Source organism: Castor canadensis, chromosome 7 (genome assembly GCF_047511655.1).
Source record: "Castor canadensis chromosome 7, mCasCan1.hap1v2, whole genome shotgun sequence".
Classification (NCBI taxonomy): Eukaryota; Metazoa; Chordata; class Mammalia; order Rodentia; family Castoridae; genus Castor; species Castor canadensis.
Window position 1 is genome coordinate 136,917,105 of NC_133392.1, and position 144,179 is coordinate 137,061,283.

At 38.8% G+C, this 144,179-nt stretch overlaps 3 protein-coding genes and 3 non-coding genes across 26 annotated transcripts; 5 read left to right on the forward strand and 1 right to left on the reverse strand.

The window, feature by feature from the left end:
• Positions 1-2,229: 2,229 nt before the first annotated feature.
• On the reverse strand, positions 2,230-23,325 carry Zmym1 (zinc finger MYM-type containing 1). Of its 9 annotated transcripts, none has more exons than XM_020159649.2 (11): positions 23,235-23,325; positions 22,133-22,281; positions 21,446-21,621; positions 19,497-19,569; positions 18,897-19,146; positions 12,177-12,351; positions 11,769-11,981; positions 8,296-8,449; positions 6,723-6,860; positions 6,400-6,437; positions 2,230-5,899 (listed from the first exon to the last, which is right to left on the reverse strand). In XM_020159649.2, exons 3-11 carry the CDS (start codon positions 21,539-21,541, stop codon positions 3,593-3,595), a joined length of 3,444 nt encoding a protein of 1,147 aa, XP_020015238.2. In that variant the 5' UTR covers positions 21,542-21,621; positions 22,133-22,281; positions 23,235-23,325; the 3' UTR covers positions 2,230-3,592. The 9 variants fall into 9 exon arrangements, with proteins under 9 accessions (XP_020015238.2, XP_073936718.1, XP_073936719.1 ...); XM_074080617.1 differs by having other exon boundaries at positions 22,133-22,296; positions 23,235-23,319; XM_074080618.1 differs by lacking the exon at positions 21,446-21,621 and having other exon boundaries at positions 22,133-22,296; positions 23,235-23,319.
• LOC141425388 (small nucleolar RNA U13) lies at positions 10,660-10,763 on the forward strand. Its single transcript, XR_012450439.1, has one exon. It is a non-coding gene; the product is annotated as a small nucleolar RNA U13 (small nucleolar RNA).
• LOC141425211 (U6 spliceosomal RNA) lies at positions 21,141-21,247 on the forward strand. Its single transcript, XR_012450299.1, has one exon. It is a non-coding gene; the product is annotated as a U6 spliceosomal RNA (small nuclear RNA).
• Positions 23,326-23,344: 19 nt separating the features above from the next.
• On the forward strand, positions 23,345-104,914 carry Zmym6 (zinc finger MYM-type containing 6). 13 transcript variants are annotated; one of them, XM_074080605.1, is made up of 17 exons: positions 61,379-61,564; positions 61,998-62,137; positions 62,746-62,913; positions 68,494-68,578; positions 69,228-69,471; positions 73,723-73,897; positions 74,115-74,306; positions 76,153-76,303; positions 77,834-77,949; positions 79,179-79,469; positions 79,637-79,787; positions 80,494-80,666; positions 81,904-82,051; positions 83,476-83,616; positions 84,055-84,092; positions 98,037-98,190; positions 102,971-104,914. In XM_074080605.1, exons 2-17 carry the CDS (start codon positions 62,084-62,086, stop codon positions 104,788-104,790), a joined length of 4,101 nt encoding a protein of 1,366 aa, XP_073936706.1. In that variant the 5' UTR covers positions 61,379-61,564; positions 61,998-62,083; the 3' UTR covers positions 104,791-104,914. The 13 variants fall into 13 exon arrangements, with proteins under 13 accessions (XP_073936708.1, XP_073936714.1, XP_073936706.1 ...); XM_074080607.1 differs by lacking the exons at positions 61,379-61,564; positions 61,998-62,137 and adding an exon at positions 23,345-23,581; XM_020159645.2 differs by lacking the exon at positions 61,998-62,137.
• On the forward strand, positions 76,661-76,768 carry LOC141425255 (U6 spliceosomal RNA). Its single transcript, XR_012450334.1, has one exon. It is a non-coding gene; the product is annotated as a U6 spliceosomal RNA (small nuclear RNA).
• Positions 104,915-105,568: 654 nt separating the features above from the next.
• Positions 105,569-116,629, forward strand: Tmem35b (transmembrane protein 35B). The gene is made up of 3 exons (XM_020159618.2): positions 105,569-106,150; positions 107,285-107,465; positions 108,402-116,629. Exons 1-3 carry the CDS (start codon positions 106,046-106,048, stop codon positions 108,575-108,577), a joined length of 462 nt encoding a protein of 153 aa, XP_020015207.2. The 5' UTR covers positions 105,569-106,045; the 3' UTR covers positions 108,578-116,629.
• Positions 116,630-144,179: the final 27,550 nt, after the last annotated feature.

Here is a 144,179-nt window from a genome sequence, read left to right on the forward strand (position 1 = left end):
CAGGACACAATAGAGACACTTGCACACTGATGTTTATTGTGTCACTGTTTACAATAGCCAAGCTATGGAAATAACCCAAATACCCTACAACTGATGAGAGGATTAAGAAAGTGTGGCATATATATACAAACTGGAGTTTTATTCAGCCATAAGGAAGAATGAAACTATGTGGATAAAGGTAAATGGATGGAACTGGAGAACATCTTAAGTGAAATAAGCCACGTTCAGAAAAACAAAGGCCTCATGTCTTCTCTCGTATGTGGAAGATAGATCCAAAAGATAAACGTGTACACAAAAACAAATGTAATCATATACCCATTTATATGCAGAACATGTAATAGTGGAACTACTCTATTGAACTTGTGGGAGGAGGGAAAGGAAAAGAAAATAGTAGTGTCAACAATATCGAAATGCACTGCATCTGTGGAGGTAGAAGACATGACTATGTACTGAAAGCTGTTGAACAATGAGGGATGGGAGGGAAGAGGTAAGGGAGAGTAACAAAGGGGGCTGAAAAGATCAAAGTAAAAGTATATTCACAGTTGGGATTTACTGAGAAACCCCTTTGAACATTGACTTTGAAATTAAATATGGGACTGTAAAATAGGTACAGTGTGTGTGTGTGTGTGCGTGTGTGTGGCAGTTGTGGGAGCGGGAGGATGAATGGAGACAAAGGTGAGGGAATATGGTTGATGGGCTTCATACATATACATATATGAAATTGCTTTAAGTGAAGCCAGGAGGAGGTTGCGGGGGTTGGGGGCAGGTGAATGGTGGAGTGGGGGCAGGCAATCTAACCAATATACAGTGTAAGGCTATCTGGAATTCACACAATGGGTCCCCCCCCCCCGCCCCGTACAATGAATATATGATAATTAAAATGAAAAAAAAAAACAAAAAAACCCAGGCCCAATGAACTGTACCACTAAATTTTTCAAATTTTTGAACAGTTCCTTTGTTATTTAAACTTTATTCTGAAGTAAGAAGTGTCCTGGAAGATGGCTGAAATGTTTATTTTTCCTCTTCCTGTACCACATAAATCTCCTTTCTCGAACCTTCACCATTGCATCTATTTGGCATACAAGGGCAAGTGGCAGCACCTGATACATGGAACCCTAAAGTTTGGGCCTGGGGCCTAAAACACTGGTTTCAGCTTTGGTAAGCAGTGCTACGGTGGGGAAAAAGTGTACCCCTTTTGGCATTAGCCATTCGCAGCTAATCAACCCCAGACAGAAAGAAGACAGAATTGGTTCCATGAAACTTCTGTAATTACCTTTATTCCAGGGGCCATTTCTTATGTTTCTGCTTCAGCCAGTATTATTTAATTCCCACCATCATTTGGTGAGGCAGAGAAATGACCATCTGGAATGTAGGGTCTCTAAAGTCTGACCTTGGTGAGTCCTCAATTTGTGCACCTTAGTTAGGCCTTCCCCTTCCCTTTTCTTGTCTGGGGACTTCTGGGCAATTTTGGGGTTGTTTCATCTGAACTATTTGGGCTTTTGCCGTTTGTCTAACAAGGAAATTTGGATTCCTTTGTTTGGAGGTTCCTGAGCACTTGTGTTCATTTGAACTAATTCAGGTTTCTGTCATTGGTGACAAGGAAGTTTGAACTTCATGTTGATAATCAGCAGGGAAAGGATGTAAGGTACAGAGAAACCCTGTTTGTGCTGCAGATCTGTTAAGAATGAAAAGTGCCAAGGGAGAATTCTAGCTGACTAGTCTAAGAGAAAAAGAGGGAAAAAAAAGGGTGGGGGCTGAGGGAGGGGAGGGCAAAAGGATAGAGTGCATCCTGAATATAACTGTTTGTATGTCATTTTGTGTATGTCTATTAGTCTGTGTCTATGATGTGTGACTTGACGGAGGCTAAAGTTCTGATGGCTCTGACAACAGTCTTACTATTGGAAATGGACTCGAAACACTTCCCTAGCACTGACGCTTGCTTCAGCAACCAAGATAAGCTTCCCAAAATGAGTTCTAAAAGGCAGCATTGGGCAGAGCTTAATTTGCACCTGGAATTCCTATAAATAACTGACCATGTACTTGTGGCCACTAAAGTTTTGCATTTTCTTGCTCATTTTTATATGTGCTTAAATTGACATTTTTGGCATTCCTAACTTAAAACTTTTTATTGTGTGAGGACATCTTTAGGTATAATGCTGTCAATCATAATTATTACCCCAAAATGCTGCATGCAATTGAAATAACTAGACTATTTTGTCAATTGCTAAATTGTTTTTTGAAAAAAAAAAAAAAAAAGGTCTTTTCTGTTGGGGTTATTTATTTGGAAAAAATAGTCATATTTTCATAAAACAGCTTGTCATTCAACTAGAATGTATAAATCATAAACACCCAAAATTTAACATTTGACAATTCAAGAAAAGGAAATACAAAATGTCTTAAAAACACATACCCAACCTTTTTCTTTTGGTGGGACTGGGGTTTGAACTCAGGGCTTTGCGCTCGCAAAGTAGGTGCTCTATCACTTGAGCCACACCTCCAGTCCATTTTGCTGTGATTATTTTGGAGATGAGGTCTCAGAAATTATGTGCCTGGGCTGGTCTTGAACTATGATCCTCTTGATCTTAGCCTCCCAAGTAGCTAGGATTCCAGGCATGCGCAACTGGCACCCAGTTTTGTGGTTTTTTTTTAAACTTCAAGAGGGACCTAATTATTTCATGGTATTGGGGTTTGAATCCAGGGTCTCGTACTTGCCCGGCAGGAGCACTTGAGTTACATCCCCAGACCTCCAACTTTATCCTTAAATGAAAATTCTGAGATTAACATACTATTTTCAACCAACAGATGGGCAAAGATCAAAACTTATTTGATAGTACAGTTTATAAAGATGTAAGGAAATAGGGATTCTTGCACATTGTTGGTGAAACTATATCTGTCAAAAAATAAAAATGTACAGCCAGGCATGGTGATGCATGACTGTAACTGCAGTACTCAGGAACACATGGCAGGAGGATCTTGAGTTTGAGGCCAGCTTGTGCTACACACCAAGATCCTGTCACAAAACAAAGAAAGAAGTAAGAGCTGGGGATGGTGATGCATGTCTGTGGTCTCAGCACTCAGGAGGCTGAGGTAGTACTTGAGCCACAAGATCAGCATGGGCAACTGTAGAAAGGACAAATGGAAGATCAGTGTGTACTTTTCAGTATTGCTTATGGGAAAATATCTCTAGATAGATATATAAGGATAAAACTTTGAAGGAGAGAAGGAGATGTCACTCTGTAACTTAAATTTTTTTGGGGGAGTAGGACAGGTGGTACTGGGGTTTGAACTCAGGGCTTTGCCACCCTAGACAGTTGCTCTACCACTGGAGTCATGCCTCCAGCCCTAACTTTTGAAGTTTTAAATGTGAATTGCTGCATCTTAAGAGAGACATAATTTTCAAATAAAAACTAGTGTTCCAAACTCAGCAGAGTGGTCATGTGTCTGTAGTCTCAGCTACTTGGGAGGCTGAGATGGGTAGAGCATTTTATCTCACAAATTCAAGATCAGCCCAGGCAATACAGTAAGCCCCAGCTACAAACAAACAAAACTTCACTAGACCTCCAACAGAAATACAAACTTCTTTAAGGAAGTATTATGTATCTTTTATCTGACTGATAAACTTTTCTACAATTCCATTGAGTCTTTCAGGCTCCATCAGCTTATTCACCAGTTCCTGCTCAATGGCCATTAGAGCCAGGCCACTTAGCTTCTCTTGTCCCATGGTATGAAATAAATATGTTTTAAGACGAGGCAGTGTAGAAAGTAAGTTTTCAGCACTTGCTGAAGTAATTGGCCAAGATAAAGCAATATATAAAAGCTTGGAGATGCAAGGAATATTATTGTAAAGACCATGCTGAATAAATAAATAGCCAAGACTAACAAAATTGATGGAATCATAATCTATGTCAAAGTTGAGCTTTGCATATTGCCGATAAAATCTAAGTTCAGCGATAATGTCTGCATCAAGCTTATAAAATTCTTGAATGTGTTTGGCTGTTGCTTCATTTAATGGTTCATTCCATTTAAATAGTAATTCTGAAATTTGCTTCATCTTGCAATAATCAAAATCTGAAAAACACAACTTTAAATTTTGTAATACAGTATCCAATCCTTGGTAATAAATATTAATTTTATATTGTTCTTCTGTTGAAGTAGGAAAAAACATATTATCAGAATTACCAAGATCTACTGTTTTCTGAATTTTTCTTCTTTTTTTAAGAGAAGGTTTTTCTACTTCAAAACCATTACTGGTTATTTTTTTACATATTTCCTCTGTCCCATCCCAGATAGTTTTGAAATATTCATCATTTCTTTCAGAGGATAAACATTCCAAAATTGCTTCTACTTTTGAAGACAAAGAAAAAATGTCTATGGTTTCACTTTGAAGTTCTCTGGAAAGAATTCCTGTAACACTGAGCACTCGATAAAGAAATTTCAAGCAAAAGATAAATTCAAATTTGGAAACCAACCTCAACACATCACTCATTTCATCAGCCAAACGTATGTTTGAGGAATGGCTTGATTCAAATTCCAGTGTTTCAATAATCTCTGGAAGACCATCGATCACAGATAGTAATGTGCAATCATGGACTATCCAACATGACTGTGATGCATGCTTTTTGCATGTTTTATTCTGACTTACCTTACAAATGTTTTGAAAATTTGCCAACATTTCTCCAGACATATGAATAATGTTGAACAAAGAAGTGAGAGTATTTAGAGCACCACGGAGTTCTTTTACTTCTTTACAAAACCTAATTACTGCTAACTCAAAAAAATGTGCATAACAATGTGTGTATAAAGCTCTTGGCTCTTCCTTCTTGAATTCTGCGGCAATTTTATTAAACTTTATCCTCAAATTGGTGGTGCTATCATAGGCCTGGCCAGATATTTTATTAAAATCAACTCCAATTTGCTGCAGATAAATTTTGATGCTCTTGTGTAAGAGGGACCCAGTCATGTCTTCAATATCAACAAAACCTAGGAATCTTTCTTTAATTAAGACAGCCTTTGATGTTTTCTGTGGGTACCTTACACAAACTGAAAGCTGTCCTTTACTGGCATTATCAGTTGTCTCATCACATATTATTGAAAAAGCTGAGGAGACATTGATCTCATTCACAATATCCTGCAACATTTCAGTCTTTATTATTTCAACAATATCACTTTGAATTTGTGTACTATTATAGAAGTCAAGTTGTGAATTCATAAGTCGAAACACTTGTTCTCCTTTGTCTTTTGCTCTAATCTCTAGCAATTCTAAAAAATTGCCTTTATTCACAGATGAAATAGACTGGTCATTTCTTCTGAAGAGTAAACACTGCTTTCCAAGAAATAAAATATTTTCAATTATAAGTTTTAAGTACTTTTTATTTCCCTCAATTTGCTTTGAATGAGTAGATAAATTATCATCGATAACTTCATCACAAAACTGGTATTTCTTCCAAAACTGCAATGACTTCAAATGCATTTCACTTTTCTCATGCTTTCTGAATTTTGCTAGAGTTTTTTTCCAATTAGAAGTTCCTTGGGTTGCAAATGACTCTCCCCTATAGTTGAAGTTCTTTTGGTAGAATAACTGGCATGAATAACAGAATGTCACATCTTTTTTAACACTGTTTTCCAAATGCTGAAAATTTGAACGCCAAGATTTTTTAATATTTGATTTATCTTTCACTTTTTGTACTTTGGATGTCAGTTTTTGGTGGCACAGTCCATCGCTTCCTTTCACAGATTTCATACTGCATGTAGGATCCTGCCTAGACACTTGATCCTTTTGTCCTTCTGTACCAGAATCAACTGTATGCTGACTGAGTACTGATGGGGATGGTGCAGGGCTTGGCTGCTCCATACTATTATCAACACCATTACTCGATTCAATGGCTGAGTTCTTAGAGATCTTTGGGCACAAATGATAAAACAACACTTGTTTTAAACAATTTTTGAATAATCAAAATATTGAATACATCTACTGTAATAACACATTAAAATGAATTAAGTTACAGTATGAGCTTCTCTTAAGGGGAAACACAAACAATTACTCATAACTGACATGAAATCTACATTTAGTATTAAATGTTTAAAGGACATAATTAGACATATAATTAGATACAGAATATGTATAACTACGGAAAAGTAGTATTTACTGTTCAGATAACTAGAACTACTTACTACTAAATACTTTTTAAAAAAGGACAAGAGTGAAAAAGATATGACTAGTAAGAATTCTGTCTGGGTTAGAAAGTGGCTCAAGTGGCAGAGCACCTGCCTAGCAAGTGTGAGGTCCTGAGTTCAAGTCCCAGTACCGAAAAAAAAAAAAGTTGTTTATATATATACACATGTATTTATAGGTAATCTCCTAATGAAAGACAGCAGCCAAAAAAGTAGGATTAAACTTACATTTGTAATGACATTTGCTGTTACTGAAGAAATTGTACCTGTTAAAACAAGGTAAGAGCATACATTCAAAATTTTGACATCATAAACTAATGTAGCTTATTTCATATTAGAAACAAAAGGAAAATTTAACATACAGACTCATTAAGTATGACAAAACAGCACTGGAGGTATGGCCCAAACAGCAGAATGTCTTCCTAGCAAGCACAGAACCCTGGGTTCAAACCCCTGTTCCACCAAAACAAAACCAAACAAAACCAAACCCAAAAAACATACAAAGACAAAACAATGTTCACGTCAAGCGTCTTCTAATGTATTAACTTTACCTTGTACGAGATCAGTGTTCATGATGGGCTGGGCCATTTGAGTATCTGCTAATGACACTATGTTGCTTATAACTGGAATAGACTCTTTCTTTGGAGAAAGACAATTCATTGGCTCATCCTGTACCATGGAAACATTTACTGATAAAAGACAAAAATACTTGTTATAAACCAGGCAAAAGCAATCAATCATCAATAGTAAGTATTTGGGGCTGAAGCTAGAATTCAGTGGTAGGGTGATGTGTGAGACCTGAGGTTTGATCCTAGCACTGAAAAGTGTTTCAAGGGACAATGCAAACATTTAATACCTCAGCATATTTTTGGTAGTAGAGTAATTCCTAGTAGGGCTAGGGATAGCCAGGTTCTTTAATAAAAAAATAACATTAAACTGGTAACTTACACATGTCCATCATTTTATATCTTTTACCTTTGCATGTAATTTCTCAGTACTTCTATACTATTTGCTTGTAATTTTGAGGAAATATTTGCTGTCAAATTACCCATGATAAAAAAGGAGAGCGATTTCTATACAGTCTCCTACTGGGTGTCAATTTCTAACTCTTCCAGGATTCACGGACCTCAACATCATTGGCGCTAGGTTAATATTCCAGAGAATTATGTAATAAGCCAGTGTGTATGATATACAAACTCCAAGAGCATCATTCACTAGGTATGTAAATACCACTAGCCCTTGCAAGAGGCTTTCTGATGGAAACTTAGTTGGCCCTGGATTATTTGGCTTCTCTATTATTGACTCTTATTTGTGGTGCAGGGGATGGAACCCAGTGCCTCACACATGCTAAAATATTGAGCTACATTCTCAGTTGTTTTGAACCTTAAAATGTTTCCAATTTATATACTGTATGGAAATTGTAACTAAAAGCCTTCTTTATACAAAGGAGAGTTAAGTACAACATTCTATATTCTAACAGAACCATTCTTGGGGCTGACAGCATGCCTCAAGTGGTAGAGAACCCGCCTAGCAAGCTTAAGACTCTGAGTTCAAATTCTGTAAAATAATAATTAAAAAAAAAAACCCCACCAAATCATTCATACTGTTAACATATTGAATAAACTCAATACTAAGTGACTCCTATGACCCAAGTACAATAGTAGGTGCTCAGTGTATGCTAATATAAGCATACACGTTCATTTACTAAAAGATCTATGTAATCTAAAGACATATATCCTTTTTTTTTTTCATGAATGAAGCAGGTTTGGCTTAATCTAACATAACAGTCTTTATAAATAAATATGAAATATCTGGTGGTGAAGTAGCCTTCCTTTTACACCAAAAAATACTGGAAAGCAGTTACTTGCAACAGAGTTTACACTGTTTGAATTTTCTGGGGGAGGAGGAGGACTGAGTGGGTTTCCTGTGTAGCCAGGGCTGGCCATCAAAATCCAGATCATCCCGCTTCAGTCTCCTGAGTGCTGAAATTACAGGTTTGAGCTACCATACCCGCCCTGTTTTGATTTCTAAGTCACTTTAATATGGAAATGAATCAAGTTAAAAACAAAAGGTAGTTAAATTATCCAACAGTTAGTAACTCTGAAGCTGCTGAATAAGCATTACCTGCAGAAGATTCCATCACAGCTTTATTGTATGCAGAAAAACAATTAATAGAGCAGAAAACCTCTGTCTTCCCCAAGTCATTAGTGATCTCAACCATTTCATTTGATGACTTCAATGATTTGCAAGGAAAAGATGTAAGTGTCTTGGCCAGTTTCTGTTTAGAGATTAAAAATAGTATTCATGGGCTAGGGGCATGAATCAAGTGGTAGAGTGCTTGCCTAGCAGGCTTTAGGCCCTGAGTTCAAACCCCAGTACTGAAAGACAAAATTCATGCTCCTGACATACAATGTTGTTAATAAACATAAGCATACCTACTTACCAGTTTTTAGTTGAAATATTGTAATGACAATCAAGCCAAGTTTTATATTTTCTTAAAAACCAGGTAAGATACTATAGGTTGCAATGGATAAAATGAAAGAAAGTGATGAATCCATTTTAAAACTATTTTATTTCTGTCAGATATATTTAACAGCAATGATAAGAGTGCACATGTAAACAATGAAGAAATAGAAGGCATTCATCATCCCAAGCAATCACAGCATACTGAATAAACAAAAGTCTTATAATTATAGGCCTTTTCTTAATGCAAGCTGGAATATCAATTCAGGAAAGCCTTCTATTGGTGCCAGCAAACCAGAAAAGGGTACTTAACACTGACTACAAGATACTGTGAGAATCACTGTGTTTCTAGGCTAACTACATGGTAAAAATTACAAGCATATTGTAAGAAAGCAGTATATAAGCAGTAAAAAGTAGAATACAATGAGTTCAATAAACAGTATGCAAAGGAGAAGGATATAAATTGAGAAGCTCACCATCTATTCTTTCACACAACACTGATAGTGATGATAGAACTGCTTTTTGGGGTACACAGTGCCAGGATAAATGAAAATATGCAATATTTTTCTGTGTAAGAACCAAATATTGGCAAAAGAATAAGGAAACAAAAAGCAGAGGATAATTCTGAAAATTTCTATTTTTATCTTTTCATAGTGTGAATAATTTACATATACATACATATGTATTTAGCACCATTAAGTGATCTTAGCTGCTGTTAATCCACGGCCTTATGCACGCAAGGAATGCACTCTATGGCTGAAGTATATCCTCAACCCCAAGTTGTATATTCTTGTCCCCTGTTTATTAACACAGCATTTTTTTTTTTCTTTTTTGCAGTACTGGAGTTTGAACTCAGGGCTTCATACTCGCTTACTACTTGAGCCATGCCTGCAGCAAGTTTTATATTCTTTTTTTTCTTTTTTGGTGGTGCTGGGAGTTGAACTCGGGGCCTTGTGCATGCCAAGCAAGTACTCTACCACTGAGCTGTATCTCCACCCCCTTATATTCTTAATGGTGCTGGGAAGTTAGGTTAAGCATTTGCTTGAAGTGTATGTATACTGAACTATGGTTGTGTGGTCACTGGCAGTCTTAGTCCATTCTGAAATAGTTTCCTCCTGAAAATGGACAGAGACCACTGCCCTCCAGATCTCTTCCCCAACCATGAACTGTTCCTCCCCAACATGGTCAAGATGAGATTCTCCCAGCAATAGGAGGCCAAGCCCTTCTGCAGCTGGATAATCCACTTGCCACCACTTTTATTTGCATCTTTCTCCCACATTGATTTAATTTCTTCTTTTTCTTTTTTGTTTGTTTTTGAGACAGGGTCTCACTGTGTAGCTCAGGCTGATCTGGAACTCATGATCCTCCTGCCTCCACTTCCAGAATGCATAAATTATAGGCATATGCCACCACACCTGCCTAATTCCTTCTTGGAAGAGATGGAAGTCACTATGCCTGTCAGGTACCTGGGACACAGCAGGTGGCTATAAAATCTGTAGAACTGAACAGGGTGTACATGCCAATAATCCCAGCATTTAGGAGGCTGAGAGAGGAGGATCACAAGTTTAAGGCCAACCTGGGCTATATAGTGAGATTCTGTTTCAAAAAAAGAGCAAGGCAACGTCAAACAAACCCATATAGTATTGCTCCATAAAGGCAAAGGTGTCAATTGGTTTCATATTCTGTTCACAGCAATGTGAGCTGGTAGGATAGCTAGAGCTCCTTCTGGAGCATCAGAAAGTAGAGGGGAGGGGAGAGGAGGGGAAAAAAGAAAGAGAAAAGGAAAGAAAGGACATGGCTCTCTGGACACAGTGGCAGAGACCAGGAGGATCATGGCTTGATGCCAACCTAGGATAAAAGCAAGACCCCATCTTAACCAATTAAAAAGCAGGGAGTGGAGGCATGCACCTGTCATCCTAGCTATGTGGAAGCTTAAACAAAAGGACTGCAGTCCAGGCTGGCCTAAGCAGAAAAACAAGACTTTATTAAAAAAAACAAAAACAAAGACAAAAAAACAACTAAATCATCCTTTTTTGGTTCATAAGCATAATAAATGGGTGCTCAGGCTTTTGCATTACATGTGCCTCCCTCAAACTTTGTTACAATGTCAGCACATTACCCGTCTGACCTGGGAAACAAAACCAAAAACTAAATAAAAAAGAGCTGGGGTGTACCTCAAGTGGTACAGCACTTGTCCAGCAAGTGCAGGGCCCTAGGTTCAAACTCTGGTACCAGAAAAAAAGAAAACAAAAAAAAGATGCAGTTCACAAATAACCTATTTGAACTGTGGCTTATTGGGGCTCCCACCTGCAATCACTTTTTTTATTTTTTTGGCCTGGGCTGATTTCAGATGATTTTCCTACCTACTTCTAGCATAGGTAGAAGGACAAGGTGAGCACCACCACTCAGATGGGGTCTCACTAACTTTTTGCCTGAGTTGGCCTTAAACCATGATCTTCCTGATCTCCGACATCTGAGTAGCTGGGATTACAAGTGTAAGCCACCACACCCAACCCAAGTGCTTATTGTGAAGAAAGAATTTATAGGGACCAAATCAGATCAGAGTGCCACTTGAACAATTAAGATATGTAACAGTCACATTTCATAGAAGGAGATCAGATCAAACACCAGGTTTATCTCAAAACCCTTAGCACAGCCAGCTTCTCTGCCTTTAGAAGGACCCACTCAAGGTTCTCTTATCAGAAATATGGAGTTATTTTTTACTGGACTGTTTCCTCCTATGAGTGACTGAGAAAAATCATGTGACTCTCTACATTCATCTTTGTACCACTGCTTAAGTGAAAGAGTTAAATACACGGAATTCAAAATAACAACATACTTCTGCTCGGACCTTACTAACAAGTACAATATTATTATTTTTGCTATCTTTACTTGTTTGTACTGCAGGCTCCCACCTGCTTGGCCTTTTCAGGGTGAGATTACCAATCTGAGATTCTTTAGGAAAATCTCTACATAACATTTATCATTTCTTACGCTAGAAGGAACTGTGCAAAGTCTATTTCATCCTCATCAACCTACCAATTTTCTCAGTTGTACTAAAAAGTATTTCCCCACATTTTTCTAGAGAACCATTCACAGACCTAACAGAAGGAGCAACAGATCTTTCTTCATACCTGCTTACATGCTGTAATATTCTTTGAACTATTAAAGAAATGAGACTGTCCTTCCATCTGAAGTACATGGAACAGACTAGAGCTGGTGTAACAGTAAGTGCCACAGTTCTCACAACAGTTCATGATGAAATTGTTAGTGGAGTGAAACTTTGAAAAGCAGGCATTACTGCAAATGCTATGTTTCATGTTCTGGTATTTTACTTCATACTGAATCTAGGATTAAAAAAAAGATTTTAAACTCTTGACATTCAAGTAGAATCATTAGAATCTCTCTAAATGTTAAAAAAATTTACAGGAGGGAAGAGGGAGGGGGCGGGGGCAGAGGCAGGAGGGAGAAATGGCCCAAACAATGTATGTACATATGAATAAACAAAAAAAACCAAAACAAACAAAAAATTTACAACTTACAATAGCTGTCTTCTGACACATGGTACACTTGGTCAAAATGCTATTACTACATATGGTAACAAACGGTTTTCTTTTTTCTTCATACGATGAAAGACAAGATAGGCTGCAAAAATTTTTGCTAGTGGTATTGTCTTCTAGGTGGACACTGATCACATCCTTCAGATTTGAAATGTCTCTAAAAATAAATAACAAGGACACTGTTAGACACTTTTGCCGCAATTATAATTTGATTCTTGTCATAAACTAAACGAACCCCTCAATCAATCCCCTCCCTGCTGTTTCACTGACCTGAAGAATTGTGAAATAGTGAGATTATCAGTCTTGAAATGAGAAACCCTGAAATCCAGTTCTATCAGTTATATTAAGCAACCCTGGGTAAGTCATTTACTTCCATAAATGTTCATTTCCACATTTATAGTGGGGATTGTAAAACATATCTGATAGCACAATACATTTTCATTTTTTTGGGTGGCAGTGCTCTAATCTCTACTAGCTGGTGATAATAGGATGATGAGAAATCACATAATGAGCAACTGTGGAATTTATAGGATAGAGCACTTCAAAGTTAGGCCTGCAAATCTGTCAGGAAAGAAGGGTATCCCCCAGATGCTTTCAGGAAACTGAAAGATCAAAACTGTTTTCATAATATTAAGATATTATTTGCCTTTTTCACAGTGTTGTTATTTCATTGCAAAGCCAATAGTTGGAACCTATAACTGCATTCCTAGGTATATGCACAAAAGAACTGAAAATGGGTAGTAAAACAAGTATTATTCACACAGGTTCACAATCAATATTCACAATAGTTGAGATGGAAACAGCTCAAATGTTCATTAATGAATGAACGCATAAATTATGGCAAATATATACAGAAGATCATTACTCAGCTATAACAAAGAATGAAGTACAATAAGGATGTATTCTGAAAAATTATGCTAAGGAAAAGAAGCCAGACACAAAAAGTCACATGTAGCATGATTCCACTGATGTGAAGTATTCAGAACAGATGAATCTACAGAAAGAACATAGATTGGTGTTTGCCAGAGACTAGAAGAAGAGGAAAATAGGGAGAAACTGCTTAATGAATAGGTGTTTTACTTTGGATAAAAACATTTTGGAACGAGATGGTGGTAGTTCTCCAATACTGCAAATGTACTAAATGCCAATGCGAAGGTTAATTTTTTTGTTATATAAATTTTACCTCAATGAGCCAGGAAAAGTAAAAAAGCAATGGTGAGTAAAACTGCTTAAGCCTTAGCACAAATCAAAGCAGTGGTACCAAAATGTACTAATACTCATGTTATTCACTATCACAGTCTCTGTAAAACACAACAAAACAAACCATGTTAGTTTCAATGAAATGAAACAGCAAATATTAAAAAGATCATGAGACTCCATCTCAACAAATAATCTGGTTGTAGTGGCATGTGCCTGTCATCCCAGCTACATGGGAGATGCGAGGATCATTGCCTGAGGCTGGTTCCCAGCAAAAACTCAAGACCCTATCTGAAAAATAACTAAAGCAAAAAGGGCTGAGGGGGTGTGGCTCAAGTGGTAGAGTACCTGCCTAGCAAGCATAGGCCCTGAGTTCAAATCCTATTATTGCCCAAAAAAATAAATTTGATCCTAAGTACATCACTTAAATATTCTGTGTGACAAAACAGGATATGGGCATAAACTATGTCTCATTTCCCAACAAACCTTGAGATTACTGTCTCAAGGAAAAGCCTACATGAGAATGTTCAGTTACAACCTAAATTAACCATTTTTTTTCATGAATCACATTTTCATGTGACAGTATGATCATAAGCCACTGTCCAGAAGTGGGTACCTGCCAGATATTTTCTAGAAAATGAAAAAAAAAAGTTGTTTTAAGGAAAACAACTAACAGTATTTAAATATATTTCACTTTCAAGTGAAAAACAGAATTTTTTGGAGACTTTTATGTATGATCTCCAGCTCATGTCCCAACATTTGAAGACTCTTCTGTTGAAACTGGTGATGACTTTTAAATACTCTATAATGAAATATGTCAACATTTGGAACATCTGTAGAACTCAGTGAACCATATTTTCCAAGTAACAACTACATGTCACCAAAATCATTCACGTGTAAAATATCCATTCAAAGTACTAGACAGGCTGATGAATTTTAAGGTAAAAGAGTACAAAAAAGTTCAGATGTGGTTTCAGATCACACATCGCAACCAACCTTAAGAAACTTCCACTTGACTTTTGGTGTATTAAAGACACAGTATCGAAAAGCACTAGAACACTGCTTTCTTTTCTGATTACACATCTGTGGGCCCATGTTTTCTTCACAATTTTTTTTTTTTTTTTTGCAGTACTGAAGTTTGAACTCAGAGCTAGGCAAGTGTTCTACCACTAAGTCTTGCCTCCAGCTCTCTTCATGGACTTTTAAAAACATTTTGTAAGAAACTGGACACAGAAGAAAATATGAAAATCTAGCCAAGCATTAAAATGATTTGTAAAACTGATAAAACAATGCCACTTATCTAAAACTTTTAAAAGTATGGCTATTTTTAATAAAAGTGTTATTTGATTTCTAACAGAGTAAATTTGATGAATTTAATCTTATAAATACAGCTCTTTGGGTCTTCAGAGCCACATCCCCAATCTTCCATTATTAAAGAGTATAAGGAAAGCCAGGTGCAGTCACACATGCCCACAGTCCCAGGAGAATGCAGAAGACAGTTTGAGCTCAGCCTGGGCACCTTAGTGAGCCCTTGTCTCATCTGTGGGAGGAGAGTACAAAAGAGTAAAGAGGTCCTAAGATTAGAAAGTCTGAGAAGTGCTGCTATAAGAAATAACAGGATACCTAGCTACCTAGAACCTTCAGAGTACCAATCTTTGAGGATAAGTTTAACATTTTCAATTTATGAACTTTCCATCATTTTAAACTGAAAATAACAAATACATAACATTATCACGTTAGTGATTTTACTCATGTAGGATTCACTGGGTACCGGGCAGTGTTAGGCCTTCAGGATGAAAAGATTAGTACAATCTAGTCCTTAAATGTCAAGACCTTCATTATTTAAATAGGACACTATCTATTCTTTAAAAACATTAGTATTTTATGATCAATGCTTTGTGATTTACAGATACACACTATAGAACAGCGTCTAGAACAATTAATTTGGGGAGGTGAGGTAAAAAGAAGGTAGGTGGAGAGTAGACAAGAGGGAAAGATATTTGAGATACATTCTTAAGATGGAAAAAAATTAGCCAGATGGAAAAGGAAGCAAAAGGTGGTACATCAACAGAGGCATGGAAATTTGAAAATGTTTAATAGTTTTTACCACTATTAGTATATTAGAATGCTGTTTTCTAATTAATTGAAGCCTTATAAATAAAAAAATTAAAGAATCTTGTTAGAAGGACCTAAAGTTAGCATAAATGGCTGTGGATGATGGTGCAAGCCTGTAAGTCCAGGTACTTGGGAAGCAGAGGCAGGAGGATCACAAGTTCAAGTCAGCCTGGGCAAAGTTAGCAGAACCCTGTTACAAAAACAAAAACAAAAACAAAGTAGTGCATTGGTGGCTCACGCCTGTAATCCTAACTACTCAGGAGACAGACATCAGGAGGACTGTGGTTCCAAGTCAGCCTGGGCAAATAGTTTTCGAGATCTTATCTCAAAAAACCCTATCACAAAAAATTGGGCTGATGGAGTGGCTCAAGGTGAAGGCCCCGAGTTTAAGCTCCAATACCACCCCCTCCCCCAAAAAAGTTAAAACAAACAAACAAACAAACAAGAGGGCTGGGACCATGGATCAGTAGTAGAGTACTTGCCTAGCATGCATAAGGCCCTGGATTCAATTCCCAAAAAAACCCAAAAAAAGAACAAACAAACAATGCACACTTAAATTCTGAACACAGCTGGGAGCAACTTTCCTATAAATAAATCAAGCATTAGTGCTAGGCCTATTTTGGACCCTACTGATTGCTTTCAGGATTTCTAGTTGGATCCAATACTAAAATGCAGAAATGACTTTTCTTTTTGGCAGTACTGAGATTTGAACTCAGGGCTTTCCACTTGCGCCACAGCTCCAGGCCTAGAAATGACACTTCTTGAGTAAGTAGTTCTCAAAAACAAGTCACATCTTTTCAGTAAGATTTTAAATATAATTTTCTAAGCTATACTTCAAATGATTCATGAAGTTGAACAAAAAACTGCACTAGCTTGAAATGTTAAATTACTACTATAAAAAACTTAAATGTGACTAAAAATTACCTAAAAATTTGAGATTATTATTATTTTTTTTTTCAGTACTTGGGTTTGAACTCAAGGCCTACACCTTGAGCCACTCCACTAGCCCTTTTTTGAGGAAGGCTTTTTTTGAGACAGGATCTCATGGAACTATTTGCCTGGGCTGGCTTTGAACTGTGATCCTACTGAATAACTAGGATTACAGGTGTGAGCCACTGGCACGAGGCTAATGAATGTGGAATTTTAAAAAAGTTTTGATAAAAACAAGGCTACTATGAACACTGATGGCCTCTCTGGGCCTTAAGTATTATTACCATCTTTCCACCAACATATAGTTTTAATATAAAAAATTTTATTCCAGAGGAAGTATAATTTGTCTCATATTTCTGCTCATACTGGAATTCTATGCCTTAAAAGAGCAACTAACTGGATGAAGTGGCATATGCCTGTGGTCTTAGCCACTTGGGAGTGAAGGCAGAGACAGGGGAATTGCAGTACGAGGATGAGGCTAAAGTTAGTGAGACCATGTCTCAAAAACAAACTAAAGAAATGGTGGGGTGGCTCAAGCAGTAAGAGTGCCTGCCTAGCAAGCATGAGGCCCTGAGTTCAAAACACACACACACACACACAAAATACCTAAAAGCAAAAGGACTTGGGTGGAGCTCAAGTAGAGGGCCCTGAATTAAATCCCCAGTACCACCAAAAACCCAAAGCCCCACATTTACTCATTTCCTGCTTTAGCCTTTTTCAATCTGTGATATGTAGTAAAGTTGTTGAAGAAATGTAGTGAGTATATTCCAAACATAACAACATAATACCTTAACTTCTCAGGCCCCCAGTTTCCTCAAAACCAAAAGAAAAGGCTTACATTGGATGATCTCTAAGGTCCCTTCCAGGTTTATGATTCTGCAGAGAAAGAAAGCAGGCTGAAGAGAGCACCATATAGCCCATAGCAAAAAAGAAAACAGACAAAAGACATAGTGTAGTACTGAAGGGTTAAAAAGAAAAAAAAGAAATAAAGGTAAGTAGAGTTCTAGGGAATAAGACTTGAAGCAACAGGTCACAACTGAAGCAGCCACCAAATAGCTGAAAGAAACCCATAAAAAGGATTTGTGAGTTAAGAGAATAATGGTGAAAGTTGTGATGTATAATAACAGCAACAGTTCTTATTACATGCCCTGTTGTTAGGTTCTCACATATTTAATGTTCATAATTCTCAAGCACATTTACATAAACAGATGGAATATTAAGAAACGAAAAAGTTCTCAATGCTTCTCAAACTTTAGCATGCCTATGAATCCCATGGGGATAAATGCAGTTCTGATTTCTAGATCTGGCTCAGTCTGGAGAACCTGCATTTCTAATAAGCTCTCAGGTGATGCTGGTGAGAGATGCTCAGGGACAACAACTGGAGTAGCAAAATGTAACTGTGAATGGAGGAGGCAAAACTCCAATGGAAATCTGATTCCAAGATATTATCTGAAAGGAATTTATTACATTTAGGAGCAAATCTGATGGTCTATGACTTTTCCTGATCTGAAATAAGAACATTTCAAATTTTGCATTAACATTTAATGAGAGCTAACAAGAATGATCCTACCATAGGACTCTCAAAGTCCAATACAACATCCTCATACAAATCTTTGCGTTTGCATGTGTACATGTACATCTATCGCTATTCAACTTTTCAAAAAAAATTAAATAACTTTATTTTACTATTATAAGAAAAATGTAATAGAACTGAAAGCCCTACCAATAATCTCACTTATAGAGAATTTCAAATGAAAAGAGTAAGAAAGATATGAAAATCACATTTAAAATAGAAATGGAAATTCTCTCCATTTGAATTTCTGCAAACCTCTCAATTAACAAAGACTTCAGAATGAGCAGAAGCAGCTTTTTACTAAACCAAGGTGACACATCTTTTTTTAAACAGCTTTATTTATTTATTTATTTCGGTGGGACTGAGGTTTGAACTCAGGGCCTCACACTTGCTAAGCAGGTGCTCTAACACTTGAATCATTCCACCAGCCCTTCTTGCGATAGGTATTTTTTGAGATAGGGTCTTGTTAACTATTTAACTGGGCTGGCTTCGAACCACAATCCTCCTGTTCTCTGCCTCCCAAGTAGCTAGGATTAGAGGCCTGAGCCACCATTGACTGGCAAGGTGACACATCTTCTTAAAAAAATGAAAACAGAGTTGGGTAATGGTAGCTCATGCCTGTAATCTTACTTACTTGGAAGGCAGAGATCAGGAGGGTCGAGGTTCAAGGCCAACCTGGGCAACAAAAGTGAGAATGTGTCTCAAAAACACCCAGCACAAACAAAGGCAATGGAGTGGCTCAAGTGTTACCGTACCTGCCTACAAAAAGCATAAGGCCCTGAGTTCAAACTCCAGTACCAAAAAAAAAAAAAAAAAAAATTACAACCAAGACAGTGGTCAAGATCTATGTAGAAAAAAAAAAAAAAGGCATATTTAGAATTACATACTTTGAGCAGTATGAGCAAGTTCTCTTGGTAGGAGCTGGTAAATTGGCAGATGAAATGTATTCAGTGATGCATGGTGTGGAACAGAAAAGCTGAGTAGACCCTTTCCTCTGATAAGCAGTTTGCCCCTTTTGGAGGATTTTTTTACAGCCAGAACAGGAAACCTGAACAGCTGTGGTTGAAACAGAAGGAAGCATTTTATTCATGCCAGATGATGCCAGGGAAAGTTGAAGGCCTGTAGTCAACTGTGAAGCTATAAAAATAAAACAGGAAGCACATAATTAGTATTTTCAAATTAAGTATGCATTCTTTCATTTTCTTTTAGAGGTTATTTCTCCTGGACATGAAACTCAACCTCAAGGTTTTTTTTTTTTTTTTTTTTGGTGGGACTGGGTTTGAAGCCAAGGCTTTGCCCTTGAAAAGGAGGCACTCTACCACTTAAGCCATATCTCTAATCCTAGAGTTTGAACTCAGGGTCTCACACTTGCCAAGCAGGTGCTCTACCACTTGAGTCACTTCATCAGCCCCCAATAAGGCATTTTTAAAATGTAGAATAAATTGGCTATCATGTTGGTCAGAACATAATTGACTTAATTTTATTACCAGTGTCTGAAAATGAAGTGTTTATTTTCAGTTCATTCTCCTGAGTTTTGGGTTGTTGAGCTTGACAATACTCCTAAGAGAGAATTAAAAATAATGAATCAATAGAAAGTGATCACTTTCAGTTCAATGAACTGTATAGCTGAAATGAACCAAGGTATATAAAGATTAGCACTGTCCTTTTGATGTCCTTTTTCTGATAACACCAACTTTCTATGATACTCAAGAACACAGTTCTTTAGTACTGTCAAGGGACTGAATTCCTGCCTTACCACTCAAACAGCTGGACTATAGGCACATGGTACTGTGCCTGGCTTATTCTACTTCTCAGTAGAATACTATACATAAATTAAAACTGAATTCTCTGATTTACTTTCCATTTCATTAAAATTTCAGCAGTTTCATATAAATGTGTTCTAAGGAAATTTGACCCTACTTACAGATTATACTCACAGATTAAGTCAATTTACTCTTTATAGGTTATTTAGTATGTGATATATCTAAAAAACAATCTTTAAAAACTTAAAACAGGGGAACTAGGCAGAGTACCAAGCACTTGTAATCCTAGTACTTGGGACACTAAGGTAGGAGGATCATGAGTTCAAGGCCAGGCTTGGCTATACAGCAAGACCTGGCCTCAAAAAAAACTAAACAAAAAACCTAAATAAATAAATGATGGGGTTGTAGCTCAGTAGTAGACCATAATACCCAAGAACAGGAAAAAAAAAAAAAACCATAAAACTAATTTGGATAAAAAAAAACACATAAAGAAAAAATTTTGAATTGTAGGCTGATGATGTCTCGACTGGTACATGCCTGCAAAGCAAGCAAAGAACCCTGAGTTCAAATCTCAGTACAGCCAGAGAGAGAGAGAGAGAGAGAGAGAGAGAGAGAGAGAGAGAGAGAGAGAGAGAGAGAAAGTATTTAATTCTACTACTTAAGGTAGTAGCATAAAAATACACAATTACAGCAGACCCTTGGAATTCAGCTGTTGAGGAAAAACCACACACTCAGGATGAAGAGTTCAGAACTGTACTACAGATGCTTGATTCATTTTTCCCCATAACTCTGCCTAATTTTTGGTATAGACATGCCACATTTCAACAAATCTAAAATTAAGTACATTATGCCCTTTTTGGCTTGGGACAATTATTATAACTTTTGCTTTTTGAGAGGCAATTTTCACAAAATGAAGGGAAACATTCAGCAGATCACACAATGATTTAAAAACTGGTAACACAGGACTGAGAACTTTTCTGAATCAACTGACCTGGACAACGCACATGAGAGCATTTAAAAGTTTTGGTTTTGAAGTTTCTTTCGATTTTATTATTATTATTTTTGACCATGCTTGGTCAAAACTGCATGCAATAAGTCTGAAAATAAGGCGGGCTTACTGAAATTATTTGTATTGTTTCAAGTTAAGAGAAACCTTAGATAGGCCCATAACACTCTAAGCAATCCTTTCACCTATCTGAACAGTCTATTCTCTCAAATCACCTTTTTGCATATTCTTGGCACTCAAAATCATATAACCAACAGGCTTGGTGGGGCAACTTATAATTCTAGTACCTGGGGAGGCTGAGGCAGGAGGACTGAGTCTGAGGTCAGCTTGGGCTATATAATAAGACCCTGTCTCAAAATCCAGTGCTCACTTTGGCAACAGATATACTAAAGTTGGAAGGACACAGAGAAGATTAGTATAACTCCTGTGTAAGGAAGATATGCAAATTCATGAAGTGTTCCTTATTTTGAGGGCCAAGGGAGTGGCTCAAGTGGAGTTCAAACCCTAATACCACCAAAAAACAACTCCCCCAAACATTAATATTGTATTGTTATTTGATTTGGTGGAAGATAGGATTTAAATTTTCAACCAATAAATTAGCACCTTTATAACTAAATTCATAATAAAAAAGTGCTATAGAAAAAAGAAAATAATGTAAAATATTTACCTGAGCATTTTCGGGTTCTGTCTTAATTTTGTCTAGTTGCCCCAGCTGCAGTGTCACTGCTTTGCCACATTCATCTTCTAATGGTGACTCTCTCATTTTAGTATCTGATGCAGTGAAATCCTTCACTTGCAACCTAATTATTTTCTTCCTGCAGAACTATCCAGGTTCCTAAAATCCTGAGGAACAATCTAATTTTAAAATGGGTGCTTTTAAAAAGTAATTTTACAGAACCACAAAAAAGGTCTTCAGACAACTTGACATGAAGGTTCCTTCACACCACCAACACTGGCTTCCTTCTTTTCATCCACCATATCTCAATATACTTTTTCTTTTCTTTTTTCCTTTTGAAACAAAAAAAAGTAGTCCAGGTTCTGGGACTGGAGGATCCTCCTGCCTCAGCCTCTGGAGTAGATGGGAATAATGGGACTACAGGACCCACCACTGCACCTGGCTCTCAACATAGTTTTGCTTGATATCATAGTAGCTATCACCTTTGTGTTTTCTTCTAGAATTAATTCCATTTCTGTGCTCCCAGACCTGGACTAAAGCCACCAACCTTAAAAGTTCATTTTATTTTTGCAGTATTGGGCTGCATTTCCAGCCTCTTATAAATTGGTGTTTAATTTACCAGTAGTCTTAGAAAACAAAAGAAAGGATTCTGAGATTATTCCAATCACTTGTACTCACTTTACCCCAGCGTTCCAGTTATCCTCTGCCTCTTTCCCGGCTTGTTTCTCAGGTCACAGCATTTAAATACATTCAATGTCAGGAGTGCTAAGGATTCCAGCAATGGGAAGGCTGACACCAGAGGATCACAGGCCCGAGGGCAGCCTAGGCTACAGAACCAGACCCTGTGTCAAAAAAAAAAAAAAAAAAAAAAAAAACCAAAAAAAATCCAGTGCCTGGGGGTGGGGAGGAGGGGAACGCGAAGCCGGAGGTAGCTGGGTGGTGGTGTGTTGCGTAGCAAGCTCAGGGCCTTGGGTTTGACACCTGGCGCCACACATACTAACAAATAATCCCATTTTGTGATTTTTTGAGGCACTACCAGAGGCTCAGTCTCAAGGCCTCTTTCTCAGTCTCTCTCTCTTTTTATTTTTTGAGATAGGTTCTATGTAATTCAGGCTGGCCTGGATCCTCAGATCCTCCTTATCTCAAGCAAAACCAAACCAAAACACTAGTCTTCCCTTTCTACTAGTTTTGCTTTCCTCGGTTTCGGTTACCTGCAGTCAACCCTAGCCTGAAAATACTATTCAACCGAAAATCCCAGAAGTACTTTTTTAAACCGCCCCAGCCCTTTATCCACGATTTTTTAACTTCGTTTTCTTGGGACAGGGTCTGCTAGGTAGCTGAGCTCGCGCTCCTCCTGCCACGCTCGCATGCCTGGATGGCAGGAGCCGGCCGCCGCGCACAGCTGCATTTTTCACCTCTGAAACTGCTTAACGAACGCAGAGCCACAGGTGTCACGGGACGGACGTTTTATAAACAGAAAGCCCAGTTACTGCGCAGGAGTTGCAGGCGGCGGCAATCGCTGGAAGTGTGTGTTGGGGGACCATGACGCCCGACTCCCAGCGGACGAGGTTAGAAGAGGCGCAAACAGACAACCCAAGCCAGAGCCAGGCCCTGGGTCCCAGACCCCACTGGCGGGAATCGGCGTTCCGCGCCGGGTCTCCGGAAACCCCGCCCCCCCCCGCGCGTCACCCTCGCTCCAACTGGAGAAAGAAACCCTGCCCCTTGCCAGAACGCGAGCAGAGAAGACCGAAACCCGAGCCCTGCGAGGAGGCTTACTAACTTTTCCCAGGGACGCTCGCCACGCTGCCCTCCTCACAGCTCTCGACCACAAACGGCCCCGAAGGCCCCGCCCCCTTCCCGTCGTCCTTTGCAGCTGAGCATGCGCAGCGCGGCCCGCCTGGCTCGTACCTACCGTCAGCGGGTTAAGAACCATGACCCTGGATAGGAAGGGAAGCGCAAGAAGGGAGGGGGAGAGGTTTTATGCCTTTAAGGTTCCGGTTGTTGAAGTCATCTCGAGCAGCCAGCCAAGTTGAGGTCCCTAAAGGATAGTGCAGCCTCGGAGTGACTCAGAGGTCATGCAGGGCGGTTACCTTCCCGGATTTGACATTGCTCTACCAATTACTAGTTGTAAGTGATTTGACAACTTCTGTAAATCCGATTCTTCCTCCTCGAAATGGTGATAGTTATAGTGACCACCATATAGACTTGTGACTGTTAGGCAGTGTTAGCAAGGTGTCAGGTGGAATGTAAATTCCCAATAAATATCCGCAGAAATAGAGACTTCTGCCTTTTTGGGGAGCTTTGAGTATATTAAAATGAAAAGCCCCCCAAAATGTTTATATTTAATAAATTGATCATTTCAGTATCTAGAAAATTATAGAATCAAAGAATTGTGATAGTTTTAATGTCACAATAGGATTAGAAAAATATAGATAGGGTTAAATAACATTGCAGTCTCGTTTTTCTGCCACTTTGTGTGTGTGTGTGTGTGTGTGTGTGTGTGTGTTGATACTGGAGTTTGAACAGGGCCTTGAACCATGCTCTAGCTGCAGTCCAGTCTTTTTGACCATAATTTTTTTTCCTTAATGTGTGGGGGATTGAAAGACTTACTTCTTAAGGATATGTTATGAAAAGTGTAATATTGAGGACTGTACAATGCCATGGGGTCCCATCACCCCCTCTCCTCTGCAGTGCAGAAATGAAAAAGTGTAAATTTGAGGCCCTTTGTGAAGGTGAGGTCCAGGCCAAAAGGGCTTCTGAAATCTGCTGCTATGGTATCAAAATATTCTTTGTGTAGTTAAACTCAATTCAGACTCTCTCCTCCATTTTTTGTATCTGTCTTTGCTCTAAGTCATTCTCTTTGCAGTCATTTTGCAAGCACTTTGGATTCCAGGAAAGACACACTAATATCTTCTTAACAAGGGGCAGAAACTACCCCCAACAGTAGACCTACCTCAGATGAACCATCTGCCAGTTGACAATGAATCCAGATAACAATTGGGGAACCTCTTCCAGAACAAGGGCTGATATAATGACCAACCAGACCACACTTGTGACTAAACTATTTTAACTATTCATACCATTTGTCCTCTGCCCCTAGCTCTTTTGTCTATTTTAAACCTATAACTCATGTCTGTACCCTAAGGATGGCTGAAGATTGGCTGAGTGCTTATTCTGCCTCTTCCCAAGGCACGTCCCTAACCATGTAATAAATCTTTCTCTGTCTTCACCGTGCCTCTTCCATGTTTTTTTTTTTTTTGGCGGTTCTGGGGCTTGAACTCAGGGCCTACACCTTGAGCCACTCCAGCAGTCCTTTTTTTTTTCTGATAGGTTGAGATAGAATCTTGCGGACTTATAGACTGGCTTCAAACCACAATCCTCTTGATCTCTGCCTCCTGAGTAGCTAGGATTACTGGCATGAGTCACTATGGGTGCCTGCTCTTCCATGTTTTTGGTTGGTTTGTTTTGGTAGTACTGGGGCTTGAACTCAGGGCTTCACAGTTGGTAGGCAGGTGCTCTACCACTTGAGCCACTCCAGCAGCCTGATCTTTATTTAGCATTTAGGGGTGGGTGGCGGGACCTGGCATGTGGAATCCCAGGAGTTTGGGCTTTGGGTCCCAAACTCCAGTTTTAGGAGCACATTTTCAAGATTTTCTGTGTTCTTCTGGATTGCAATCCTAATCAGCCCCAAATTAATGTAATTTTCTTTCTTCTCAAGTAGCATGACTTTAATCTTGTTTGAAGCCTTTCTAATATTCATAATAATCTATTTAGACTGTTTGAATTAAAAGTGATCTCACTAAAATGATCTCTAATGTAGCTATTTTACCAAAAGGAAAGTTAAGAACTGAAGGAAAATAGGAAATTTGCTCCAAGCCACAAAGTGACTCAATGGCTGGGATTAGACTAGAACCCAGAAATGAGTCCTGGCACAGTAGACTTCCAAGGGCAAGTGATGTCATTATTGCTGACATCCTAGAAAGGTGAAAAATGGGAGGATTCATGATCTCATAAGAACTGTAAATGTGTAATAATTTTGAGATGTGTGATATTTCAACTATACTGAAACCTGAAAATTTGGTCTAAAATTTCAGGCAGTAGATATACTACACAAGTTGCCAATGGCAGAAGCCTCAACATTTTATAGTAACTGAGAGATTAAGTCCTAAATTAAAGGACTGGAGAAGAGTTCTGGAAGATAGGGGGCTCAGTTCACTTCTTTTCAATCCTATTTTCCATATGTCAGCTAGAGAAAAATAAAACTGACGGTCTAATGATAGAGGGAAGGAATTTAAGAAGCTAATAAGAAGTTGGAGTCTGGAGGCATTACCCAACCTTGGGAATATGTGTTTGGGAATGTGTAGCATGAAATGAGTTGCAACTTTTGTTAAGGAGCCTGCAGGCACTAGAAACCCAAGAGGAAATGAAGTTCATAGGTTAGGTTCAAGAGTGCGGAAATCTGGCCAGATGTGGTGGCACACACCTGAAGTCCTACCACTCAGGTAGGAACCCATTTCCAGCTGATAAGGAAACTTAAACTGAGAGGGGTAAATCACCATATAATGAGGAAGTGGGTTAAAAGCTGTATGTGTTAGAAAGCACATATCACAGGGAGAACTTCCTGCTTCTAAAATTTGATCAGTCCCAAGAGAGGCATATTTTAAATAACCCAGTAGGAAATCTAGGCAATGCGTGGGAGAAAAATGCACATCCCATAGTACTCAGGCATTGAGGAATTGGGGGAGGGACTTGCACACTAGACAATATAATGCTTGTTGTAATTATTTGTCCAGGTTGGCCTCAAACTTTGATCTTCCCAATTTCAGCCTCCTAAGTAGGCAGGATTACAGACAAAAGCCACTGGCACCCAGCTGGTATTTGTTTTCTTGATGATAGCCATAATAAATCCGGTATGATGGAATGTCAATGTAGTTTTGATTTTTGTTTTTTTGAAGGCTAAGGATAAGTTTGAAAAGTTACTCATTTGTCCATTTATTGATTGGATTATTTGTTCTTTTGATGTTTAATTTTTTTGAGTTCTTTATATATTAGGGATATTAATCCCTTATCAGAGGAATATCTGGCAAAAATTTTCTTCCATTCTATAGGATATCTCTTTACTCTTCTGCTGTGTGGAAGCTTTTCAGAATTTTGTTTTGTTTTTTTGTGGGACTGAGGTTTGAACTCAGAGGTTCATGCTTATGAAGCAGGCACACTGCCACTTCAGCCACACCTCCAGTCCACTTTGCTCTGGTTATTTTTGAGCTGGGATCTTATGAAATATTTGCTTAAACTGGCCTCTAGCCAAAATCCTCCTGGTCTCAGCCTCTCAAATTGCTGGGATTACAAGTGTGAGTCACTGGTGCCCAGCCCCAGTTTGATACAATGCCATTTGTTAATTCTTGGTCCTATTCCCTGAGCTACTGGAGTCCTATTCAGAAGTCCTTCCCTATGGCTGTATCTTGAAATGTTTCTCCTGTTTTACTCTAGTAGGTTCAAAGTTTCCGGTATTATATTAAAGTCTTTGATCTATTTTGAGTTGATTTTTGTACAAGATGAGAGGTAAGGATCTAATTTCAGTCTTCTACATGTAAATACCCAACTTTCCCAGCAACACTTGTTAAAGAATCTGTACTTCTCCAGACTATGTTTTTGATGCGTTTATCAAGAATCAGATGACAGTACCTACGTAGCCTTATTTCTGAATATTCTACCCATTCCACTGGTCTATGCATCTGTTTTTGTGCCACTGCTATGTTGTTCTTGTTCCTATGGCTCTATAATAGAGTTTAAAGTCAGATATTGTGATTCTTCTAGCATCGCTCTTTTTTTTCTCAGTATTGCTTTGGTTATTTGAGGTCTTTTGTTTTTCTACATAAATTTTAGGATTGTTTTTTGTATTTCTGTGAAGAATGTAATTGGAATTTTGAGGGTGACTGTGAATTTATATATTGCTTTTGGTAGTATGGCCATTTTCACAATATTTATTCTGCAAATAGTTCGCGAGACCCTATCTTGAAAACACCCATCACAAAAATAGAGCTGGTGGAGTGGCTCACGGTGAAGGCCCTGAGTTAAAACCCCAGTAACATTAAAAAAAAAAAGATACAAATCTTATATTTCTAGTTTCTTCAGGGATTTTATCATGAATGGAAGTTGGATTTTTGTCAAAGGCTTTTCCTGCATCTATTGAGATGATCATGTGATTCTTACCCTTGTTTTTGTTTATATGCTGTATTAGATTTATCAGTTTGTGTATGTTGAACAATCTTTGCATTCCTAGAATGAAACCAACTTGATCATTATATTTAACCTTTTAATGCATCATTTAATTCAGATTGCAAGTATTTTATTAAGGATTTCTGCATCTACATTCATTAAGGAAATTGGCCTGTAGTTTTCCTTTTTTGTTGTGTCTTTATCTAGTTTTGGTATCAGGATAATACTGAGTTCATAGGATGAGTATGGAAGAATACCTTCCTTTTTTTTATTACAGAATAGTTTGAAAGGATTAATATTAGTTCTTCTTTAAAGGTCTGGAAGAATTCAGAATTGAATCCTCCTGGTTTTTTTGTTTAACTATTTCAATGATATTGCTATTTATTGACCTGTTTCAGTTATTTGTATCTTCTTGGTTCAATCTTGGTAAGACATATGTTTCTAGGAATTTGCCCATTTTTCCAATTTATTGGAACATGAGTTCTCAAAATATTCACTGATGATCCTCTGGATTTCAGTGATATGTGTTTTATAATATCCTCTTTTTCATTTAATTTTATTAATTTGGGTCTTTCCTTTCTTTCTTTTGGTTAGTTTGGCTAAGGTTTTATTTATCCTGTTTATGCCTTCAAAGAACCAACTCTTTGTTTTATTTATTCTTCATATTGGTTTTTTTGACTCCATTTCAATCATTCATGTCCTGATTATTATTTCTTTCCATCTACTAATTTGGGTTATTCTTGCTTTTCTAAGACTTTGAGGTGCCTCATTATTATTATTATAATTGTGTGTGGTACTGGGGAATAAACCCAGGACCTTGTGCATACTAGGCAAGCACTCTATCACTTGAACCATGCCTCCTGCCCCCATGGTGCATCATTAGGTTGTTTATTTGAGACTGCTCTGATTTTTTAATGTAGGCACTCATAGCTATAAACTTCCCTCTTAGAACCAATTTCATTGTATCTCTTAAGGTCTGATATGTTCTGTTTTCATTTTCATTTACTTCTAGGAACTTTTTAATTTCCTCCTTTATTTCTTCAATGACCCACTGATAATTCATGTGTTTGAATATTTCCTCTAATTTCTCTTGATGTTGATTTCTAGTTTTCTTAAACTGTGGTCTGCTAAAGCATAGGAAGTTATTTCAGTTTTTTTGTATTTGTTAAGACTTGCTTTATTTCCTAAAATATTATCTATTTTGGAGAATATTCCATGGACTGATGATAAGAATGTTTATTCTGCATCTGTTGGGCAGAATATTCTGTAGAATATCTGTTAAGTTCATTTGCTCTGAAGTATCATTTAATTCTGAAGTATTTTTTTGTTGGGACTGGGATTTGAACTCAGAGCTTTGTGCTTGGAATGTAGGCATTTTACTGGTTGAGCAATACTGTCAGCCCAATTCTGAAATTTCTTGATTTTTTTGGGGGGGTTGCTTTATCTATTGATGACAATGGGGTATTGAAGTCACACATTATTATTGTGTTGGGTTTCTATTTGTGCATTTTTTTAAGGTGGTACTGGGGTTTGAACTCAGGGCTTAATGCTTGCTAGACAAGCACTCTACCACTTGAGCCATTCTGCCAGCCCTTTTTTGTACTGGATATTTTTGAGACAGGGTCTCATGAACTATTTTCCTTGGCTGGATTTGAACCATGATCCTCCTGATCTCTGTTTCTTGAGTAGCTAGGATTATAAGCATGGGCCATTGCATCCAGCCTATCTGTGCTTTTTATGTCCAGTTGTATTTGTTTTATGATATTACATGCACCAATGTTTGGTGCATATATGTTAACAATAGTTATATCCTCTTGACAGATTGTTCTCTTTATTAATATGAAGTGACCTTCTTTGTCTCTTCTGACTAACTTGGGTTTGAACACAGCTTTGTCAGATATGAGTACAGATATTTCTACTTGATTTTGGGCTGCTTAATTTACTTGGTGGTACTGGGGTTTGAACTCAGGGCTTCATGCTTGCTAGGCAGGCTGTCTACCACTTGTGCCACTCTGCCAGCCCTTGCTCCAGTTATTTTGAAGATGAGGGTCTCTTGAAATGTTTGTTTAGGCTGGCCTTGAATTGCCATCCTCCCAATCTCAGCTTCCCAAGTAGCTAGGATTACAGATGTGAGCTTGGTACCCAGCTTGGTGTGTCTTTCAATTGAGGTTTTAATTAACTTATTCAACTTTTTCAGATCCAGGGTTTAAATTAGATTTTTTTTTTTTAGGATTTCTTTATCTTAATAAATTTCTGTTGTCTTCCTTATTTTATCCAGCCATTTATTTGTATTATCCTTGAATTCATTCAGATGTTTACTCATGTCCTCTTTAATTTCCCTGGTCATTCTTATAATTATCCTTTTGAATTCTTTGAAATTTCAACCACTTCACTATCATTAGAGACCATCGTTGCAGAATTGTTAACTTTTGGAGGAGTCATGTTGCCTTGTTTTTCATATTTCTTGTGCTTCTGTACTGGGATTTGTGCATCTGAGGCCAAGTCGTTGGTTGGAGGTTTTAATTACTGTATTATTTCAGTTGAAGTATTTTCAATGTATAGGCAGAACTGGATAATGGCAGGGTTGTGGTGCAGTTTCTCACCATGACTGGTGGTGTATTTGAATATTTGCCCATGCACTCAGGACACTGGGCCCAATCCCCAGTACCATTCAGAAGAAAAGTTACTGGAATCTCTTGAGGTTCCTAGTGTATAGGTTGATCTTTTTTTTTTTTCTTTTATTATTCATATGTGCATACAAGGCTTGGGTCATTTCTCCCCCCTGCCGCCACCCCCTCCCTTACCACCCACTCTGCCCCCACTCTCTCCCCCCCACCTCCTCAATACCCAGCAGAAACTATTTTGCCCTTATCTCTAATTTTGTTGTAGAGAGAGTATAAGCAATAATAGGAAGGAACAAGGGTTTTTGCTGGTTGAGATAAGGATAGCTATAGACAGGGCATTGACTCACATTGATTTCCTGTGCGTGTGTGTTACCTTCTAGGTTAATTCTTTTTGATCTAACCTTTTCTAGGTTGATCTTGTATATGAGTTGATGGTGGGGCCAGTCATGGGTCATTTGTCATCTTCAGGGGTGCTTTCACTTCAGAAGCTTTCCTTCTTTGTGTACTGGGAAGCACTTGAAGGGTGAGAACTGAGGGAGTCTGGCACTCTGCCTGTTGGTCTCAGCACTTTTAGATCCCTTCCTGCAGTTAACTACCCTGTGGGAGGGAAGAGGCTGGTTAAACAGAGGGATCCATGGGAACTGGGCTCAGAGCTCTCAGTCCCACCCAGCAGCAAACCACATGCAGCAGGGAGACATGTCCCAGAGGACAAGCAATCCCCAACCTTGGGCTTAGAGCTCTGTTTCTGCTGTCATTCTTAGGCAATGGGGCTTGCACTGGCCACAGAGGGCAGGGACACTGATCACCATGCCCTTCACTGATGGCCTGAGCTCCCTGTTGCCTAAACTTCTCAGCAGGTCTACATCAGACTCTCTTCCTTTTCACAACCATCTCTTATGGCTGTCTCTCAACCAGATACTGTGGCAATTTGTCCCCAGGCTCTTTGAGCTGTAATTGTTTTTTGTTTTCAGATCCCTAGAGCATCTTAGTCTCAAACAATAGGCCCCCTCTCAGGATGGCACCTGGTTATAGCTCTCTGAGATATGGGGAGTGACAAAACATCTTTCTTCTTCAATGCTAGCTTGCCACACAGGAGGAGTCACTTTCAAACCAAATCCCCACACTGGATTTAAAGCCTGAAGGAAGTGTGAGTTTATCCTGCAGATAAGTTTTCCAGTCTGTTGTCACCAGGTTTGCCTGGTTTCTTTGTGGTTGTGGCTTCAGCCTTTCCTCATTGGAAACTAGGATTAGAGCTGTCGACTGTTTCCTACCATTTTCTGTGTTGTGTTTATGTTTCTCTGTGCTTTCCAGCCATTCTGTCACTTCTTTTGTGATTTCCTATGCCTTTTCTCTCTGTCTCCTCATTTATGGAGTAACATCAGGAAACTTCTAATCTGCCATCTTGTGGAGTAAATTCTAACTAGATTCTGTTGACTTCTATTAAAAAATTTTCCCTTCATACTGCTTGTTTGGGGTTTATTTCTTTCTTCTCCTTCTAATTTCTTTTCTTTCTATTTTTTGGTGGTACTCAGGTGTGAACTCGAGGCCTCATGCTTGCTAGGCTGGCACTATACCACTTGAGCCCACTCTACCAGTCCTGTTGTGTGTTAGTTATCTTCTTTCTTTCTTTTTTTCTTTTTTTGGTGGTACTGGGGCTTGAACAGGGCCTCACCCTTACTAGGCAGGTACTCTACCACTGAGCCATTCCACCAGCCCTGATTTGTTTTGGATATTTTCAAGATAGGGTCTTGTGAACTGTTTGCCTGGACTGGCTTTGAACCTTGATCCTCCTGATCTCTGATCCTCCTGATCTCTGCCCCCTGAGTAGCTAGGATTACAGGTGTGAGCCACTGGTGCCTGTCTCCTAATTTCTTAAAGAAATTAGAAAAAAGTTATTGTTTTGAGATAATTCTTTTACCGGAACTATTTAGTGCTATAAATTTCCCCTTAAGTACGCTTTGGTGCATCTCACAAATTTTGGTAAATTGCATCTTTTTTGTCCAATTAAAATATTTTATAGCTTCTCCTGAGTATTATTTAATTCATAGTCAGTATATTATTTAGAAGCTTTAAAAGTACATTGTTTAATTTTGAAGTGTTTATAGGTTTCCTATTATTTTTCTGTTTCTAATTTCTAATTTATTTCCTTTGTGTTCAGAGAAAGTATTTATTATTTCAATCCCTTTACATTTGCTATGGTTTGTCTGATGACCCAGGACACTGTCTATTTTGGTAAATATATATTCTACTGTCGGGGGGATTTCCCTATAAATGTAATTTAGATCCAGTTGTTTGATGATTTTTTTTCTGCAATATCCTTGCTTATTTTCTTCCTCCTTTGGGTTATTGTTTTTTTCCTGTTTATTGTTTTTATCAACTACTGAGACAGAGGCATTGAAGTTTCCATTTGTAAATGCTGATTTGTCTATTTCTCCTTTCAATTCTGTCAGTTTTCCCTTTCTTGCTATCTAGCACATGCTGGCCTCAAACTTGCAACCCTCCTTTCTCAGTTTCCTGAGTGCTGGGATTGTAGAAATGTGCCACCATACTCAGGGTGAACATTATGTGTTTTGAAGCTCAGTTAATTGTTAGGTGTAATGTTATGTCTTCTTGATGAACTGACCCTTTTATCATTTTGTATTTATTATCCTTATTATTCTCTAAGGTAATTTTCTTAGGTCTGAAGTCTATTTTATTAGATGTTAATATATTTACTTCAGTTGTATTTGGATGTATTTACATGGTATATCTTTTCTACTCTTTTACGGATTTTACTGCTTCAAGGAAGGTGTAGAAATTTTACCACCACATAAGTTCCTTTATCCTCTTCCTACCTTTTGTATTATAGTTATCTTATATATTAGAATTGAAAGTCTCAGCTGGGCACCAGTGGCTCACACCTGTAATCCTAGCTATTCAGGAAGCAGAGATCAGGAGAATCGAAATTCAAAGCCAGCCTGGGCAAATAGTTCGAGAGACCCTATCTCAAAAAACCCTTCAGAAAAATAGGGCTGGTGGAGTGCCTCAAGATGAAGGCCCTGAGTTCAAACCCCAGTACCAAAACCCCCCAAAAATTAAAAAAAAAAAAAAAGAAAATCTCACTCACTGTTTGCTTGGGCTGACTTCAAATGGTGATCCTCCTGATCTCTGCCTCCTGAGTAGCTAAGATTACAGGTGTGAGCCACCAGTACGCAGCTCTGATACTGCAAATCTTTGTCTCTTACAGCAACTATCTTCTATTATCCAGGATAATAATTGGCATGAAGTTCTCACTGAATACATTTTTTTTCTTGGTTATACTGAGGTTTGAACTCAGGGTCTTGTGTTTTGTAAGACAGATGTTTGAATGCATGCTACCACTTGAGTCACACCTCTAGCCTTTTTTTGGCTTTACATATTTTTTGAATGGAATCCTGCTTTCATGTCTGGGCAGGCTTGGATCATGATCCTCCATATATCTACACTTCCTGCATAAGCTGGGATGACAGGCATGTACTATTGTGACTAGCTTTTATTAGTTGAAATGGGGTCTCTCAAACTTCTTGCACAGGCTGGCCTTGAACTAGATCTTCCCAATCGCTGCCTTCTAAGTAGCTAGGATTACAGGTGTCAACTACCATGCCCAGCTAATAAAATGTTTGTTTAAAGAATGGATGGGTAAAGTGACTTTTTTTTTGCCTTGGGATGTCATATTTTTTTCTTTCTTTTTCTTTTTTTTTTTTTTTTTTTGGTGGCACTGGGGTTTGAACTCAGGGTTGCATGCTTGTAGGCAGGTGCTGTTATTACTTGAGCCACTCTGCCTGCTATTTTTGTCTTTCATTGTTACTGTCTCTGAGCTATGAATCCAAACGACCAAGTGCTGAATAAATTCACCTTGAAACTGGCTGTTTTTTCAGTTAATATAAAATCTTGTAGTGATACAGTATTTGGTTTTGCTTCCTAATCTTTCCAAGGAAGACTTAGGGTCACTTAATCAGGGATGAATTACTTGGCAACATCTAAAATAAGAACTCTCACAATTTTTAGGATTAAGGGTTAAGTATGGTGTATTGTTTTCTTGCTAGCTCATCTTTCCTTTTTTTTTTTTGGTGGGACTGGGGTTTGAACTCAGGGCTTTGTGCTTGCCAAGCAAGTACTGTACCACATCAGCCATGCCTCCAGTCCATTTTCTTCTAGTTATTTTGGAGATGGGGTCTCTAACTACTTGCTCAGGCTGGTCTCGAACCTCAATTCTCCTGATCTCAGCCTCCCAAGTACCTAGGATGACAGGCCTGAGTCACTGGCACCTGGCCTCATCTTTCCACTGTAAAGATTAACATACAGCAATACAATCTTTGGAGTCAGACAGCCTATGTGTAAATCTGGCTTTGTCATTTACTAGCTGAATAACCTTGGACATTAATCTGCATGAACTTCTGTTTCTTCATGTTTAATAGTACTTTCTTTGGCATTGCTGAGAAAAATAATGTAAGGAAAACTTATCTGCCATAAAATAAGTGCCAAATAAATGTGAGTAATTATTATTTAACAAACAGCTGTTGAGTGTTTATGTGCCACTCTACTAGATGGTGAGGATTTTTTTTTTAAAGCACCAAAACAGATACAATTCGTACCTTTATGGAGCTCATAAGGGGAGGAGTGATTTGGACATGTAAATAGGCATTGTTAACATGAGGCTCTGAGAGTGAAAAATACAGTAAGCAAGTGCCACTTATTCTGGACTTGGAGGTTAAGAAAGGTTTGTGGGGGAAAATTACATAAAAATTGAGTAGGACTGCACTGAGTGAAGGTAAGGAGGAAGAATATCCTAGAACACCATGTTCAGAAGCAAGAAAGTGCTGGAAGCATTTGAGGAAATGAAATAAATTTAGCAGGAATCCTATCCTGCAAGCACGTACTAGCAAGAATTGAGGCTGGAGGTAGATAGGGTCACATTATTCTGAGCCTTATAAACCAGATTAGGAAGTGGAGAGTGTAGTGTGAAGACACAGAAGAGCTTTAATCAAATCCCAGCACTCAATAGACTGAGGCAGGAGAACTTTAAGTTCAAGGCCTGTCTGGGCTATATGAAACCCTGTCTCAAAACAACCAACCAAACAAACAAAAGAGCTTCCATCTAGCTATCCTATTGTAGATAAGAGTGGACAGGGCAAAATAACTTGGGTAAGGAGACCACTTCTGAAGACTAACTCAGAGACTGTTGTCATAATCCAAATCAGTGATGATGATGGCCTGCACCTGGAGTGTGGGGAGCCGACAGGTATATTGAATAAGCTGCGTGTTTGAGTTTGGCACAGCCCCAAACCGAAGGGAATAAGTACAGTTATGCACAGTAAATTTGCACATTTGATTGGCACAGCCTCAGCTGCAGAAGTGGGCAAGATGCAGTACAGCTGTTTTTTCTTTTGATGTTTATGTTTGGAGAGAAGCTGTCACAGGCTCCTCCTGTTCCCAAGGATCACAGCGTCATGCCCCCTCCCCCGAGAAATGCCTCTCCACCTTGTGTAGCTATTGTATATAATAAACTCACTGGAAGTGGCAGGTGCTGGTGTGTCTCCATCGAGCACACAAGCCTACCTGGCCCCAGCTTTATGCATGTTTTGTCTACTGTCTGTTGTCTTTCCTACATCTCCTGTCGCCCTCTGTTAGGTTTGTAGGACAAGATTATGCGGGATGAGACACTGGAGGATGGAATGGGATGGAGAAAAACAAACTGAGTAGAAAAATATTTTAGGGGAAGAATCACCATGGATACATGTGGGAGATGAAAGAGTTAAGCATGATGATCAGAAAGCCTGGTTGGATGGTCATGTCAACCTAAAACAACAGCAGAGAGAGCGACTTTCAAAATGAGTGAGTTTATTTGGGAATGAGTGGGGTATTATAATTCAGAATGTGTCTGCTGTGGAAGATTTTAGGCATATCTGAGGAAGTTAGGGTAAGGGGAAGTTTTTGAAGGCAAAAATGAGAAGTTTACAAAAGTGTCCTGAATTGAAGTTCATGTGTCATAAAGGGTCAGGGCCAGAGCTGGTGATTACTTATGCAACACCATTTGTTGCTGGGGAGATGGCTTCACAGAAGCAACTTATTTAGAATGTTTTGGGCTATCAGAAAGTTCTTGTAAGTTTCCATCACAGGCATCTATACATATGCATAAAGACCTTCTGAAGAACTATCACAATTATTCTTGTAAGCACAGGCATGTGAGGTACTCCCCTTTATGGTCTCCTAACCATTTTGTTAGGGTTTGTCTTAAGTGACTTCATTTTGACTTTAACAAATTTCACAGTAGTATCATTCCATGAGTTAAGGGACACTGTAGGAGGAGCGGTTGAGGGGTTGGGTAACTGGAGCAAATAACAGGTTCAATTTTAGATATGTTGAGTTTGAGGGTCTGTGGAATACTCAAAGGAAATATTTCATAGGTAGTTGGACAAACAGTTCAGAAGAAATACCTGGGGAGGAGTTACAGCTTTGTGAGTGAGCACACAGAATTGATTACAGCCACAGAAGTGGGTCAGTAGTGTACCCTCATTGCAGATAAAGTAAGACGGAAAGAAAGCCAAAGAGAGAAAACTATAGGAACATTGACAAAGTATGAATATAGATATGGGAACATAAAGACAGACTAACAAGAAATGGCCAAAGTGCTTTGTAGTCCAGGAAGTCCTTGAACTCTTGATCTTTCTGCTTCAGTCTCTTGAGTTCTGGGATTACAGGGATGCACCACCATGCCTGGCTGATCATGACTTTTTACATTAAAGCAGCAATGGGGAACATGGGAGATAGAGACTTGCTTCAGATCCTATTATTTATTTATTTATATATTTTTTCTTTCCTATTTTTTTTTGTGGAAGTACTATGGTTTGAACTCAGAGCCTCACGCTTGCTAGGCAGGTGCTCTACCACTTGAGACACTCCACTAGCCCTGCCTCACATCCTAAGGTAGGTGGTATAGGAGGTTGAGTGTCCTCCACTTGAATGAGATGTGGTGAATTAGCTATCACTAGAAATAAACAGTTAGGAGATGGCAGAGGAAGAAGTTGAAATGAAAAATGGATAGAAACTGGATTCCTACAATGTTAGGATCCAAATTCTAACTCTATCACTTATTATCTTGCAGAATCTGAGGTATCTCCTTAATGTCTCTGAACTTCATTTCCCTAATTTGCTTCTAATCATCATTTATGGTAATATAGCGCTCTGGATTATCTATTATAGAGTGAGGAAAGGATCTCTTCCCACTTTTGTGTCACAGTCTATTAGAGGGATCCCAAGGTAGTGTTAATATGTCAGAAAGTTTAGTGAAACTTTTAAATTGTTTCCTCTCCCTCACTATTTCTCTGTCTTCTTCCTTTCTCTAGACTTAGCCATGACTCCATTTAAGCCAAGGCTAAATCTAAGTGACAGATATTGTACTCTCTTTTGTCTCTCTTCCTGTCTTTGAGGCTTGATAATGACTAGGCAGGTCCTACTGCTTTATTTTCCCCTTAGCATCAGTTTTCTCCCAGAAGGCCCTTGGCAAACAGCTTTTCTGGCTGTCCTACCACTTAGGTCAGCCTGGGGGATATGTCTAGATTCTAACCATGAGGACATGGTTTCTCTTCATTGTGAAAAATGCTGGGAACTGGAACTGACGTGAAGTTTCATGACATCTGGTTATGAACATCTAGTCATTTACATAGTGTTCTATAGTGTACCACATTCTGCATCTAATGGGTGCATAGCACACATTATTTTCCTCCTTTCCTAACCATCCTAGGGTCTTAGCCTCCCAAGAAGCTAGGATTAACTTCTCTCTCTGTGTTCCCAGAACATTCCTTCTGAAATATTCACCACACAGTAGACTAATGGTCTGTTTGGCTGTCTTTCCTCTCAGTAAGTGCATGTGTCATGGTCTCCAAAATTCTTTCAACCAATCTCTCATTCCAGTTCCACAGTTATTGCTTCTCTTTTTCCAAAGGATAGAAAAAGCACATGCCTACTTTGTGCTTTATGACTCAATATTGTTTTATGGATTTTTTCACATTCAGGAGGTTTTTGTGCCTAGAGAGGAATATAGCTATTTGTTTATTGCTTAATGCTCAATTTACTAAAGTCATATTTCTAATAACAACATTGAAATACACTTGATTAACTTAACTCCTTAAACAATTTAAACTGTAATTACAAAACTAATATATCTGATACCTTTGAAAACTTCAAATGCCTTAGATATCAGCAAAAGATGTACAAATATAAAAATTATAAAATAACTACATTTATATTTAAACCTAGTCAATGCTATGAAGTAAATATTTATGCATTATTTTTGTCCTGTTTTATATCTTTAAAATTACACTTTTATTTACTTTGATAGCTTCTTAAATATTAATTTGATTACTTCTTGAGATTTCAGAAATCTTAACAAATTCAGTAGAAAAAGGAATATAATTTTAAACCAGCTGAAGTTACATAATCTGTGATAATAAGTAATTCTTTCTTTCTTTTTCCTTTTTTTTTTTTTGGTGATACTGGGGTTTGAACTCAGGGCTTCACACTTGCCAGGCAGATGCTCTACCACCTTGAGCTTCTCCGCCAGCCCTTTTCCTTTTTCTTTTTGTGTGGGACCAGGGTTTGAACCTAGGACTTCGTGCTTGCAAAGCAGGTACTTTACTGCTTAAGCCACACCTCCAGTCCATTTTGCTCTGGTTATTTTGGATATGGGGTCTTGTGAACTATTTGCCTGAACTGGCCTCAAACCACATCTTCCTGATCTTAATCTCCCAAGAAGCTAGGATTACAGGCATGAGCCCACTGGTGCCTGGCAAATAATTCTTTTTTTTTTTTTTTTTTTGTGTTTTGTAGAGTGTTATTTGGGTTTGAACTTTTTTTTTTTCTCATTTTTCTTTTATTATTCATATGTGCATACAAGGCTTGGTTTATTTCTCCCCCCTGGCAAATAATTCTTGATTGGGATAATAGGGCTTTGTTTTACTTTTCAAGGTAATTTAGATCAATTAAACTTATTTCTTATTAGTTTTATGTTTTAAATCACAGGACTTATAAATTCTCATCTTTCTTATGATTTTTAATTTTTGAAACTTAGTGTCTAACTCAGAAAACCCTTTGATTTGCATGCCCAGCAGTTCCTAGTCAAACTATTCTACCATTATTAACATTGGTCTGCTTAAAACCCTATGATTCACCCTTCTCATTCTTAGAACAGTCTGTTGAACTCTGTTTTTTACTGGTTTATTGGTAATCTGGTGCTGATTAACTTCTGGAATTCTTCCTGGTCATGATGATTTTATGAAAGTACTGATGCTGATGGGTCTTTCCTATTCCCGGTACTTAACAAGGATGCTTGTAAGCCAGGCACAGTGGCTCAAACACATAAGCCTAGCTACTTGGGAGGCTGAGTTCTGGAGGATTGCAGTTTGAGGTCAGTATGGGTCAAAAAAAAAAGTTTGTGAAACTCCATCTCCATCAATAACTGGGCGCAGTGGTGCACACCTGTCATCCTAGCTATGGTGGGAAGCATAAAATAGAAAGATTGCTGTCCTGGCCTAAGCAATAAGGGAGACCTTATCTCCAAAATAACTAGAGCAAAAAGGGCTTGAGGTGTGGCTCAAGCAGTAGAGAACCAGCCTAGCAAGTGTGAGGCCTTGAGTTTAAATCCCAGTACTGCCAGGAAAAAAAAAAAAAGGATACTTGTGGCTAATTAATTTTTGTTCATTTTTGCCCATTTGCTCAGCCAAATATATAACACATAAATAATGAATATATGTAAATTATATGTATATACGTTTAAATCAGCATACCATTTACAAAAGGTATGTATACATACAAAGATACATGTAAGAGTCTTTATTCCCATTTCCTGCATGAGGAGGAGGAAATGTTTCTCCTTTTCCCATTTCTCCCCACTATTATCCTGTTGTACTAAGTTCTTTACTAATAAACTTTACTATTATTTTTACTACATTTTTGCATCTTGCAACTTGAATTCTTCTCTTGCCTGATACAAGAACTGAGGTATTTACCAGCACTAAACTTTCTGATAACAGTTTTGGTGCCGTTAATTCAGATGCAATATGTCTGTTTCACAAGAGGATAAGAGCCATCCTTACTCTGTCTGTTTGGGTTGAGGATATGGCCGTTGGCTCCACTTTCAAGTACTTTTCCAACTATCTGGATTCTGATTGCTTTCTCTTGCTCACCCAGTGTTATTTATGGACGACTCAGCTATGCCCAACCTGCTTTGGGCTTTTTTTCTTCCAGGTGCTTTCTCTGTCATTACTACCAGGTTACTAAGTGCTGATTGCTTCCTTTTTCTGCCTGGAGCTCACTCGGATTTCTAGCCTACTTTTTCCTACTTCCAGGCTTTATTTTCCCTTTTATGGACCCCTTCCTCGCTCTGCCCCTATTGCTCCAATCTTTTGAATGGGACTGGGCTTCTTCCTTTCAGACCACCACCTCAAAGAAAACTTTTTCCAAGTCTGGTTTTCTCCCATTATTTCAATTTCAAATGATTGAGTGAAAGCCCAATGAGTCACTAAATCTAGGGTCCCAAAAGGGTTGGGAAGGGAATTTGGGCTAGATGCCAGTCCATTGTCCACTCACTAGTGGACACTCACTAGTTAGGGGACAAAATTGTTATTTTAGGAATCCACTGGTGCAGGGTAGGCTGAGGGCTGGAGAAGGTGGCTAGTCCTGTCAACCTTGACCCTCCCTGACTTGGGTATAGTCACTCACACATTTATGGGTTGTTTGGGGGCCAGATGTCAGGAAATAAGGGATGTCTTGTCTTTCCTAGGCTACACTCTGAACACACAGGAGACAGGAAAACATAAAGGGACCCCCTTTTTCCTTGTCTTTTAGATGGGTAACAAACTTCCAACAGTGTGCAATCCATTGGAGTGCATCCTGAGAAACTAGGATTCCTGTGACCTTTAGACACTGAAGTAGAAATGCCCAAATACAAACTGGTGGATGGGGAAGCCTGGCCCTCTGAGGAAAAGTCTTTTGCTCTCCTCAGACATTTTTTTTTCCTTTTTGTGATGCTGGTTAAAGTCCAGGCAGATTCATAAGTCTTTCATTCATCTTATTTTGCTCCCCAGGTTATCCTTTAGTTTGGGAGAGCCCCTTAAATTGGTTCTACTCTCTTTGGCTTCTGAGGGGCTCAAACAAAAGAAAAATTTCCATTTATCTGTCCTGTGTTTGGTGTTTGTTTTGTGCATGTATGTTGTATGTAACATGACTTTATATTCCATCTAAATGCCTTTTGGAAAAAAAATGTGCTCATGCCACCACCATGACAGGGTCACCAAACTTCCTCCAATGGCCCAGGTCCACGGTGGCCATGTTTACCTTTTTTTTTTTCTTTTATTCAAACAGTGGCCATCTTTACCTTGATGCTGAGATGGTAGACACATGGTCTTGCCAACTTGTTACCACCTAGGGAGGACTGTGACTAAACCTATGTCTAAATGGTCTAAGAGTACTCTAAATGTATGAATGTGTGTATTAGTTTATCAAGCACTGGGGAAAATTTCTTTTGCCCATGGAATTTCAGAAAACAGCTAATTGATTACTATGGTTGATTTTCAGGGTTTCTTTTTCTTTTTCTTTTCTTCATTTTCATGCATGCCTAGTCTTGGCATACCTAATTTAAAACTTTGTGTGTGTGTGTGTGTGTGTGTGTGTGTGTGTAAGCAGCTGTAGGATGGGTCTTAAGTTACTATTATAAAACTAATATGTAAAAACTATTGTCACTCAAAATTCAATCAGATTTAACTAAAATGCAGGCACTCAGAAACTGACTCTCAGGTGTAGACTGAAGAAAAAAGTGGCCATTTTAAATCTCAGTGGCAGCCTGCAGAAATGATCTTGAAATTTGGATTCTTTGGAATAAAAGACCTTAACTTGGATCATTTTGCTATAAATATAAGTTGGGATTTTATTTGCTTTTATAATATATGAATCTATTAACAAATGTACTTTCTGTAAGTTGTCAGGAAAGCAATTTAAATACCTTTCTATTTTTTCATAAAAATATAAGGGTACTAAGAGTCTTATTTTATTAGAAAAGAAACAATTTTGTCTAATTTTAAGATACAAATTAAAAAGAGACAGAGAAATCAGCAAGTAAGAAATATATGGAAAGCTGTTGAATATGTTTTTTGAAACAAAAAATTAAAGAAAAGTACTTTTAGATGAAAAACAATTTTGTAAGGGAAACTTTGTTCTAAAAAATTGTTCCAAAATGAAAAGGCAGGATAGCACAAAGACCAGAAGGCTCAGAAAAAGTTGCAAAAGGTATGAGAAGGTTTTAATTATATAAAAGATGAAGATTAGCCAGGTGCTGGTGGCTCACACCTATAATCCTAGCTATTCACAAGGCAGAGATCAGGAGGATTGTGGTTTGAAGCCAGCCCTGGACAAATAGTTTGTGAGACCCTATCTCAAAAAAGAAACCATCACAAAAAAGGGCTGGTACTGTATAGCTATCCTTATCTCAACCAGCAAAAACCCTTGTCCCTTCCTATTATTGCTTATACTCTCTCTACAACAAAATTAGAAATAAGGGCAAAATAGTTTCTGCTGGGTATTGAGGTGGGGGGAGAGGGAGGGGGCGAAGTGGGTGGTAAGGGAGGGGGTGGGGGCAGGGGGGAGAAATGAACCAAGCCTTGTATGCACATACGAATAATAAAAGAAAAATGAAAAAAAAAAAAAAGGGCTGGTAGAGTTGCTAAAGTAGTAAGAGTGCCTGTCTATCAAGTGTGAGGCCCTGAGTTCAAACTTCAGTACTGCGAAAAAAAAAAAAGATGAGTTTATATAAAGTTTATGTTTGTGTGATTAAGTTGGTTGTATTTAAGAATTATCTACGGATTTTCTAAAAGATTTAATACATTGATATAAAACTAACACCAAATTCCCTATGTCTATAACAATGAAGTTATCTTAAAAATGTTGTTTTTAAGTGGCTTTAAAACAGAGATTTTTACTTTAAAAAAGTGGATTTATAAAAGAGATTTTTATTTTATCAAACTAATATTTGTGTTCTCTTTTGTCATGGTTTAAATTACCGGGGAAATGGTCTAAACCAAATACAGTTCTTTTAAGTGTCTATTTTTCAAATGACCACCTCATAATTGCAGTTAAAGAGGTATTATAGTTAATGTCTGTGACTAAAGACACACACACACACACACACGTGGCTACATTTCTAAACTTTATGTAAATATAGTACAAATGTTCACAGAATTAAAAATGTGTAAGTTTAGTACATAAAATGACCAACTGCACTGCACCTAAATCTCCTACACATAAAAATGGTCAATAGTCTGTTATTTGCAGACTATGCCATTTAGGTGGGAGAGGCCTGCCATTTGGGATTCCTGCTGTTTGAAACCTGGACTACATCTATTTGTCTTAATTGGGTAAACATTGTTATATATATGAGATGTAATTGAGCATTAAAGAGAGGGCCTATTAGGGGTCATTGACATTGCCCACCTAAATGGTGGGAAATATAGGGTTTGACTTTTGTTAGTACTGTGTACCTGTCATCTTACCCAGCCAAAGATTCAAGGTTTTACTCCAAGAGTAACAACTAAATTCACATATGTGTGTGATACGTGTAAAATGATGATGCTATTGAACTATTGCTGCCTCCTTTGTATGTTAAATGTATTTGCATTTTCCAAGTAAACCTTCTAAAATGCAATGCTTAAAAAAATGATGGTGCCCTCCAAATTAAAACTGTTAATGATGGTAGCCATTCACAGGTTTGTGTACAGGTATTTCCAGTTGTAAGAAGGAGAGCTTAATGGTTCTGATGTAATGCTGTCAATTATAATTATCCTAAAATGTTACATGCAGTGGAAATAACTAGACTGCTGTCAATTACTAAAGATTTAAAAATTCAAACAAAAAAAACCCCAAAGACACATACAACTCATTATTACATGTATCATATTGCATCTATTGTGTAAAAATTGTTTTTCTTTAGTTTTCTTTTTAAAGTATTGGTATGAATGCATATTTTTATAAATTTGACTTAATCTAATTTAATTATGATGTTTTAAAATAAAACTATTACTACTTGATCTGTGGATGCATCTTTAAGCTTTGGCTCTTACCCTCTCATCCTTGAAACATCCTTTCTTTCTTGCTACAACAAAAGGTTCCAATCTCATACTGATCATTTTTCCTGCACCATGCAATTAGCTACTCTGTAAAAGAGTTCGAGATTCTTTTGGTAGATAAAATTACTAAAGACCAAATTTAGGTCTTAAGGATGTGTATGAGAGTAAATGCTGAACAAAAATGTTAGTATGGCTTACAATCAAGAACCTAAACTCAAATAAGAAACTGAGGCCTTAAATGGTAAGTGATTTGTCATAGGGCACAAGTCATAAGTAACAGATTTAGGACTATAAACCTGGCCTTCTATCTCTTATTTCAGTGTTCTTTCCATGACATGACTGAGAATTTAAAGGAGTCCCCAAAATTAACATTTCTCTTCCCTGTCTACTTCTTAATCAATTGAGAAATGAGGCCTGGGAAATGCAAATAAAGGCTATGAATCACCTTTATGACTGAAAAGGTTAGGTAGGCTACAGGTATTGCCTCCTCATGTGGCAGATGCCCTGTGATACTGAAGGCAGAGAAGAGCAAAGGAAACTAGTGTTCCTGTTGATAACTTGCCTCCAAGTAGAAAGAGAAGAGGAAGAGGCTGGACTGTATGTACTGAGCTTCTTCTTCCAAATGGTCATTTAGAAAAGTCACTATCTAACTGTGGAAAAATCAGAAGGTGGACAGAAGTCAGGACTGGAGTGCCAAAGCTTCACCTGGTCTTTTCATATCCTTGAAGCCCTTATTTCCTATGAGCATGTGCTTAGGATGAGCAAGACTCTGAGTCTGATGTCCACAAAAGAGAGATAGAGAGAGAGAGAGAGAGAGAGAGAGAACATCATGATAGTTTTGGTTGCTAGAAATACTTTTATTTTGGTGGTACTGGGGTTTGAACTCAGGGCTTTATACCTGCTAGGAAGACGCACTACCACTTCAGCCACATCCCAGTCCTTTTTTGCTATAGTTATTTTTTGGATAGGGACTTGTCCAGGTTGGCCTTGTCCAGGGCCAACCTCAGATTGTGATCCTCCTACCTATGCCTCCTGTGTAGCTATGATTACAGATGTGTACCACCACACCTGGCTTGCTGATTGAGATAAGGGCTAAATTTTTTTTTTGGCCTGGGCTGGCCTTAAAGCCACGATCCCCCAATTTTTACCTCCCAAGTAGGAGGTAAAATATATATATATATATATATTATGGTATTGGGGTTTGAACTTAGGGCCTCACACTTGCTAGGCAGATGCCCTACCACGTGAGCTATCCCACCAGCCCCAAATGCTTTATTTTTCTTGATACATCACTGCATTGAGCATTGGAACAAAGTCCCCTAATAGTCTACACACCACAAATAAATGTTGTTAACAGTTTAGTGTGTGCTTCCTTATAAGCATGCTGAGGATTAAAGAATTAATTCATGTGAAGCACAGCATGGAGTCTGGTATAGTAGGCACTCTCTTGCTTCCTTCTTTTCTTCCTGCTTAGCACCCCAGAGCCTTCTCTAGTCTGAAAAATCTATGACTAGTATTGAGTTAGGCTGATGTAACCATAATGTCCAAGGTATGCCCTGGCCTCTGGGAATACTGACAGACTTAGGCCTAACAGGACTGTCAGAAAGCAGGCATCAGGATGCCAAGCCCATAGAGGGGTCCATGAGACAGTACCCGCTCAGCCAGACCAGGCTCTTGGCCTTTTCTGCTCTCTGGCTCAGGCGTCTGGTCCCCTTGAGAGGTCTAGAGTTTATGATTGCCTCCAGAGTTAGCACACTGTCCTATAAGGTCTCTGCAAGAAACAGGACAAGGACAAGGACTTTCAGCTGCAGGGCCTGTCCTCTTCTTCTGGGCTTCTCCCACAGGGGAGTCAAACACAGGGCTAGGTCCCATGGGATGCCTCAAAAGCTCATTGGTTGGCTGACTACTGGGCTTATATGGTAGTAACTCCTATCCCTCAGCTCTGCCAGAAACTCCGTCTGACCCTGCCCCAGCCTCAGGATGGCTAAGTCCCTGCTCTCCTCTTTGGATTTCTGGACTTAGCAGGATAAAAGAGAGCAGAGAGTTGGGGACAGACTTTGAGTTCCCTCTTCCCGACTTTGTCTTCTGACTCAATTCAGGTATCTTCCTTCCTCTAGGAATTTTTCCTAAAAGCCACTTCTGTACTCCGGGCCAACTTAATCACTCCCTCACTCCTTTATTTCTTTATTCTTTTTTTTTTTTGTGGTGCTGGAGTCTGAACTTAGAGCCTGTGCCTTGAGCCACTCCACCAGCCCTTTTTTGTGATGGGTTTTTTTGAGATAGGGTCTCATGAACTATTTGCCCGGGTTGGCTTGGAACCTCAATCTTCCTGATCTCTGCCTCCTGAGTAGCTAGGATTACAGATGTGAGCCACAGCACCCGGCCCCTCCTTTAGTCTTATTAATAGTTTTTTTTTTTTTCATGTCTGTCCTCCCACTAGGGCATGAACTTTAAAGGACAAGATATAACTCATCCATCTATGTCTTTGGTGCCCATACCAGTTCTGATTCAACAATACACATTGATTTTAGGCTCAGTGATCAAGGAAAGGAAGGGTTATACCCAAGAGCTGAATTATAGAAGTAGGAATGAGGGCAGGAGAAAGAGAAGGGAAATACCTTTTGGTAGTCTGGCAAGGGTTGGTAATCAGTAACATCCTGACAGGAGAGTTGTCCAATGTGGAAGAAGCTGCCAGGGAGAAGTTAATACCTTGTACTGAAAATGTGCAGACCAAGAATGCAGACATTTTTTCCTTTTCTTTTCTTTTTTCTCCTTCTTCTCTTTCTTCTTTTGACATTGCAGACTCTTCTTGGAACACTGCAGCAAGGATCCAAGCACTATGAAGCCCCAGGCAATGTAACCTCTATGGTATCTTCTAACCATGATGTCTAAGATTGTGGGAGAACTTGAGACTGGTCCCAGACAGGCACAACATTCAGAAAGCTGCCAATACATCGTGTTGCCTTCTGGGTTGCCTGGAGGACACACAAAATAACATCAAGATCTAATCAACCTCCACTCCTTTTCTTTCCTTGTATGTGTAAATGCATGTTTACAGCAATTTAAATCACATAAAACTTACATAAACATCTGGTTATATATACATGTTGCAGTGACTATATATGGCTGTTGAATGATCCTTTATTGTAATATTTTTCTTTGAACTTTCTAAGTAGCTGGTCATTCCATTGCACCAGTTATTTTGTTTTTGCTTTTGTGATGCTGGGAATAGAACCCAGGGCCTAACACATGCTAGGCAAATTCTCTACCACTGAGCTATGCCCTCAGCTAGGTTGCACTACCATAAATATTATCTATTATGTCACACATGCGGCAGCAATCAACACTGCAGCCCACAGGCTAAGTGGAGCTCTGGATCATTTTTCATGGTTCCAGAGTTCTCTGGCTAAATATTGGTGTTGCACCTGTTGGTCAATATTGACAACCTCACTAAAAGTGGTATTTCTGCTGGGTGCCTGTGGGTTATGCCTGTAATCCTAGCTACTCAGGAGATAGCTACTCATGAGGACCAAAGTTTGAAGCCAGCCTAGGCAAATAGTTCATGAGACCCTATCTCAAAAAAATTCAAAACAAATCAGGTCTGAGGAGTGGCTCATGTGGTAGGGTGCCTATCTAGCAAGTGTGAGGCCCTGAGTTCAAGCTCCAGTACGATCAAAAAGAGTAGTATTTCTACTATATTGAATGTTTTTCTGTTTCCTTCTGTCTCTTGTTGACTTCTTAGGGGATTTGATGGTCAGGTTAGAGATCTTTTTTTGAGGTAGATCCAGAGGCTTAATTTTGGGGCCAAGGTAGATATAGCACTGACTTCCCACTAGTACACCTCAGGTATGTGACTTTGATCTCACTAGATCAAACTTAAGTCACATGATAGAGGCAGCTGCTGTTGGATGAACCTGGATGCAGCACAACAGAAGCTTTGGCTTCCTCTGAGTTAAAACTCAATTGTAATTAATTCTGCACAGATAAACTTATTAAAGAAAAACTTATTCAAGAAAAAAAACACCCAAATTTATATACATCCCTAATTATTGCCCCCAGGCTCAATGAACTATGGAGTTGCTGCCCCTTGGAATTGGCCAGGCAGACTTGAAAGGAGAGTAAGAGGAGAAGGCTCAATCTGCCTGTGATGGATGGAATTAATCTATCAAGCTGGAAAAATTAAATAATTAAATTCTTAATCACCCCTAAGCCACAAGGCCAATATAGCTGATGGAAGAAGAGGGCTCTAAGGCTCAGACCAATAACATAAAGAAGAAAAAGATTTAAGAAGAGAGGCACAGGCAGGGCCCTTTAGACCAGGGAGGAAACAGGAGGCAGACAGATGGACATGCTTTTTCCAACTGGAAATGGATCGGTTTTGGAAAGAAAGCCATCCCACCATTGACTAAATAGGATGACAGGAGGGTCTGGATGCTCTTCTACCCCTCCATGGGATGCGTCCTGGGAGGGGATGGGCCTGTTGTACTAGACTCAGAGTCCCGGAATCTTAACTTTCATCAGGTATAGGATCAATCCCCAGTCACGAATGACCTGTTTTCTGGTGTGAGACAGACTTGAATGCAAGACTTGACCCCTTTATATAGATCTTTCTGCTTCCATCAGAAACTGAAACAGTGAAAAGTATCTGGGAGTAGAACTAACTTCACATTAAAAATGTCTTTGTAGCCAGGTGCCAGTGGCTTGCGCCTGTAATCCTAGCTACTCACGAGGCAGAGATCAGGAGAATTGCAGTTTGAAGTTAGTCTGGGCAAAGATCCTACCTCAAAAACACCCATCACAAAAAAGGGCTGGTGGAGTGGCTCAAAGTGTAGGCCCTGAGTTCAAAATCTAGTACTGCCAAAAAAAAAAAAAAAAAGCTTTGTAAAGGGTGGGAGGCATGACTCAAGGGGTACAGTGCAGGCCTAGAAAGTGTGAAGCCCCAAGTCTAAATTGCAGTACTGAAAAAAAGCCCAAGATCCAAAATGTCTTTTTCCTAAAACTCAACTAAGATAATATTAAAAGAATAAAAACACACCTGGATACTGGTGGCTCATGCTTATAATCTTAGCTACTTGTGAGGCTGAGATTTGGAGGATTGTGGTTCAAGGCCAGCACAGGCAAAGAGTTCTGGAGACTTCATCTTCAAAATTCTAGAGCAAAATGGGCTGGAGATGTGGCTCAAGTGGTAAAGTGCCTGCTGTGTAAGCATGAAGTCCTGAGTTCAAACCTCAGTCCCACAATAATAACAGTAATAATAATAATAGTAATAATAAATAAAAATAAAGTAAGTCAAAAAATTTAAAAAGAACAAAAACATATTACAAAAGGGCAAAAAGAATGAGAAAGGAAATGTTAAGGAATAGAAGAGCTCAACCCATTTTTGAAGACTGGAAACTTATAGAAGGAGGAGCTACCTGCATAAGTTGGGTGCCCATAGAAAGGAGGCAATCTATATCACAGGACTCCAGCAAGGCTCAGGATGCAGAAGCAGCAGATGCTGGGTGGTGCTATAGGGATGAAAATACAGAAATTGGTAGAAACTCTCAAATTGGAACAGTTAGATCTCCCATTACTTTCCCAGTACCCATTACAGCCAGTTAACTCTCCATCTTCTGAGACATTCATTTTGGAGAAATTGAACCAGAGAAGCTACAGGTTTGGGGATATCTGGAACAACAAAGAGTAGAGAAAGTGAGTGGGAATGAATATAAGAAATGAAAATGGTGAAAGTCTGCAAACAGAATGATGGGACTTACAGCCTCTTCCCTCATGTTGCTCCCAGACCACAGGTTAGAAGGCAAGAAGTTAAATTCTTTGCTGGAGAAACTGAATGATCCTAGAGAGGGCCATCTGGAGATCCCTCAATAAAAATCCAGTGTACCCCTCCTCTCCATGTGTTTCAATAAAAAAAATGAATAGGACACCAAGGATTCCCTTATACTTGAGGAAATGTTTAAGGTGAAAAGAAGAAACCAAAACTGAGAAGAGAAAAACAAAAATTGGGAAACAGAAGATAATGACTAAAAATATACCAGCTGTAATTAATATTCCCAAGTAGTTAAAAGAATTTATTATAGTTAAAAATAGGAACCAGGGCTGGGAGAGTGGCTCAAGTGGTAGAGCAAGTTCAAGGTCCTGAGTTCCACCCCTAGTACTGCAAACAAAACAAAAACCCCAACAAAATTAACTAAAACATTAAGAAACGGTGCTATGAAAAAGGAATTATTATATAATAATAAAGACATTAGAAGTCTGTATTTTAAAGATTCAATAGAAATTTGGGAAATAAAGTTGAGAAATCACTGGAAAGCTATGCCATGAAAGCTGAGTCTTCTCTTCCAGAGGACAGAAATAAAGAATGCTTAATTAAGAAGAAAGACATTCCTATCAAAGCATCAGCTAAAAAGAAAAAAAAAAATCCCAGCTAGCTTGGCCAAAATGGATAGGTTGATTCTAAAATTCATATGGAAATGTGAGGGACCCAATATTGCCAAAATAATTTTGAAAAAGAACAAAGTTGGAGAATTCACACTTCCTGATTTCAAAGCTACAGTGATCAAGACAACATGGTACTGGCATTTTAAAGAGAGACATGTGGATCAATGGAATAGAATTTAGAGTTCCAGAATAAACACACTCATTTACAATCAATTCATTTTGACAAGGATGTCAAAATATTTTAGTGGAGGAAAGGAAAGCATAGTCTTTTCAACAAATGATGATGCAAGTGGATATCCACATGCAAAAGAATAAGGACTGGTGGAGTGGCTCAAGTGGTAGAGTGCCTGGCTAGTTCAAGCCCTGGTGCCACCAAAAAAAAAAAAAAATGAAGTTGGACCCCTACCTCACACCACATACAAAAATTAAATCAAAACGTGTCAAAGAGTATAAATAAACATGAAATAAAACTATACAAATCCTGCTGAGCAAATGTATGCACAATAATAACAATGGAGCTATAAATAAAAATTATTTAATTTAATTTAAATAAATGGGTAGTTATAAAATAAATAAATTGTATTAGCATTATGCATAATAAAAAAAGACAATATTCAACCAAAAAAAAAAACTATACAAATCTTAGAAGAAAATATGGGCATAAATCTCTGTGATCTTGGATTAGGTAGTGTTTTTTCTTTTTTTTTTTTAGATACTATACCAAAATCACAAGCAACAAAAAATAAATTATATTGTGTATCATTGAACTTAAAGACTTTTGTGCTTTAAAGGTTATCCTGAGAAAGGTAAAAAGGCAACCCAAACAATGGAATGAAATTTTTGCAAATCATCCATCTGATAAGGGACTTTTATACAGAATATATAACTCTTACATCTCAATTATACAAAGACAAATAACTCAATTAAAAATGGGCAAATGAGGCCAGGTGCTGGTGGCTCATGTCTATAACCCTAGCTACTTGGAAGGCTGAGACAGGGAGAATTGAGGTTCCAGGCCAGCCCAGGCAAATAGTTTGTGAGAGATCCCATATCCAAAATAACCAGAGCAAAATGGACTGGAGGTGTGGATCAAGGGGTAGAACACCTGCCTTGTAAGTGCAGAATCCTGAGTTCAACTCCTAGTCTCAACAAAAAAATTTACATACATATTGTATGGGCAAAGGATCCAATTAAACATTTCACCAAATAAGATTTTCAAATGGTCAATAAACACATGAAAAGATGCTCAACCTTATTAGTTATAAGAGAAATTCAAATAAAAACCACAACAAGATACCACTCTATATTTACTAAAATGGCTGTAATTTAAAAAGGAGAGATAATAAGTGTTGGTGAGGATGAAAAAATAAATGGAACTCTCACCCACTGCTAGAGAGAATGTAAAACAATACAGTCACTTTGGAAAATAGTCTAGCAGTTCCTCAAATATAAAGCATAAGCTTACCATATAATCTAGCAATGCTACTCATAGGTATATACCAAGAGAAATGAAAACATGTTCACACAATAACTTGAACACAACTGTTTATAGCATAGCCCGACTGTTCCAAATTGCCAAAAATTGGAAAAAAAACCCTTCAAATGTCTATCAGCTGATAAATGGGTTAATAAAATGTAGTATATTCACATAACAGACAAGTAAAATATTATTTGGCAATAAAAAGAAACAAAGTACTGATAAATGCTACAACATGGATGAATCCTGCAAACATTATTCTATATAAAAGAAATCAGTCACAAAGGATCACACATTGTATAATTCCACTTACATGAAGTGTTCACAATAGACAATTATATAGAGACAAAAAAGGGTATGAGTAGTGGCATAGGGGTTGGTGGGAAATGGGGAGTGAATTTCATAGGCATGGAGTTTCTTTTTTTTTTTTTTTCTTTCTTTTGGAGGCCATGAAAATGTTATAAAATGTTAGATTGTGGTAATGGTTGCACAACTCTGTGAATACACAAATTGCACTGAATGTATACTTCAAGTGGGTGAATTGTATGATACATGAATTATATCTCAATAAAGCTGTTATAATTTGTTTTCAAAGTGACTCTTTCAGAGCCACTTATAAGATATGCTCAGTATAAAGGGCAAGAAAAGTGCTAGAGAGTTCAGGGTGAAGAGGAAGTCTCAGACAGAGCCTCCCATATAAGGCCCTTTGTGGCCAGTGGAATGACAGAGAAGAGATTCTATTCCTAGAGGTCAGATAAGAAGCACTCCAATGGTTTCTGAGTCACCTAAGGACAACTTAGTGCTACAAGATCTCTGGGACCTTAGGAGAAATCATCTTCCTCTTCCTGCAGCCAGATAAGGAGATGCCAGGGCAGAGAAGCAGCTTCAGGAAGAGTGCTTCAAGACCCAAAGTCAAGGGAGAGAAATGAAACAGACCTCACTTCTGAGGCCTGTGAAGAAAGAGGGGCAGAGCTAGAGGTGAGGGTGAGGATCCAAGCAAGAGTAGGTAGGATCCGAGAGGATTCACGGAGTGCACAGCTGTGTGCAGAGCTCAGGAGACCTTTAGTTGAGGCCAAGGGAGAGTGGGAGACTGAAAATATCTCTCTGGTATCTGGGAAGCAGTTTTTGGATTAAAATCTGAACTAGGACATGGACCCACACACAGCCTCAGGGTATGACTAGAGTGTTTGTGAGTAGCAGTGGCGATTGGGTATCACTGACTCTGCTGGAGGGAAGGCCAAGGCAGGTGAGATGGTAACTGTTGAGAAGGTATACCAAATGTTTTTCGTACATCCTGGAGTACCATAGGGTCAAGAAGGCCTGTTCATAACTTGAGACCATGAAAATCCTATGGATGCATTCCTTCTCATTCTGGGTTGAGGAAGAGACTCTGGGTCAACTTTTTAAAGGTTGAAATAAGTCTAGCAGGCTTACAAGTCACACAGGCTGAAGTTCCTGGTATATTTCACATTTATTGTCCTTTTTTTTACGGTAATGGGGTTTGAACTCAGGGCCTCACACTTGCTAGGTAAGCATACTAACATTTGGCCACACACACAACTCTTTTTGCTTTAGTTTGTTTTTAGATAGGAACATGGTTTTGCTTGGAGTAGACCTGAGACCAGATCCTCCTACCTACATCTTCCCCTGAAACTGGGATCACACCTGTCACTACAGCCCAGTTATTGATTGAGATGGAGGTCTAACTTTTTGCTCAGGCTGGCCTTGAAACATGATCCTCCTGATCTTTACCTCCCGAATATCTGGGATTACAGAAGTCAGCTACCATAACTGGCCTGGAATATTCTTTTATTTTGTTCTGTATGAATAGTTTTATATTTCTTTTCTTTTTTTTTTGGTGGTACTGGGGTATGAACTTAGAGCTTGCTAGGCAGGCACTCTACCACTTGAGCCACTCCACCAGCTGTTTTTGTGTTGATTATTTTCGAGATAGGGTCTCACAGACTATTTGCCCATGGCTGGCTTCAAACAGTGATCCTCCTGATCTCTGCCTCTTGAGTAGCTAGGGTTATAAGTGTGAGCCACCAGCACCCAGCTGTATTTAATTGTTTTCAGGGACTTTTGTTTCTGCTCTTTAGGTTCTTGGCTTCACCTCCTAACGGCCTTCCTTTTCCGTAATACGTGACTTATACTTGCCTCCAAGTAGATTTTTTAGCTTTTTTCTTCCCATAGAAAGTTGGGAGTCCAGAGATCTTTTTCATTTTGAACTGTCTTTGTCCCTTATAGTCTATGGTTTTGCTTTTTCCAATATATTTCCCTTCAAAACTCTGTGGGTGTTTCACGAATCTGATTGGGATTCAGTCCATGCCTGCAAACCACATCCATACTTCAGAGATGGAACTCTTTCTGCTTAGGGTGTGTGAGCTGCTGTACCATAATGCTATTAAATTTCTCACAAGCACTTTTGTGGGTCCACGAGGCACTAATTAACTCACTATGAGTTATTACTGCTGCATAAGGCCAATCAAGAAACAAGAGGTAGGGGCCAGGCAAGGTGGCTCACACTTGTGATCCTAGACAATTGTGAGGCAGAGATCAGGAGGATCATGGTTTGAGGCCAGTCAAGGTAAAAAATTTGTGAGACCTTATCTCAACCCATAAAAAAAAGCAGGGTAAAGTGTTTCATGCCTGTCATCCCAACTACACAGGAAGTTTAAATAGAAGGATTGCAGTCCAGGCTGGCCCGGGCAGATATACAAGATCCTATTTGAACAGTAACTAAAGCAAAAAGGGCTGGGGACGTGGCTCAAGTGGTAGAGTACCTGTCTAGCAAGTGTGAGGCTGTGAGTTCAACCCCCAGTACCAGAAAAAAATGGGAAGAGATAGAAAGCAGATGATGGTTGGTACAAATTTAATCACTAATCGCCCAATCTGTTTCTCTGTCATCCCATGTCTCCCATTCCATTCAGAAACAAGAGGTAATGAAAACAGATTCTATATTGCTCAGGGTTCTCCAGAGAAGTTCAACTGATAGGCTATATATGTGTGTGTATATGTGTGTGTGTGTGTGTGTGTGTGTGTGTGTGTGTACATATATGTGAAGATTTATTATTATGAACAATTAGCTCACATGATGACAGAGGCTGAGAAGTCCATGATCTGAAATCAGAAAGCAGGAGACACAGAAAAGCCAGTGGTATAATTTGGTCTGAGTCAAAGGTCTGATACCCATGGGTGCTGATGGTATAAATTCAAGTTCAAAGGCTGGAGAAAATGAGAAAGATGTTCCAGCTCAAGCAGTAATGTAGAAAAAAAGGGTAGTGACAAATTCATTATCATTTCACCTTTATTCTATTTAGGCCTTCGATGGAATGAATGATACCTTTCCACAGTGTGGAACACAATCTAATTTACTGAGTACACAAACCCAAGTTGACATATAAAATTAACTATCACAGACCTTCCACCACTCCCCCCACCTTTTTTTTTGACAGAGCCTTAATACATAGCACACACTGGCCTGAAACTTGCCATCCTCCTGCCTCAGTATCCCAGATGCTGGAATTACAAGCGTGTATCACCACACCTGGCTTCACATTACCCAGTTTAAACTCAGGGCTTTGCCTTTGCAAACCAGGTGCTCTATTGCTTGAGTCATGCCTCTAGTCTACTCTGCTGTGGTTATTTTGGAGATGAGGTCTAGCAAACTATTTTCCGGGACTGAACCTCAATCCCCCCATTCTCAACCTACCAAGTAGTAGGATCACAGGTGTGAGACACTGGCTCCCGGACTCCTCCTCTTTTAATTAATTAATTAATTAATTAATTCAAATGCGGTTTGAACTCAGGGCCTCATGCTTGCTAGGTAGGTGATTTTACTACTTGAGCCACTCCACCAGCCCAAGACTCACCCTCTTAATGGGAGAAGTTATAAAGAATTTATGGCTACATTTAACTCCCCACATGTAACTGCAAAAGTTCTAAAGTAAATGCGATATTTAATAATTGTTTAATATGTTGAAAGCAACATAGCAGGAACAAAATATGGATACCCCGTATCACTGTTTTCATTCAATATATTGCTGGACATTTTAGCCAGTAAAATAAGGCAAGAAAAAGACATAAAATTTATATGATTGGAAAGAAATACAATTGTCATTATTCTCTATATAGTTGGAAAATTAGAAAATTAAAAAATGGATAAATTATTAGAATTAATAAATACATTTAGCAAGCATGCTTTCAGGCCAACATACAAAAGTAAATTATATTTCTATATTTATAGTGGAACAAATAATTAGAAAATAAGACCTTATCACTAAAAAAATATAAAATATCAATGGCAGAATGGATCAAGTGGTAAAGTGTCTGCCTAGCAAGTATGAAACCTTGAGTTCAAACCCAAGAACCACCAAAAAAAGAAAGAAAATACAAAATACCTAGAATTAAGATTGCATACAAAGATGTGTTCAATTTCTATATTTAAAAATTGTAAACTTTATTTATTTATTTTGGTGGTACTAGGGGTTTGAACTCAGGGCCTCCCACTTGCTAGGTAGATGTTCTATCACTCAAGTCACTTAGTCAGCCCTTTTATGTGGTTGGTATTTTCAAGATAGGGTGTCTCAAAGTGGGGCTTCAAACCTGATCCTCCTGATCTGTGCCTCCTGAGTAGATAGGATTATAGGTGTGAGCCACTGGTGCCCAGCTATTAAACATTTCTTAATAGAAATTACAGACACTCAAATGGAGAAACATATTGCTTCATAAATTAAAGAATTCAACCCCATATAATGCTATTGCCAGTTTTCCAAGACTAGTGTAAGAAAGTACCACAAATTGGGAGAACAGAATTCATTATCTCACAGTTCTTGTGCATACAAGTCCAAAATCAGTGATCAGCAGGGTCATATTTTCTTTGAAACCTACATGGGAAAATCCTTTCTTGTCTCTGTTAGCTTCTGGTGTTTAATCAACAATCCTTGGTTTACACTGCAATATTTCAATGCCTGTCTCTATTGTCACAAATAATTTCCATGTATCTGTCTCTTTGTTTCTTCTCTTATAAGAACATAGTCATAATGGAGTAAGGGCCACCTTTCTCCAGTATGACTTCATCTTAACTAATTATGTTTGCAATCATCCTATTTCCAAATAGAGTTACATTCTGAAGGTTAAGACTTCAGCACATATTTTGGGGGGGGGCATGATTCAGCACAATGAAAAACAAATACTTATTTTCCAAACCAGGTATACAGCTTCATTGAAAGAGTAATCAAAACCCCAACTGATTCTAAAATTTTTTTTCCTTCCTTTTTTTTTGTGGTACTGAGGATTGAACTCATGCTTACTAGGCAGATGCTCTAACACTCAAGTCATGCTCTCTGGCCTTTTTTACTCTATTTTTCGAATAGGGTCTTGCATTTATACCTGGGCTAGAATGGACCATGGTCCTATTTTCCTATTTATACTTCCTGTACAGCTGGAATGACAGGCACACAGGACGACACTCAGTTTTTCTATTGATTGAGAAAGGGTGTTGTGAACTCTTTACCCAGGCTGGTCTCAAACTGTGATCCTCCTGATCTCCACCTCTCGAGTAACTAGGATCACAACTGATTCTAAAATTTTCAAGAGCCAGGCACCAATGGTTCACATCTGTAATCCTAGTTACTTGGGAGACTAAGATCAGGATAGCAGTTCCAGGTCAGTCTAGGCAAATATTTTATTTTATTTTAATTTTTATTGTTTTATTATTCATATGTGCATACAATGCTTGGGTAATTTCTCCCCCCTGCCCCCACCCCCTCCCTTACCACTCACTCCGCTCCCTCTCTCCCCCAGACCCCCTCGATACCTGGCAGAAACTATTTTGCCCTTATCTCTAATTTTGTTGAAGAGCGCGTATAAGCAATAATAGGAAGGAACAAGGGTTTCTGCTGGTTGAGATAAGGATAGCTATACAGGGAGTTGACTCACATTAATTTCCTGTGCATGTGTGTTACCTTCTAGGTTAATTCTTTTTGATCTAACCTATTCTCTAGTTCCTAGTCCCCTTCTCCTATTGGCCTCAGTTGCTTTTAAGGTATCTGCTTTAGTTTCTCTGCGTTGAGGGCAACAAATGCTAGCTAACTTTTTAGGTGTCTTACCTATCCTCACCCCTCCCTGTGTGCTCTTGCTTTTATCATGTGCTCAAAGTCCAATCCCCTTGTTGTGTTTGCCCTTGATCTAATGTCCGCATATGAGGGAGAACATACGATTTTTGGTCTTTTGGGCCAGGCTAACCTCACTCAGAATGATGTTCTCCAATTCCATCCATTTACCAGTGAATGATAACATTTTGTTCTTCTTCATGGCTGCATAGAATTCCATTGTGTATAGATACCACATTTTCTTTATCCATTCGTCAGTAGTGGGGCATCTTGGCTGTTTCCATAACTTGTCTATTGTGAATAGTGCTGCAATAAACATGGGTGTGCAGGTGCCTCTGGAGTAACCTGTGTCACAGTCTTTTGGGTATATCCCCAAGAGTGGTACTGCTGGATCAAATGGTAGATCAAGTTTAGCTTTTTAAGTATAGGCAAATATTTTATGAGACGTCCCTGCTGCCACCATTTCCAAAATATCCAGAGCAAAATGGACTGGAGATGTGGTTCAAGTGGTAGATTGCCTGCTTTGCAAGGGTGAAGCCCTTCCAAAAAAAAAAATTAAACCAATCAATCAATCAATAATTTCAAGGAAAGTTTTGTTATATTTGACAAGCTGATTTTTTTTTTGGTAGAACTGGGATTTGAATTCAGGGCTTGCAGGCACTCTATTGCTTGAGCCATGCCTCCAGTTCAACAAGCTGATTTAAAAATTTATGTTTGTGCAGATGTGTGGAGGACAAATGAAAGCAAAGACAATTTTGAAGAATGTAATGAGAGGGAGGGCTTTTTCTATCAGATATTAAGATTTATTATAAAGCTGTTACAGAAATAATGTGATCTTCCACAAGAAGAGACAGACTACATGGTCCCGAAATAAATCTATGCATAGAGAGACAACTTATGTGTGACAAGGATGGCCGTGCAGAACAGTAGGAGAAAAGATAGGCTTTTTCAAATATACTGCATAGTGAAGATAATCTGACTTACACCATATACAAAATCCAACTTGAGGGTTGGCGGAGTGGCTCAAGTCGAAGGAGCATCTGCTTAGCAAGGCTGAGGCCCTGAGTTCAAACCCCACTGCTGCCAAAAAAAAAAAAAAAAGCAAACGAAATCCAAATTCAGGAGGATCACAGAGTTAGATGTGAAAGACGAAGTGGAAGTGTAAATAATATATTCATAAATTTCCTACTTGTGATTGGAAGCTATTCTTAACAAGACACAGAAAGCACTAAGCATAAACGTCTTTCAAGTTCAGCAAAACACACCAATAATAGTGTGAAAAGGCAATCTACTGCATGAGAGAAGATACTGTCAATGCATATATTTTAAAAGCTATGTCCTGCTGCTACAACAAAATACTACAGACTGGATAATTTATAAATAATAGAAATTTATTTCTCACAGTTCTGGAGGCCAGGCAGTTCAAGATCAAGGTGGGTCAAATTTCATGTCCGGTGAAGGGTCTCTTTCTGTTTCCTAGTGGCCTCTTATTTCTGTGTCTTCTGGAGGGGAGTAACACTTCTTGACATGGCAGAAGAGTAAAAAGAGCAGAAAGGACAGGCAAGCCCGGTGTGAAGGCTCTTTTATAAAGGCATTCATTCTATTCATGAGGGCATCACTCCTTATTGTCTAATTGGTTGCCTTTTTTTTGTGGTACTGGTTTTGAACTCAGGGCCTCATGCTTGTTAAGCAGGCACTCTATCACTTGAGCCACTCTGCCAGACCCTTATTGTCTAATTGGGCTTTAGTTCTAACACCTGAATTTTGAAATGACATATACATTCAACCTGGAGAAGGACTCCTATCTAGAATATGTACGAATAAGAAAAACGCAGATAATACAACACAAAAATGAGTAAGATACCTGAACAAATACTTTACAGCCAGGAGAGCCAGATATTCAAAAATGAAACTGGGCTCAACCTCATTAGGAACCTGTGAAATGCAAATTAAAAGCAGTGAGATACAACTACACTTCCCAACAGAATGGTTAAAATTAAAAAGATGTATAGTAGTAATTACTACTAAGAATGTTGGGCAACTGAAACTCACAAACATAACTGGTGGGAGTATAAATTGAAACAACTGCTTTCTAAAATTGTTTGATGTCATTTACTTCAGTTTTACATTTATATGACAAGCAATTTTACTACTAGGTATAAACCCAATCAGAATGTGTGCATATGTGCTACAGAAATAAGAATGTTCACAGCAGCAGTATTCCCCAAAGCCCCAAACTGGAAACAGTTTAAGTGTCCATCAGTTCTAGATGATCTAATTGTATCATACTCATAAAATGGAATACTATGCAGCAGTCAAAATGAATGAACAACAGCTTCACAAATTATGGATATATACTCAAAATAATGTTGAATGAAAAAAATGCCAAATCTTAACTTTGACAAATTAATCTCTTCATTTATATCTCAGAGATTAAAAACATCTGTTAGGGATGCAGTCAGGATTAAGTGGGATGATACGGGACAAGTGTTTAGCAAGAACTTGACTTCATAAATGTCAGATATTATTTATTCTTATGTTCTCTTACCAGCTCACCTTTCTGGAAATGGCCATTAAGGAACGGAGAGCGCAGGCTCTCTCTCTCTCTCTGCTTTCTGGGCACTATGTGAGCTGTTCCATCCCGCCACGCCTTCCATACCATAATGAATTCAATGAAATAAATCCTTCCTCTCTTAAAAACAAAAAACAATGAGCAGAGAGTTATAGGGCTATGTAACACCCCTGATATCTTCTTTCATATGCGTTCTTCCACTTTTTCATAAACCAGTTTTGGTCTCTTTAAGAAGTCAACCATAACTGAGGGGAGAAGCATGCCGGGAAAAACACTAGGCTAGGGACTGGGGCATGACGGGAAAAGGGGGCGGAGCCCAGGGCTGGAAAGGTCCACTCAGCTCAGGTCTGGGGCATCATGGGAAAGAAGGGCGGAGACTAAGGTCGCACACGCTCGCGGCTGGCGCGGGCTGCGTTGCAATGGAGCAGGCGGAATTCCAGTGAGAGAAAACACTCGTGGTCCCCGCGCGGCGGCCTTGGGTTCTAGTCTTCATTTTTCGCCCCGTGCTCCTCCGGGAGCAGGGAGGCGACCGAAAGTGGGTACACCGTGGCCGCCTCAGGAGGGGCGGCTCGGGCAGACGGGGGGCGGAGCGGGGACGCGCCACGTGACCAGCCGGTTTGGGGCGGTCTAAGCGGCGGTGGCGGTGGCGACTTTTCGCTGTCAGGACCCTGAGTCTCCTTAGTTTCCCCTGAGATTGTCTTGTCCCGTTGGTCCTTGTTGACGGGCTTTTTTGGGGGAATTCTTGGGGGGAACGAGAACTTGGAAACGCATGCAACACTCAGGAGGAGGGATGAGCGCTGGTGGATTGCTTCGAGCGTGGCAAGTGGTCCAAAGTTCTCGAGCTTTCTTTGAAACAGGCTTTTAAACCGGTGGTCCCATTTCCATGCCTGGCTTGCCTGTTTGGAGAAAGACAACTTTAGAGAGCTTGCTTTTTTTGCTTCACTTTTAATATGTACATTTCCTTTCAGAAGGGAATCCTTCCTGAACGGCGGATAGAGTTTCTTGTTTATGGAAAGGCGTTTTGGGAAGCGGGGCTGAGAGGGGCCTGACCTCCATGGAGACCCTGAATGGTACAGGTGGCCCCACTTCAAGAGCCACACCTATTGGGGTGCGCCTCAAGTGGTCGTGCTTTGAGTTCAACCTCCAATACTGGAAAAAAAAATTTAAAAAAATGAGCGTACCTGTTGTCCATTTGTAATGGGATCATGAGCTCTGATCTGGTCTTAGGCCTTGGAGGGTTCCAGTGAAGCCTGAGTTAAACGCGAGCTTAGCCTACCACTTGTGGAACCCGTGCGTGGTGATTCATGCCAGTGTTCCCAGCACTTCAGAGGCTAGCCTGGGCTGCATAAGAAGACCCTGACTCAAAAAAAATAAAAAATAAAAAAACAAAAGCTGACTTGGCCTCCAAATCATAATACTCATGAAATTGAACCATATTTTTTGAGTTCATTCCCCTGAGAGCTTGGTAACTTCCTCCCATGGCTTGGTCTGAGGGGGACAACCTTCACCACATTAAAGATCACAGTGCTTGCCTTTAAAGGTACTGGGGAAGTGGGAGCTTTTGCTGGAAGACTTCTCTCATGTGACGGTAGCTCCTAAAGGAGAACAGAGTTAGAGTCCCAGAATGGTTCTTTTTCAAGTGCTTGATCCCGAAGTTTCAATATAAACATGACGGAAATTAAAACATGAGTGTCAATCTTTTCTGTTATGTTTTAGGAGTCCAGGTATTCATTACCAAGAAGAAATCTATTAGTTTTAAACTGGGGAACTCCTGTACCTAAAAAAATTAGAATGAAAGAGCCTTTGGATGGTCGATGTGACAAAGCAATATCACCACAACAGAGGCTTCTGGACAAAATTAAAGAAGAACCAGATGATGCTCAAGTAAGCATTCCCTCTTGATTTTTAAAGTGTTTTTTTTTTTTTTAATTCCTCTTTTTCCATCTAGTGAATAGAAAACTGAGGCAGTTTTTTTTTTTTTTTGGCAGTTTTTATTTATAAGCTAAAATCCCCTGTTTTGATAAGAGGGGGTTAGGTTCCAGTAGAAGACTAGGCAAATGGCAAAGAGGCATGCACTGGATAGACAGAGGGAACTACAAATAGGAAAGTCCTGAGTTGCAAAGATGCGTAGTTCTTTTAAAGAACTAAGACTGTGGCCCTGGAACAGAAAAGGTGTAAAAATAGTGGTGGTGTTGATGATTAACAATAAAAGCAGATGGTACTAGTATATCGATTTGCAAGCTATTCTAAGGCATAACAGTAGGTAACATAACTTGTTAGTAATACTTACTTATGCATGCTTAGAGTGTACCAGGTGGCACTCTCACGGCCATATTATTATTCCACTTTACAGATGCACAAAAAAGCCAAGCATTTTTTCACAGACCACAGTTAGTAAATAACTAAGTCTATTCACACCACTGTGGTTACACCTCAGAGCCTACTTTATCCTGCTTCTGTGATACGTAGTTTGAGGGTAGATTATGTAGGCTCTTGTAGACTTTGGCATGAATTTTGGTCTTTTCTGTCAGCAATGGGGAGGGTCTTAAGTAGGACAGTAATATGAAGCATTTGTATTTGAAAGAGCATTCCGACCACCCCTGAGGGAGCCAGATTAGGAACATGAAAATCAATATGGAAAGTTCATTGTGTAACTAAAGTAATAATACCTAGAAATTACAAATACATAAACTAATTAATACAATGAATAAAACTAATGTTTAGTTTCTCACATCATCTCACAGCAGAATCATTTGAGAACAGGAATACCAGATAGACTTTGTCTCACTAGTGAACTCCATGCCTTTCTAGGTGCTATGCTAAGAAGGCTCTGAGGTAGTGTCTGCAGGATGTGGGGTCGGGTGGGAGCATCCATGACATTTATTTTTCCTCCAGATGAAAAGTTGCTTATCTTCCTGTGCCCAAAGTAACTTTGCCAATATTTGAATATTGAAATTTATAATAGGGAGATTTCCATTATCACAGTGGCTTATATTCAGAAAAAAAAATGAATTGAAGGCATGACACAAATGGTAGAGCACCTGCCTGGCAAGTGTGAAACCCTGCGTCCAAATCCCCAGTACTGCCCAAAAAACCCCAAAACAAAGCTATTAACCAGAAAGAAAAAATGAACTTACATAAAATATTAAGTTTATGTACACTGGGCAAGATACAATGAAACAAATACTGGATGTGGGGAAAGGATGTCGTTTTAGGTATTTTTTTTTTTTTTTGTGGGACTGGGCCTTGAACTCAGGGCTTCGACTTGCAAGGCAGGGACTCTGCTGCTTGAGCCATACCTCCAGTCCATTTTGCTCTGGTAATTTTGGAGATGGGGTCCTGAGAACTGTTTGTTCATGCCAGCCTTGAACCTTGGTCATCCCAATCTCTGTCTCCAAGTAGTTAAGATTACAGGTGTGAGCCACTAGCATCCAGCTATTTTAGTTTAATTTTTTTTTCTTTTTTGATGGGATTGGTGTTGAACTCGGCTTTTCGCTTACAAAACAGTTGCTCTACTGCTTATGCCATACATCCAGTCCCATTTTGTTCTTTATAGATCTGATCCTACTTCTCTCTCCTTTACCTATATGGTAAAGCATGAACTTTCTAGTGCAACATCCAGACTAACCAAACTAGCCTTTATTTTCTTTTTTAATGTCATCCGTCATCCTTCCCATTTTTTCTAATCTGTGCTCTTTCAAACTGTTTGCTCAAAGATAAATTTTGTTCAGTTTTTTTTTTGTTGCCTTTGTACATGCAGAAGAAGAAATACACTAGGTAGCCTGGCACAAAGTTTCTTTTTTAAAGTATAGTGTAACTGTTTCTCAGGTAGAATTGATTATTCCTTTTTTCTTTTGAATTCACTTTTTATTGTATCTACTCATCAGTTAATTTTTTGGAGACTGGGAGTCCAGTCCAGAGCCCCCTACATACTGGGTAAGCTGGTCAATGAGTTTTTTGTTTTGTTTTGCTTTTGTCAGTACTGGGGTTTGAACTCAGGGCTTCATACTTGTTAGACAGGCACTCTACCATTTGAGTCACTCTGCAAGTTTTGTTTTTATGTTGATCACATTAATCCTGTCATTCTCTTTTCTTCCACCCTCTACCTCCATATTTACATTCTTTGAAGCCAGAGATTGGATTTACTTGAACTGAATCTCCAATTCCTAGTTCAATGACTAACACAAAGTACATGTCCAGTAATCAGAATAGGAGAGTTTCTGTTTCATAGGTATCAGTGTCCTGTGGGATGCAAACCAGGTTTTCTCCTTGCCCCAGATCCAGTATTTCTTCCATGATACCAAGTATTGTTCTATAACTTTACTGTTCTTTCTGAATGTAAACACTGTAATAATGGAAATCTCCTTAGCAGCTTAGATGATAAATTTAAGTGGACAGGGACCTCCTTAGTTCTCTTTGGTTTATAATAATTCTTAGACATGAATAGGCTGGATATTGATTGAGGATGTGGACTTTGATTAAAACCTAATTGGACAAATTGTGTGTATAGTTTTCCATGTTGCATTGATGAATCTCAGAACATAGGAAAATAGAGTAGGTAAGAAATCTAAAATGTTTAATATTATCTGATATACTAAGTTTTTTCTGCATCTTAAGGTGACCTCTCATTCAGTTATTCAGTGAGTTTCATTCCTGCTTACTGTAATCCATAACACTTAAATACTGTTGAGCGCAGTTTACATATATTAATCAACTTGATGCTCTTAACCCTGAATTAAATATGTTTTTATTCCTGTCTTACATGAGTTGCTAAGACACAGAGAGTAACTTGTTAAAAATTGCACAATAAAGGTTACTGTCTGTCTTGGTTCATTTTCTGTTAATCACAGAATAGCTGAAACTGGGTGATTATTTTGGCTCACATTTGGAACCCGGAAGTCCAAGAACATGTTTACTAGCATCTGCTTGGCTTTTTTTTTTTAGGTGCTGGTACTGGAGTTGGAACTCAGGGCCTCATGTTGCTAGGCAGGTGCTCTGCTGTATGAGGCATTCTGCCACCCTCTGCTTGACTTCTGATGAGTGCATGATAATGTTACCTCCTAGTGGAAAAGTAGAAGGGCAAACATAGATGGAACAGACAAAACATGAAGGACAGCCTCACTTTATAATAACCTGCTCTTTCTCAGTAACTAATCAGTTCTATAAGAAAGGCATCATCTCTTCTAAATGACCTAGTTACTTCTGAGGGGCCCTACCACCTCTCAATGCAGATTTCAACATGAGTTTCAGAGAAGACAAACCATATTGAAACCATTGCACTAAGTCATGTTGTGCCGCTATAACAAATTACTATAGAGTGAATGTCTTACAAATAGCAGAAATTTAGTTTTTACAGTTTTGAAGGCTGAAAGTCTGAGATCACTTTGTTAGCATGGTCAGGTTCTGGTGACAGTTGTCTTCCAGGAACTACCAACTTCTTGTTGCAGCCTTAGATCATGGGAAGAAAGCTAGCTAGTTCTCTGGCTTTTTCTTAATTAGGCTACTAATGCCCTTCATGAGGGCTCTACTTTCATGACTTAATTACCACTCAAAGTCCCCACCTCCAGATACCTTCACCTTAGGGATTAGAGTTTCAACATATGCATTTGGCAGGAGACTCATTCAACCTATTGCAGATACAAAGAAGAAGCAATCAAAATAAAAGAAGCAATGACAGTGGAATCACTGGTAGTGTCAGATGTATCTAAGAGGCCAAGTAAGAAACCAAAAGTGTTTATTGGATTAGGCAATTGTGGGGTGATTCTCTATCTTAAAACAGTTTCAGTTGAACTAGTAGCCTGATTATATTGGGTTCAGGAGGGAATCAAAGTGAGAAAGTAGAGAAAGAATGAAGTAGCTTTCCTTGTAAAGGGAGAAAGAAGAGAAGACAGTAGTAGTTTCTAAAGGAACAAATTCATATATAAGATGAAGGGAAGACACCAATATAAAGATAGAGGCAGAAGATAAAGGAGGATTGGATGGAATGCTGAAAGAAGGGAGAGGGAAGGGAATCCAGAACATAAGCACTCTGTTAACTGTGGTGAAGAAAAGGTTTTTTCCTGGGAGGTAAGAGGATAGTTTGCTGATCAGTTTGTAGATATAGTGGAGGGGGGAATCAGGATGTTGAGGGAGTTGCTTTCACCTGGTGAAGTTGAAGCATCAGTGAGCAGGAAGTACGTGAGGTTTGGACTTAGGAATGATGGATTAGAACACTTTTGAAGTAAAGAAACTGATCAGAGCTGGGCATGGTGGCACTTGTAATCCCTGCATTCGGGAGACAGATTCTGTTTAAGTACAGAGTACTATTTAAGGATGTCCACTTTTGCTGGGCATTGGTGAACATCTCTAAAGTTCACTTTCCTCATTTGTAAGGATGACATGATAGTTCCTTTTTTTTTTTTTTAGGTTTTGGTGGTGCTGGAGTTTGAACTCAGGGCTTTCCACTTGCTAGGGAGACATTCTGCCACTTGAGCACCCCCCACCCCTTGTTTTTTTTTTTTTTTGCTCTGGTTACTTTTGAGATAGTATCTTACTTTTTGCCCAGGCTGGCCTGAACCTTGATCCTCCTTTTTAAGCTTCTTGCCATCACTGGCATGACAGCCACGCATCACCATGCCCAGCTTTTTGTCATTGAGATGGAATCTCTGAAGCTTCATTTGTCTAGGTTGGCCTGGAACCATAATCCTTTTGATCTCAGTCTCCTGCATAGCTTGGGTTGACAGGCACATACCACAACACCCAGTTATTGGTTGAGATGTGGGTCTCATGAGCTTTTTGCCTAGGCTAGCCTTGAACCACATCCTCCTGATTGTAATCTCAGAATAAAGAGCAGTTCTTCTTAAGATAAGGACATGTTACTTAATGATCATATTTTCTTTTACAACAACCTGTAAGGGAACATACTAAAGATAAGTCTGATTTAGGCTGTGATGATTTTGTGTATAATAAGCAAACTGCATTTAAATTTCTGTGTCTTTTTTTGGGATGGGGTGTTGGTACTGGAATTTGAACTCAGGGCCTCATACTAGGCAAGCACTCTACCACTTAAGCCACTCCCCAGCCCTAAATTTCTGCGTCTTTTGCCATTCATAGATGTGACAGTTTGTAAGCTTGTTGGTCAACATTACGAATCTGGATTTAAACTTTACATCATTCAGATTTCATTTCATTTATCATTCCTTTTTAAATACATCCTAAAGAATGGGTTGTGTTCAGATTTAGAATAGCTGTGTATAATTATTCTCACATGTCAGTATTGCATCTGAAAAGTAGATAGAAGTATTTGTAAAATGTTATCCAGTTCTGGAAGATTGTCTTTTTAAACATTAACTCTGGTTTTGACTTCTGAGGTATTCATAAAGTGATTATGATTAGAACATATAAGAGATGAATATAAGATCAGTTTTTGCTTGAATTTCTAGTTTACCTAAGTGTACTGTATTTATTTCTCTCTTGTTTTTAAAGGAATATGGACAGGCCCAACCACCAAAAACTCAAGAAAGTGAATTGAAAATTAGTGCTGTATTTTCAGTTAGTGACAGTCATCTTGGTAAGAGATACAACCATATAAGTTAATTAGTTAATACTTGTTTATTCTGTCTGGTAGAATTGAGGGAAAGCACTTCCTCATGTAAGGCTTTCTGCTCTTTCAGAGCATGTTTCTTAAACTGCAGTTTCTGTTTTAAAAAAATGAGTAGAGTAAGATTATATGTGAAGGTGATGTATATGTTAAAGAAAAGTATTGTTTCATGAAACTTCTGTTTAAAGTTAATACATTAGACACACACACATATATATGTGAAAACTGGATTATAATTAAGATGTAATTCTTAGCTGGGCGCCAGTGGCTCATGCCTGTAATCCTAGCTACTCAGGAGGCAAAGATCAGGATTGTAGTTCAAAGCCAGCCCAGGCAAATGGTTTTTGAGACCCTGTCTCAAAAATACCCATCACCAAAAGGGCTGGTGGAGTAGCTCAAGGTGAAGGCCCTGAGTTCAAACCCCAGTACCGCAAAAAAGAAAAGATGTAATTCTTATCATGGGTCATGGTAAAAAAAAAAAAAAAGTCTGAAACTTCTTATTTTTGAGTGCTTAGTCTCCTTACTATTGGATTTCAAGACAGAAATTTTGTCCTAAAAAATGTATATGCATTAGCTTTGATACTAAAACTGTTTTCTTTTTATTATTTTGTTTTGCTAGCCCAACAGTTGACCCCAGGCTTTCAGCTTGCACCATCTGGCCCAAATATATTGGTTCCTTCAGTTCCAAGCCCAACTGCTCAGGTTTTTTGTTCTGGTTGTAAAAAAATGCTTTATAAGGGACAAACTGCATATCATAAGACAGGCTCTACTCAGCTCTTCTGTTCCACACGATGTATTAGCAGATACTCTTTACCTGTCTGCCTACCACCTCCTCCGAAGAAAACCTGCACAAACTGCTCAAAGTATGAAATTCTTAACATCACTTTTCACTTTATTTTTTTAAGTTTGTATGTGGTTTAGTTTAAACATGCTATTGATACTTTAAATCTCTTTAGCACACTTCTATCGAAATAGCACTTCAGGGCTGGTGGAATGGCTCAAGTGCTGAGTGCCTGCCTAGTAAGTGTAAGGCCCTGAGTTCAAACCCTAGTACTTATACAAAAAAAAAAAGAAAGAAAGAAAGAAATTGCTTTTTAGCTAGTGGGAGAATATGCAACAACTTGGTCTAAAATTTTACAGCATTTAACAAGTAACTTGGTCTTAGAAGTATTGCCTAAACCAGTTTTCTGTCTCTTTCAGTTTAAATTTTGTTATGGAAAGAAATAAAATATTTGTAGGATTTGTAAGAGCACTCATATATCCTGTAATTGTGGACAACTATTTAAAATATTTAATACTTCTCTTTAACTTACTAAAGTATGGAATAAAATTGTGTCACTTTTTTTTTGGCAAAGTGGGTGCTTTACCACTTGAGCCACACCTCCAGTCCAATATCACTCTTAATAGTATATGAAAGTTACTTAATTCATTAGAAGGTAAAAACTTTTAGGTCACAAAAATGGTTACTTGTTTCTAATATCCTCATGAGCTTTTATCGGGATCATTGTTGCATTACAATAATGCTTAGATGCAGAGATGAGGAAATAGCGAAGTTAAATAAACCTTTCCCTGTCTCAGTGCATTTGATGAACTTAGTATGTTTTGCCTATTTCCATGGTAGTAGTTCCAGGAATATAGTGTGCAACTTCCATCTTCCAACTAAGTTTCATCTGCTAGAGCCAATGGAACTAGGTTCAGCCATCTACAACTCCAGACCACAAGACACGTTTCCTCTTACTAGTCAGCAGCTGTCAAGAGTGGAAGCAAGAATGAGACAAATGAAATTTTATAAAATTTGTGTTGTCATTAGTCCCTGTTGTACAGCAAGACAAGAAGTTGGTTTTAAGGCTAAATGTAGCTCAGTAGTAGAAGTACTTGCCTAGCATATGTGAGGCCCTGGGCTCCATACCCAGGACCACACAAAAATAAGTATTAGATTGTGGTTATTAGGTGAGTGAGCCTGGACCGGATATTTTAACTTTTCTAAATCTCAGATTTTCATTGGCAAGTATAATATTACTTCCTAGGATCTTAATGAGGCAATGTTAACACTTGGCAAGTATATAATAAATGGTATCTTATTACTAATAAGAATTAAATTTAAATTGCATGTACTATTATTTATAATTATATAATATTATGTATTGTTAACGTATAATTTTTATAGGCTTTTTTTTTTTTTGTCTTTGGAGATAGATGACAGTTTCTTTTTTTTTTTTTTTTTTTTTGCAGTACCAGGGTTTGAACTCAGGGCCTATACCTTGAGCCACTCCACCAGCACATTTTTGATGGGTTTTTTTTTTTTTCAAGATAGGGTCTTGAGAACTATTTGCCCAGAGTTGCTTCAAACTGTGATCCTCCTGATCGCTGCTTCCTCAGTAGCTAGGATTATAGTGCAAGATGACAGTTTCTTTATCTGTATGGTGTGTTGGTCCAAGGAATCCAGAAAGTAAATCCTGCTTAAATGGAAATCTCCCACTAAAAAGATTTTAAATATTTTGCTTAAATACTCAAAATGCCCTTTAAACATGTCATTTTATGTTTATTTTATTTTAATGAAACTGATAGGAAAGATTAAATCTAATTTTCTATATATATATTTTTTAATTTTTATTTTATTCATATGTGCATACAATGTTTGGGTCATTTCTCCCCCCTGCCCCTTAATTTTCTATTTTTAGATACTTAGTTTCAACATATCAAATATCAAAATTAAGTGAATTAAAATTTAAAGAACAAAGCATGACTTTGTACATCTAAATGCATATTGTTTTCTTAAAAGTAGCCACTGTTGGGGCTAGCAGAGTGGCTCAAGCTATAAGAGCACCTGACTAGCAAGTGTGAGGCCCTGAGTTCAAACCTTAGTGCTGATCCCCCAAAAGTAACCATCTTTGTCAGTAATGTTTACCACAGTGCTGCTCTTATTAAAAAATAAATTTTACTTTTTTTTCTTATGAAAATTTTATTAAAAATAATTTTTTGTGTGGTGCTGGGGATCAAACCCAGTAATCCCCAAACTCCGTCAATTTTTTTGATACCTTGATTTTGGCATTGCTTTTAGAGCCTATGAAACATTGCTTTGAAGTAGGTTAGGTGACAAATCTGTGTTTTTAGCATGGGTTTTTACAAATTGCCAAAAGTTACTTGATGCCTTTTCAAGTCAGTAGAGTGGGTAATTATTATGTTAAACATGAGATTTAACATAAAATTAAGAAATTTAAACTAGGCACCAGTGGCTCACTCCTGTAATCCCAGCTACTCAGGAGGCCCAAATCAGGAGGATTACCATTCAAAGCCAGCCCCAGGCAAATAGCCTTAGAGACCCTCTCAAAAAAGGGCTGGTGGAGTGACTCAAATAGGAAGAGGGCCTGCATAGCAAGCATGAAGTCCTGAGTTCAAACCCTAGTGCTGCCAAAAAACAAAACAAAACTGTTTTCATGGTTCTAATAAGTTAGAAGAGATTAGAAAAATAAAATAAAAAGAGAAGTTAGGAGAAAATATTTTGAGCTGTGTTATAGGAATAGACCTGTTTTTTTCCAGGAAAACATTATGTTGTAACACTCATTCGGATACATAAGGTTTAGAGTCCATTTATATTTATATATACAGAGTTTCATTATAAAATTATTCTCATTGGTTTATATGTGCCATATATCATTGGCAGATTTACCTTTATTAAATATAATTAAATAAAATCCTTTATTGCTGTTTTTAGTAAAAACAAATCACTTTTCAAAATTAATACTTTTTCTGTGTCTAAGCATACCTACTTGGTTTCCCAGCATATTCATGGTCGTACATATTTTTAAGGTTAAATGAGTTTTAGATTTTTTTTGTTGTTGTTGTGCTGTTGTTTGAACACGGCCTAGTGCTTGCTAGGCAGCTGATCTATCACTTGAGCCACTCCTCCATCCCTTTTTGCTTTAGTTACTTTTCAAATAGGGTCCTGCTTTATGTCCAGGCCAGCCTGGACTGCAGTCCTCCTATTTATGCTTCCTGAGTAGCTGGGGTGACAGGTGTATAACACTACGTTTGGGTTTCACAAACTTTTTGCTGGGCTAGCCTTGAACTGTGATCTTCCTTATCTCCATCTCCTGAATAGCTAACATTACAGGCATGAGCCACCATGCCTGGCTTGGAAATTAAAATAATTTGTTGTTATTCTTTCAGGACTTATCGTGGAACAGTTCTATATGATAAAGGTATAGGAAGGGAGGCAGGATAGTGGAATGATTAACTCCAGATTGCCTAGATTTGTATTCTTAAATCACTGCTTACCAGCAGAATGACTTTGAGAGGCAATTTAACCTCTGACTCAGTCTCCTTATCTAAATTAGCAGTGATAGTAATACTTTCCTCATAATGTTTTTGTGAGATTTAAATTGGATAATATAAATAAAGAGAACAATACCTGATATGTAGTAATTAATAAACTTATTGTAATATATAATTATTTACTTTGTGTCCTATACTGTCTAATTAATGACTATTTCCTTCAGTTTTTATACTTGTCTGAAGAATAGTAATATATAGCCTCTACCTTACCAAGGAATTGCTGTCAATGCTTATTGTAATAATTAGTTCTTAAAAAATGGCTATAGATGTTTCACAGAACTATTCTTATTTGTGTTCTTCCTATCTCATTTATAGCTGAGGGTTATGTATCATGCTATTTTTTAATGTTAATCTCTGATAGTTCATCTGTTCCTTTATATTTTTAATTTTTAATAATTTCATTTATTGTCTCATTTGTGTCTCTGCTCTTGGCAGCTACTAGCTAGTAAGAGGACACGTGTCTCCTGGTCTTGTGGGATGTCCTTTGAATCTAGTTCTGTTGGCTCCAGTGAATGAAACTTGGCTGGAGTTGGAAGTCTCACTGTATATGTGTCTCCCTCTGCACATCTGCAAGTTAGATATTATAAAACCCTCTTTTTACATGAGGAAATTGAGACAGTAATAAGTAACAACTAATCATCAGATGTAGGTTTTCAGGTACTTTATCTAGGGCATTTTCTGCTATGTACTAGCTTCCTCTAGTGAACGTTATTTCAGCTCACAGAGGAAGAAGTTAAAATTGTTATGTAATTCATTTTGCCTTTGTTATTTATTTTTAGAGACATTTTAAATCCAAAGGATGTGATCACAACCCAGTTTGAAAGTTCCTCTCCTAGCAAAGATTTCTGCAGCCAATCATGCTTGTCTTCCTATGAACTAAAGAAAAAACCTGTTGTTACTATATACACCAGTGGCATTTCTACTAAGTGTAGTATGTGTCAGAAAAATGCTGATGTAAGTTACATTTTACTTTCATTGGGATTCTGCTTAAAGGATCAGAGATTTTGGGTTTTGTGGGGGTTTTTTTGTTTTGTTTTGAGTTTTTTGAGGTATAGGAGATTGAATCCAGGGCTGTACACATTCTAGGCAAGCATTCAGGCCACACTCTCAGACTGATTTTTTTTTTTTTTTAACCATTTCTGCTTACTTTGTATCTGTTTTTATTTTGTAGATTCGATTTGAAGTTAAATATCAAAATGTGGTACATGGTCTTTGCAGTGATGCTTGTTTTTCAAAATTTCACACTACCAACAACCTCACCATGAACTGCTGTGAGAACTGTGGGAGCTATTGCTATAGCAGCTCTGGACCTTGCCAGTCTCAGAAGGTTTTTAGTTCAACAAGTGTCACAGCATATAAGCAGGTATGAGTATCTGTTAGTTAGGCTCACTCCTGAGCTGGTTGTACAGGGATGAAGTTTAAAATGAAAACATTCGTCCTGAATATCTGTTCAGCCTGATGTATGATTTCCTCTCCAAGAAAATGGGATATATTCTAGTACTGTAGGGATGATCATGGAGTGAGACGATAAAGGTGAAATGGACCACTTTTTAATGTTTTCCTCATGGCTAAAAACTCATAGATGTAATTTCATGATTTACTGACAGTATGAAATATTCATAATAAAGAAAACTCCTTGTAGGTAAACTATAAGCAAGAATTCAAGGGTAGCCAGGTGGGGTGGCACACACGCCAGTAATCCCAGCACTCGAGAGGCTGAAGCAGGAGTATCATGAGTTTGAGGTCCAGGCTGGCCCAGCAACACTATGTATCCCATGCCAGCCTCTAACTTGTGATCCTCCTGCCTCGTATCATGGGTGCTTGGATTATAGATGTGGTGGTTGGTCACTCCACCCCACCCCACCCACCAGCCCTGATTTTTTAAAGTTTTTTTTTTCTTATAAAAGATGTAGATGATAATAAAAGTTTCCAGTTGTCAAATTTTTGAGTTGTTAATTCCTGTAAGCAGTAGGTAATGTGCACATTCATTGTTGGAAAGTACCTCTTTTTTCTAGGTATTGTTACTTTTTGCAGTGTGGGTACTATCACTGAAAATCCATATTATTTTATATATAATCTAAAAGTCATTTTTAATTTTCTAATGGTATTATACTCTTTGAACTGCTTAAGTGATACTTCTCTTTTACTAGGAAGATTATGTGAAACTTCACAGTTTATACTTCCTTACCACTTATCTTTTTACTAAGAGAACTTCTAGTGTATTGGTGATTGCATAGTATAATTTTTAATCTAAATTTTGGGGGTCTGATGAAATAAATTTAATTTCCTACTTTGGTTTTTCTGTGAATTTAATTAAAATTAATTTAAACTTTTAATAATAATTTTTAAAAATATTTCACTATGTTGTTGAAAATAATTCTGTGGTACAGAATATATAAATAGTTTAGCATGGGATCTGGCTCATGTTAAACATTCAAAAACTAATAATGTTGATGATATAATGGTAGTTATTGTTATCGTTTGTGGGATTGGGGTTTGAACTCAGAGCTTCATGCTTGCAAAGCAGGCACTTGTAAAGCAGGTGCTCTGCCATTTGAGCCACACCTCTAGTTCATTTTGTTCTGATTATTTTTCTGAGATGGGTGTCTCAAACTATTTGCCCAGGCTGGCCTCGAGCTGCAATCCTCCTAGTTGCGTTGCAGCCTTTCTAGAGCTAGGACTACAGGTGTAAGCAAGCAGCACCAGGCTATTACTAGTATTTCTTAAGACGTGAATAAACTTACAGGCAGATTTTATTGTAAAATTCAGCTTGAGAAGTAGGAAGTTTTGTAAGGTCTCCTGATAGGCCTTAAGTTTCTTTTCTATTTCTTGCTGAAAGGTTTCCCAAGTAAAGTATCCTTAAAAGTGATAGAGTCCCCCAAGCCTGAGGCCCAGGTCTATTCCTGAGAATGGTACTTTGGTTCACTGATTACTTGACCCTATCTGGTTATTTGTGATGAGAAAACTATGTTATCACTACCTTATTCATTACTTGTAGTTTTGTTATTGTTAAAATATGAGTAGTAGCAGTTTTCATTTTATATTTTATTATCATCTGAAAGAAATTGTTTTTCCCATATCCTAACTTTCAGAAAAGTCCAGTACTTAGTGTACTCTCATTGTCATGGTCAAATATTTCAATCAAAGGCAAAGGTTATAGGTGTATGTATGCTTGTGTACATCTAAATGTTATTTTATTTTCTTAATAGAATTCAGCCCAGACTCCTCCCTATGCCTTGGGGAAATCATTGAGGCCCTCAGCTGAAATGATTGAAACTACGAATGACTCAGGAAAAACAGAGCTCTTCTGCTCTATTAATTGCTTATCTGCCTACAGAGTTAAGACTGTGACTTCTTCAGGTAATGTTTAAATTTGATAAATGTATAGATTTAGTGACTGCTGAAGAAAACTATAGTTGCTTTTTTTCATTTTGTTGTAATATAAATTAAATTTATCTATATGGTTAAACAAAGACCCAAGATTGATTTGCTTTTTTTTTTTTCTTGAGGTACTCGGGTTTGAACTCAGGGCTTCATGTTTCCAAAGCAGGCACCCTATGTCTGGAGGCACGTCTCCAGAGTGTTTTGCTCTGCAAACTATTTGCCTGGGCTAGCCTTGAACAATGATCCTCTTAATCTCAGCCTCACAAGTAGCTAGGATTACAGGTGTGAGCCATTGGTGCCTGGCTTTCATTTACTTTTAAAGAAGTGATTTTTGTGCTTGCTTCAACAGTATATACAGTAAAATTGGAACAATACAGAGAAGTGTAGTATGGTCCCTGTGCAAGTGTGCAGTGTTCCGTATTTAAAAAATAATAACTGGTTGTAGGTTTTGGTGGTTTTTTTGTTTGTTTTTTTGGTGGCACTGGAGTTTGAACTTAGGGTATGTTTGCTGGGCAGGTACTGTACAGCTTGAGCCATTCTGCCAACCTTTTTTTGTGAATGAGTTTTTTCAAGATAGGGTCTCATGAGCTATTTGCCCATGGCTAGTTTCAAACAGTGATCTTCCTGATCTCTGCCTCTTTAGTAGCTAGGATTATAGGCATGAGTCACTGGCGCCTGACTAAGAACTGATTTTTAAGTGTAAATAATAGTTTTTCACTGATTTCCTTGGTTGTGAAATATATTTTATAATTTCATAAAACTATAAAAGTTTTGTGAAGAATGAAGAAAGAAGAAAGAATACTTAAGTTTTTGTGTAAGTGAGAGTCAGTTAAAGTTACTTTTACATTCATAGATTTAATGTAAAATTCCTTGATTTTTAAAATTTATATATATTTTTTAATATTATAGTTGGTCTTCCACACCTATGGGTTCTGTACCCACAGGTTCAACCAACCATGAATCAAAAATATTAATGGAAATGGGGAAAAGAAGAGCTATAGAAGAGGTTAATCTGATCAAAGTCCAATATAAGCATGTATGAAACACCATTGTGAAACCTCTTTGTACAATTATCATATTAACAAAATACCAAAAATTTCTGGAAAAGAAATTACATATGTACTGCACATGTGTAGACATTTGTTTTTTCTTGTCACCATCCCCTAGCAATACAGTACAGCAACTATTTATGTAGCATTTACATTTTACTAGAAATTATAAGTAATCTAGAGGTAATTTAAAGTGTATATGATGATGTTTGTGAAGTTGTACATAAATTATATGCAGCTACTGTGCCATTTTATGTAAGAGACTTGAGCATCTGTGGATTTTGGTATTATTGGGGATTCCTAGAGCCAGTCCCCTCAGTATACCAAGGGAGCTGAGTAGTTGATTTCTTTTTTTCCTTACTACTAGATTTTTGGATCACTGTTCATTTGTGTAACATATTCATTGTTTTTGTTGTTGTTTTGGGTGGGTTTTTTTTTTTTTTTTTTTGTCATTTAGGTCTCCAGGTTTTATGTCACAGTTGTAAAACCTCAGCAAACCCTCAGTATCACTTAGCTATGTCAAATGGAACTATATACAGTTTCTGCAGCTCCAACTGTGTGATGGCCTTCCAGGTATGATCTAAGTTATCCCTTAAGTTACCTTAGGCACTGATTTATGACAAAACGTTACTGCTGAAGGTTCATGCTTAACTTTTTCTTTTTACCTTAAATTTAAACTTCTGTTCAACCAGGGTTCCATAGTATTATGTGCTGCTGTCGAAGTGTTGCGGTCTAGGGTTGAGGGTCCTTGCCTTCACAGCCCAGAGAACTGGCTCATGAGGCAGCTGAATGATGAGCCAAAGGTGGTATATAAAGTAGGATTTATTAGAGAGAAAGGAAAGCTACAGCTAGAGAAGAGCAGCAGAGCCCAGAAGCTGGTAACTCGCTGCTCAGGTGAAGGCTGGGGTTTTTATGGATGTTTTAACTCTGGGTTGGGGGAGGGGGTGTTCATTGGCCGTGCATTTCACAGGCTTTCTTAGGTGAACTGGTATAGTTAGCACCTTTATTGGGGGAAGGGGATAATCTTGAGAGCATTTCACTCATCAGCCCTGTGGCAGATCTATCAAGACTCTGTATCTCTTCTTCAGGATGCAGGAATGCAGGCCTCCATCTCCTCAGGATGCAGGAATGATACTGCTCTCCATGGGGGATGGGATACTCACTCATCTGCCTTAGGTCTCCAGACCCGACAATAGGTCATTCCTACAAAATGTTTGAGCCCAGATACTGGGCTTCCTTATTCAGGTTCTTGCCTAAACTACCCTTCTTTCCCACTTTCTCAGTTTGTTTTCACCCTTTTAAACCTCTCATGTGTTTTGAAAGGTGGTGTGGTGAAGAACAATAGCCCAGTGGGGCTCATGTGACCTTTCCTCTCCTCCTGGACCAGAGGCCTAATGATTCCAGACATGGAATTGTGTCCACTTTGCTCATTTTCACCTCCCTCTCTGCAAAGCACAGAAAAAGCGAAGAGTTTCTTGATCATTGGGTGGGAGGATGGCTGGCCCCAAGGGAAAGGATGTTGGTATCTACTGTGTCCTTACAGCTACCATGACTTGGTGGCTATTTTCCCTCTAAGGAAAGGACAGGCCTACTGTAATGTATTAGAGGCATGTGGTGGAGATATTTGAATGTTTCATTTCTCAGTTCTTCTATTCTGGAAGTATGACACTAAAACATGTTCTGTGAGAAATAAGATTAAAAAAAATTGTGGTGGGATTAGCTCATTAAAATAAGGAAATAAAATTACTAAGTCATATTACTTCTTATTTGTTAAAATCTTTGCTTTATTTGTTTTCATTCAGAATGTATTTAATAAGCCAAAGGGAGCAAACTCCTTGGTGGCAACCCCATCTCAGGGCCAGGTGGTTGTGAGTGTGCCCTCAGGGTCAACAGTGTCAACTGGAGGATGTGACCCGGCTTCTGTCACCATCCAAAACCCTTTCAGTAGCCCAGTCAGTGGCCCTGCTGCAGCTGCGCTCCAGACTCTTGCTGAACAATCCCAGCAGATTGCTTTAACCAATACATTCATGAAACTCAAGTGTCAGCACTGTAACCATCTATTTGCCACAAAACCAGAGCTGCTTTTCTACAAGGTAAAGAGAGATCATGAAAGGGGTTGAATATAAACTCATCCAGTAAAAACACTTCTGTCTTTTCATCTTTGATAGTTACTCAGTTTGCTTTGAAGTGAGACGGAAAAAGATTTCTTCAAGAGAAAGCAGCTGTTTAGTTAGATCTTAATGACTGTATTTCTCTGCAGGGTACGATGTTTCTATTTTGTGCCAAGACTTGCTGTGATGAATACAAAAGGAAAAATAAAGTTGTGGCAATGTGTGACTACTGTAAACTCCAGAAAATCATAAAGGAGACTGTGAGATTCTCAGGGGTTGACAAACCATTCTGTAGTGAAGGTAAAGAAAGAAGTTCAGTTGTATCCACATGGCACATAGTTGTTTTAAAATAATCCACGTCAAAGATTAGTTTTTAAGTAATTTTATTCTTTTTTTGCAGGGAGTGGTGGTGGTGGTGGTAGGAGGGTTTGAGACAGGGTCTTGATTTTTTTTTTTTTTTCTTTTTCCTTTGGGTGGTACTGGGGTTTGAACTCAGGGCTTTGTGCTTGCTAGGCAGACTCTCTATTGCTTGAGCCATGCCCCAGCCCCAAGACAGGGTCTTGTTATGTGGCCCTGGCTAACCTTGATCATTTTGCCTCAGCCTCCCTAGTACTGGGATTATAAGCGTGAGCCACCATACACCTAGCTGTGATTTTTCTCTTCTGAGATAGAATTTAATCATTTTTATGTTTAATCTGTATCTAGTTCACTTTCAAGTCTGTCTTTGTGTGTGTGATACTGGGGTTTGAACTTGATCTTGTGCTTTGCCATTTGAGCCACAAGTAGGATACTGTGCCTCTATCAAAAACTATCAAAATATTATTAAAAGGTGATATGAGTTGGTTTTATGGAAGTAGGGACTATCCTGTAACAGAGAAGTAAATAATTGTGTTATATATTTACAAATTAGCTTTAAGTTTGTATCTAAGACCATAGAAATTCACTCTAGCTCCTTGATGTTAATGTGAATTTTATATATCTTCTTTTCTTCCCCTCTGATGCTTAGTTTGCAAGTTCCTCTCTGTTCGAGACTTTGGAGAACGATGGGGGAACTACTGTAAGATGTGCAGTTATTGTTCACAGATATCTCCAAATTTGGTAGAAAATCGATTAGAGGGCAAATTAGAAGAGTTTTGTTGTGAAGATTGCATGTCAAAATTTACAGTTCTGTTTTATCAGGTAAATACGTTATGCTTTTTTGGCTTTCTGAAGTTAGTGTAGATTAGTTTCTATTTTAAATATGTCCAAATTATGTGAAGAAAAGTATGGTGTTTAAAGCTGGGTAAAAGAAATGAGCCTGCGTTAGGAAAACTGATTGTGTATAAACATGGAATCTTTGGAGAAAAGGGTTTAGGATTTCCAGAGATTATGTGACCTCCTCCCATGTGCTTTCTTACAAAGCACATTGACCTTGTTTGTAATTTTGAGTTCTTTTAGGTTAGAATTTTACATAAAGTGGCTTTCCCATTCAGGTTGCTCTGAGGAATTTGAAGTCAGATCTTGTTCTTATTTCATAGGCCAAAAATAACAATGACTGATGCCTATTTTATTTTTTAAAAGTGTACATTTTTTTCCTTTGGTTTTACTGGGATTTGAACTCAGGGCCTCACACTTGAGCAGTCCCACCAGCCCTGTTTTGTGTTGGGTATTTTTGAGATAGGGTCTTGAGAACTATTCACCCATGCTGGACTCGAACTGTGATCCTTCTGATCTCTGCCTCCCAAGTAGCTAGGATTACAGGTGTGGGCAACTGATGCCCAGAAAAGTTTATATTTTTGAAAGGCTAACAGTGATAACTACAATTAATTGAACCTGGTGCCCTATAAGTGTTGTTTCATTTAATCCTTGCGGAATCCCAAAGGTTGTGTGTATTATTGGCACAAGTTTACCAGTCAGGAAAGGGAGTAGAGTCCAGGGAAGTAAGTAACTAATGTGCCCTTGAGGAAGCTGGTAGTGACAACTGGGAAACACTTTCTGCAATTTAGTGCACTCCTGATTTGCTTCTCTATCTCACTCCAAAATGTTCTTAGTGAGGAAGATAGTATCGTTTTCATCATTATATTATCAGGAACAATCTCAGTGCTTAAAAGAAAAGAATGTTAATTAGATGTTTGTTGAATGAATCAAAGTCTTTATGACTCTAAAACCCATATTCTTTCTACTACAGTATGCAGTGTATTAATCTTTTAAAACTGAAACTTGCCGTTAGGATTTCTTAATCAATAATTTTGAAAACAGAAGAACATCATTTATATTCCCTCCGTTTTGTGCATTTATATGAAAAAATAACTAGATTTGTTTTTAACTACATTATTTTAAGGTAGGACCCATGCATTTTATAGTGTCAACTGACTCTATACCCTCTTTTCATAATTTTATAGTTTTAATGCTGCCTTGTCTTACATTTCTTTCTCAGATGGCCAAGTGTGATGGTTGTAAACGACAGGGTAAGCTAAGTGAGTCTATAAAATGGCGAGGCAACATCAAACATTTCTGTAACCTGTTTTGTGTCTTGAAGTTTTGCCATCAACAAAGTATGAATGAATCTCTTCCACAAAATAAAGGTAAAATTAGACTTGGCTAATAGGATCTTTATGTCAGTGTTAGGATATACTATTAGTACACACAGTTGAAAATAATATAAGAAAGCCGTATTTCACTGAATTCAAAATTTCCTTAAATTTTCCTCTAAGAATCCATAATGATAGTCCTTGAGGAAATTTTTTTTTTTTCGTGGCACTGGGGCTTGAACTCAAGGCCTCACATTTGCTAGACAGGTATTCTATCTCTTGAACCACTTCACCAGCATCTTGAGGGAAAATTAATTCTGATTGTTCTTTGCTATCATGATCAGACACATCAAGAAATTAATAAATGTATGAGTACTAATTTTGTAAGAAAATTTAATGTGATTGCTTTCATTTGAATTGATGTGAACATAACGTAACTTACACTAAGGGGTTTATACTATTCAGTATATAAACTAGAAGTAAAAATAGAAAATCAGGGCAAACAAAGGGAGAGGATATATGTATGTTAATATAGTTGCTGTAACTCGTATAAGGTTTGATGTAGAGCTTGCTTATAGCCAAAGAAGAAAGAACAGCACATTAATTATCTCAGAACAAATAAAGTAGACCAGCTCTTCATGGGTAGCAAAGTTTTTTCTGGCTAAGAATAAAATAACTTTACAAGTAGGACAGCTAATGTGGTCAAAATACTCAGAAGAAGAATAAACAGATACATGGCATATTCTTAAAGTAGCTCTCCTAAGTAGCAGTTTCTTTTCTTTTTTTGTTTTTGGTGGGTCTGGGATTTGAGCTCAGGATTTAATACCTACAAAACAGGTGCTCTACCACTTGAGCCACACCTCCAGTCCATTTTGCTTGGTTTTTTTAGAGATGAAGTCTCACCCAGGCTGGCCTCAAACCTTGATCTAAGTAACAGATCAAAAATGCTTGATATTATGTACTCTGATCAAAGCCTAAAGTGTTGCCTTGACAGAATATGTGTACTTTGGCTCCTTTCAATCTGGTGCTTGCCTACCTTTGTAGTCTTATTAATTACATAGGCCTTGTGCTGATCTTTTATCTTAGCCATTCATTCCCTAGGACCAGGGGATGAATGTGGTAGAATATTCATTCTGAATGTGGCTTAAGAGAACCAACATTAACAGATGGATAGCTCCTTCATCAATTTAGAAAAATTAAATAGTTAAAATTTTATTTAAGGAAGCTTAAGTATGGGAATTTTCATATTCACTAGTAGAGCATCTCAGTTAGTCCCAAAGCTAACACCTGTATTTTTACCTGTTAAATGCCATTTGAAGCTTGTCATTTTACAGAATCAAACTCTTTTTAAGCCCCACTGAACACCAATCTGACTTAAAAGAGATACTTGCATTGCTTATTGAAAATCTAGTTGCCAAACTTTTTTGTGTGCTCCTTTTGTTTATACTAGGTCTTACCTTTTTGTTTATTTTAATTAGTAAGTATTCCTAAGGCACAAACTGCTTTGATGGAGCTCCCTTCTGCAAGGACAGCTACAATACCAGTTATAACCAGTGTGATGTCATTGGCAAAAATACCTCCTGCTCAGCCCACAGGAAAGACTAACAGTGTTTTGAAAGGTATGATTTTCATATAAAGGCATTTGGCTAGAAGGTAAGTGTTGCCTAGCTTAAGTAGTTCTTATTGGTAATATCTTTCTTTACATTATCTAGGAAATATGCCTCTCTATCTCTGGGGGTTGTGGGTAGACACCAAGGTGGTGTGGGTGGAAAAGGAAGTGGTATGTGTAGTTAATTTTTTTAAGAACCCAAATGATTTTAGTATACTTTGCTGCTTTTCCACCAAAGATTCTTAATACAGTAGAATGGGACTGGTGCCTGAGAGTCTACCTTTTCTAGGAACCAGAGGTGTTGCTGACAAAGAGTTTCCTTATTCCATTTTTTTGGAGAAATTCTGGCCTGTGTCTAGCCCACCTTAGTAAGAAGAAATTGATTTCTTTCATGTTTACTTACGCATATTTTGTAGAATAATATAATGTATTTTTTAATTTATAACAGGTGCAGTTCCTAAAGAGACAACAAAGATCATTGAAAATGTGAGTTTTATTGTTAATATTTTTCCTGATAATACCACTTGGGTTTGTTTTCATTTTGGATATAGCATTCTAATAAAATCTGAGTATTTTTCTACTTGTACCATATTCTTTTCAAAAGGTAATATATTATACACTAGCTTTTTGTTTTGAATTTTATTGTTTGACTGTGAATCATTAATAAGGATATATTCCTGGTTTATTTCTATTCAGATTCCTTAATTCCTTTAAGTGTTTGCTAATTCCATCTGGTTATTTTTCTTTTTACTACATTCAAGTATTTTCACTTCAGACTAGAAAGTCTTTTGAAAGTTCAGTGTGGTATCATTGTAACTTTGAATTATGGGAGTCTGAAAATAGTGTGAAGTGAAAATTTAAACTCTCACTTTATGTCTCAAATTTGAAATATTGTGAAACTGCACAAAAATTTTTAAAAATTTCAAGAAATGCATAATTTCAAGTTGGCAGGTGGAAAGAATTACAGACAACGCCATCACTTTAGCAGAATAAAATTCTTGTCATCCTTCATCAGTATTACATGATGCTATGTCATGATGCTGTGATGCTTGGGTTAATGTTTTTGGTGACTGTTATGCTGCTATCTTAACATTTGCTCCCCACATAATTAAAAGTCTTACATCATGTGACAGCAGGGTTCATTAGCTGGTGCTAGTGCTATAAAGTATACTCCAAATTCAGTGACTCTGGAACAGAAGTCAGATGTGATGAAAATCCATGAAGATGACCAAACCACTGCTGTGATAGCTCCTGCTGCTAATTTAGGAGAGTTTACCTTACACATATTACAGGAAATGCTCATAAAAACAAAAGCAGTATTAAAGCAGGTGCATCCCTTGGCTCAGAAAAAATTACATTCAGGCAAGAATAATGGAAAAAATCCTGGCAATTTGATCATGAAGTGTTTCTGATGAAGTGAGACAAAAGGTTCAGTAGAAGTCATGGTTGGCTTTCTAATTTTAATGCCCATTGAGGCTTTAAGAATATAAAAGGAACAGGTAGCTTGTATCTGCTAGCTATTAACGCCTTAATTTGAAGAAGCTTTAACTTGGAAACAACACCTGCTAAGAAGGAATTGGTGAAAGTGGTATAGAAGGTAGATTCATACAAAGATGAAGGGGTTGTTAAAATTTGCTTGAGCTAGATTAGAAAACAAAGGTAGCAGAAAGAAGGCCACAATAGTTAGCCTAGGCCTACAGGACAACTAACATTTAAACCACTGGCATAGACTTTTGACCATGTTTTATCAGCAATTACTATTTTTGAAGAAGATGAATCAAATATGGATTGTTATCCCATGGTGGCAAGGCAAAAGATGGGAAATGTGTCTGCATATCAAGAAGTCTTTAGTGGGGGAAAAAATGAGAGGAAAATCTCAAACCACATTAGACTCTTTTTTTTTTTTTTTCTTTTATTATTCATATGTGCATACAAGGATTGGTTCATTTCTCCCCACTGCCCCCATCCCCTCCCTTACCACCCACTCCGCCCCCTCCCTCTCCCCCGCCTCAATACCCAGCAGAAACTATTTTGCCCTTATTTCTAATTTTGTTATAGAGAGAGTATAAGCAATAATAGGAAGGAACAAGGGTTTTTGCTGGTTGAGATAAGGATAGCTATACAGGGCATTGACTCACATTGATTTTCTGTGTGTGTGTGTTACCTTCTAGGTTAAGTCTTTTTGATCTAACCTTTTCTCTAGTACCTGTTCCCCTTTTCCTATTGGCCTCAGTTGCTTTAAGGTATCTGCTTTAGTTTCTCTGCGTTAAGGGCAACAAATGCTAGCTAGTTTTTTAGGTGTCTTACCTATCCTCACCCCTCCCTTGTGTGCTCTCGCTTTTATCATGTGCTCATAGTCCAATCCCCTTGTTGTGTTTGCCCTTGATCTAATGTCCACATATGAGGGAGAACATATGATTTTTGGTCTTTTGAGCCAGGCTAACCTCACTCAGAATGATGTTCTCCAATTCCATCCATTTACCAGCGAATGATAACATTTCGTTCTTCTTCATGGCTGCATAAAATTCCATTGTGTATAGATACCACATTTTCTTAATCCATTCGTCAGTGGTGGGACATCTTGGCTGTTTCCATAACTTGGCTATTGTGAATAGTGCCGCAATAAACATGGATGTGCAGGTGCCTCTGGAGTAACAGTCTTTTGGGTATATCCCCAAGAGTGGTACTGCTGGATCAAATGGTAGATCGATGTCCAGCTTTTTAAGTAGCCTCCAAATTTTTTTCCAGAGTGGTTGTACTAGTCTACATTGCCACCAACAGTGTGAGAGGGTTCCTTTTTCCCCGAATCCTCGCCAACACCTGTTGTTGGTGGTGTTGCTGATGATGGCTATTCTAACAGGGGTGAGGTGGAATCTTAGTGTGGTTTTAATTTGCATTTCCTTTATTGCTAGAGATGGTGAGCATTTTTTCATGTGTTTTCTGGCCATTTGAATTTCTTCTTTTGAGAAAGTTCTGTTTAGTTCACATGCCCATTTCTTTATTGGTTCATTAGTTTTGGGAGAATTTAGTTTTTTAAGTTCCCTGTATATTCTGGTTATCAGTCCTTTGTCTGATGTATAGTTGGCAAATATTTTCTCCCACTCTGTGGGTGTTCTCTTCAGTTTAGAGACCATTTCTTTTGATGAACAGAAGCTTTTTAGTTTTATGAGGTCCCATTTATCTATGCTATCTCTTAGTTGCTGTGCTGCTGGGGTTTCATTGAGAAAGTTCTTACCTATACCTACTAACTCCAGAGTATTTCCTACTCTTTCTTGTATCAACTTAAGAGTTTGGGGTCTGATATTAAGATCCTTGATCCATTTTGAGTTAATCTTGGTATAGGGTGATATACATGGATCTAGTTTCAGTTTTTTGCAGACTGCTAACCAGTTTTCCCAGCAGTTTTTGTTGAAGAGGCTGCTATTTCTCCATCGTATATTTTTAGCTCCTTTGTCAAAGATAAGTTGCTTATAGTTGTGTGGCTTCATATCTGGATCTTCTATTCTGTTCCACTGGTCTTCATGTCTGTTTTTGTGCCAGTACCATGCTGTTTTTATTGTTATTGCTTTGTAATATAGTTTGAAGTCAGGTATTGTGATACCTCCTGCATTGTTCTTTTGACTGAGTATTGCCTTGGCTATTCGTGGCCTCTTGTGTTTCCATATAAATTTAACAGTAGATTTTTCAGTCTCTTTAATGAATGTCATTGGAATTTTGATGGGAATTGCATTAAACATATAGATTACTTTGGGGAGTATCGACATTTTTACTATGTTGATTCTACCAATCCATGAGCATGGGAGATCTCTCCACTTTCTATAGTCTTCCTCAATCTCTTTCTTCAGAAGTGTATAGTTTTCCTTGTAGAGGTCTTTCACATCTTTTGTTAGGTTTACACCTAGGTATTTGATTTTGTTTGAGGCTATTGTAAAGGGAATTGTTTTCATATATTCTTTTTCAGTTTGTTCATTATTAGTGTATAGAAATGCTAATGATTTTTCTATGTTGATTTTATATCCTGCTACCTTGCTATAGCTATTGATGATGTCTAGAAGCTTCTGAGTAGAGTTTTTTGGGTCTTTAAGGTATAGGATCATGTCGTCTGCAAATAGGGATATTTTGACAGTTTCTTTACCTATTTGTATTCCTTTTATTCTTTCTTCTTGCCTAATTGCTCTGGCTAGGAATTCCAGTACTATGTTGAATAGGAGTGGAGATAGTGGGCATCCTTGTCTGGTTCCTGATTTTAGAGGGAATGGTTTTAATTTTTCTCCGTTAAGTATAATGCTGGCTGTAGGTTTGTCATATATAGCTTTTATAATGTTGAGGAACTTTCCTTCTATTCCTAGTTTTCTTAGAGCTTTTATCATGAAATGATGTTGGATCTTATCAAAGGTTTTTTCTGCATCTATTGAGATGATCAAGTGGTTTTTGTCTTTGCTTCTGTTAATGTGGTTTATTACGTTTATTGATTTTCGTATGTTGAACCACCCCTGCATCCCTGGGATGAAGCCTACTTGGTCGTGGTGAATAATCTTTTTGACGTGTTGCTGAATTCGGTTTGCCATTATTTTGTTGAGGATTTTTGCATCAGTGTTCATTAAGGAGATTGGCCTATAGTTCTCCTTTTTGGAGGTGTCTTTGCCTGGTTTTGGGATAAGTGTAATAGTGGCTTCATAAAATGTGTTTGGCAGTTTTCCTTCTCTTTCTATTTCGTGGAACAGTTTAAGGAGGGTTGGTATCAGTTCTTCTTTAAAGGTCTGATAGAATTCAGCAGAGAATCCATCAGGTCCTGGACTTTTCTTTTTGGGGAGACTCTTGATTGCTGCTTCAATTTCATTTTGTGTTATAGGTCTATTCAGGTGATTAATTTCCTCTTGGTTCAGTTTTGGATGATCATATGTATCTAGAAATCTGTCCATTTCTTTAAGATTTTCAAATTTATTTGAATATAGGTTCTCAAAGTAGTCTCTGATGATTTCCTGGACTTCCATGGTGTTTGTTGTTATCTCCCCTTTTGCATTCCTAATTCTACTAATTTGGGTTTTTTCTCTCCTCATTTTAGTCAGGTTTGCCAGGGGTCTATCGATCTTGTTTATTTTTTCAAAGAACCAACTTTTTGTTTCATTAATTCTTTGTATGGTTTTTTTTGTTTCTATTTTGTTGATTTCAGCTCTTATTTTTATTATTTCTCTCCTTCTATTTGTTTTGGGATTTGCTTGTTCTTGTTTTTCTAGGAGTTTGAGATGTATCATTAGGTCATTGATTTGGGATCTTTCAATCTTTTTAATATATGCACTCATGGCTATAAACTTTCCTCTCAAGACTGCCTTAGCTGTGTCCCATAGGTTCCGGTAGGTTGTGTTTTCATTTTCATTGACTTCCAGGAACTTTTTAATTTCCTCTTTTATTGCATCGATGATCCACTCTTCATTAAGTAATGAGTTATTTAGTTTCCAGCTGTTTGCATGTTTTTTGTCTTTACTTTTGTTGTTGAGTTCTACTTTTACTGCATTGTGGTCAGGTAGTATGCACGGTATTATTTCTATTTCCTTATATTTGCTGAGGCTTGCTTTGTGCCCTAGGATATGATCTATTTTGGAGAAGGTTCCATGGGCTGCTGAGAAGAATGTATATTGTGTAGAGGTTGGATGAAATGTTCTATAGACATCTACTAGGTCCACTTGATCTATTGCATATTTTAGATCTTGGATTTCTTTATTGAGTTTTTGTTTGGATGACCTATCTATTGATGATAATGGAGTGTTAAAGTCTCCCACAACCACTGTGTTGGCGTTTATATATGCTTTTAGGTCTTTCAGGGTATGTTTGATGAAATTGGGTGCGTTGACGTTGGGTGCATACAGATTGATGATTATTATTTCCTTTTGGTCTATTTCCCCTTTTATTAGTATGGAATGTCCTTCTTTATCTCGTTTGATCAATGTAGCTTTGAAGTCTACTTTGTCAGAGATAAGTATTGCTACTCCTGCTTGTTTTCGGGGGCCGTTGGCTTGGTAAATCTTCTTCCAGCCTTTCATCCTAAGCATATGCTTATTTCTGTCAGTGAGATGAGTCTCCTGTAAGCAACAAATTGTTGGATCTTCTTTTTTAATCCATTTTGTCAAATGGTGTCTTTTGATGGGTGAATTAAGTCCATTAACATTAAGTGTTAGTACTGATAGGTATGTGGTGATTCCTGCCATTTAGTTGTCTTAGTTATTTGAAGGTTTGATTGTGTGTACCTAACTTGATGTTACTCTCTACTGTCTTGCTTTTTCTTATCCTGTGGTTTGGTGCTGCCTGCCTTTTCATGGTTAAGTTGGGTGTCACTTTCTGTGTGCAGGATCCTTTGCAGAATCTTTTGTAATGGTGGCTTTGTGGTCACATATTGTTTTAGTTTCTGCTTATCATGGAAGACTTTCATTGCTCCATCTATTTTGAATGATAGCTTTGCTGGGTAGAGTATCCTGGGGTTGAAGTTATTTTCATTCAGTGCCCGGAAGATCTCACCCCACGCTCTTCTTGCTTTTAATGTTTCTGTTGAGAAGTCTGCTGTGATTTTGATGGGTTTACCTTTGTATGTTACTTGTTTTTTCTCTCTTACAGCCTTCAATATTCTTTCCTTAGTTTCTGAACCTGTTGTTTTAATGATGATATGTCGTGGAGTAGTTCTATTTTGATCTGGTCTGTTTGGTGTCCTGGAGGCCTCTTGCATCTGTATGGGAATATCTTTCTCTAGAGTTGGGAAATTTTCCGTTATTTTGTTGAATATATTACGCATTCCCTTCGCTTGCACCTCTTCTCCTTCTTCGATGCCCATGATTCTCAGGTTTGGTCTTTTGATGGAGTCAGTGAGTTCTTGCATTTTCTTTTCACAGGTCTTGAGTTGTTTAATTAATAGTTCTTCGGTTTTTCCTTTAATTACCATTTCATCTTCAAGTTCTGAGATTCTGTCTTCTGTTTGTTCTATTCTGCTGGATTGGCCTTCTATTTTGTTTTGCAGTTCTGTTTCGTTCTTTTTCTGAGGTTTTCCATATCCTGGCAGTTTTCTTCTTTATTGTTGTCTATTTTTGTCCTGAGTTCATTTATCCATTTATTCATTGTGTTCTCTCTTTCACTTTGGTGTTTATACAGTGCTTCTATGGTTTCCTTTATTTCTTCTTTTGCTTTTTCAAATTCTCTATTTTTATTGTCTTGGAATTTCTTGAGTGTCTCCTGTACATTTTGGTTGACCCTATCCAGTATCATCTCTATAAAATTCTCATTGAGTACTTGTAGTATGTCTTCTTTTAAATTATTCTTGTGGGCTTCATTGGGTCCTTTGGCATAGTTTATCTTCATTTTGTTGGAGTCTGGATCTGAGTTTCTGTTCTCTTCATTCCCCTCTGGTTCCTGTACTAATTTTTTGCTGTGGGGAAACTGGTTTCCCTGTTTTTTCTGTCTTCCCATCATTGTCCTTGGTGTTGTTACTGTCCCTGTACTGTGTGTAATTAAGTATTTTCTAGCTTGTAATAATAACAATGGTAATATTTAGAATGGAAGAGTGAGCTGAGATGGAAAGCAAGAAGTTAAAGAAAAGGGGAAAACAAATATACAGACAAGAGGGAGAAAGCAGAACAAGGTGTCAGACAAGAGTTTCAAAGGTATAAACAGGGAGTGTTAGTGTACTAATCGACAGTAAGCTGAACAGACATTAGACAGAGAGCGGATTGAAAATCAAAGATAAAAAAAATAAAAAATAAGTAAATGAAAGTAATATCTATATATAAAAATGAATTAAAATAAAATGGAAAATAGAAAATTAAAAAAAAAAAACCAAAAAACTTCCAAGTTTATATGCAATGCAGTTTCAGTCTTTTTTCATTTTTCTTTTATTATTCATATGTGTATACAAGGATTGGTTCATTTCTCCCCACTGCCCCCACCTCCTCCCAGTTTCAGTCTTAATAATTTGGGTGTCCGTCTCAATCTCCAGTCCTGGAGTTGGTAGACTCATTTTTTAGTAAAAGTCTTGCTAGAAGTCAGACTAGCCTTCACATAATGTGGAGCTAATTTAGCATCTCTTAGCAGTCCCATTATTTGTGTTGGACAATGATAATTTCTAATTAACTATTTTTAAGCAGTATAATAAATTGAGTTAATGAAATGTCATTATTTTGTATTTATTTATATGTTACATGTTGTGTGTTAAATTATACTTGAAAATTATATGATGAATAAATCACTTACACCATTAATAATTATGCTGTTAACTATATGATTGTTCAGTTAAGGCATCAATGTGTTACATATTAGTATTATTAACATGTATTTATAAAAATGTTCTGTATAATCTACAACATTGCTTATAGGTTTGTGTGCTCTGAGAATGCACTCACTCTTCTACTTTATATACATGGAAAATTAGTCTTGAATTGTGTTAGTTTTGAATTATTCAGGTTTTTCAGGAACATATGTCTAGTATGTAGCTCCCTATATAGGCTTTCCCTATTGAAGTACTTCTATAATTCACCAGTCATTTAATCTATGTTACCTAATGGCTCTCATTGGTATTTCCAGTTTCATCTACAAAAAGTATAGCAAATAAGCTAATGCTCTTATATGAAAAAAAACCTTACAGTTCAGAATCTGTTTTAATTTGTTTCTCTGAGAAAGTTAATGTGAATCTCCCTCAAGTTATTTAAATAGTCTTAAATTTGGACGAATGGTAAAATACACAGAAAAGTACAAAGAAGAAAATCTACTGAAAAAGTCAGAAAACTTCTATAAATTTAGATAGCAAATATTTTATACTTTGCAAGTCAGATGGTTTCTGTTGCAACTAGAGACTGCTATCTCTGCCATTACAGTACAGAAGTAACCACAGCTAATAATTCATAAGTGAGTGTGACTGTGTTCCAGTAAATCTTTATTAACAAAAACAGGTTGGGGGTGGGTGGACTTGACCCACAGTCTATAGTTTGCCAATCTCTACTTACTGTATTGCCACCACCCAGAATTAAACATTGCTTGATTGGCTTATTTCCTCAGTGTACTCTCCCACCCCATCTTACCTTTGTTTTCCTTTTTTAAAATATTAATCACACTAGCATTAGTCTCCTTTGTTTTCACACCCCCAGGAACAACTACTGTTCTCAGTTTTGGGTGGGTTCTTTCTGGCCATTTTACAATCTTTCATATATTCGTGTATATATATAAATACACGAATTTATATGTATTTATATATATACACACACATGAAAATATATATATTCCATGGAAAACACTGAAGATAATATTATCTTAAATATATCCATGTTGATACATATAGATTTGGTACCTTCCTGTTGACTGCTATATAATGCTGTTTTGTGGCACCATATTTAATTATCCATTGCCCTATTGATGAACATTAGATTGTTTCCAATTTGTCTGTATTAAAAATCTCTTCTACAATGAATGGCCTTGTATATGTCTCCTTGTCCAGGTATCTCTAATGTATCGATAGAACAGTAGAATTGTTGAGTCAGAGAGTTTTGGGATTTTTACTTTTTAAATTGCTCTACAGAGTGACTTTCCTATTTCCCACAACTTCAACATCATTTAATATTGTCATATTTAAACCTTTCTCTTTTTTTTTTTTTGCCAGTCTGTTTATGGTATCTTACTGTCTTTTTATTTTGTATGTCACTAGTTGTTAGTAGATTTTCTTATATTTCTATATTTCTTGGTCATTTAGATTTTCTTTGAATTTCCTGCTTTTTTTTTTTTTTTTTTTGTGATACTGGGGTTTGAACTCAGAGCCTACACCTTGAGCCACTCCACCAGCTCTGTTTTGTGATGGGTCCCTGTTTTTCGAAATAAGGTCTTACAAACTGTTTGCCTGGGCTGGCTTCAAACCACTGTCTTCCTGATTCTCCGACTCCTGAGTAGCTAGGATTATAGGTGTGAGCCACTGGTGCCTGACTGAATTTTCTGTTTTGAACTTTCTTCTATTTTTGTGCTGAATTGTCTTTTCCTTATTGGTTTCTAGGAAGTTTTTACATACAGTAGTCCCCCTTTGTCCATGGTTTTTGTTTCCATGGTTTCAGTTACCCAGTCAACTGCAGTCTGAAAATATTAAATGGAAAATTACAGAAATAAATAATTCAGAAGTTTTAAGTTGTACTCCATTCTGAGTAACATTATGAAATTTTGCACCATCCTGCATGGTGCTTAGGTGGATTTAAGACTTACCACAATGGTGGCTGATTCCTAAGTTTATTTCTCTTGCCCTGACCTTTGAGTTCCAGATTCCTGTATCTAACTGTCTATCTGACATTTGTACTTGAATGATTAATAGCTGTCTCAAATATGTCTAAAATAGAATCCTTTTATTCCCCCTAGACTTCTCTCCAGCATTCCCTGTTTCTTACCACCCCCATGCTACCTCCATAGTTTGAGCACCATGGTCTTTCTTCTGGATTGTTGCAGCAGCCTCCTAGCTGTGTATCCGTTGTTGCCCTTTGCAGTTTTTCCACCACGCTGTTGCTAGTGATCATTTAAAAATACACATGGGATCAGGTTACCCCTCTGCTCAGAGAACTTCAGTAAAATCCTGAAAAAAAAGACTAAGGAAAGGGAGTTGCTAGTTTCCATCTATTAAAATTGTAGGGAGACTACAGATAGTATAAAACTACATACATTGTTAGAACAACTGAATAGATCACTCAATAGAAATAAAAAACTGGACACATATATAATTACTACATAATCATATACATAAATGGGAATTTAGTAATAATAAAGGTGGCATTTCAGATCTGTAGGAGCAATATGGATCATTCAATAAATTCTGATGGGACAACTGAGTAGACAAAAGAATATGTAGTTGGATTTCTACCAACTGATTTAGACAAAAATGAAGTTCATATGGAAAAAAGATTTCAAGATAAGAAATAAAAAATACATAGGAAAAAATTTAGTAATGTAGAAATGGGGAAAGTATTTCTAAATATGTCACAAAACCTAGAAACCATAAAATAATCCATAGAGAAGTTCAACTGTATTTCAAATTCAAATGATAAAATACAAAGCTTGCAACTTGGTTCACAAAAAACTAATTTTCTTCTTTTTCTGTTTTTCACTGCTGGGAATTGAACCCAGAACTTCACACATGGTAGGCAAGGGCTCTAATGCTAAGCTAGTTTTAAAACATGTAAAGAGCATCGGTGAATCAATAAAAATGACCCAATACATAGTAGGAAAGTAGACAACAATATAATCATCAGTTTTGCAAAAATATTCAACTTCAAAATTAGAAGTACAACTTAATTATATTAGGAAAGATAAAAATGATGAGTAACACTATTAGGCATTCTTACAGATTATCAATAGGCATGTCAATGGTAGCGCTGTTACAGAGCAATTTAGTAGAAGCTGTCAGTATTTAAAATGTAAATGCCATCTACCTAGGAATTCCATTTTTAGGAATTTAGATTTTCAGATACATTTTGCACATTTATGGAATGAATTGTGTATAAAAATGTTAATTGCAACATTATTTGTAGGGCAGAAACTTGTGAATAACCTATTTGTTTCATCAGTGTATGGGGCCATAGTGAGTTACTGTATGAATTAGGAAAAAAAAATAGCCCTGCACAGGCAGAGTCTGATATGCACCCCTTTACCCACCTGTGTACATGGCCTGGCAAATGGAGTCCTGGCACAAGCGTACACAGTGGCCTTTCAGCTGTCATTAAACCAAAAATGCTATATTTATGCAATAGAATACTATGCAGTTGACAAAAAAGAATAGGTTGGCCCTACGTGTACAAGCACAGAGCAATCTGAAAACTAGAGTGAAAAAAAATTGTGTATAGCATACTCCCGTTCATGCTTTATACATACACAACACGTGCACATGCTTGTACGTATGTATAGAATATCACTGGAAGGCCATCAATAAATAGATAATAATTGTTGCCTCCAAGAACTGAATGGGGAAAAGTTTTTGAAGGGAAATTGGTTTTCCATTATTTCCTATTTGAATCTGCATTTTATGGCACATTACCCATTTGAGAATATGCATAGAATTTTTTTTGTAAAGATAAAGGAAATAGGACAAAGGTTATGATGGCTCATTCATTGGAAAGAAAATAGAAGTGTTCACATATGAGAAATACCTCGCCACACTACAGTGAGATAAATTTTTACTTGGCTCATATACTGCTGATGACTACATAATTTGATGTAACTCTTGTTTGTTTTTGTTTTGTTTTTGATGGTACTGGGGTTTGAATCTACCTTTTTTTTTTTTTTTGGTGGTACTGGGGATTTAACCCAAGTACATGCTAGGCAAACACTTAACTACTGAACTACAATCTCCAGCCCAGTACTGGGATTTGAACTCAGGCTTGTAGGTGCTAGGCAGGTGCTCTACCACTTGAGCCATGCACTCAGCCATTGATAGAATTTTTTTGAAGAGCAGTTTGGTAGTCCTATTAGAATTAAAATCATATACCTATGACCCACCAATAATATTTAGACCTTATTCCATAAATATGCTAGCACATGTAGCATAAATTTATGTGTATAAAGATAGATATTGCAGCATTGTTTGTAAAAGTACAAGATTTATAACATCCTCAATATTTATCAGCAAGGACTCTTCAAGTTACTTCAGTACTTTAGTAATGGATTGCTAGTCAAGCAGTTACCAGGCAGCTTTATACAAAGTTATACAAATATACCTCCAAGATAGATTCCTAAATGACAGGAGAAAGGTGCTGAAATTTGCTAATATCCACCACTTGAAGTCAGAGCAACTTAATTACATAGACGTTCTCTAGAAGGATAAATCAGAAACTGGTGTTGTACTCAAAGTTGAGTCTGGATAGATGGCAATCATTCAGGTATATACTTACACCTTTTTAATTTTGTACTCATTTGAAAAGTAAATTCGTATGTAATCTCCAGTGGTATCCCATCACATTTAAAATACAGTCCTGATATTTTTGGTTGCTGTTGTTTTTAACTAGGACCCTCTGATCTTACAGTTTGGCTTCTGCCAGCCTTTCTAGCATGCCCAGTCTTTTCTCTCTTTTGTTTTTTTTTTGGTGGTACAGGGACTTGAATTCAGGGCTTCACGCTTGCTAGATGGGTGTTCTGTCACTTGAGCTACGCCTGCAAGCTCTCTTTTTTTTCTCACTTTTTTGTACCTACAGTCTCTCTGCCTAGACTGCTCTGACCTCAGTTCTTTGAATGGCTTAGTTTTTTGAATAATTCAGAAGATGTCTGTGTTCAAATGTTTACTCCCAAATTTCCCCTCCTTTGCACCAGTCTTCATTCCCTTACCCTGTTTTATTTTTCTTCTCAGCTCTTACGCTACCTGAAATTACACATTTTATGTTTATTCTGCTTGTTGTTTTCTGTGTCTCTAGAATGTAAGCACATAAGAACAGGACTCGGTTTTGTTTTCTGCTGTATCCCCAGAGCTTAGCATAGTGCCTGGCTTACAGTAAACATTCAGTAAATATTGACTGAATAAATACATTTTAAATACATTCTCTTACTCTGTTGTTTATATTTTGTTTGTTATAAAGACCTTTATTTACAAAAGTTTTTTAAATTTCCAAGTAGTCAAATGTGTCAATCTTTTTCACTTTTGTTTTTGTTCTTTTGCATTTTAGAATACTTGGTTTATGCTTTGGTTATTTGAAATTTCTCCAGTGATTTTAAGTTTTGTTTTTTCATGTTGAGATCTTTAATCAGCAGAGAAAATATTTTTGTGTGTGGTTTATGTTTGTATCTAATTTTTCTGGGTAGCTAAGTGTTCTGATAGCAAAATTTGTTTTTGTTGTTTGGATCATACTATAGGCAGAATAATAATTACTTTTTTTTTTTTTTTTTTGGTGGCACTGGGGTTTGAACTCAGGGCCTCACACTTGCTAGGCAGGTGCTCTTACTGCCTGAGCCATTGTGCCAACCCTTTTTTGTGATGGATTTTTTAAGATAGGGTCCCTCAAACTATCTGCCTGGGGCTGGCTTGGAACGGAGATACTCCTGATCTCTGTCTCCTGAGTAGCTAGGATTACAGGTGTGAACTGTGCCCAGCAAATAATTACACTGTGGGTATGTGGTGCTGGGGATTGAACCCAGGGCCTCTCCCATGCTAGGCAAGTACTTTACCACTGAGCCACACCCCCAGACCCCAGCATATTTTTTAAATCAATAAATAGGACTGATATTAAGAGAATTAGGGGGCTGGCAGCATGGTTTAAATGCCAGAGCTCCTGCCCTAGCAAGTGCCACAAGTGAGAGAATTAGGAATTAGTATGTATTTTCCGGATACTTTGTCTTTTTTTGCAACCACTCTTTCAGAGGATATTTCTCTTAATATATTACCTTTCAAGTAATAGCAGTTATAATCAGTGATAAGTTACTAAAACTCCCTTTGTTTTCAACTAGGGACGTTTACAGGCAGATGCCATGAAACTTCTGTCTTCCCAGTCTCCTCAGCCTCCCAAGCTCCTAAAGAACAAAGGTGTATTGTGCAAGCCAGTCACACAGACCAAGGCCACCTCTTGCAAACCACATATACAACACATGGAATGTCAGACAGGTACGTGCCCTTTGCTTTCATTGTAGAAAGTTTGTTTTCTGATTTGTTTGTTTTTTTAAGAAAGGAAAAGAAAGCAATTGACAGTTTTTGGAGTGTGAGAACATAAATTAATCCCTAGATCACATACTTTGAATCCATATGCGCACAAAGCATTATGTATAGGGTAGACATTGCCTGGTTTTGGGATAAGTGTAATACTGGCTTCATAAAATGTGTTTGGCAGTTTTCCTTCCCTTTCTATTTCATGGAACAGTTTAAGGAGGGTTGGTATCAGTTCTTCTTTAAAGGTCTGATAGAATTCAGCAGAGAATCCATCAGGTCCTGGACTTTTCTTTTTGGGGAGACTCTTGATTGCTGCTTCAATTTCATTTTGTGTTATAGGTCTATTCAGGTGATTAATTTCCTCTTGGTTCAGTTTTGGATGATCATATGTATCTAGAAATCTGTCCATTTCTTTTAGATTTTCAAATTTATTTGAATATAGGTTCTCAAAGTAGTCTCTGATGATTTCCTGGACTTCCATGGTGTTTGTTGTTATCTCCCCTTTTGCATTCCTGATTCTACTAATTTGGGTTTTTTCTCTCCTCATTTTAGTCAGGTTTGCCAGGGGTCTATCGATCTTGTTTATTTTTTCAAAGAACCAACTTTTTGTTTCATTAATTCTTTGTATGGTTTTTTTGGTTTCTATTTCATTGATTTCAGCTCTTATTTTTATTATTTCTCTCCTTCTATTTGTTTTGGGATTTGCTTGTTCTTGTTTTTCTAGGAGTTTGAGATGTATCATTAGGTCATTGATTTGGGATCTTTCAATCTTTTTAATATATGCACTCATGGCTATAAACTTTCCTCTCAAGACTGCCTTAGCTGTGTCCCATAGGTTCCGGTAGGTTGTGTTTTCATTTTCATTGACTTCTAGGAACTTTTTAATTTCCTCTTTTATTGCATCGATGATCCATTCTTCATTAAGTAATGAGTTATTTAGTTTCCAGCTGTTTGCATGTTTTTTGTCTTTACTTTTGTTGTTGAGTTCTACTTTTACTGCATTGTGGTCAGATAGTATGCATGGTATTATTTCTATTTTCTTATGTTTGCTGAGGCTTGCTTTGTGCCCTAGGATATGATCTATTTTGGAGAAGGTTCCATGGGCTGCTGAGAAGAATGTATATTGTGTAGAGGTTGGATGAAATGTTCTGTAGACATCTACTAGGTCCACTTGATCTATTGCATATTTTAGATCTTGGATTTCTTTATTGAGTTTTTGTTTGGATGACCTATCTATTGATGATAATGGAGTGTTAAAGTCTCCCACAACCACTGTGTTGGCGTTTATATATGCTTTTAGGTCTTTCAGGGTATGTTTGATGAAATTGGGTGCGTTGACATTGGGTGCGTACAGATTGATGATTATTATTTCCTTTTGGTCTATTTCCCCTTTTATTAGTATGGAATGTCCTTCTTTATCTCGTTTGATCAATGTAGGTTTGAAGTCTACTTTGTCAGAGATAAGTATTGCTACTCCTGCTTGTTTTCGGGGGCCGTTGGCTTGGTAAATCTTCTTCCAGCCTTTCATCCTAAGCATATGCTTATTTCTGTCAGTGAGATGAGTCTCCTGTAAGCAACAAATTGTTGGATCTTCTTTTTTAATCCATTTTGTCAAATGGTGTCTTTTGATGGGTGAATTAAGTCCATTAACATTAAGTGTTAGTACTGATAGGTATGTGGTGATTCCTGCCATTTAGTTGTCTTAGTTATTTGAAGGTTTGATTGTGTGTACCTAACTTGATGTTACTCTCTACTGTCTTGCTTTTTCTTATCCTGTGGTTTGGTGCTGCCTGCCTTTTCATGGTTAAGTTGGGTGTCACTTTCTGTGTGCAGGATCCTTTGCAGAATCTTTTGTAATGGTGGCTTTGTGGTCACATATTGTTTTAGTTTCTGCTTATCATGGAAGACTTTCATTGCTCCATCTATTTTGAATGATAGCTTTGCTGGGTAGAGTATCCTGGGGTTGAAGTTATTTTCATTCAGTGCCCGGAAGATCTCACCCCACGCGCACAAAGCATTATGTATAGGGTAGACATGCATCTCCTACATTTGTACATCACTGTTCCGAATGTACAGACAAGCTGTTATAATTACTAAGATATATATTTGATTAAAAGCATTACTGATTGAACATACTTTCTCATTTTTTAACACTGAATTCAATTGTCAGTTATTGAAAGTACAGCTAACATGTCTAAGGTGCTGGTGATCAGGTAAATTGTTTGAAATCATATTTGAAAAAGTTATAAAGTATTCTAATCCATGTTAGCTGCTTTTAATTCTATTGTCATTTTTTCATTTACTATAGTAGCCTTCTCTTAAAACATTTTTTACTTTGTTTTTTAATAGTAATTTTACTTCATAGAGAAAACTTTTTTAAAAGCTTAGTCTGGAGCTGGGTGCAGTGGCATGCATGTGTGATCCCATCTACTTGGGAGGCTGAGGCAGGGGGATTTCGACTTCAAGGCCAGCCTGGACTACATAGTGAGACTGTCTCAAAGGAGAAAAAAAATTAGTTTGTTAACAAGTAATTACTGGTATTTTATGTAGGGTGCCTTTCCTTTGATAGGATTCAAAGAGAATCCTATTTTCTTTCCTCAGAAAACTTGATGGTTTTATGACATACTGTGTGGTAGAGTGGTTCAAGACTGTGTAGCAAGTGTGAGCCCTGAGTTCAAACTCCAGTGCCACCAAAAAAAAAAAATGTATATGTATATATATGTACATATGTATATATATATCTACACACAAACTGTTCATGTACATAAATTTATATTAAATACATATTTAGGTGGAGGGTAGTAAATGATCTGTAGATAGCTATATGTGTGGATATGTATGTGCTTACACATTTTTTTAAATTTCTGGATTAAATGTTAGACTTTTCTTATGTTCTGTTGTAAACTACTTTATCATTTGAAATTTCATTGAAAACATTCCACATCAGTGTAAACTTAAATATATTTTGGGCCAGGTGCCAGTGGCTCACACCTGCAGTCCTAACTACTCAGAGGCAGAGATCAGGGGGATTGTGGTTCTAAGCCAGCCTGGGCAAATAGTTAGAGAGACCCTGTCTCAAAAAACCCCATTACAAAAAAGGGACTGGTGGAGTGGCTCAAGGTGTAGGCCCTAAGTTCAAATCCCAGTACTGCCTCTCCCCCCCCAAATACATACATACATACATATATATATGTGTACATATGTGTTAAAATTCTTTATTTTATTATTGTTGTACTTGGGTACATTGTGACATTTACAAAAGTTCTTACAGTATATTAAGTTGAATTTACCTCCTCCATCGTTCTTCTTTATCCCTTCTCCCTCCTACATTGGGATTTTTAATAGACATAGATTACAGTGTGTATAATCAACTCCCTAAGATTTTATTTATTTATATATAGATATATTTGTTTGTTCATTTCTTTATTTTTGTAATGGTGGGTATTGAACCCAGGGCCTCACATATGCTACGCAAGTGCTCTACCACTGGACTACATTCCCAGCCTCTAGATTTTTTAGTATTTATTGTTTATTTATAAGCAATGTTGAGTTAAACTGTGTTAATGGATCTTTGTCCATTCATCTAATTATATCCTGAGGAAAACTCCTAAGCAGTCAAATTACTGATTAAAAAGCTATTACAGATTTTTAAGGCTGTGAAAACTTTCCTGTTGCTAAATTGCCCTTCTGAAAAGTTCTATCAGTTTATGCTCTAACCATCAGTGTTTGAGGAGGTGCATTTTTCTTCATCCTCCCTGACACTAGGTATTAAAATAAAAAATGACTCCTATGTTTTTTTCCCCAATTTTAATTTTGAAAAATTTTTAAATTCAAGACAGGAGGATTGAGAGTTTGAGACCAGCCTGGGCTACATAGTGGGATCCTATCTCAAAAAACTGAAATAGCCAGGCACTGGTGCCTCATGCCTGTTATCCTAACTACTTGGGAGGCTGAGATCAGGAGGACCTTAGTTCGATGTCAACCCAAGTAAATACTTCATGAGACCTCATCTCCAGAATACCAGAGCACAATGGAGTGGAGGTGTGGCTCAAATGGTAGAGTTCCTGCTTTGTAAGCGTGAAGCCCTGAGTTCAAACCCCAGTCCTGTTCCCCCCACCAAAATAAAGCCAAAATTAAAAAAAGAAGTATAATTCTTTTTTTTTTAAGTATAATTCTTAATCTGATGTGTTCTGTAGATTTCAGACCTATTTCCAGTAATCTATTGGATACTTGGGAATACTTACATATTTTCCACAGCATATAATTTTATTACTGTCAGTGACCAAGCTTTGGACAAGGGAGAAAATCACTTTTTAATGGCATCATAGAAGTATTATGGTTTGTTTTTGGTACTGGGGTTTGAACTCTGGGCCTTGCATTTGCTAGGCAGGTGCTATACCACTTGAGCCATGCCCCCCAGCCCTTTTGACTTTAGTTATTTTTATACTCAGGCCAGCCTAGATTGAGGTCCTTCTATTTAAGCTTTCCTCATAGCTGGGGTGACTGGCACACCATGCCCAATTTTTATTGGTTGAGATGGGGTCTCTCAAACTTTTTGCATGGGCTGTCTTGGAATGCAGGCATAATCCTCCATGCCCAGCTTATGGTTTGTTTTTAAATTTAATCAGTGTATTCTTTTGATATGAATAGTAATAAAATATTAAGTGTATGTGTGAAAACATAAAGAACATCACTTACTTGTTCTTGAACATAACCATGATTCAAATATTTTCTTCAGATTTACCTATGCCTAATGAGAAAACTGAGGCAGAACTTGATTCTCCACCTGTAAAGAAAAAAAGAATAAGTTTTTTCCAGACTTGTGATGCTGAATATTTAAAAGTTGGTTTTATCGTCTGTCCTGAATCAAAAGGGAGTTCACCAAGGCCACAGTGTGTCATTTGTGGAGAGATCTTACCCAGTGAAAGCATGAAGCCAGCAAATCTTTCTCATCATTTGAAGACAAAACATTCAGAATTAGAAAACAAGCCTGTAGATTTTTTTGAACAAAAATGTCTTGAAATGGAATGTCAAAACAGTTCTTTTAAAAAGTGTTTACTAGTTGAAAAGTCAGTTGTGAAAGCTTCTTATCTAATTGCTTTCAAAATTGCTGCCAGCAAGAAGCCTTTCTCTGTTGCTGAAGAATTAATAAAACCATATTTAGTAGAAATGTGTTCAGAAGTTTTGGGTTCAAGTGCTGGAGACAAAATGAAAACCATTCCTCTTTCTAATAATACAATTGGATACAGAATTGATGAGCTTTCTGCAGACATTGAAGATCAGCTGATTCAGAAAGTTCAAGAGTCTAAGTGGTTTGCCCTTCAGATAGATGAGTCATCCGAACTCTCAGATACCACCCTTCTTTTGTGCTATATTCGGTTCATTGATTATGATTGTAGTGATATAAAAGAAGAATTACTATTTTGCATGGAAGTGCATTCTCAAATCACTGATTTTGAAATATTTGAACTAATAAATAAGTACATTGATAGTAAATCTCTGAACTGGCGACATTGTGTTGGTCTCTGTACTGATGGGACTTCAAACATGACTGGTTTAAGGTTGAAAATTCAGGAAGTTGCTATGAACAAAATGGCATTTACACATTGTTTTATTCACCGTGAACATTTAGCAGGTAAAAAGGTGTCTCCATGCTTATATGAAATTCTTTTGCAGTCAGCACAAATTTTAAGTTTTATAAAAAGCAATGCATTAAATTCACGAATGCTAACAATTTTGTGTGAAGAGATAGGATCTGAGCACGTGAATTTACCCCTTCATGCTGAAGTACGTTGGATATCAAGAGGGAGAGTTTTAACAAGATTGTTTGAATTGCGACATGAAATTGAAATATTTTTAAACCAAAAGCATTCAGATTTGGCCAAGTATTTTCATGACAAGGAATGGGTTGCAAAGCTGGCCTATTTAGCAGATGTATTTTCACTTATAAATGAATTAAATTCAAGTCTCCAAGGATCCATGACTACTTTCTTCAGTTTGTATAACAAAATTGATATATTTAAGAAAAAGTTAAAAATATGGTTGAAGCGCACACAGGACAATGATTATGACATGTTCCCTTCATTTTCTGAGTTCTCAAACTCCTCAGACGTAAAGCTGAGAAACATCGCAAGCATTATTTTCCAGCACTTGGAAGGACTTTCTCAACTGTTCCATGACTGTTACCCACCAGAAGACGACTTGCGTGTAGGAAATTTGTGGATAATTAATCCTTTCATGAATCATCAAAATAATAATCTCACCAACTTTGAAGAAGAAAAATTAACACAATTATCATCAGATTTAGTATTACAGTCAGTATTTACATCAATGTCCATAACTCAGTTTTGGATAAATGCAAAGACAAGTTACCCAGAACTACATGAAAAGGCGGTGAAATTTTTATTGCCCTTTTCAACCATTTACTTATGTGATGCTACCTTTTTGGCTTTGACTGAATCAAAACAGAGAAACCTGTTGGTTTCTGGCCCTGCCCTACGACTTGCGGTCACATCGTTCATTCCAAGGATAGAAAAGTTGGTGAAGGAGAAAGAATAGTAACCTGCATATTGCTTATCATCAAAGTTTCTAGTTTTGTGTTAAATTTTGTATAAGTATCCTAAAATGTAAGTTCCTAATGTGAATTTGTGTTTGCAGTGATTAAATGTTTTAATAATTTTTCCATTTTTGTGGAGGGATTTGATAATTATACATTTGTACATAATTATGTATAATTTTAATAATACAAGATAGGGAATTTAGCTTATATTGGTTGATAATCTTGGCCAAGATTGCAGGTAATGAAAGACCCCATTTATAATGGAGCACAACCTGGAAGTTCAAACAGTTCCCATGTAGAAAGGGCTTGGGAAGTTTCGGTCTAAAACCAAAACTACTGCGGGCAGGGTTGGGGCAGGTGGAAAACATGGCTAAGCAGCTTGGCTAATAGGAAATGTAAAGCAGCAGGACTTTCCAGATGCTTACTGGGGGCTTCTCTGGCCCACTCAGAGCAGGGCTTGGCCAACTTTTTTCACAAGGGGCCAGACAGTAACTATTTCAGACTTTTCTGCCATGCTGTGACTACTACTCTGCGGTTTCAGTACAGAAACTTCCATAGACAATACATACACATGGAGTGTGGCTGTGCTTCAGTAAGTACGAACACAGATACGAATTTCTTATTATTTTCATGTGGCATGAAAGCAGCTTGAGCATTTTTCATCGTTAAGAAACACAAACATCATCTTTGGGTGTGAAAGGGACAAACTGAATTAGGCCCACAGTTTGTCCACCCTGCCTTAGACAGCTTGTCCAGGTGAGAGCCACGACTGGGGCGGCATTGCTCAGTGAGGGCCTTTCTTTCCATAGCGGCAAGGATCTGAATTCTCTTGTTCATTTCAGCTGAGAGAAGTTACAGGGAAAAGGCATTTTAGGCAAAGATGGGCAATAACCTGTTACAATTACTGGCTACTGGTTGTTACTGTAGTAACTAATTCACCCTCTTACTGTGCCGGGCGGGCTTTGTGCTCAGCCGGTCGGAACTGATCCAGGGCCTTATCCTCCTTTTCTCATGCCCTTTGGGGTTGAGTGGCAGCTAGCGTGGCACGGGCAGGCCCCAGGGTCTTTGGGTCGGAATCGAGCTCTCCCAGTGTCTGCTTCACTACCGAGGGCCGCCGGTTCTTGTGGGTGTCCCTGTCGGTCTGTCCGCAGGACCGCGTGTCCCTCCCTGGCGCGGTCTTCTGGCCAGGCCCGGAGGAAGTGAGCCGGCGACGGGGCGGGTTCTGGGCCGGGCGCCCTAGAGGCCGGCGCGGCCATGGCACTCGTGCTCGCAGCCCTACGCGTCCTGCTGGGCTGCTTCTTCGCTCTCACCGGGGCGGCCAAGCTCTCGCAGATCTCGGCTCCGGTGTCGGAGCAGATGGTGAGCGGCGCGACGCGCGGTTGGGAGGGGACCCCGCGGCCTGCGCTCGGCCTGGCCGCCGCGCTGGAGCCGGGACTTTCAGGGGATTTCCTGGAGTTCGCCGCCGCTCTCCAGGCCTAGTAGACACGCTCTCCCAGGGGCTCGGAGACCACGGGGAGGAGATGCAGGGGACCGGGGACTCCCTCTTCATCATTTGCTTCTGTTCGTGGGAGATTAGTGAAGCAGAGTTTGGTTGGTCTTCGCCAGTTCAGGGTGGGAAACACTCTGAGCGTGAAGTATAACTTGCTAATGGTTACACAGCTATTCAGGAAGTAGGACCCAAACTAGACCATCCCAAACCAGATTCCTCCGGAGGGAGGCCTAGAAGTCACCAGCCCGTCTGTTCTCCAGTCCCAGACTCTGAGGCAGCATTCGGCTCCTACCTACCAATCTTACCAGAACATCAAAGAAGTCAGGCTTTGGTGGGGACCCTCTCCCACCTTCCTCCCACACCTGGATTCTCCATCTGGTGGTTTAGGGTGCTGAGCTTATTTGGGGCAGTGCATCTCCAGAACTAGTTAAGAGCTTCTTCTGTGCAGGACAGAGGAGGAGAGGTAGAGCCGAGGCAGGAGAGCAGGATGAAGCTGAGATTTGACTCATCAAGATGAGTCATTTTGAGCCCCCTCTACTCTTCTTGTGTGTGCCACAGTGGGATCCAGAGCCCAGCAGAGGTGATTAAAAGTAGAAACTGTTTAATGAACCTTTCTACTCCACTGCATACATGCCAGGCCTGGCACAGAGCTCTGTGGAGTTACTAAGACCTTGGCCCTAGATGGGAAGACCCAGGCCTGCTAGCTCCCTCCTAGAACTTGGGGCTGCCTTGTCATCTATGGAGAGATCTGGTAAGAAAATCAGGCCATTTCTGTACCACTCCCCAGCCCTTCTCACTTGGAAAGGAGAATCTGTGTCCTGATTCCAAACTTCAGCCCATGAGGAAACCCTCTTCTCTCCAGACTCACCTTAGGCCCCTACCTGACCTACAGGCATAGTTGCTTTGTTGGGGGAGTCCCACACAGACATAGAATGCCCCTGTGTTGCCTCTGGGCAGTGCATCCTTGGCGAGCATGGCTAACAGGCATTCTCTGCCACCCCTAGAAAGCTCTGTTCGTGCAGTTTGCTGAGGTGTTCCCATTGAAGTTATTCGGCTACCAGCCAGATCCCATGAACTACCAAACAGCTGTGGGATGGCTGGAACTGCTGGCTGGGTTGCTGCTGGTCCTGGGCCCACCGATACTGCAAGAGATCAGTAACTTTCTCTTGACCCTGCTCATGATGGGTAAGGGGGTCAACTGACCTGGGGAATTGGGTTTTCTGGGGGAGGATGATAGAAAAACTTGGCTGCACCCCCCTCCCCTGTGGCCATTCGTTTTCTCTGGCACCAAGAACACTTCCTGACCTGCTGCAACTTCTGTAATCTTCAGACTAGGACAGGTGCTTTTGGCATTTAATGTACTGCAACATCGATCCATGTCAAATATACTTTGTCCCTCATGCCTTCTGTAGCTGTGTAGTATTCCATTATGGCAATGTATTGTAACCTCAGCCCCTACTTCTTTCACCACATGCTCACTCTTGGAAGTAGAAGTGGTGTTGCAGCTGCAACTTGATTTATGTACCTGGCAGGTGAGAGCAGTGAGAAGGGAAGCTGGGACCCCTAAACAAGGGGGCAGAGAATTTCCTTACAGGGGCTCCTGCTAGAGGCTCTGATCACGAGAACTGCCAAGGTTCAAATACAACTACTGCTTCAAAAGCCAGACATCTTCAGGCTCTTCTACATCCCCTGGCCTATTCACCATTATTGCCACTACTACTACCCTGCTCCCCACTCTCCTAGCATTCTTTTCATTTCTAGAACTTTCCTCATTTTCAGATCTTTGCCACACTTCTACCACCAACCCTGGGCTTCCTTCTCTCAAGTAGGTTAGGATTAAGAAAGGAGAAAACATTCCCAATCCCCCATCTGGTAGGTGCTTACTTAGCTCCTGCTGTTCAGTAGCATTGTTTCAGTTTCTTGTACCTTGAGAGGGTCTACATTAGTTCAAGAGCCCTCTAATTCTCGGTCCTGCTCTCTGTGGGGGCCAGAGATGAATGCAGCTGATCTAGGGAAGGGTGCTTCCTGGGAGGGTTTGGAATGGGGTGAGCCCATCTAGGTTGGAACCCCTGAGCTTTGGGATCTCCTGCATGCTCTCAGGGCCCTCACTTTCCATTGCAGGGGCTGTCTTCACTTTAGCGTCCCTGAAGGAGTCACTGATCACCTGTGTCCCAGCCATTGTCTGTCTGGGGCTCCTACTGCTGCTGGATATCTGCCATCTCTTCACCCAATCCAAGAAGGTGATCAGACACTCTAGGATGAAGACTCCATGTGCATTCAGGGAACCCTGGCAGTAGAGTCTCTTTATATCATGCAGCTATCACTGCAAGAACACACTAGAACACAGAGTCTCCAGAATGTCCAGGGTCATTCACTGTTGAGAGACCCCTTGTCTACCTGGCCCTGACTTCTCTGTAACTATATTGCTCTGTTTTGAGGGGTACATATTCCACATACTAACATTCCTCATGTCATGTGAAAGTAGAAAATAAGCAGAAAAAAATTTTAAATCACTAAAATTCAAATGCCCCATAACAACCACTTTTAATGCCTTGGTATAGCTTACCTCATGACCTTTCTGTGCCTTTACACAGATGCCTACTTTTAAATGAAAATGAGACCATATCTCCACATTACTACCTACTTTTAAAACCTAATATTACTATAGCACTGTTCCATGTCTGTTTTATCTCATTAATGTTAATGGCTACATAGTATTCCGTTGTGAGGCTATACTGTATTTACTCCACCCTCATGAGGAGCATTTGGGTTGTTCCCAATGTTTTTGTGATTGTAAACCCCACAGTAAATCAACTTGGCATACTTATTTCCTTTCCCCAGAAGTGAGTGTGCTGGTTCAAAAAACATACACATTTCTAAGGATTTAAATACATATTTAAAAACTTATAGGTTGAGTATTACAGTGTTTAAATATCTGCTTCTGCCTTTGCCCTTCTGAGCCACATGAAGGGTTTCTTCCCATTCCTAACAAAGATGGGCACTGAATCATTTTACAGGACCTTAAATCCCCAGCATGGAGGTGGGGGAACAGCCAGCCCCCAGGAACACTGAACGTACAGCAGGACCCAAAGCCTGGGAGGAATCCCAGAGGTCCTTGGAGTCAAAACAGTACTTGTGTGTGATAGTTCTCAAAGAAAAGTGAGCAACATCACTAGTCAGTGTACCTATGGCTGTGTCACCAGTCTTCACCTGAGTCCAGATGTGCCTCCTATGAGGGGAAATTAAAAGGAGTTTATTTATGCCATTACTTTAGCCATCAGCCTATAAATTGCTCTGGAGATAGGGACACTAGCTTTAGGGAGCATACAGAAGTGAAAGAAGTCTATGTAGGTCACTCCATTTCATGTTCACCACACAATAGTTTAATTCTTGCTTTGTCACTGAGTAGCATGAACCTCAGGCACGTTGACACTTTTTTTTTTTTTTAGTGGTACTAGAGTTTGAACTCAGGGCCTCATGCTTGCTAGGCAGGTGCTCTGCCACTTGAACCACTCCACCAGCCTTAGTTGGATCTTCTTATGTCTGAAAACACAATGATGCAATTCATGTACAGTGACAATAGATAGATAAATAGATAGATAGACAGACAGATAGATAGTACATAAATCTATATGGCAGTGTTAAAACAACAAAGGAGGTCCAGAGATCACTTGGCTTCAGTTTCGGTGTTGGCTAATTGGGCTACTTAATGAAGACATCAAGGACCAACATAAAACTTTCTGTTTTGCTTTCAGTTTATTGGCTACAAAGTAGCTGCAGCTGCTCCAGGCAGTATATTTGCATATAACATTCAGAGATGAAAAAGAAAGGAAAGATCTCTTAGACAACCCTAAATTTTCTCTCACATTTCACTGGCCAGAATTATGTCACATTTCCATTTCTAAACCAATTGTTGGTAAGGAGAATGAAATTTCCATGATGAACTTGGACCAGTTGTTTTACCCATAACTGGTCAATTATCTACTAGGGTAGATAATTATATCCACTACTTACTCATAAAATGCGGGTGATAACACAATATTTCATAGCCTGGCACATAATAAGTGCTCAATAAATGTTGGCTATTATTAAATAGCAGTTTGTTCTACCAATGAGAATATGGATCTGGGAAACTAAAATGTATATGTACTAGAACTAAGACTAGAACTAAGGCCTAATTGATTCCAGAACCCACACTTTGCATTGCACCAGCTGCTAAAGCTACAAAATGGCAGGCATGACAGTTGGGATGACCCATCCACTGTGATTAAATCTCTGTTTTCCAGAACTGACTCTCTGCATGAACATTTTGAAGCCCATGAAAGTAGAGCCTGGAGCCCCTAGAATCCTGGCTTCATCCTACTCCTTCTAGGATGCCCCAGCCAGCCTGCCTCTAGCCAGGACTTGGAGTAAAACCTCTCAGAGCTGGCATTGGGTTGAGGGCTCTTATCTACCAAGGCTTGACCTCTAGGCTGATTTGCAACTACTGGCATCCTGAGCTTGATGGTAGGGCTGGTCCAACAGCTGCAAAACAGGCAGGATGCTAAGGAGAGTGGGCTGGCCACCTGGTATAGAGAACAGTTGGGATTGACACCAGAAAGAGTATCTTGAACTCCAACAGTGCCTCCTGAGTAGCTCAAGAAGCCAAGTCTCAGGAAATGTACCCCTCCCTTCCAAACCACAGTGTAAGTCTGGGTCAGCTCAACACAGTAACGTTCAGCTGCCTGGCTTTCCTAATATCTATGGACCTTCTTGTGCTGAAGGCCCTCCTGCCCTGCAATGATACTCCATTCCCTGGTTGCACCCTTACAAATCCAGTTCATAGCTGCCACAGTGCAGCCTTTTTCTGCTGTTGAGCCTATTCTTCATACCCTGTGCCAGAATTAACTAGGAGGGTCTGAGTTACATGAGTGGGAGGGGATTCTGCCCTGACTCAAGTTCTTAAAGCCAGGACCCAGAGAGAGCTCTAGCAGCCAGAAGAGCAAGAGGTAAGAGGAGTGATCTGGTAGGATGACAGGGAGAGGTGCTGGATGGGACTGCTGGGGGCTGGAGCCAAGGTGGATAGAACTGACTCAGTGTCCTAGAAAGGAATGGAGCCTGAGAGACTCAAAGGCAGAAATTCAGATTTTGGTATTTGGAGGGAATGAGTTTGGGGACAATCCAGAAGTATATCTAAGTGTTAAAAATTATAACAGGACATTGGCTTATGCACTTATCCTGTTTGGGGAGAGGGTAGAAACACATCCAGATTTTTTTGTGTTGTATCATTTCCTTGGAGTACCTGTGTCTCTAACACTGATGTGTGCCTGTGTGGATGTATGCACATATCTGTGCAGCCTAGAAGGGAAAGAAACTAAATTATGAAATATTTTCCTAGTGTCATCCCCAGGGCTCAGAGTTTTACTTATGTTTTCTCATAATCCAAAAGTCCTATGAGGTAGATATTTTAAACTCCATTTTATAGCAGCAAAGACAGGCTCAGTAAGGCTGAGTAATTTGCCCAAGGTCACATGGCAAATAAATGTATCTGGAAACTGGTGGGTCCCCAAGTCTGTGTTCTTCTTGCTTTTCTGCCCCAAGTGCTGAGTCTTCTTTGTGGTCAAAAGATGAAGTAAAAGGAAACAGGCTGGAAGGCTTGAGAACTGAAGCCTTTTCTGCTGGGGGGTGGGGTGGAAGCTCTTGGGGCAGAGAACCTTCACTAAGGCAAAGTCACTGTGCACAGGCCTGTCCATTTTCCTTGCATCACAAGGCCATCCCTCCCTTCCTTTGTCACTGATGTGGGTGGCACAGGGAGGGGGATTGGGTTTTTTTTGTTTTGAAAAAATTTTACCTTACTTCCTGTTGGCTCAGCCCAGTGCTGGCTTACTTCATATAGCCATACCCCAACATGGCTGACCCATTCTCCATCTGTGAGAGGCACCTCCATTCTCCCAGTCACCAAGGTGGGAAATGGCCAAGCTCTCTGGGACTCCTGCTTCTTCCTTCTTTCCCCCACTCTGTCGCCAAGAACTGGGGCCATTCCCTCCTCTCTGTCCCCAGGCACTGCTGGACAAGATCAGTCATCATCCTCTCTCATAGGCTTCTTAGCCTCTAGTGTACCCTCCCAAGCAACAAGAGGGGACTATGGGGTGGGGTGAAGGAATGTGGTTAGGCCTCCAGTGATCTTTCTCTCAGTTCAAGGTCAGAGATGAACAGTAGTGTTGGGGACCTGGGCATTGGTGGCTACAGCCCCTGGGATGCCCTGGCTCTCTTCATTGTGCCATGGCCTACATCTTGGTGCAGGGCCTGGGAGTGCTGGCCAACGGGGCCATACTGGCAGTGTTTGTCCGCAGCTCATCTACTGTGGCTCCATGCACCACTCTGCTAGGATTGTCGGGTGCTGAGCTGCCTCACCCCCCATGAAGGGCCAAGGCACATGGGGCCTCCTTGGCCTCCTCCTAGGGAGGCCCCTGGCCTCTCAGCCTCCTTCTCCCTACCCCCATCCTTCCAGTGGGTTTCTGGATGGAGAAAGCTCATTGGAAAGAGCTAGAGTCCAAATTCTGAGGCAACCCCATGCTAGCAGTGTAGCTGTAGACTCCCACCTCCTTTGTGACAGAGACATAGAACACTCTTAGTGACCCTGGATTTTACCAACTTTAGATACAAACAATATGCCATTGTCTTTTAAACCTCTTGAGGTAAAACCCAAAGTCCTACCTCCCCTTCCTCTCTGTACAGTGTCAGTGCCTGGAACATGTCAGGGAAAGGCTTCTTACAGGGAGGCCTTTCTTGTTCTTGGCTACCAATACACACACACACACAAACACACACACACACATGGGGTGGGGGTGCGGGGGGAGAGAGAGAACTGTATTGCTCCTTCATTCTTACCACAATTTAATCAAGCCATTCATTGGGTAATACATTTTTTCTTTTCCATAAGAAATTGTGTTTTTTGGCAGGGTATCAGTGGTTCACACTTGTAATCCTAGTTACTGGGGATCAGGAGGATCTGGTTCAAGGCCATCCTGGGCAAAAAATCAAGATCCTATCTCAAAAATACCCAACACAAAAAAGAGCTGGAAGAGTGGCTCAAGTGGTAGAGTTCCTGCCTAGCAAGGGTGAGGCACTTGAGTTCAAAGCCTAGTACTGCCAGAAAAGAAAAGAGCTGGGCACCAGTGGCTCACACCTGTAAGCCTAGTCACTCCTAGGATCAGGAAGATTGTGGTTCAAAGCCAGCCCACGGAAATATTTTGTGAGACCCTATCTCAGAAATAACCAACACAGTGGCTCAAGTGGTAGAGCGCCTGCCTAGCAAGTATGAGGCCCTCAGTTCAAGCCCCAGTACCACAAAAACAAACAAACAAACACAGAAAAAGTGCTGGTGGGATTGGCTAAAGTGGTAGAGCACCTGCCTATAGCAAGTGTAAAGGCCAGAGTTAAAAACAAACCCCAGTGCCACAAACAAAATGAAACAAAAACAAAAAGAAAAGAAATTGTCATTTTTTGTAGGTCCTCAAATGTTGAAAATTGGCAATTCTATTTTCATTTAATTTACGCTACTAAATTCCATGTTTACCTTGTGCACTGTACTATTTCCTTGCACACAATAAGAGCTCAGAGTATCAAGAATGAATGAGTGAAACCTGCAAATCATTAAGTACTCAGACATCCCAACCTCCAGTAACTTTTCCTTAAAAGTTTTTTGGATTCTCCAAGCTTCTTTTACTCTAGTGCATTCCTGACTCAGCCCTGAAGATTGCTTCCTTCTGCTGTTGCTGGATACCTGCAACTCTGCCATCACTTCCACTGTGCCAAGACTTCGTGGTAACCAAGCTGGAGCTCTGTCCTGCTATTAGCTGAGACAGGATTGGCCAGACCTGCTCTCTTCAGGTTCAGCCGATCTGAACCTTTCACAGCAGCCAAATATCTACCAGTGGCTCCGGCTACTGCTTTTCCTCCTCTGCACTTGGACAACTCAGCAATCTGCTTCCACTGGGGAAGGAAGCCATCTCTGCTCTCAGCCTTGTTGTGGGGTCCCACAGCAAGACTAAATCTGGAGGAAGTTGGAGCTTAGCAAGCGAGAGCAGCAAGCCAAGTCCAGTGATCAGGAAGGATCCTTTAGTTAGCTGCCATGTCTTACCTACCTGCAGGCTCTTTCGCTGAGTTTGACTTCTAATGATCAATTTTGGTAAACTCCTTCTTTTTGATAAATTACCTCTCTTTGGTCTTTTATTCCTTCTTTAACATTTTCTTTCCTGTTTTAAAAGTGACACATGTTCATAAGTAAATTCAAAGCAACAGAGAAAAACGTAAATTAGAAGGTAAAGGTCCCCAGTGGTAGTCACTGTTTATAGTTTTCTCTTTGGACCTTTCCAGATGTAATCTATTCTAGTACAAATTCACAGTTAGTCAGTTTTCATCAAAAACCTACAAATGGGCTAGTATTAAAAGGTTCTTCTGCAGCTTACTTTTCCTCATTTAATTTATCTTCTGCATCTTTTCATATCAGTTCATAAAGCTCTACCTCATTCTTTTTATTATGTGCCATATCTATTTATTCAACTGGCTCCCTACTGATGGGCATATGTTTCCATTATTTTACATTATAAGCAATGCTATAATGAATGTTCTTGTTCACAAACCTTCGCATACTTGAAAATCTGTAGATTACATTCCTGGAAATGAAACTGCTGTATCAAAGACTATGTATGTGTAATTAAATTGTTTAATGACATCACAAAATTCCCTCTAAAAAGTGCTATATCAATTATACACACACCAATAGCATGTTGGTCCCTATTTTATCTACCCTTACCAGCACTGGGTGACATCACCTGCCTTCTTTAACCTGGACTTCTTTTTAATTTTTTTTTTTTTTGATGATACCATGGTTTGAACTCAGGATCTCCTGCTTGCTAAGCAGCTGCTCTACCACTTGAGCCACTCCACCAGCCAGGAGCTTTGTTAATTCCTTTTTATTTTCCTAGAAGATTTATTGGTCTCCTTGATAACCATTTGGAACCTGGTGGGACAGGAGTGGAAAGAGAAAGAATATTACCTATGCCCTCCCATCAGCCAGATATCTTGCTTATTGGGGGAATTAAGTGAAAGCCCAAAAGCACACCAGTAAGACCCATAATAATTGTTAGTTCTCCATGCTTCCTTGGGAATCAAGCTGGCTCATCCTATGTATAGCACACTGGCATCTCAGCCCAATGCCAGGAGACAGCCCAGGCCCTCAGCATCATGAACTCATTTGCTCTGGTGGAATGAATTGCTCAGCCCTGGGGGCCATGTAAGGCTGTTTCTTTGAGAAATGACCTGGTATCCACACCAGGGCCAGCTGAATCTCCTGAGGCTGAACTTGATTCTGTCCAAATAAAAAATGATTCCTGTTGGCCTCATCAATCCCTGCAGTCTTGTAGTATCATGTTTTTTCCCCTAGCAAAGCCGTCAGTTTCCTTTGGGTAATGTCCAACTTAGTCTTCTATGTCTGACCTGGGGAAAAAGAACTTGAGAGTTGATTGCCTCTAGGAGGTCAGATGCCTCAGAAAGAAAGTCTCTGTCTAGAGTACAGTGTGTGGGGATGCCCTCCTCCCTCCAGGTCAGCTCAGGAAAAGAAGGGTGGTATTTGACTTGATGCAGGGCACTCCTTATCCTCAGGATTCAGGGAAAACTCATCTGCCAGTTGTTTCCAGTAGCTACCAATTAGTATGTGCCAGATGCCCCAGGCCTTGTACAGAGCCAAGAATGCCTAATCAATCCCTGCCACTACCTACCTGGGCACACTGTGCTGCAGGGTACACACATAGTACAGGGAAACTTAGAAAAAGTGAAGTTCCCCTTCTTCACCTGCTGTCTCCTTCAGCTCAATCACAGTCCAAGTGTCTGAACCCAGTGCAACCCTATTTTTGCCCCTGTCCAAGCCTGTGAGGCTCCAGCTTGATTTTTCTCACTTGTAGGCTGCAGTCTACTCTCCCTGCAACTAATTCTTTGCTTTGACATCTGTCTCCCTATCTTCCGGCCCCGGGAGGAGATAGTGTTTTCCTCTCTGGATCTTGCAGACCTGTGGCTGCAACTGTCCTTTGCTGACATTGAAGCCACCTCCTTGGATTACATTCCAGCTTCAGGGACTATGACCTCCTTTCCAGAACAATCATTCCTAGAGCTCTCCCCATTTATCCTTTCCTGCACTCAGAGTGGTTCATGTCAACCACCTGGCCGTAACAGGAACTACTGTCATTAAATCAGGCTTCCTCTCCTTTAATTCTCAGTGAGTGAACACTAGCCTAGTTCTGAAATGTGCTTGTGGTTGAGTTGCTGGCTCCTAGCATTTGTGGGGTACATATGGCAGTCCATACCCTCATGTCTCCTATCTAAGTACTAGCCAGGCCTGACCCAGCTTAGCTTTCAAGATTAGATGAGACTGGATTGTTCAGGGTAGTATGACTATAGTCTCTTATGTCTACGTGTTTAAAAGTTAGAAATTAAGCTAACACATTATTAAATAAAGTGCATTTCATCTTCCTGCCTTGACTCATATAACTTTGTAACAGCAAAATAGAAAAATATGTGCAAAGTTGAGGTTTTCAGGACTGAAAGTCATCAAGATAAGTTATTATCACAGAAAATATAAAATATTTTAATTTCATCATATATCACTGTCACCCATAATGTGATTATTTAAACCATTTCTTCAAGCCATATTTATGTTCATACAGAATTTCTTGAGTTCTTTTAAAAAATTTTAATGATGAGCTATTTTATATATAAAAAGGAAGTGACAGCTGCTAAATTTGTTCAAATTTCTCCTCAATCAAGATTGTGCAATAATCTGCAACAGTCAAAAAATAGTCTTTATAGAAATTAGTTTAGCAATTATTTGCCTGTGAATTTTATACCTGGTCATGCAAACATTTTCCTTTTGTTCTAATTGCCTTGTGTTTTCTTGAAATCTCACTTTAGTTGCATATTTCACATGCAGTTTTTTTCTTCAATTTAGAAAAGCCATTTTCTAGTACTACAAGAAAAATTTTTTTGAGACAGGGTCTCTATGAAGCCCAGGTTGGTCTTGAAAACATGATCTTCCTGCCTCAGCCTCCCCAGTGCTGGGATTACAGATGTGAATCACAATACCTGGCCCAAAAATATTGCTTCAAAATTTTTTTTGGCAGTACTGCAGTTTGATCTCAGGGCTTTGAGCTTGAGAGTCAGTGCTCTGCTGTTTGAGACACACCTCCAGCCCTTTTTGCTCTGGTTATTTTGAACATAGGGGTCTTGCTTTTTGCCCAGATGGGCTTGGCCCATGATCCTCCTATTTTAAGCTTCCTGCCATAGCTTGGAATAATAGGCTTATACCAATGCACCAGCTGTTGGTTGAGATAGGCTGTCACTAACTTTGTGTCCAGGCTGGCCTCGAACCTCGATCCTCCTGATTTCAGCCTCTCAAGTAGCTAGGATAATAGGTGTGAGCCACCAGTGCCTGGCTTATTAAAATGTTTTAAGAGTTAGATGCTGGTTGCTCACACCTGTAACCTAGCTGCTTGGGAGGCTGAAATTCAGAGGATCATGTTTTGAGGCTAGCCCAGGCAAATAGTTCACGAGACTGCATCTCCAAAATAAGCAGAGCAAAACGGACTGGAGGTGTGGCTTATGTGGTAGAGCACCTGCTTCGCAAGCTCAAAGCTCTGAGTTCAAAACCCCAGGCCCACCAAAAAAATGTTTTAAGAAAAAATTTTAATTTAAAAAGTGAAATAGTTAAACTTTCCTGTTTCATAAGCCCTTATTAAATTCTTTTTTTGTTGTTGTTTTGTTCTGGGGTTTAAACTCAGGTCTACCCCTCAAGCCATGCCTCCAGCTCTGTTCTATAAGTTTTTATTAACATTTTAATAGCAAGTAATACAAATCAAGTAACTTAATTATATACATTCAAGATTAATGATTCCCTCCATATGCCTGATTTGTTCTTTGGGAATTTTGATTGTTTTGTTTAACTTTTTTTTTTCCAGTATTGGGGTTTGAACTCAGGGCCTACACCTTGAGCCACTCTGCCAGCCCTTTCTTGTGATTTTTTTTTTTTTTTTTTGGGATAAGGTCTTGCAAACTATTTGCCTGGGCTGGCTTTGAACCATGATGCTCCTGATTTCTGCCTCCTTGAGTAGCTGGGATTACAGGAATGAGCCACTGGCACCAGCTTGTTTCACTTTTCTAGTACACCACATATCTTAAATAAGTTTAAGTTGATTGATTTAATGGCAGTCAGGATGGTCATGAGATGGTTGAGTGGTCTAAAGCCAAATTCAATGTGTTTCATCAGTATGCTCCATCTTTGTGCACATCCAGAAAATGTTACATAAAATCCTTTGATTACTCCCCAACTGCCATTGCTATCAGCACAGTTGTAGCCATGTCTTTATTGCCAAGACTATTGAATTTTTGGCTAAAATTTTGGCTTCTATGCCTTCCTTTGTTAATCAAATTAGCACCATGACTGTAGACCTATCCTTGGTAATCTTTTAAATCACTTCTAAAAATTGAAAGATGTTCTTTTGTTCTTCACTCAGTCAAACTTAGACTTGGGATTCTGATTTGTATAGGATGTAGCACCCTAACACTGTACTCTGGTTGTGATAACTAGAAAAAAGCCAAATAAATGACAAAATACATATGTATATATTTATATGTATATAACAAGCCTCATGCTTGTTAAGCAGGCACTTTTACCACTTGAGCCACTCTGCCAGCCCCAAAAAGTATTTTTAAAGATACTGGACAGCTGTAGAAGCAACAATTACCAGGAGAACAAATTGAGCTCATGGTCCTGGATGTTTTCTTCCCTGTGAGCATCTGCATTTCATTCTGTGTATGAATTGAGCTTGATCCATACTGAGGAAAATAAACCAGTAAGTCTTTTGGCAGTAAAAGGGGGCTTTTGAGGGGCTGGGAATATAGCTTAAGTGGTAGAGCACCTATCTAGCAGGTGCAAGTCTCTCAGTTCAAATGCCAGCATTGACAAAAAATGGGGGTGGGAGTGTTATGAAAAATTAGGGTCTCCAAAAACACTGCAAGTTTTCACCATAAATCATTTTCAGAATCCTGAAACTGGGTGTGGAAGTCTGAGAAATGAGCATAACAGCTTTCAGAAGGCATAGTGAACTATCCTAAAACCTTGACATTCTACCTAGTAGAATGAGATCTGATGAAAAAACATAGCTGGAAAAAAACAAAACAACATAGTTGGTACTGGAGGCATGGCTTAAGTGGTAGAGCACCTACCTAGCAAGTGTGAGGCCCTGAGTTGAAACTCCAATACTGCCAAAAACATAGCTGGCATTCTCTTCAAAATATTTGTCAATTTGAAGCTGTGAGGGTGAAGAGGAATTCAGAAAAAGGCTAACATGTTAATCCCAGCACTCCAAAGAGGAGAACCAAATTTTCTGCAGGTCTTACAAAATTGGGGGACAAAGAACAATTAGACTCGAAGTCAAAAACTCAGGAAGACCCAGGCTGAAAACAGAAATGAATTGGCGGCAGACTGGATCCTATAAGAACTGCAGCCCAGCTCTATTCCAGTTAATTGTTGATTGACTTGAACCTATCGATCCCTTATCCTACTTGCTTGACAAAGAAAAGGTGGAGTTTTCTCTGGCAGAAGACAGCACACAGAACTTCTATAGGTTTTTATATACAGGTGTCTGTGAATGTTTTTATGGCCTCTACAAGTCCTTTTACTTTATGCCAGATATCTATGCATGTTATACAATAAAAAGTTCTAGGCAAACAAAGGCAGAAAAATGTAACTGATAATCAAGGGAAAAGACAGACAATAGAAGTAGACCCATAAGTGATCCAGATATTGGAGTAATAAGATAAGGATGTTAAATAACTGTAATTAATTGAAATGAATTTTAAAAACAGAGGGAAATATGAACAATGAAATACAAAATAGATACTTTGAAAAGAGAATTAGAATTCATAAAAAGGAATCAAATGACCTGAGAACTATACAGAAAATAACATTTGCAGAGTGGGAGATTCTTTTACAGTGGAATAACAGCTAATAAGCAGAATTAACTTTTGTATATTTTTACCTAATCCAAACCCTATATATTAAAGTACAGAAAATTAATTGATCTCTCTTTTTGTATTTACAATAATTTCTTAACAAGGTTTGTCAAATCAAGTGTTTGACAAAGGAGGTGCATATCAAGACTGTGCCAATCTGGGCACCAGTGGCTCATATCTATAATCCTAGCTACTTGGGAGGACTGACAGAAGCCAGCCAGGGGAAATAGTTTGCAAGACCCCATCTCCAAAATAACCAGAGGAAAATGAATGAGAGGTGTGGCTCAAGCAATAGAGCACCTGCTTTGCAGCACAAAGCCCTGAGTTTTGTCCTTAATCTCATAAAAAAAAGAGACAGAAAAGACTCTGTGCCAAACAAATGTTAAACAGAGGAGGTAAACAGAGGAGGAGGGAAAAGATCTCCAACTCCCAAACATGTATTGGCTCAAATTTCAGGATGCTCCTGTAACTGGGGACCTGGGGTACAGCTCAGTGGCAGGGCTCTTGCCTTGCAATACAGAAGGCTGTGGGTCCCAGCAAGAAAACCTGTTGCTCTAACTACTCAGGAGGCAGAGATCAGGAGGCTCATGGTTCAAAGCCAGCCCAGGAAAATAGTTCATGAGACGCTATCTCAAAAATACCAAACACAAAATAGGGTTGCTAGAGTGGCTCAAGTGGTAGAGTACCTGTCTAGCAAGTGTGAGGCCAAGAGTTCAAATTCTAGTACTGCCAAAAAAAAAAAAAGAAGAAAAAAAAAAAAAGAAAACCTGTTGTTATGAGAAGGTGGAAGTTGAATTTCATATACCTATTATTTGGATGTGGCAGGCTTCCAGCTGGCTTTTCAGGGCTCCACCACTGGATGGGGGGACAGTAAAGTGTTATTCCTTCTGCTAAAAGGTTGTCAGAGCCATTTTCAGATGTAAATCTCAGCAGTGGCTGAGCCTATAGCAACCTCAATACATTAAATACTCCCCCAACCACCACCTACTTCAGAGCACCATGGCTAGCGTTGGAACCAGAAGACCTAAGTACTGTTAGAAACCTGGGATTCCCTTTGTAACCATTCACATCCTAGGCAGCGTTATGATGTGTTCTTCCATCTCAGGAAACAGAGACTCAGAAAATTAGGACTCCCCTCCCCCTCTCCAAGCTGTCCTGTTGTAGCAGGGAGGAGGGCCAGAAAAGAAATAGGCTGTGTTCTGACAAGACAAGGGGAAGGGATGGCAAAGCAGAGAGATAAAACTTAAAGAATTGAAGCATGAAGGTCACATAGTACTGAGGAAATGAAATAGCCAGTGAAGTCACATGCAGCCATATGTGGGTTGAGCTTTGCTTTTTGCTTCTGTAACCTGCTTGCAAGGGAATATAAGGTCAGACCCCTTTGTTCTCAGGGCTCAGCCTTTGGACAGGAGTCCACTGGGTCTGTGCCGGCACAATAAACGTTGCTTCCTGCTAAACTGCCTCAGTGTCCCGTATCTCAGCTTGAGATTCCCACAACACTGTCTTGTAGGGAGCAGAGAGCCCAAGCATTTCACTCCCCTCTCTTCACTTCTCATTCCAGAGAAGTCTGGCTTTTGATGAATAAGTGGCTGTGGTGGTGGCTGGCGATGCAACCTGGGCGACCAGCAGGGTGGAAATGAGATGTAGGTAGAGTTGATGCATATAAGCCAAAGCCACACAGGCTTCCAGGATGCTTGCCTCAGACAACAATTTAATTGATCGATAAACATGGGTGACCTGGCACCGGTGGCTCACATCTATAATCCTAGCTACTCAGGAGGCAGAGATCAGGAGGATCAAAGTTTGAAGCCAACCCAGGCAAATCGTTTGAAAGACCCTATCTCAAAAAAACCCATCACAAAAAAGGACTGGTGGAGTGACTCAAGGTGTAGGCCCTGAGTTCAGACCTAAGTACCTCAAAAATAAACAAACCAAAAGGGTAATTTCTAGTACATTGTAAATTTTCACCAGAGATATGTGAAAAGAAATGAGCATTTCAACACTGATGGAAACAAAGCTAAAAACAAAACAAAAACAAAAAGAACCTTCTATTAAACTGGTATCAATCATTTCATTAGCCTTGGCAATCAGGAGAATGAATAATCAAATGACATCCTCAGTGGAGGCTGCTAGGGCTGTCCTGGGACATGAAAGTCAAGAGGTGGAGTAGGTTACCCTTGAAACCTTGAAGAACAGTAGCAGTTTCGTTGGGCAGTGGTAAGCCACAGGGAGCAAACTGCCTTTGTAAAAATGCCAGCTGAAAAAAATATATAGATATCAATATGATTTGAAAGAAAGTGCAAAGTGTAACATTCCATTCCATTTAAATTATTTTGCTTCACTGGGTGCTGGTGGCTCACGCCTGTAATCATAACTACTTGTAGGGCTAGATCAGGAGGATTGAGGTTTGAGGCCAGCCTGGGCAAAAAGTTTACAAGACCCTGTCTCCAAAATAACCAGAGCATGGGCTGGTGGGGTGGCTCAAGTGTAGAGCACCTGTGTAACAAGCGTGAGGCCCTGAGTTTAAACCCCAGTACCACCACCAATAATAATAATAACAATAATAATAATAATAATAAATAAATAAAATAAAGTAACCAGAGCAAAATGGACTGGAGGCATGGCTCAAGAGGTAGAACGACGGCTACCTCTTTGTGAGTACAGGCTTTGTGAGTTCGAAGTCCTAAATTATTTTGCTTGGATTGTCAAATTTTTCTTGGAAATCAAGACATGACCAAAGCCTGGAATACACATGGGAGAAAGTACAGAGAGTTAGAGAGGCATAGGGATGAAATCCCAGCTCCCCCATGTTCCAATTCAGACCCTGAGAAAAGCCTGGCTTCACATGCCCGGTTTTTTTCCAGCTATAAATGAGGACACATTCATAAGGCATCTCATATACTGCCTGGATATATCAGAGGGTCAATGCATGGTGATGATCATCCTTACAATTGTGATGGGGGTAATATTTGAAGATAAAATGCACATTATTTTGAAGATTTTATTTTATTAATTTTTTTGCACAGTACCAGAGTTTGAACTCCAGGCCTTGCACTGGCTAGGAAGGCACTCTACCACTTGGGTCATGCCTCCAGCCCTGAAGATTTTATCTGCAGTTGAGCCTTCTATGAGAGATTTGCTTCTCTAGTGCTGTAGAAATAAAATGCAATATTTTATTGCAATAAAATGCAATAGGACTGAGTTTAAACGATGGCCTCTAAGCATTGGTCATATGCTCAGGAAAGACACTGAAATTATTCATCTACTTTTGAAATCTGAATATGTAAAAATGTATTTACATTTATACTTGTTCACAAGTGAAACAGAGAAGATGGAATGTAACAAGGAGAAACTAGCTGCACAGATGTCAGAGGTTTAGAAGTTTGAGATTCCATGCTATCATTTATTTTCTGTATAGTGAATTTGAACTTGTGCTGAAAATTTTGAATTTGTGCTAAAAAAAAATCTCCCTCTAGCCAATTCAGGGGATGGCCATTCTGAAAAGGCTGCTGTCATCACAAGATGGGACAAGCTTACACAAACAGGGTCACCAGCTTATGTCCCTTCCTAAAAGAAGTGCACACAGATTTCCATGGAAAATGGAAATAGAACAGAGAATGTTGTTTCAAAGAAGGGTCCAGGGCAAGGAATGTAGCTCGATGGTAGAACACTTGCTTAGCACACACAAGGCCCTGGATCCAAACCCTAGCTCCAGAAAACAAAAGTCTGGGAGAGTGGTTCAAGTCCAAGGCCCTGAGTTCAACCCTCAGTACCATAAATAGCAAATAAATAGGTTTCTTCTAATACTTTTTCCAACAGTGACTGTGATTAGCAATGGCTGGTCGGAGTTAAGCTTCCAAATTGATAGCCCATTTTTGTCTAAAACCCCAAGGTAGCACTATTTTCCAAGAAAACAAAAAATAAAGTTAAGTTTCTTTTCTTTTCTTTAAAAAATAGAACCAAATGGACCTTGTAGGAATTAAAAATATACTGCTTAAAATTAGGAACCAATAGCCAGGCACTTCTGATTTACACCTGTAATCCTAACAATCTGGGAGGGTGAGATTGAGAAGATCAAGGCTCGAGGTCTGTGGTTCCAGGTCAGTCTAGGCATATAGTTTGCAAGACCCCATCTCCAAAATAACCAGAGCAAATTGGACTGGAGGTCTGCCTCAAGCAGTAGAGCCCCAGCTTTGCAATTGTGACACCTGAGTTCAAATTCCAGTTCTACCAAAAAAAAATTAGGTACTTATTATGGGCTCAATAGCAGATTAGACATAGATTACAAAATTAGTACTTTTTTTGGCAGTACTGGGATTTGAATTTAGGGTTTCTCACTAGCTAGGCAGATGCTCTACCACTTGAGCTACACCTCCAGTCCTAAAATCAGCAAATTTGAGGGTAAATAATTAGAAAATATGCAAACAGAATATCAAGTGAATAAAAAATAAAATTAAAAATAATAGGGCATAAAGGAGAGATCAGTCAAAATACCAACATGGTTATAAATATAATGTTGGAAGAGAGGATAGAGAAAATAGGGACAGAGGGCATAGCTAAAGAAATAAGGGTGACTCACTCTGTGAATGCTAACACTCACCCCCTTGAGTGTGTATTTTTGTTCTATAATAAAACTTCCTTCCAGCTAGGCACTGGTGGCTTATGCCTGTAATCCTAGCTACTCAGGAGGCAGACATCAGAAGGATCACTGTTCAAAGCCAGCCCTGGAAAAATAGTTTGCAAGACTCTATCTCAAAAATCCCATCACAGAAAAAGAGCTGGTGGAGTGGCTCAAGGTGAAGGCCCTGAATTCAAACCCTAGTACTGCAAAAATAAATAAATGAATAAGTAAAACTTCTTCCTATTCCTTATTTTGTCTCTTCTCTAAATTCTTTCTCTGATGGTGACAAGAACCTGAAACAATGGGTAAGGAGTCTCAATCTGATTTCTCTATCTCTCCCCAAGAACTCTCCATTCCTCCCTGTTGGGCAAACATCATTGGTGAGCCAGCCAGGAAGTTATAAGGAATTGGTGCATTTTCTTATGGCTATGTCTATTCTTTTTGAGACTGGAACCAACCTGTCATAACTCTGTGGGCACAGGTAGAACAGTTAAAAGCCATTAGAGTTCTTACCATTCCAGGACTCCCATGAAAAGAAAAGTGGGTCACAGAGTGAGAGAGAGAGACATTAGTTTCTTCTGCACTCCACAAGAAAATCTCCATGCAGTGATACAGGCAGTAAAATGAACTATGTCTCATTCCTAGGACTTCCTCACAGGACTTAATTCATGACTCCTGTCTCAGCTGCCTCTCTGATGCATTGGCCAATCTCTGAAGCCTTCTATCATGCTACCTTCCCAACCTATAGATCCATTCTCTGACCTCTAAGCTCCCAAAGTCAGTCCTGCCTGCCCAAATTGCAGGCCCTGCAAACATGCCATACATGCCCGGATGCTGTTGCCTGAAGCCACACTTGGGTGTATAGGATTGGGTGCTCCCAGGAGTGGCCTGAATGAGCTTATGAGCCATCCCTCACAACCCGGTCTCAGTGGGCCTAGCACCTAGAAAAATGCTGACCTCATCCTGTGGGCTGTGCCCTGAGCCCTCCTCGCTACCTGGAGGGATACTAATATTGCAGTGAAGATGGAAGGAAGCCCAGTGGCCCAGTGGCGATCATGCTCCATCTCTGCTGGGTCAGCACTGTCCAAGTGCTCTTGGACCAAAGCCCAGAAAGAAGTCCTGAGCACTGTGGGAGTTTCTAAGTGGCAGTTACAGACCCTCTTAAGCCAGGATAGCCTTGGGATGCAAAAGTTTGGCTCCAATCACTGGGAAAGGTGATCAGGATCTCACGCTCAAGTTCTTTATTTGCATTTGTGGGCTTCTACCCAGATGCTGCCTCCATCCTGAATTTGGTCACAGAACCTACTTCACTCCAATGCTGTCTTCCAGCAACTTCTCAATCACCTAATTCATCATTCAGAGAAATCTTTCCTTTGAAATGCTGTACTTGATCTGACTTCCTCCACAGTGGATTCAATCGCTCATCCTATCTGTCTGATTAAAGGGGGAAGTCCTTTAATCGCTTCTCGCTCAGTCAACTCTCTGTTCTCCCCCTTCTTCAGTCTTTATGTCAAGAAGTAAAATGGAAAGTCACTTGATTTTCACTTGTATGTTGATGCCAAAGGGTTCAGTGATAGAGCACTTACCTAGCATGGTCAAGGGCCTGAGTTTGATCCTCAGCACTGCCAAAAAAAAAGTTGTCATGTATATTGATGCCCACTAGTGGCCTCCACAGCAAAGCATTTGATTATTGGTCATCATATATGTAACCCAAAGTTAATTGCTAGTTTGTTGCTAGCCCAAAAGGAACATCCCTCCTGTTCTTTACTTTTTTTTTTTTTTTTTTTGATGGTACTGGGCTTTGAGCTCAGGGCTTTGTGCTAGCTGGGCAGGTGCTCTACCACTTGAACCACACACCCCAGCCCTCCCTTTTGTTCTTAAGGAAAGTACATTTCACTGGCATTGGTGCATCACTGTCATTCTGAAACTCTGATGAGGTAGAAAGGTGAGGTAGGTAGGTAGGTAGGCATGAGCAGGAATAAGGAAATGCCCTGAGAACCAAGATTCCTTTCTAAAACCCCCAGATGGCCCACACCCTGGGACAATGTTTAAGATAATGGATCTATATCCTTCTTATGGAACCCATTGCCCATGCCAGGGTTAAACGGGTAAGGGCAGAGAGGCTTTTGACTTCTCATATCCCAGCAGCCACTGAGCAGTAGCATTTAGCGAGGAGTTACAGCGAAAGGCCTCTGTTTCATGCCACCTAGAAACCCCATCCTATTGGGTAAAACTACAAGCCCTGACAGCTTCCACATAGTTAATCCTTCCCTGAATTGCCTGCTTCACACCTTGAGGTGTCTGTCTCCACTTAGGCACTCAGTCCTTTTCTTGCACTGCCTGCCCCACCTTCTCAGGTGTACTTCTGTATTGCTAATAAATCACCCTTTACTGTCCTACTCTTCCTGGTTCTCTTGCTGCACTGGAGCCAGTGTCCTAATTTTAGATGCTGTACCCAGAACCAAGGAACATCTGGAACACCCCAATCATTTGTAACAGTTCTTTGGTAACCGGGATGCCAAGATCCCAACATGACCGCCCTGCAGATGAGGGATGACCAATCCTGGGGATAGGTCATGTGAGTCTCTTCTTTGGAAGTGACTGCTTTAGTCTTTTTTCTTCTCCTTTTAGGTCATTGAGATACAAGTAGACTTACCATCATGAACGACATTCCTTCCATACCCCTTGGGCATATAATCTGCCATTGTAAAAGGGACCTAAGTCCTCAAAAACCTTTCTTCATTTTCTTTTGCTTTCAAGAGCTGGCATATTACCTATGCCCTCTTGGATCAATTGACATCTTGGTTTCTAGACTGGGTAGGGGAGTTACTATATGTCTTCAAACTAAGTTGGGCTTTTGCCCAACCAGGAAAGTTTAGATTCTGTTACTTCGTGGTGTTAAGCAGCCAGGAAGGAACACAGGGCACCCAGGGAAACTAGGGTGTTTGAGATCTCTGTTGCAATTTGCATAAGAATAAGAGGTATTCCCCAGTACAATAATGTGATAATAAAAATACAATGAAATTTAAAAGAAAAAATAAAAGAATATTGACTCTCTCATGGTGCCCCCTAGGGAGAATTCGGGCTGACTAGTCTATTTGTAATCATAGACCTATGACTAAAAAGAATGATTTGCTATTGAAAAACAGCTTGGTCTAAATATCTGAGTGCACTCTGATTTAATGTAATTGTGTTTTGTGTTCTTTTAGTTTCTTGTAAACCTGTGTCTATGATGATTAACCTTCTAGAGACTAAAAATCCGATGGCTGTAGCAACAATCCTGCTAGAGACTTACCTGTATGAGGATCCCTGGGCTCCAAAGGAAAGATACAAATGGCTACTCCAGCACTCTGGGTGACTGTAGGTCAGTAGGGTCTTCATGGAGGTGTCAAAGTGTCCTATTCCATGACCTACCATAGTCTCATGGGGAATCACATCAGAAGAACATATCCTGTTCCTGGTTGGAATAAACTCGAGCAGCTCTTCCAAAAGGTGCCCAGTCTGCACCTTGAGCTATCCCACATTCCTTGCTGTTGGGGCCTTCTGAGACATGTAAAAAGGGGATATGTGGCCCATCGGTGACCCTCTAGGGAGGAATCTGCATTAAGCAGCATACCCTACTAACCCAAGACATTTCCCTAGCTTTGACTCCTAATTCAGCCATAAGACAAGCCTCTAACAAAATAAATCCTAGAATAGCATGGGCAAAACTTAATCTGCCCTGGAATTCCTACAATAATGGGCTAGGGTACCTGCAGCTGCTTCATTTTTGCATTCTTTTAGCTCATCTTATGCATGCTTAAGTTGATATTCTTGTTTTGTGTGTGTACTTGTGTATGTGTATGTGAACATCTCTTAGGCTACAATACACAAATTTTTTGCTTCTCTATTTTCACCCCTCCTCTTCAGCTCCCTTTTCTAAGAAAATTGGTTATTCAGTGTCATTCTCTCAAACTAGTCCTAGCTGAAATGCAGACATTCAAGAGCTAATTATATCATACTGGCTTGGGACTAAGGAAAATAAGTGTAAGAGAGACACATTTTTCAATTTTTATTTTTTGGCAGTACTGGGGTTTGAACTCAGGGCCTCAAGCTTGCTTGAGATGCTCTACCACTTGAGCCACTCTACCAGCCCTGGTATGTATTGGGTTTTTCACTAACTATTTGCCTAGGCTAGCTTCAACTGTGATCCTCCTGATCTCTGCCTCCTGAGTAACTAGTATTACAGGCATGAGCCACCAGGCACCCGGTTCAAAAGAGACATTTTTAAATCCAAGTAGCAGCTGGGTGCAGTAGTTCACACCTGCAATCTCAGCTACCTCATGAGAGGCTATAGGTAGGAGGATAATAATAAAATTAGCCTTGGGCAAAAACGTGAGACCTTACCTAAAAAATAACTAGAGCAAAAGAGGGCTGGGGTGGTGGTGGCTTAAGTGGTAAAGCAGCCTGAGTTCAAACCCCAGTATCATAAACAAACAAACAGACAAAAAACCCCTAATTATAAGCAATTAAGTTTGCTTATAAATACTTAAAGAGCTTTTAAAAAGTTGTTCACATATTTTAAAAATGGGTTTTAAAAAACAGAACTCAGGATGCGGGGAAAAAGGAACCCTCTTACACTGTTGGTGGGAATGTAAACTAGTACAACCACTCTGGAAAAAAATCTGGAGGCTACTTAAAAAGCTAGACATTGATCTACCATTTGATCCAGCAATACCACTCTTGGGGATATACCCAAAAGACTGTGACACAGGTTACTACAGAGGCACCTGCACACCCATATTTATTGCGGCACTATTCACAATAGCCAAGTCATGGAAACAGCCAAGATGCCCCACCACTGAAAAATGGATTAAGAAAATGTGGTATCTATACACAATGAAATTTTATGCAGCCATGAAGAAGAACGAAATGTTATCATTAGCTGGTAAATGGATGGAATTGGAGAACATCATTCTGAGTGAGGTTAGCCTGGCCCAAAAGACCAAAAATCATATGTTCTCCCTCATATGTGGACTTTAGATCAAGGGCAAACACAACAAGGGGATTGGACTTTGAGCACATGATAAAAGTGAGAGCACACAAGGGAGGGGTGAGGATAGGTAAGACACCTAAAAAATTAGCTAGCATTTGTTGCCCTTAATGCAGAGAAATTAAAGCAGATACCTTAAAAGCAACTGAGGCCAATAGGAAAAGGGGACCAGGAACTAGAGAAAAGGTTAGATCAAAAAGAATTAACCTAGAAGGTAACACACACGCACAGGAAATCAATGTGAGTCAATGCCCTGTATAGCTATCCTTATCTCAACCAGCAAAAACCCTTGTTCCTTCCTATTATTGCTTATACTCTCTCTACAACAAAATTAGAGATAAGGGCAAAATAGTTTCTGCTGGGTATTGAGGGGGGGGAGAGGGAGGGGGCGGAGTGGGTGGTAAGGGAGGGGGTGGGGGTGGGGGGAGAAATTACCCAAGCATTGTATGCACATATGAATAATAATAAAAAAAAGTAAAATACTCTTAGAAAAAGAAATAGAACTCAGCACAATAAAGGGGACAACTGTCCTCTGTCTTTTTATCTTAAAGTGCCCCTGATATCCCAAAAAATTACAAAAATTAAAATTAAGATCCACTACTCTTACCTCAAGACTGGTGGAAACTGGCTTTCTGGTGTTCAGCCACAGACGTGGAAGCCAAAGCCATGGAAGATAAAAGGTCTAAAAGACAGCCAATATTTTGACCTTTGCTCTCCAAGTTATGCCAGGGCCCAGTGGATGATAGGACTCTTCAAAAAAAGTACCCTGAACTGGGAAGTCACCCATCCTCTTGATTACAGAGGATGTGGAGGCCCTGGAGGTTGAACTCTAAGCACTGTACATTATGCAAAAAGGAGGGTCACTGGAGAAAAGAATGTCCCCACTGCTTCCAAATCCACATGGTCAGCAAAATCCTGACCTGTCCTAGTAGATACACAAATGATGGTGGAAAAAAGACTAAAGGAGGTAAGGACCTCCTCACAAGGCCCTAAAAGTAACCCCTAAGGGAGCATCGGCTGATCTTAACAGTAAAAGGGAAAAGGTTGATTTTTGGTCATCAACTTACTTGTTTGTTTTGTGGTACTGGGATTTGAACTCAGTGATTTGTATATGCAAAACGGTTGCTCTACTATTTGAGCCACACCTCCAGTTCATTTTGCTCAGGTTATTTTGGAAAAGGGTCTTGCTTTTTGCTCAGGTTGGCCTTAAACTGCAATCTTCCTGATCTCATCTCTCCAAGTAGCTGGAATTATAGGAATGAGCCACTGATACCAGTTAACTACTTAGTCTTGAACACTCAAAAGTAGGTATAACAAAAGAGTGAACTTTATGATAAAACAAAGGAGAGAGAGCTAAATTAAATCTAAAAATGTTATGCTAGCTATTATAGAATCTATTCAAAAAGGACACCAGTAGTTCTGGTCACACCTGTGGTGTCTTAATCTACAGCCATAGGAAGTCCAGACTCCCTGGTGTCACTGTTTTGTTTTGTTTTGTTTTACAGTACTGGGGCTTGAACTCAAGGTCTTCACCTTGAGCCACCCCACCAGTATTTTTGTGATGGGTATTTTTCAAGATAGGGTCTCATGAACTATTTGCCTTCAAACCATAATCCTTCTGATCTCTGCCTCCTGAGTAGTTAGGATTGAGGTGTGAGCCACCAGTGCCCATCTTGGTTTTTTCAGAGATACAACCTTTGGCTTGTCTTAGTTTTGCAATGAAACTAAATGGCTCCATTCAATTAAAAAAAAAATCTAATAGCCAGTTCAATTTGAGAGGCTGTTAAATTAGTCCAGTGCTCTCTCATCTGGTTCCTTCCATTTTTAGAGCACTTGGTAGCCATTATTCTACTCTTGGTATTTAGTCCCTGCATTCTTAACCTTCTTGTAAAGTTTCTATCTTCCAGATTTCAATCGTTTCACTCTAAAATGATGGTCCTGTAAGGTTCCAGCCCGTCCCATCTTCAGAGTTACCCGTGGTGCCTCTAACCCCTAGATCAGAAAGCCAGAGACTTTCACTCCCAAGGAAGTCAGGGTCAGGTAACTAACCTCAGCAGGAAGAAGTTCCAGAAGCAAGACCTTTTCCCTTCTTTCACCCTTAAAGATTAAGGTGAAATGAGGCAGGCTAGATAGCATAGGAAAGCAGCAACTGCAAGGCAGGAAAAACTAATGCAACAGCAGAGTCGTGTTATGGTAGGATGTCAAACAATGAAAAAACAGACCTTGTCAGAACCAGCAGAGGCCAACATGGCTGACCGAGACAATGGCTGACTCCTCTGCTTTACTGCAATGGCACTGCCTTATGATTAGCTTTGCAGAATTGGCTGTTCCCATCTGATGACTTGACAGACCCAAAAACCCCATATAAAGATAGAAAAGGAGAATAGACCCTATTCTGGAAATTCCCTGACCCATTTCAGGAATTCCTACCTTTTCCCTTCTTTAGCTCATGAACAATCCTCCCTTCCATAAAGCTTGCTCATGAAAAATGCTGCCCCAAGCTTACTCCTCGAGTGTGTACTTTTCCTCTGTAATAAAAGTTCCTCCTAATTCTCCCCCAAAAAAAGAAGAAAGGAAGAGAAAAAGAAAGAAGAAGCTTGGGATAATGCTACATTCCTGTAATCCCAGCACACCAGAGCAGAGGCTGACGCAGGAGGATTTTGAAGGGGGATGGCAGTTTTTCAAAACTAATGGAAGACACTGATCCACAGAATCAAGAACTTCAGTGAAACCCAGGCAGAACAAAACAACCAGACCAAACAAAAACTTCATAGGAACATCATAGTCACAGTTGAAATCTAAACAGTAGGAAGTCTTAAATGATACAGAAGAAAGACACATTACAGAATAAAGAAAAACTAAGATACAAATAAAAGCATTTAATAAAGTGCAACACCCATGCATGACAAAAAGTCTAAGCAAATGAGGACTAGAAAGGAATTTCCTATTCCAACTAAAGCTATTTGACAAAAAACTCTACAGATCATATTCTTAATTATGAATTTTGAATCCTTTACCCCTGAGACCACAAAAAAGATAAAGATGCTTAGTATCTCCATGTCATTTGACATTTTACTGGAGATTCTAGCCAGAGCAATGAAGAAAGAAAATGAAATAAATGTTTAAAACACTGGAAAAGAAGTAAAATTATCAATATTTGTAGTTAGATGACTGTGTACAAATCCAATGAATTGACAGACTATTAGAATTTACAAATGAATTTACCAAGATCACTGAATACAAAATCAAAATGTAATAAAATAGCCATAAATAATTTGAAAAGAAAATAGAATATTAGTTACCATAATGTGTATATACTCAGGCACACACAAATCCTATGAATAAATCCAACAAAAGATGTTCAAGACCTTTGAACTAAAAACTACAAAATATTAAAGATATATTCTTGAAAGGGGGAGAAGAAACCTTGGGGGGAAGTAGAAGTAGGCTTTGTGTGACTCAGTGAATGAGAGGATTCAGGGCAATAAAGAAGGGATTATGTTTAGTAAAGAGAAAGTGAGGGAAAATTCTGAGACCCAATAAAGAAGTGACAGGAAATCTAAAACACATGAAGAATTGGAAAGGTAACATGGCGAACAGTACTGGACAAGTGGCAAGGACTGCCAGGACAGGGGAGGGAAGCAAAAACTAGGAGCAATCACAAATTGGGGCTCCTATAGAGGCCCCACTGCATTGACTAGATGGACAATGGTCATATAGGATTGTAGTGGCTGGAGACAGTGACTGACGTGGGCCACTGAGAGGACTGTGGGAGATCCCACCATCTGAGAAGAGGAAGAAGACCAGTTGTGTATGGTGTCAGGAGGAAGCCAGGGCTGAGGTCGCAAGACAAGGGTGGCAAGTCACTTTCAACACTCCTCTCCCAGCACAGGTCTCAGAAATTCAACTGCTCCACCCATACACTCTGAGGCATCCTAGATATGATCAGGTCTTGCATGTTTGCCATGCCCCTAGCACAGATTGAACTGAAATCCATAGGACTGATGCCTGGCATCACCTACAAAATGTAGAAGATCTACAGTGAGAGGGACTTGCTATGCCCAGACATTGACCAGGCAGGCACTGGATATGAAGACAGAGGGGTCCTGGAATTAGTAAGTGTCCTCAACCCAAACACCTCAGCTAGGAGGAATATTTTTTTTTAATATGTAGCCCAGGCTGAACTGGATCTTCATGGCCCTTCTGCCTCTTGAGTGCTGGGTTTACAGGTGTTGGCTACTATGTCTGTTTTAGGAGGTTTTTTTTCTTTTTTTTCTTCTTCTCCTTTGTCTATCCTGTCATTTTTTTTTTCTATTTCTCATTTCTTTTTGTATTTTCATCTTACTTTATTATACTCTTTTTATAGTGGTACTGGGGTTCAAACGCAAGGTACACATTTGCTATGCAAATGCTCTACCACTTGAGCTATATCCCAACCCCTATTTTATCATACTTTAATAGGATTTTTCTATCTTATACTTCTTTTTTTATGTTATTAATTTTTTATTTTTTGTTTCTTTTACACTATTTTTGATACCTTCCCTTCTTTTATTATTAGTCTTCCTTCCTTCCTTCCTTTCTTTCTTTCTCTCTTTCTTTTTTCTCTTTCTGTCTCCCTCCCTCCCTCCTTCCCTTCCTTCTTTCCTTTCTTCCATATAGCTCAGGCTAGTCTTGAACTTGTGATTCTCCTTCCTCAGTCACCCAAGAGCTGAAATTACAGACATGTACCACCATACCCAGCTAAAATATGAGATGTTATTTTTAATTGATAGTTATGATATTTCTGTATTTGTCTTGTTTTGATGTTGTTTTTGTTTCCATTGCTTGTTTCTTTCCTTCTGAGTTCAACTGGGTCACAAGCTTGCATATCAAACACAGTGGGCATGATATACCAGTGAGCTACACCCACAGTCCATTTGAGGGAAATCGCACTTAAGTCCAACCACAACCTAGTCCTTCTTGTATGTTTGCAGATACTTCAACTTAAAGAATAGAGACAATAAGCCCCCAGCCAACAACCCAACCCCAAGTAAACATGCCTGGGGAGGGCCTGAGAGTTCTCCTGGATATTTACTTCCATAGCAACAGCAAAGAAAAAAGACATGACTTTTGTAGACACCACAGCTACAAGGGGCCTCAACATAGATTGCTCCCATATCATTTCAGGTGGCACATTGTTGACAAGACTGAAGGAGTAACCACACAGGGTCCACCATATTCTTTGTTGTCTACACCACACTTGGTTGAACTATCAAAGAAACCCCACTCTTGCATGAACTCAGAGAGAGTGAGTCCTTCAGGCTCTGACAAAATACACACTGCACCAAAATCCACCAATCATAACCAAAGAAACCACAGGCAAACTACAGTACAAAGCCCATATGGAATTAAATTCAACACTACATAATGAGCTGACAGCCAAGGGCACATCATCAAGAGAAGGCTATTCCCTAAGAAGGCTATCACTTAAAAAGTGGAATGGATATCCATCTCAACAGCTGTGCAAATCTCAACATAGAAATACAAGAAATATGAGGCCTAGCTGGGCATGGGTGGCTCACGTCTGTAATCCTAGCTACTTGGGAGGCTGAGATTGGGAGAACTGAGGCTCAAGGCCAGCCTAGGGAAATAGTTTGAGAAACCCCATTTCCAAAATAACCAGAGCAAAAACAGACTAGAGGCATAGCTCAAGTGGTAGAGAGCCAGCTTTGCAAGTGTGAAGCCCTGAGTTCAAACCCCAGTCCTACCAAAAAATTCTATAAAAAGGAAATACAAGGCAAGACACGGTGTTTCATGCCTATAATCCCAGCTACTCAGGAGCCAGAGATTGAGAGGATCATGGTTCAAGGCCACTCTGAACAAAAAGTTAGTGAGACCCCTATCTTAACCAATAAGCACAGTGTGTTGGCACAAACCTGTGATCCCAGTTAGGTGGGAGGCTATAGGAAGGAGAATCATAAGCTGAGAAATATTAAAAAGTGGGGAAACATGACTCCTCCAACAGTTTATAACTCTCTAGCAACTGATTTCAAATATATTGAAGTGGATAATAGCCAGTGGAGTGACTCAAGTGGTAGAGCACCTGCCTAGCAAGCATGAGGCCCTGAGTTCAAACCCTAGTACCTCAAAACAAAAAAACAAAAAAAAAAACCTCAATCAAAAAAATCAAAGGAAAAAGATAAATGAATTCCAAGAGTATTAAGGAAGTTAATGTAGGATACAATAAGATATTCAATAAAGAGGTAAAGATTTAAAAAACAAACAAACAAACATGAATCTTGAAAATGAAAAGCTCAATAAGTTGAATTTAAAAGCTAAGTGGAAAGTCTCATCAATAGACTAGATCAAGCTGAAGAAAATATCACAAAAGACAAGGTTGATGAATTATCACATTCAGACAGTGATTAAAAAAACAAATAAGAAAAATTAATGAAACATATAAGACCTATGGGGCAGTATAAATAGAGAAAAGTAATAAATTTTCAGTATAGGTGAAGGAGCAGGGCTATAGGATAAAGACATAGAAAAGCTATTCAGTGAGATACTAGCAGAAAATTTCCCAAATATTCAGAGAGGTATGGTCACCCAGTACAGGAAGCACATATAACCTCAAATAGACAATAACTATAAAAGAACCTTTCCATATCATACAGTTACAGAACAAGGAGAGAATATTGGAGACAGGTGTTGTGGTACAGGCCTGTAATACCAGCTACTTGGGAGGCGAGATAAGAGGATCGCAGTTTGAAGCTAGCCTAGGCAAAAAATGAGACAGACCCATTTCAAAAACAAGCTAGGCATGGCAATACCTATAATCCCAGTTATTTGATAGGTGTAGGTAGAAGGATCATGGTCTGAGGCTGGCCCAAGCAAAAGCATGAGACCTTATCTGAAAAATAACTGAGAGGTATGGCTCAAGTGGTGAGGGTGTTTGCCTAACAAGCTCAAGACTCTGAATTCAAATCCCAGTACCAAAGAAAGAAAGAGCTGCAAGAGAAAAGTGGAAGCCCCTCATAAAGGCAAACCCATCAGAATAACATCAGATTCCTCAGGAGAATGCCTAAAGGCCAGGAGGGCATGCAATGATGCATTGCCAACCCAGATTTCTATGTCCAGTGAAGTTATCCTTTAGAATCCAAGGTAAAATAAAGACCTTCCAAGATAAGCATAAAATAAAGGAATTCATGACCACTAGACAATAAGATACTTAAAAGAATCTTACATGTAGTAGATGAAATAAATATAATCACAACTCTGAGGGCACAAGAAAGAATAAATATCGGGGAGACAGGAGGGGGATTAAGGGAATATAATAGAAAGTGTGAATTTGTTTTATGCATCTATAGAATTATAACAATGAAACTGGTTTGTACTATTAATGTATGCTAATAATTTTTTCTAATTTCCTTCATTCAGTAGCTAATAAAAATTTTAAGTAAAAAAGGAATAAACCTCACTGGAAGAGAAGACAAACAAATGAAAACAAGAAAAGAATCAAATGTTACTAATGCAGTAAATCATCACAGCTCTAAGATAAATACAGGAGAAAGAAATGGACATGGATCATTCAAGACAGCCAGACAAAAAATAATGAAATGACAAGAATTAGTACATATCTTTCAGTAATAACCCTGAGCGTAAATAGTCTTAATTATCTAATCAAAAGGTGCAAAATTGGCTGACAGGATTAAAAAACAAAAACCCAAGACCCAACTGTTTGCTGCCTGAGAGAAACTCACCTCAACAGCCAAGCCATACAGACTGAAAGAGAAAGGATGAAAAACGGTATTTCAAACAAATGGAATCTGAAAGTAAGCAGGACTATCTATCCTCATCTCCCACAAAGTAGACATCAAGCAAAAATTAGAAGAGACAAAGAAGGCCACTACATATTGATATAGGGAACAATTCATCAAGAAGATGTAACAATTTCAAATATATTTGCACTGAATGTTGGTGCAGCCAATTTCATAAAACAAACATTACTGGAGGTAAAGGAAGAGATAGGCCCCAATACAATGACAGTGGGTGGCTTTGACATTGCTGAATTTTACTAGACTTTTAAAGAAGAACTAACATAAATGTTCCTCAAACTATTTCCTGAAATAGAAAGGGGGAGAATGGTTCTAAACTCACTCAACCAAGCCAGTCTTACCTAATACCTAGTAAAGATTCAACCAATGAGAACTATAGACCAATATCCTTGGTGAACACCGACACAAAAATCCTCAAAATTGAAAATTGAATTCAACAACACATTTTAAAAAATCAGACACCATGAGCAAGGAATACTCCTCCTCCCTCCCTGCCTAGGATGACCTCAAACTTGCAATCCTCCTGACTCAGCCTCCCAGGTGCTGGGAATCAATAGCTTTTTAAACATACCAATAACAAATTTGCTGAGAAAGCAATCAGGAAAAGAGTCCCATTCACAATAGCTAACCCCTCTCTGCCCCCCTCCACCACCAGGAATAAACCTAACTAAGGAGATGAAAATTAATAACAAAGGAAACAATCACCAGAGTAAATAGACAACCTACAAAATTGGAGAAAATCTTTACTAGCTACTCATTTGATAGAGGATTAATATCTAAAATATACTAAGAACTCAAAAAAGTTGTGAACAAATGAACAAGTAATCCAATCAATAAATGGGCAAATGATCTGAACAGACATTTCCAAAGAAGAAATACAAATGGTCAATAAGTATATGAAAAAATGCTCATCAGGAGAATGCAAATCAAAAGTACATTGAGATTCTACCTCACTCCAGTTAGAATAGCTATTATTGAAAATACAAAAAAACAAAACAAATGCTGGTGAGATGCGGGAAAAGGGAACCCCTATATACACCATTGGTGGCAATGTTAACTTGTACACTTACAAGTTATGGAGAACAGTATGCAAGTTTCTTAAAAAAAGAATAAAACTACCATATGATCCACTCCTGGGTGTGTATACCTGAAGGAAATGATGTCAGCACATGAAAAAGACACCTGCACACCCGTGTTTATTGCAGCATTATTCACAATAGCCAAGTTCTGGAACCAGCCTAGATGCCCACCAACAGATGAATGGATAAAAAAAAATATGGTGTATATGTAAACACAATGGAATTTTATTCATCTATAAATAAAAATGAAAAAATGTATTTGCAGGAAAATGGATGAAACTGATGATCATGTTAAATGAAATAACTTAGAAAGATAATTGGGAGGGGGCGGGAGGAAGGGGGGAGAAATGACCCAAACATTGTATGCACATATGAATAAAAGAAATTAAAAAAAAAAAGAAAGATAAGTATCACATGTTTTCCCTCACATGTGGAAACAATAGCAAAGATGGTCCGAAAGCAGAAGAGGGCCTAGTAGGGAACAGGATGGGGACCATATGCGAGTAAATAAAAATAAGTAAAGTAGATAGTTTCTGCTTCTTTTTTTAAAAATTTTTTTTGGCAATACTGGGCCAAAAACTCAGGGCCTCACATGCTAGGCAGACATTCTACCTCTTGAGCCACTCCACCAGCTAGCCCCTGTTTCTTGATTGGAGTGCTTTGGTTATCTACATTTAATATAACTATTGACATGGTTGGTGTTAAATTTTTACTATCTTGCAATTTGTTTCTGATTTGTCCCATCTCTTCTTTGTTTCTTTTGCCCTTCTTTTGGGTTTTCTTTAAGATTAACTGAAGTGCTTTTTAAAATTCCTAACTAATGTGTATTTCTAGCTTATTATACATATATATGATATATATGTGTATATGTATATATACATTTATCTACCGATCATCTACATATATAGGTTTTTGTTGTTGTTGTTTTTTGAGACAGGGTCTTACTTTTATAGCTCAGACTGACCTGGAATTTCCAAATAATCTTAATTCTACTTTGCATACTACATAAGAATTTCACAACAGTATCCTTGCCCTCCCTCTTCCCTTTGTCCTCATGTTACCATGCATTTCATTTCTATATGAAACCCCAAACCCCAATAATATTTTTGCTTTAGACATCATATTTTTATTGTGATAAAAACATATAACATAAAATTTTCCCTTCTAACAATTTCCAAGCACAAAGTACAATATATCAACTACAAGTGCATTGTTGTGCACAGATCCAGAATCTCCTCATCCTGCATGACTGAAATTCCACATCCACTGAACAACTCCCCAAATCTCCCTCATGTTTTAAAGGCATTATAAAAATGGGGAGGGGGAAGATTGGGGGTGTGCCTAGCAAGTGTTAGGATTTAAGTTCAATCTCCAGTACTGAAAAAACTAACAACCAAAACAACAAACAAAAATGATGGAAAAAAAAGTTTCCAGTACTTTTAATTTCTATGTGTAAAACCATGTTTCCATTAAGGACCACTTCTCTTCTACCTTAAGAATTTTCTTTAATATCTCTCAAGTGCACTTCTGTTGTTACCATTTATTTTGGCTTCCTTCCTTCCTTTCTTCTTTCCTTCCATCCTTCCTTCCATCCTCCCTCCCTCCCTCCCTCCTTTTTTTTTCCTTTGATGCTGGGGGTTGGACCCAGTCATATTAAGCATATTATCACTGAGCTACATCCCAGTCTCTCTCTTGATTTTTATAATAGTCTTATTGATATATAATTTAAACACCATAAAATAAACCTATTTCTATGTATTTTTGAAGATTTTTTTCTCTGCAAATAAAATTCTGAGTTGATGGGGTTTTTGTTTGTTTTCCTGTCAGAAAACAAACAAAAAATATTTTGTTTAAGATATTCCATTGTCTTCTGACTTGCATAGTTTCTGGAAAGAAATTTGCTCCCAGTCTTACTTTTGTTTCTCTGTGCATGTTATGTATTTTTTCTTGAATATTTTTTTTGATGGTTCTGGCTACCACTTTCAGCCATTAGCCAGCCCTGGTTTTTTTTTTTTGTATTTTTTTTTTATTCATATTGCATACAAGGCTTGGGTCATTTCTCCCCCCTATCCCCACCCCTTCCCTTACCACCCACTCCGCCCCCTCCCTCTCCCCCCCCTCAGTACCCAGCAGAAACTATTTTGCCCTTATTTCTAATTTTGTTGTAGAGAGAGTATAAGCAATAATAGGAAGGAACAAGGGTTTTTGCTGGTTGAGATAAGGATAGCTATACAGGGCATTGACTCACATTGATTTCCTGTGCATGGGTGTTACCTTCTAGGTTAATTCTTTTTGATCTAACCTTTTCTCTAGTTCCTGGTCCCCTTTTCCTATTGGCCTCAGTTGCTTTTAAGGTATCTGCTTTAGTTTCTCTGCGTTAAGGGCCAGTCCTGTTTTTTGTGTTGGGTATTTTTGAGACAGGATCTTGTGGACTGTTTGCCAGGGCTGGCTTCAAACCGTAATCTTTCTGATCTCTGCCTCCTGAGTAGCTAGGATTATAGGTGTGAGCCACTGACATACAGCTCCCTGGATGATTTTAACATTTTCCCATTATCAGTGGTTTTCATGAATTTGAGCATAATAAACCTTGTGTACTTTCCTTGATGTTTACCCTAATTGGCATTCTTTGGGGTTTTTGGATCAATACTTTTTTAGTTTTTATCCTATTTGGACAAGTTTTAGTTGTTGTCTTTTAAAAAAAACTTTATTTTTGTTGTTTTGTTTTGAGACAAGTTCTTCCTATGTAAATCAGGATGGTCTAGAACTTGCTATGTAGCCTAAGCTGGCCCCAAACTTGTGATCATCCTGCCTCAGCCTCCCGAGTGCTGGGATTATAAGTATGCACCATTGTGCCCTGCTTGAAATGGTTTTGTGTCCTCTTCTTTTTATTTTCCAACGACTCCAATTATAGGTATGTTCAACTACTGGAAATTGTTCCATTGAGTCTGTTCATTCTCACCAATCTTTCTCTCAGTTCTTCATTTTGAATAGTTAATATTGTGTATCTTCAACTTCACTGTCATTTTCTTCTCTTTCCAGTGTCCAATTTGCTATTAATCCCATTCAGTGACTTTCCTATGGTAGTTTTCATGTCTAGAAGTTCCATTTAGTTATTTTTAAAAATCTTCCATTTCTCTTCAGTATTTGCAGGTTTTTTTCAAATTCATGAATGTATTGAACACATTTATGGTAACTATTTTAAAATTCTTGGGGTTTTGTCTTCATGGTTGTTGTTTTTTTGTGTTCTGCGGATGGAATCCAGGGCTTTACACATGCTGAGCTATGCTCTACCCCTGAGCTATAGTGCAAACCCAAATGTTCTCGTTTCTTAATTTTCCTAATCTTTTTTACTTTTCATCTTTGTTTCTATTTGCTAATTTTAATTTTGGTTGTGGGTCACATTTTGTTATTTTTTGTTATGTCTGTGTTTTTATTGGATGTTGGGCATTGTGAAAATTATGTTATTAAGTTTGGGTGTCATCATCTAAAGAGCTTTGGACTTTGTGAGGCAGCTAAGTCACTATAAAATCTATTGATCCTAAAGACCTTAATGTAAGACCAGAAATTTTGAAATTACTACAGAAAAGCATAGGGAAAGCACTTGAAGATAAAGACAAAAGCAAGGATTTTCTGGATAGGACTCCAGTAACACAGGAAATAAGAGCAAGAATTGACTAATGAGATTTTGTCAAATTAAAAAGCTTCTGCACATCAAAGGAAACAATTACCAGATACAGAATGGTAGAAAAATCTTTTCCCGCTAGTCATCAGATAAAGGATTAATATCCAGAAAACGCAAAGCTCAAAAAATTAAACACCAAAGTTAATAATTCTATTAATACATGAGCAAATGAATTGGACAGACAGTTCTCAAAAGAAATGCAAATGGTCAATAAACATATGAAGACATGGTCAACATTCTTAGACACAAAGGAAATGCAAATCAAAACAACACTGTGGTTCCATATCACCTCAGTCAGAATCACTATCATCAAGAAAACAACAGGGCTGGAAACATACCTCAAGAGACAGAGTGCTTGGAGGCTCTGAGTTCAAACCCAAGTACCACCAGGAAGGAAGAAAGGAAGGAAGAAAGGAGGGAGGGAGGGAGGGAGGGAGGAAAGAAGGAAGGAAGGAAGGAAGGAAGCCGTAACAAATGCTGGAGGGGATGTGGAAAAGAGGAACCCATACATTGTTAGTGAGAGTGTAAATTAGTGCAGCCACTATGGAAATATGTATGGAAGTTCATAAAAACCTAAAAGTAGACCTACCATATGATCCTGCTATACCCCTCGTGGGCATATATCCAAGAGCATGTAATTCAGCATGTGGTAGAGACACCTGTACACCTCTACTTATTGCAGCACTATTCACAATAGTGAATATGTGAACAATGGAATCAGCCTAGCTGTCCATCAACTAATGAATGAGTAAAGAAAATGTGGTATATATTCATAATGGAGTATTATTTAGCCATAAAGAAGAATGAAATTATTTTGTTTTAGGAAAAGGGATAGGACTGGAGATCATCATGGTAAGTGAAGTAAGTCAGACTCAGAAAGACAGAAATCACATATTTTCTCTCATATGCAGAATCTAGACCTGAAAAAATCCAAATCAATCTATCAACACATATATGTGTGTATACATATATGTATACATACATACATATGTATGTATATGTATGACATGAATGTAAAAGGGGAATTGGTTGGGACAGAGTATCTACAGGAAGGGAGTGGAGGAAAGGAGAATGTAATGGATGGTGAGTATGATCAAAGTACATCATAGGCATGTATGAATGTAGCCTAATGAAACCCCCTTGCCTAGCAAATGTGAGGCCTTGAGTTCAAACCCCAAATAGAACTGGTGGAGTGGCTCTAGGTGTGTAGACCCTGATTTCAAGCCCCAGTACCACAAAAAATTTGGTAATTTTTATTGCATTAAAATTAAAAACTTCTCTTTAATTATAAAATTAAGAGTGTAAAGGCAAATGGGAAAAAGGATGTTTGCAATATATATTTTGGAAAAAGAACTCATAACTGGAATGTATAATGAACCCCTTCAAATCAGAAAAGACTGACAACCCAAGTTACAAAGATATAAAAAGACTTGAATAGGCACTTCACAAAAGAAAATCTCCAAATAGTTGATAAACATTTATAAAAGCATTCAACAGCCAGGTGCCAGTGACTCACGCCTGTTATCCTAGCTACTTGGGAAGCTGAGATCAGGAGGATTAAGGTTTGAGACCAGCCTGGGTAAATATTTTGTGAGAACCCATCTCCAAAATGACCAACCGAAATG

Bases quoted from the DNA above. Each gene is read 5' to 3' on its own strand.
- Tmem35b (XM_020159618.2), top strand. From the start codon at position 106,046: ATGGCACTCGTGCTCGCAGCCCTACGCGTCCTGCTGGGCTGCTTCTTC. The intron at 106,151-107,284 runs GTGAGCGGCGCG...TGCCACCCCTAG, and splicing joins CTCCGGTGTCGGAGCAGATG to AAAGCTCTGTTCGTGCAGTT. The intron at 107,466-108,401 runs GTAAGGGGGTCA...TTTCCATTGCAG, and splicing joins CTTGACCCTGCTCATGATGG to GGGCTGTCTTCACTTTAGCG.
- Zmym1 (XM_020159649.2), bottom strand. From the start codon at position 21,541: ATGAGAGAGTCACCATTAGAAGATGAATGTGGCAAAGCAGTGACACTG. The intron at 19,570-21,445 runs GTAAATATTTTA...ATTCTCTCTTAG, and splicing joins CAGAACCCGAAAATGCTCAG to GAGTATTGTCAAGCTCAACA. The intron at 12,352-18,896 runs GTATGTAATTCT...ATTTATTTTTAG, and splicing joins ACTTGCTCATACTGCTCAAA to AGACATTTCAAATCTGAAGG.
- Zmym6 (XM_074080605.1), top strand. From the start codon at position 62,084: ATGGAGACCCTGAATGGTACAGGTGGCCCCACTTCAAGAGCCACACCT. The intron at 79,470-79,636 runs GTAAAGAGAGAT...ATTTCTCTGCAG, and splicing joins CAGAGCTGCTTTTCTACAAG to GGTACGATGTTTCTATTTTG. The intron at 82,052-83,475 runs GTAAAATTAGAC...TATTTTAATTAG, and splicing joins ATCTCTTCCACAAAATAAAG to TAAGTATTCCTAAGGCACAA.